The sequence below is a fragment of the Ruditapes philippinarum genome, unplaced genomic scaffold, assembly GCF_026571515.1.
Source record: "Ruditapes philippinarum isolate M1 unplaced genomic scaffold, ASM2657151v2 ctg2158_1_1_1_1, whole genome shotgun sequence".
In the NCBI taxonomy this organism is placed as follows: domain Eukaryota; kingdom Metazoa; phylum Mollusca; class Bivalvia; order Venerida; family Veneridae; genus Ruditapes; species Ruditapes philippinarum.
In genome coordinates this window covers 80,001-208,355 of record NW_026860675.1, presented here as the reverse complement: position 1 = coordinate 208,355, position 128,355 = coordinate 80,001, and the positions used below count along the sequence as shown (strand labels likewise).

Genomic DNA, 128,355 nt, shown 5'->3' with positions numbered 1-128,355 from the left:
AGGTTTGCTTCCCTTAAACGGGCATGCTGAAAAAAATGTGTATCTTGTTCAGTTATGGGCTATAAGAATAAAGGATCAAACTTGGACTTAGGTCATGCTCTTGTGTCAATTTATTATTCAAAACATCAGAAATATACATGATACTACTACATCATTTATATAGACCTGAAAAAATGTTTGTGTATAATGTTATGCACCTAGTCATCGGTCTGTTAGCAATTTTCAAGCCCACTCTGTATCTTTTAAACTGATGTAAGGAAATTTAAACTACTTGGCAGAAATGTCAATCATAATGAGACAATTTTCAGAATGCAGGTTTGACTTCCCTCAGGTCAAGGTCACTCTAAGTAATTAGTCCCCTACCGGTTTAACCGGAGGGGACTTTAGGTTTACCCTCCGTCCGTCTGTCCGTCTGTCTGTCTGTCCGTCTGTCTGTCCGTCTGTCTGTCTGTCAGTCCGTCAGTCCGTCCGTCCACAAAACTGGATCCCGCGATAACGCAAAAAGTACTGAAAATATTTTTATGAAACTTGATATATGGATAGATGGCAGTATGGAGATTATGCACGTCTTTTTTTTTTTCTTCCTATGTTGAAAATTCTGGTTGCTATGGCAACAAATAGTCTGAAAATATGGCAAATTTAACACATAAACTGGATCCAGTGATAACTCAAAAAGTACTGAAAATATTTTTATGAAACTTTAAATATGGGTAGATGGCAGTCTGGAGATTATGCACATCTTTTTCTTTTCTTCTTATGTTGAAAATTCTGGTTGCTATGGCAACAAATAGCCTGAATTTCAAGATTTCTGATTTAAATTTTTCAGCTTTTACACTATATGTTCTTTATTTCTTAAGGTGTTTACTTCAAACTTTAAATATATAAGTTTCTGGTCATCAACCACATCATATGTGACAAGGTTTATAACTCTAGCACAAAAAATCAGTATTACCTCCCTTGAACTTAGATTTTTTAGGGGAAAAAAATGTTGTCTTTTTTAAATAACTTCTTTATTTCCTAATGTATCTACTTCAAACTTCATATATATGTTTCTTATTATCACTCGACATTTTTGAGAAGGTTAAATACTCTCTAGCAAGACTATTTCCAGAATTATGTCCCCCTTGAACTTAGATTTTTTTCGAGAAACTGGTATTTTCACTCCAACTTCTTCATTCCTTATAGGATTTACTTTAAAATCCCACATCGTAATAATATGACAAGGTTGTATAAACATAATTTCCTTACTAAGCATGGAAACTTAACACATTACTGTGATATAGACAAACTTATTTTATAATGTTTTGTGGTCGATATTTTCAAATACAGACTTCATCCTCAAATTCATTATAAATGGCAATACACAGGAGTGTATGACAATTAAAGAACTTTTTGAGGGACCGGTAGGGGACTACTGTATTGCCTGCAATACTATCAAATGCTTGTTTTTTATGAATTTCAAAATTTCATGTTCGTTCTGTCAAGTTTCATAAATGTTTAATAAGTTCCTTAATTGAAAGATTATTTTTATGCCACCGCAGCATCTGCGATGCGGTGGCATATAGCGATTCACCTGTGTGTGTGTGTGTTTGTTTGTGTGTGTGTGTGTGTGTGTTATATAGATTATATAGTGAACTTAAAAAATCTTCTTGTGAAAAACCAGTAGTCCAATTTCAACCAAACTTGGCAGGATTGATCCTTGGGTGAAGGGCTTCCAAAGTTGTTCAAAGAATTTCATTCCATGCAGAAATCTGGTTGCCATGGCAACCAAAAGGAATTATAAGAACAAATTTAAAAAATCTTCTTGTAAAGACCCAAAAGGCCTAGAGCTTAGATATTTTGCATAAGGCATTGTCTGGTAGACCTCTACCAAGATTGTTCAAATTATAGCCCTGGGGTCAAAATCGGCCCCGCCCCGGGGTCATTGATTTTCACTATATGTACATATAGTAAAAAAAACTTAAAATACCTTATTGTAAAGACCCAAATAGCCTAGAGCTTAGATATTTTGCATAAGGCATTGTCTGGTAGACCTCTACCAACATTGTTCAAATTATAGCCCTGGGGTCAAAATAGGCCCCGCCCCGGGTCATTGTTATATAGATTATATAGTGAACGTAAAAAATCTTCTTGTGAAAAACCAATAGTCCAATTTCAACCAAACTTGGCAGGATTGATCCTTGGGTGAAGGGCTTCCAAAGTTGTTCAAAGAATTTCATTCCATGCAGAAATCTGGTTGCCATGGCAACCAAAAGAAATTATAAGAATAAATTTAAAAAATCTTTTTGTAAAGACCCACAAGGCCTAGAGTATAGATATTTTTCATAAGGCATTGTCTGGTAGACCTCTACCAAGATTGTTCAAATTATAGCCCTGGGGTCAAAATCGGCCCCGCCCCGGGGTCATTGATTTTCACTATATGTACATATAGTAAAAACTTAAAATACCTTATTGTAAAGACCCAAATAGCCTAGAGCTTAGATATTTTGCATAAGGCATTGCCTGGTAGACCTCTACCAAGATTGTTCAAATTATAGCCCTAGGGTCAAAATCGGCCCCGCCCCGGGGGTCATTGATTTTCACTATATGTATTTTCACTATATGTACATATAGTAAAAACTTTAAATACCTACTTGTAAAGACCCAAAAGGCCTAGAGCATAAGGCATTGTGTTGTAGACCTCTACCCAGATTGTTCAAATTATAGCCCTGGGGTCAAAATCGGCCCTGCCCCGGGGGTCATTGGTTTTCGTTATATGTATATAGTAAAAACTTTAAAAAAATTTCTTCTAGCAATTGACAAATGCTAGAGGTTAGATATTTTGCATGAAACATTGTGTAGTGAACCTCTAGCAAGATTGTTCAAATTATAGCCCTGGGGTCAAAATTGCCCCCGCCCCGGGGGTCATTGATTTTCAATATATACATATAGTAAAATAAAAAAATCTTATTGTCTGTAGGTACAAGGTACAAGGCTTCAAAAACTTAAAATACCTTCTTGTAAATGCCCAAAAGGCCTAGAGCTTAGGTATTAATGCGGTGGCATAGCATTTTTCTCAAATGCAATCTTGTTTATTGCTCCACCTAATGGTGCTCTTGTTAACCCTTTGTATTGGTTTAAATTTCTGTTTGAGGGAAGATAAGGCAGTACAAATACAGGAGGCAAGAACACTTGCAAGTTACACAAAAAGTGTTCTGCACATGTATGTATTGATTTTGTTTTAGTTTTCAAATTTGTCATATATTTACAAAAATGATACTGTGTCTTGAAAGCCAGGAACCATTTTATGTTACAGGATATGGTACAACAATTCTTGCTGATGGTAACCAGTCACCAGGATGTTAGTTTACGGTTCCTAAGTTTCCGTCTAGACTTTAATGAACATTACAAAGGCCGGGAACCAAAGCTGCACAGTCCATTGACTTACAGACAAGGGAAGAAAGTGACTTAGCTCTCAGGACATTTCTGTTACATTGGAGATGTGTATATTTTGTTACAAACGGCTGCTGATGGTTTAAATGTTTGACACTGCTGCCAGGGAAATAGTATGGTAGTTAAGTGTGATTCAAATGATCAAAGAAGTGAAATGGAAAACACTGTTTTATTGTGTTGAAAGTTAAAAATGATAAAAGTTGGAAATATTGTTAGTCTTTTCAACAGCCATATATTCCAACAATCAGAATAGAATGTAACTAAATGGTTTTGTCATTAATTGTGTCAAAGCGATCATCTCTGGAAAAGAGTTTTAAATGCCAAACAAAAGTATACATTATATCAGACAGTTTAGCCATATGTACATATTAATGAAGAGTTTAATTTAAATCAAAAATATAATGACAGCAAAATGCAAGATTCTCACTATCACTTGATATTTTACGCCAAAAACAAAAAACAAAATTACCTTTTGATCCATTATTTTTAAGTGACGTCACAAATTGACTTTGGTGACTGTGAAGTTTTATATCAAACTTGTGTGTGTAATGGTTATGTTACATTGAAAAACAAGTGATGTCATGGGTTTAATAGCAATTATAATTTAAGCGTTATTTATTCCGATGTGTACTAGATGTAATGTGTTAACATAGGTGAACAAATGTGGCATGATCAAAGAAAAGAAAAAAGTGATACTTATTTTGATCATAATACTAAATGTGTTTGACAACATTCAAAACCATGATGGAAAAAAGTGCTTTTTATACGCCCGTTTGAAAAACGGGACGTATTATTACTTATGTGATACATTATAGGTATTTTATGTCTCAAATTTTCCTGTCATATTGAAGCATGGGACCAATGTAATGAACACATTCCAGTTTTATTGAACTGGATATAATATTTGTATTATGTATGACATTTGTTTTAGTGCTATATGCTTGTCAAGATTGTATAATAACTTATTTTTGTTTGGTAGTGAATGCAGTCATATTGGCAGTAATAAATGATAACTGTTTAAATTATCATACATAGAAATGCCACTAATGATCAAAGCCCCGTTTCTGTTGTGTATATTTTTTTTGATTTACATTTATAGATTAGCAATTGATTGATTTAATGTCATTTTGATAATTTAAAAAATATATCTAGTAAAATATTGATGTATTGACTACTGTTACAGTTTGCTCTTGCCATGTAAACATTATTTTGATTGGTTAATAATAATAAAAAATAATCCATTTCTATTGGCCGTAATGATTTGCCTGTGGGGCCAGAGCTAAGACTGATATGCAGTCTGACAAGGCTCTGTATTGTCTGCTGCTTAATTTGTATTATGTTGATACTGATACCCCTAAAACACACAATGGACAGGTCTAATCTCAAAGTCAGACTAGTCCATTATACTTGTTTAGCTGGGTTAGAGTTAAAAAATCTCACTTTTAACAATTGTACTTCAAATAAATGTATATTGAAATCTCGAGTCTTCAAAAACTCCAACTTTGTTTATTTATTTGTACAGAACGACTTTACTTGTTTTGCGATATATTTTTTTTTTGGCTTGTTACAATTGTAGTAAAGAACATTTATTAGTCCCCTACCGGTTTAACCGGAGGGGACTTTAGGTTTACCCTCCGTCTGTCTGTCTGTCTGTCAGTCCGTCCGTCCACAAAACTGGATCCCGCGATAACGCAAAAAGTACTGAAAATATTTTTATGAAACTTGATATATGGATAGATGGCAGTATGGAGATTATGCACGTCTTTTTTTTCTTCCTATGTTGAAAATTCTGGTTGCTATGGCAACAAATAGTCTGAAAATATGGCAAATTTTAACACATAAACTGGATCCAGTGATAACTCAAAAAGTACTGAAAATATTTTTATGAAACTTGAAATATGGGTAGATGGCAGTCTGGAGATTATGCACATCTTTTTCTTTTCTTCCTATGTTGAAAATTCTGGTTGCTATGGCAACAAATAGCCTGAATTTCAAAAATTTTCAGCTTTTTCACTATAAGTTCTTTATTTCTTAAGGTGTTTACTTCAAACTTTAAATATAAGTTTCTAGTCATCAACCACATCATATGTGACAAGGTTTACAACTCTAGCACAAAAATTATCAGTATTACCTCCCTTGAACTTAGAATTTTGATGGAAAAAAAATGTTGTCTTTTTTAAATAACTTCTTTATTTCCTAATGTATCTACTTCAAACTTCATATATATGTTTCTTTTTATCACTCAACATTTTTGAGAAGGTTAAATACTCTAGCAAGACTATTTCCAGAATTATGTCCCCCTTGAACTTAGATTTTTTTTGAGAAATTGGTATTTTTCACTCCAACTTCTTCATTCCTTATAGGATTTACTTTTAAATCCCACATCGTAATAATATGACAAGGTTGTATAAACATAATTTCCTTACTAGGCCAGGGAAACTTAACACATTACTGTGATATAGACAAACTTAGAACTCAAAAGATTTAAGTTCATTCATGTCATTCATTCACTGGTAAAATTGACTGGCCAATGGCCCATCAGAAAGTTGCTGGGGTTCTAACCGGTAGGGGACTTATGGATTGCTTGCAATACTATGATAATTGCTTGTTTAACATACACTGCAGACTTCTTAAACTGTTTAGGATTTGTTATTCACTGTTAAGTATTCATTAATTCGGTTGTATCTGTTTAGTATTTTATAAATTCTGTTTCCAAGAGCACTGGCGTATTAAACAAATTACTACATTATGACGGGAAAAGTTTATGTCAACACTTGGAAGTAACAACAAAGAAACTTTTTAATATGATAATTTTCATGTTATTGGTTCTATTATCTTGTATCATGAGTTTAAAATGTCTACAGTTAAATTTAAGATACCTTTCAGGCTATACAAGGCACAGTAGTATCAAGGGTGGTCACTCTTGTAGAATGATTATACATGTATCTGGTTTTTTTATATCTTTCTAGATCTGATATAATACTTGTTAGCATCTAACTTGTTATCCCACCGTCCTGCCAGCATTGAATAAATTCTATTTAAGAGTGATATGTCTTGTTGTTATTTTTCTCTCATGTTTAGGTGACCCACTAGTCCTGAGAAATACAAATTTGTTTCTCGCATATCATACTGTTGTGGAAGCTGTGTGGAAAATGGTATCTTGCGGTCTCCACATGTAAGATAAGGTATATGCTTCAAATAACATCATTCTGAGTCTGGCGCCTTAATAAATGAGTTGTGTACATGACGTTGTGATGACATCCTTCCATTCGTTATGAATAAGATTGTAAATTCATAAGTTATGCTACTATCAAGTGTACTAAATGAAAAATGTTTTTGTAAATCGTTTTCCACTGTAATTGGTATGAAATAGGCAAGAAGAAAAAAACACTGGACTTTTGTCTCAATAGAACTGTCTAGTTACTCTCAGTTAAAGTTACCCTCAAGCCAGATACTCTGCTCTATGTAATAGAAAGAGCATTGAAACACGAGACTATCTGATTTGTACAAGGGGGGCATAGCCCCTGAGTATTTAATCAGATCGCCGATGTTTTGATGTTCTTTCTCTTTTGTATCATAGTCAAACAAAAAAACACGTTCCCTGTTGTCAAAATATGAAACCCCAGAAAAAAGTAACCAATGAACGAGCATCTGAATATGATATTTCTATCGCTTTCCCTTTCTCTGCCGTCACAATAAGTAAACCCCAGCAAAAATGAGCCAATCAATGGACATGCTCTGGAGTGCGGGTAACTAATACCTGCACTCCAGTTAATGCACTGTGCATGTATATGTATACGATTTAACTCTGACACATTTTCAACAGAAAGGTCCCTTAACTATGAAACAAACTAGCAGATACTGTAAGAGTTTTATAGTTATTTTAACATCATGTCCACTGATTGTCCAAAAAAATTCGGCTGACTATAAACAAATGAAAATTTAGGAGTGCAAGTAAAAAAATTTGTGCACCAAAACAAGTTCAGAGGAGGTTTTCTTAAAGCTCTGTTGTTTGAGATTTCTAAAATTAAACCACTTTCTTTTGTCTTAGCTGTTCACAGTTCTGTTGGGAAATAACAGTAATTCAGGTTCTGTCACATTTATATCATTATTTCACACAACACTCTGCAGCTAATTGGTCTACTTGTGACTTAACATCGTATTTCAGGATTGCTCTTGTTTTAATTCAAGAAGAGATTTCACATTTGAACACTCTTTTGTGACACAGTCTGTTGGAGTGCGACCTCTGTTATCTTTATGGAAAACACTGTCTTTTGCTGCTTTCATTAATATCTCTACTACAGGTGCAAAACCCTTTTCAGCAGCCTGGTAGAAAAAGAGAAAAAATTCATTAAAATCATAACAGACATATTGAATGAATTCACTTTTCATTTGATTCCTTATTGCATGAAAATAATTGTGAGTATTTGGTTAGAAAAAAAATTGAAGCAATGCGATATCTATATACTGTCTGGTGAAAATATTGGATTAGATTTCTACTGGTAGGCTGGGTTTAATCTGCTTACAGCTTGATAACAAAAGGTAGCAATAAACTCTCACATACTTTGTGTAAGGGAAGTTTTCCATCAGAATCTGCTATCAAAGGGTCAGCTCCATGCTTTAGAAGTAGTTCCACTATATCTGTATGTCCGCAATACGCAGCCCTATGGAGAGGTGTCACACCACCTGAACGTGTCTGAATATTTGGTGAGGCATTATTGTCAAGCAACAGTTTACATATTCTTGTGTGACCATTTCTACTTGCATAATGCTGCAAATATAAAAAGCAAATTCAGTATATTATCTCCCCTTCCTCTCAAAAATCACAGCTGAGAAGTTTCACTAGCAAGGGCTATAACTCTGAGATCAAATTAATTCTGGAATGTGTCAACAGCAAGGGCAATTATTAGTTTCAGCAGCAAGGGCAATAACTCTGTTCAAACAAAAGTAATCCTGATGACCTCCAACTTCATCATGAATTGATTTATGATTTAAACATATTTTATTGCCAAAAAAGTAGACATATACATACATGTAGACAGTTACAATACAATGACTTGACATATTTGGCAAAAGGGTTGACCCACAAGTTCTCTCAACATTAGCAACGGGTCATCATGAATTAAAAATATGAACATTACTTTTAAACATACTAACATGCCTGTAATTATCCGTGAAATTCCTATCATAAATTCAAGTCATTAAATACGCAATCAGGTCAACTCGTCCCGTGGTCAACTTGTCCCGTGGTCAACTCGTCACCTTTTTAGTCAACTCGTCCCCTACTTTTGATCAACTCGTCCTCAATAAGAGCCAGATTCCTTTGTATCTCATAGCTGTCTCTGAAGTGACTTGTCTAGAGTCATGTCTACGTCCCCGCTAGGGGTTTGACATTAATGGAAGATAGATAGAAATGATAATCGTGTTATCATATGTGCAATATCCATGATTTTGATCGAAAACAAGTCAAAAATGACTAAAAACTACAATTGTTATGAAGATCTATACTGCAGAATTTGAGAAAATGTGTTAAAACCTACTATCTTATGTCAAATGAAACATTTTAAATACCATAGAGCTTTCTGAAAATGTGTTACTAAAGCATTAGATAAAGGCTATAAATCAAAAATTATCTGAAAGAAATTGCCATACTAGAGCTGTGTAGCCTGAAGTGTCACATTTGTCAACTGGGTCGTTTTTCTTCTCAAGAAATTTCACAACATCTTCATATGATCCGTCTAATGCGGCTGTCCATATACCCCTACTAAAATCTAGTTCTTCTAATGTTTGTTGAACAGACGGGTTAGTTGAACTGTGTGCACACTCGCATTTATGCTCTTTTTCACACATTTTTATCACCATTCGAGTTTGACAGCTGCATCGCGAATACTAATGAAACTGAAAGTAGACTCTTCAATCTTGAAGTCACATAACGTCCTATCCGGAAAAGAGAGTTTGGACTTCGATTTATTTTCGAAATCGTGTTGATGACGGTGTAAAATGGCAATGCAGAACATTTTTAACACTGTTAAGGGTACTGCTCTAGGTGTTGCTGAATATCTTACACCTGTCCTAAAGGTTTGTGCTCGGAAAATTGACATTTTGATGCGTCATAAACTAAACTGATTTCGGATAGATCATAACATTGAAAAACACTAATTATAATAATACTTTCTTTATGTAAATGTCTATTTATACGGCATTGAATATTTTTGCAACTGTTTAAATATATGTTTAAGACTTCGTACAAGAAAATGGAGCATGAAACAATGTTTTTAAAGCAATGTACTTCCTCTTTCATTTATGAAAGAAAAATCTATTTTTATAAATGATCTGGAGTTATTTATAATTATTTTAATTGTTTACTGTTTATATTTCAGGAGTCAAAGTTCAAGGAAACTGGTGTTATAACTCCAGAAGAGGTAAACTTGCTCTTAAATTCACATTATTACTCATTTTAGGCATAAACGAGAATAAATTAATTTTTCTTTTTGTTACTCAAAATCTTTACATAGCCCATATTATCTGTTATATAGATCTATTAATGTAAATAAATATTCTCCAAATCATTAATTTTAGAAAAAAAATGCAAACCCCCATTGCAAGTTCAGTGTAGGCTACTTTGTATCTGGAACTTGTGAATAGCTTCAATAAGGATGGTGATTAAAAGATTAAAAAATACTAAAATATCTGTTTTAAAGATAAAAAGGTGTAGAGAATAAAAATCTAATAAGTTTATAATTTATTACCACTAACTTGTCCTGGATAGCAAGATAGTAATCTAATCATAAGACCCAAATTTTACTGTCTTCTATAATGAAAGTCTGCTGTCTTTGATAATTTACTTGAACTTTGATAGTAACTAATATGCACTTTAAATTAAAGATAAAATGGTTATTTAATATGACCAGTCAAGTGAATTTATGAAAGTACATGTAAGTCTTTTTATCATTCAATTTGTTAAAAAAGGTATGTACTGTCAAGGCCCCTAACAGAAATCAAAACTATCTGAATTTAAGCAATACATACTTTAGTAAAACTTCATCCTAACAAATAAAAAGTTTTGCCTGTTTGCCATTGTATATTATCTTTTTTTTTCTTGGAAAAAAGGGGGGATAAGAGAACTACTGTTAAATTTTTATCATTACAATCATATTTATAACCTGAATAAGACATACTAATTTTAGTGCTGCTTATAGCATGATATAAATACACTCAGTACTATATAAATATGTTAATACTTTGCTATTTTATATGACAGTTTGTGGCAGCAGGTGATCATTTAGTACATCATTGTCCAACATGGCACTGGTCAGCTGGGGAAGAATCTAAGAGAAAACCATACCTACCAGCAGATAAACAATTTCTCATTACAAAAAATGGTAAGTCTTAGATTCAACCTGTTATTATCTTATTAATACAAGTTACAACTGGTAAAATCAACAGTATGATAAGATAAATTAATTGACTTAAAAAACTATAAATTCTTTTAGAAACAATTAACAAAATTTGTAATAAGGGAGTTATGTTCTTCAAATAAATAACTGTAAATTATTGTTACTGACAATTTAAATAAGAATAGTTATGTTTCTTTTAGCTATCAGAGTCCTTATAATGAATTGTATGGAAAGATCATCATTGTAAAATTTAATTTTTAGATGAGACCATGTAGTGGCTTGTATATTATAAGGATACTTTGAAGTTTTTTTAATAACTTAAGTTTTATTACATTCCTATTTATCAGTTTACATAATGAACTTAGTGTTTATTTAATCCAAATTTTCAAGTTCAAGGGCAGATAACTCAAAAACTACCCCCAATTTCTCCCCACTTAAAATGTTTCTGTTATAATGATTTAAGATTGTGCTATGATCAGTCACAGAAGTCAAAGTGTAGTCAATAAATGACTCATATTTTATTTTAATTTCTTTTTAATTGTCAAAATATGGGAGGTTTGAACTTCCACACTTCTTACTATTTCCAACAGCTTTCCCTGTTATTTATAAACAATTTAGGTTATCAAGTAGTGTCACTGCCTCACATAATAAAAGAGTTCAGAAGTTCAGGAACTCAACAGTTGCAAGGGTTAGGGTATTGACCCTAGTGGTTAAATATGTCAATAGATATATGTTGGTTATCAGGATATAAAGATTTAGGTCATGTGTATTTGATATCAATCCATTCATATTTTAAGAAAACAAAAATACACAATCTGATGAACTAGAATAATATGTCACAGTACATGTAAAATTACAATTGGCTTAAATGACTGCCATTGTTATGTGAACATAGCCCATACCTGTAGGAGTTTTGGAACTTTAGAAATGGTGTGCTCAAAATTGTGAGGAAAAAAATATCACAATGACCTAAATTTCCACTATCAATTTAGCCCCTAACTTGTGAACATTAAGGTTGTTGCAAAGTGCTTAAGAAAGGTTGCTTGTATTAAGTCTCAGTTTGTATTGATAACATCTTTAGTATAAATAACATTAAACATCCAAGAAGTGAAGCAAAAACCTTAATGCATTGTTTAACCAGTGTTGCCAAGCAAAACGGTATACTGGTATGAAATTTTAAAGATTCACAAGCAACATTTTATGATCCTATTTGGAGGAGAAAACTTGAATTAATATTTTAATTCTATTTTCAATTTTAATGGGATATAGAGGCTGATAGAGCATGTTAAGCAGTGAAACTGTTATAACCTTTGTCAAAATAATTCTTTTCTTAGAAATAGATAAAAAAAAAACCTAAACGCATCTCTATAGTTTACCAATTTGAAATGACTAAATATGTTATCAGAAATCATTGGTTGATTGTGTACTTTTTGTTCTGTTAATACTATGTTCATCACATACCTGTGCAGCTTTCGTGACTCTGTAAAACTGGTATTACATGGCCATGCATATATTTTGACTTGACCGTATGACATCATATGCTTTATACAACCATAGTGTGAAGTTGCGCTAAATGTTACACTATAAGCGTGTAAATAATAAAATATTATTTTTCACTTTAAACAGTCTTTATTTTGGTATGTGATAAATAGAATATTATATTTGTGTAGGTTCATTACCAAATTTATTGAACTTGTTAAATAAAATAAGAAATGCTAGTGGCTCAATAAAATTATTACTGAATACTCTCATTCAATATCCTCTATTTAATTGACATTTTTGTTACAAAAGATACATTGTAGTCCAATATTTTTCTTACTTTGTTCTGTTGTTACTATTGTATTTTTAATTAAGTGTGTAGAACAGTTTGTTTTATTGATAATATTGTAACATTGATTTAGTATGTAAGATTTATGTGTGATTATTTCCAGTACCATGTTATAAACGAGTAAAGCATGTATTGTTATATTAAGTCAGTATGTAAGATTTATGTGTGATTATTTCCAGTACCATGTTATAAACGAGTAAAGCAGGTAGATAACCACCAGGAAGAGCAAGAGAAAGTGATAGAAGAGAACGACCCTGATGGTGGATGGGTAGATACACATCATTATGCTGGTAAATCTTACATAAAAAAAACATTCACAGATCATGTTTTTATAATTATTACACACCCTTGTTTTTCTTGTTGTTTTTTTTTATACAAATGGCAAATAATTTATTATTAAGAAGAATGCTTACAACACTGAGTAATGTCTTATTTCCCACCTGGTAAGTTGTAATTTTAATGTTAATACTGTGATAAAAAGTGTTATTGAAAATAGTAGCTTTTAATTCTGAGCAGGTAAATTCACAAATGACCAATGAAGATATCTGGTAAATTTTATTAAGTAATGACGTTGGGTTCAAGAGAAAATAATTTAGTTTACAACATTTTGGGACATCCCTGGTATGAAGTGAAAAATTTAGCTAAAAGCATCCCTGCATAAACAAAACAAGTGTAACATAATTTTAATTTTATATTTAATGTAGATATTAAAACAAGTAAAAAAACATTAAGATCGATTGATAGAAAATCTTCATAAATTTACTTTAATTAGTATTATAAAAACAAAATATAATTAGCACATTTTATGCTACCTCAAATCTTAGCAAAAGGTTCTGCTAATAATACTGCCCTTATTTTGGGCATTTGAATGGACATTTATGTATCATTGTATTTCATTTTATATCTTACTATTAATTTTTACAGATCCACAGATGGGTCAGGTACAAGAAGCTGTCTCTGATATGACCTTAGATTCCAAAGTAAGTAACTATTGTGTACTAAATTCATTAAAGCATACACCACTTGCCCCTCACAACTGTTTGTTCGAATCCTACCAGGATTCTTTCATGTGAGGAAGCTACCCAGCTAGCTTATGGAAAGTAAGTGGTTCTACTCAGGTTCCAGTTTGTGCCAAAAATAACGCTTGGAGGAGCACCTGAGGTCTTCCTACCCCAATAAAGCTGGGAAGTCTTCGTATGACATGTATTGTGTTTGTTTAATGTGAAAACCAATAAAAAATTCATACAGTGAATCAAGCAGATTAACCCTTACCACATGATAGATCTTTAAATAAATGGACTTGACCATCTTTCGGTCTAGACAAAACCATCCATTGTTTATAGGGAACATTTGAAAATACGCTAGTATATACTAACTGAAATGCAGACAGTGTAGACCATGATTTTGGCCTGCACTGGTTACATAAGTAGAATCTGTTGCTGACAGTAGGCTAAGAATTAAAGCTGCATGCCTCCAGATTAACAAAAATATTTCAAGGAATCAAATTTGAGAAAAATGTACTAAGATTTAAAAGAAGGTAAAAAAGACTCAAGTAATAATTTACATGTTACCTGCAATTAATAACTGATTTTGTTTTATTTATCACAATATTTCTACTGCATGGAATTGAGCATAAATCTGGAGGCATGCTGTTTTAAAATCAGCTTACTTCTAGCCTAGACTACTGAGTTATTCCCCTTGATGAACTTAAATAAATTCCTTATGGATGTTTTGCATGCAAGTTTAATCTCTCCAACTTCAGGAGGTTTTCACAATGATATGAAACAACAAACATGTCTTTAATGTTAATTATAGGGTTTTGATAGATCACCTATTCTACCATCAGTGTTAATTGAATTATTCCCCTTGATGAAATTTCCAGCATGGAGTTTTCTTTTTCTTATTTTGAATGTTAGTCTGTCCACAAAACTCAATAGGGGAGAGCATCTGATCTGTAAACCAGAGGTTCACTTGTTTAATGTTCATGAATTTCTCTGTGACAGTTGATCTTAGTGACAATTAGGCCAATAGTCATTTGTATCTCACTACTGATTCAGAAATAATGTGGCATTAATAGGTCAGTCACATGCAGAGATGTAAGTAATTATCAGTAAGTTACCCTGGAATGCTGGTTAGATGAACAAACTGCAAGATATTATCAAAAATTTGCTTAAAGTTGACATTAAAACCTAACAAACAAATTTTAATCTTGATGTTTGCAGGATAAGACATCTTCCGCAGATGGAGGTGTGTCAACAGCTAAAGATGATGATGATGACGATGATGATGATGATGGTGAAGCTATGGATATGGAGGCATTTGAAGAAAGTGGAATGCTAGAAGAAAATGACACAGTAAGTTTTCTACTTAGTAGCAATATGCGGATTCAAGTTTTGTAGAATTGAAAGAACGTTCAGAAGAAGTATTTCTAATAATTTTAAGACTGGCATTATACAAGTTATAATTATGCTCTATTGCCAGAAAGCATTGAAGTGTTTGATATACACTAGATGAAAGTTATAACTGCTCTGACTACAGGTTTTTGTATATCTTGTTTTACACATGGATTATAGTGTTCATAATATAAACTCCAATTCATTGGCTTGCATTGTTGATAATGCGCCCAAACTATTCAACTGGGCAACAGATTTTGTAAAATACATGTTCAATATAAATAGGACGTACAATTTGAAATATAGTATTTTTCTTGTATGTAAAATTCAGAATATTTATGTTACAAAAATTTTGTATAACTTAAAAAGTACAGGTCAGCAAACACTTGATTTACTTCCATTGAGCAGGAACATTTATATTAACGAGCATTTCTTAACTCGCCTATATTTCAGGCCACTTTAGTTGTAAAGACTAATGTAGAGCGGCAGATATCAGAATCTGAGAGTGGTGTGTTGCAGACACGAACCTATGATCTCAACATAACTTATGATAAATATTACCAAACACCAAGGCTATGGTTGTACGGGTATGATGAGGTAAGAGCAAATAAATCACTAGATACATATAGTTTAGTTATTGTCATACAAAATAATTTGGTTTATAGTAATATACAGAATTTATTTTAGTTTGATTGTGTAGGAAGCTGTAAGCTTATAGACACACTTACGAATCCGTTCCTGGAACCAACCAGCACTGAGCAAGGAGTGTAAAGTTTCTTGCCCAAGGAGCAAGGACTTGCCCTTGATGGGCTTTGAACCCATGAGCTAGAAATTATTTGATTGCTAGTCTGACATGTTAACCACTCAACCATATTTTGCGTTCTAGTGTCAAGATACTGGCAGGGAAATAATAAATTCAAGCAAATGGAAATCATATACATGTACTTGTAAATCAAAAGGTTTATGTAAAATAGTAATCAAAACATATTTTATGTATATCATAAATTAAAGGCAAAGAGAACTATTGATAAGGTGAAAGTGAATTATTTAAGAAATTGTACAAAAAGGGGTATTTGATAAAATTGGTCTCACAAATTTTAACCATGGAAGTTTCATTGAAATGTTTAAGCTCAAACAAAATTATAATATTTGTCATCAGTTTTGAATTACTGAGGGTCCTTCTAGGCTAGAAGGTAAAGTCACTGGTGTTAGACACAGTCCCTGTATGGCTGTGGTTTAATATTCCTCCAGGGACAGAGATGTGGGCAAGCCATCCATTGAGCCATTGAAAGATTGGTGTTTCTACTATTGTGCATTTTCATGCTTGAAATAATTAAGAAATTTCATAAGTAATTACATGTATATGTGTGATACAAAATTTTGAAAAATTTTCTTTTCATTCTAAGAATCGGACTCCTCTGACAGTAGAGCAGATGTATGAAGATTTCAGTCAAGACCATGCTAAGAAAACAGTAACCATGGAAGCCCATCCACATCTACCGGGACCACCAATGGCTTCAGTACATCCCTGCAGGTAAGAAATAAATTTTGTGTCTGGGTTTGGAAGGGGCAATTGACTGATACCATTGCTGATTACGTTTTCAACTTTCAGTTTGATTTTTCAGTAACTTAGCACCTTGTTTATTGTCAGCAATCAAAGAATTTTGTAGATATGCAGTTAAATATCAGTCATTGATATTAAATATACACACAGTGTGCATATGAAAAACTGTTTGAACTTAATGGGATACAGTTCATGTATGTATGAAAACCAAATATAAAAAATAACTGCAGTATCTTATATGATGCAATTATCATTGTCGGAACAAGTTGAAAATTCTTTATTCAAATCCTACTCATTTTGGGACAGCACTTCCCTATTTTTTCAAGGAGAAGTATGAAAAAAATATAAAAAAAAAATAGTAGAAATTTTTCAGTGAAACATGAACTATGAAAAAATACTAAGATAATATGTACTGCTCATATTAGCTCTTTATTATTTTATTTTTAAACTGTCACTATGTTATTTTTAGACATGCAGATGTGATGAAGAAGATAATAGAAATGGTGGCCGAGGGAGGTGGTGATCTAGGTGTTCATATGTATCCTTTATAAATACATGTTTTTCTTGCATATCAGACAGGATTATCTCCCGTTAACAACGGTGCTTTAAAACCCTTTCTTGCATATCAGACTGACGTTTCCGTGAGTTTTACCCATGCCGGAAATTTCATCTGGCATGGGGGGTGCCAGATGAGTCGCGTGCTGTACAATAGCACGCTTAGGATGTCATTTTACCGCTATGAATGAAGTTGTAATTCATACACTGTTGTAAGAAAATAGTTACGGTTGTAATGATATAAATTTTTATTGAAATTAAAGATAAAGAATTAAAAATATAATGGAATATGGTAGAATATGCAAGAAAAAATATCTGACATATGTCATGGGCGGGTCACCTCGGGACGGATATTACGATCCGAACTGCAAAATTTGACAGATATTATTAGTCTTAAATCCCCCATGAAAGAAAAGTTGCATGTTTTAAATGATGTCATTGCCACGGGCCTTTTATGAATTAATTGCGTTCTAAGGATGATGTCCTTTTACGGTTATGAATGAAGTTTGTAAGTTCATATGCAACCATAAGAAGAAAGTGTGTAATGCAGAGCCTCATAATCGCCGTAAACAGTTACCCTGGAGCTAGATATTCCAGTCTGTACCGACAGCCAGTGTAAGATTCTTATAATCTTTAACATGATTATTTCGGAAACTAGAAAACTCTTGTAACATGCCTGAATAATGTATGAAACATTAACTTGATGCAAACTTACATTATAGAAAAATGTCATTGAAGACATAGTTTTATTTATTTAGGGTGTTAATGTATTTTTGAAAAATACAATTAACACCCTAAATAAATAAAACTAGGTCTTAGTGTCAAGTGTGTAGGGGAGAGGGTGTAGGGAGGGAGGGTAAGTGATATGGCTATATATTATATTGTTTTATTTTTCTAACAAAATTAACATCAACACATTATATCCTTAACTGTTTATTCAGGTATTTAATGATATTCTTGAAGTTCGTTCAAGCTGTAATTCCGACCATAGAATACGACTACACACGCCATTTTAACTTGTGATGCACCTTAACTACCACGCAATATATACTTATACTTGTTCATATAATATTATCTCTGATGTTTTTATGTAAACTGACAAAAATAAATCATCCTTCTTGAGATTCAGTTTCAATTTCTCCTCTTCGTTTTTGAACAGTGATGATTTACTTGTTTTCTGTCTCAAGAATCGGCTTTGGTATCTGGTATTCTTGAAAAATGGTGGAGACAAAAATTTTAAATACAGTTGTGCTACTTTATATTCATGTGAATTAATACTTTACTAATTCCAATTTGAGGAAATTATTTTGCTATGTGCAAATCGTGTGAAAATGTATTCCAAAAAAAAGGAAATCAACCTCCGAGATTTCATATTTCTTAGAAATATAAATGAATGTATGTAACAATGTTTCATTGTATTAATGTTTGCAATAGCTGCTTTGATTGGGGGGGATGATAAATTTGATTAAACCTTATTGCATAATTACTACTCATGCTGAAAAAGTATTGAAATGTCTTTAGATTGTGCTTACTGTTACTTGTGTGGAAAAGTACTCTAAATTGGATCAACCAGCAGTAGATTGCTTGTTATTGTTGTTATAAATGTGAAAAATGTACTGAGAAAATAATTTAACCCACCTAACATTTCAATGTGCTATATATAACACAGGAAATAGTGACAGGATAAAAATAACACCATAATTTTATTTCTGCTTACTCTGTAACTCAAGTGGAAAAATACCAAACAAAGATTACTACAACTGAAATACGGAAAAATACTAAAAATAAATGACAAGAACTTCAAGAACATTCCATTGTGTTATATGCTACTCAAGTTGGAAAATGTTGACACAAATTAACAATCACTAAAATGGATGGTGAAAATTTCTGTGATTAATAAATGTAGAAATTTCTTGGATCTTTTACGAAATTGTTGTCATGATTTAACAATTGAATGATTTTGTATTTTTTATCCATACCCTGCTGGGACTGAAAGTGTTTAGACTTTGCCACAAGTATAGAACCTTCACATCAGTGTAATCTGATCAGGCTCTATAATGTTGGTTGCCCACTTTTTGTATTTTGACACTGAAATCCCTTCAAGTTGGAATGGACTGTACCATATTCAAAACAGTTCAAATATATTACACAAATTCATCAGGTTATGGGTTAAATGCATTGGTACATGTATATGTTTTTTTTTGAAAAATGGATAAACATAAGAAATAGTGTTGACATTTCAGTGAAATTGTTACTTTAATATAAATAATTAATTATATGTGTATAGCTTTAATGGTAAGCACTGTTCTGAAGCATTTTAATTGTTGGTGAATTATTATCTTTTATGTTGCGCTTGGCCCATCATGTAATGCCAAGCTTTGATTAAAAGATATTTTCAGATTTTTCTTAGTTATTTTTTGAGGATTGGGGATATCCCACATTGTAAATTTAAAGGATATTATAAAGCTTTCAGGATAAACAGACAATGAATCTTGATATCTTACATTATTATTTTACTTCAAATTGACCGTCCAAAGTGAAAAATTTCATTTTTTATGTTTGGCCAGTAATTAAGAATATTACTTTTTAAAAATGATATTTGGTACAAATTCTCACTGTTGGTGAATGAGAAGATCAAAATACTGAGCTAAAACTAGTGATGCAAGTAGGCAGTAGAAGTAATAGCTTACATTTAATGAATAGTCTAATTTAAATAAACATCAATATTTTGATCTTCTCATTCACTAACAGTGAGGATTTGTACAATATATGGAGAGCTGTCCTATTCAATCTAGCATGCGGGCCAAGATTTTACTTTAAAGTTCTTATGCATAAAATATTTTTTAATTTAACTTCTTTATTTATTTGTGGAATTTCAACTTCAGACCTCAAATATATGTTTTTTATCATTTCCCTACATCATAATTTATAAGACAAGGTTCATTACTCTAGCACATATACTTCCAGAATGATTTCCCCTTTAAAATTACAAATTTTCATAGATTTATTAATCTTATCAACTTAGTTATATACCAGCATTTCTAACATCAGACCAACTGAAATATATGGTAATCAGACTGCTGAAATATATTGTAATAAGTTCTGCCAAGATCTTGTTAAAACACCAGAATAGGTTGAATCAATCCAAAGGAAATAATTAGTGAGCAGCAACGTTGTATTTGAATGACATAAAAGAATAAAAGCAATACTCATCAGAGTTGTGGCACAATATGACCAGCAAATTGTTTTAAATAATCGAACAAAAAGTTTTATCAACATTGTATTCAGTGCCAGGGACATTGGGATGCTTTTCCAGTTAAGGACAACATCTACAAATGTTTTAAAAATAATCATCAACTAATGGATAAAAAATGACATCCTATTGTGACCTAATGAAAACCTATTGTGACCTAATGACCGACTTTCATTTAAGGTTTTTTTCCTTTCCTGGTGATGTATGTCAGGTGAGTAATCTAGGGCCGTCATGGCCCTCTTGTTTGAAGTTGCAGAAGTCCATTGATAAAATCGGTGAATGGTCACTGAATTAATTCAAAATTAGAAATGAAGAGTATTTTTTTTATTTATCTATGCTTATATATCGTAGCGATTTAAAGTATCACCTTATGTTAAATAAGTTAAATATTAAAAAAAATTCTTTTCTCAATACGGTAATGGTACGGCTTACCGGATAATTTTCACGGGTGGGAATTACGAAGAACACCGTTTAACATGGTTGACAAGTTGACACAAATCTTTTTGCTGTAAGATATGTAAATACAGGCTGAATTCGAGATGCAAATGTGATTTACGTGTAAGTTTCCAAGTTTTCCTTGATGGAAATTAGCTTTATCATCAGAAAATCGTAAATTACGCAAGGTGACCGGCTGAAACAGGAAGTGTTAAAAACTTGGCAAAAACCACAGACACTTGGGGTATGGACCCCGCCCTTCTCCGCCCCTGAATATTAAAAACTAAAAGTATTGTTTATTACAAGAATAAGTTTTAAATTTGTGCTTATATTAGTATGAGACGGTTAAGTGTCTAACACATGAACAAGTTTGAATAGAATTTCATAACGTTTTAAAAAAGTCAATTTTTTTCCAACGCTTCAATTTCCTGAAGATACCAAGCTTCGAAATGTAAACACAACTGACCTACATATATTTCAGGTATTTATGTTATCGCATGCCATTTATTTCTGGTGTAAATCAGTCGATGCATATATTCCTTTAATGAATAACTGCATGTTATTATCAGATCGTACCTTTCTTCCAAGCTTTGCACATTTAATTATATTTTCATAACTGAGTCACATGCTTCTTTACGAATTCATGACCACTGGAATGTTTCCCGTAAATTACAGCGGGAAAATCGCTGGGAAAAAGAAATTCAATCGCAACTACTCGGCCCTTTCCGTCAGTCTTCTTGATTTGGTTTCTGTACTGATTAGGGGAAGTAACCGCTGCGGGGTTTTGGTTCTCGGCATGAAAATGAAAGCGCAAAACAGTGCCGAAACTCATTCCAGTCATCTCACATCAAAGGAAAGCGTACGTTGTTATCTTCATGAAATTATGATATTCTAGGGACTTTTTTAAACGTGGTTAAAATAGCGGAAAACATGTTTTATGTTCAAGACATGTGACCAGGTCGTAATAATATGCAAAAATATTTTGACGTACGGTTTGCACGATAAAAATAGGCATGGTGTATACAAGTGCGGATCAAGAAGGGGAGCCACGCACATAACCCCAAGCGTCTGTGGCAAAAACAAACTAGAGCCTAGACTTTTCATATAGGATTTAATTCATCATTATTCTTCTTTATAAAAACATGTAATAAATATAATAATAATAGAAAAACAAGGCTTATGTCCTGTAGAGTATTAAACCACTACTTCTACCACCAGGTACTAGCAGCCACTGCAGCAATCCATTTTTCAGACAGTTTTGTTCACAGTCTACAGTGAAGTGATTATAGTTATAGTCCACTTTTAAAAACAGGTCCAATATTGTAAATTCAATTAAACTTAGGGGCGTCCGTGGTCAAGTGGTTTCAAACCACTTGCCCCTCACCGCTTGGGTTTCAAATCCTGACAGTGACTTTGGATTCTTTATGTGAGATAGCTATCTAGCTAGCTTACGGAACGTCGGTGGTTCTACTCAGGTACCCGTTTGTGCCTGAAATAATGCACGGAAGGGCACGGGAGGTCTTCCTCCACCAGTAAAGCTGGAACTTTGCCATATGACCCATACTGATACTCGCTGTGTCGGTGTGAAGTAAACCCCAATCAAACAAACAAAATTCTACTAATGATGTAACTGAAAATATCTGGGAATCAAATATCTAACATTCATATGACAATTTTTTGTTCATTAATCATTAACCTTTTACAGACCAATTGCATCAATTATATTGACCTTTGGTCTGTAAAAGGTACTAAGCTCACTAAAATGGTCAAATTGACAAATGAGAAATTGAAATTGGCTTAAGAAAACTTTACTGATTATCATTATTTAAAGATAGTTACATTTTTGTAATTCTTTAGCAATTGGCTCAGTTAAATACAGGTACAGAAGGCAAGGCAAATTTTCTGCATTAAATTCAAAAGCTGTTTAAGACAAATGACTGCCAACACAATCATAATTTGTACTCCTAAGAAAGGGCTGATGAAGAATCAAATAACAGCATTAAGGATGTGACATATTCATTTAACTTTCTTTTTAGTGTCATTCATCCTAGAAATCAAGCATGCCCCAAGCTTTTCACAAACATCATAGCTCTTTGGTATTTCATGTTTGCTAATAATTCAGTATTTAAAATGTGATTTAAAATTTGCTTTCTTTGTATTTCTCAGGATGGTAATTATGGAGATAGAGGTTCAGAAATGTGGGGTGAAATTTGATCCGCCAGCGATAATGATTGTATACAGTGACAATGGATCTAAGAAACACAGACAAAGGACGATGCCATTAAGAGATTTCACAAAAGATTCAAACACTGAGAAAGCGACTGATGATTTAATTGCCCATCCGCGTCATGGGAAATATGTTACTAAAATTCCAAAAGTTCAGTTGATGAGACTTATTACTATAATTAGAGACAAATTGAATGGTATGTCACTAGAGGCCAGCCTAGCAAGAAATGATGCCTTGGATAAAATAGATCCGGAGGAAAACTTGAACACAGTGGATGAGGAGACTTTAAAACGAAAAAAAGCTGCTATGGAGCGAACTTTTGAGAAACATCAGGTGAAACCAAATGATCCAAACTTCAAATACGATGTTGATGTAGAGTTTGACGAGCAAGATGTGATAGAGTCTGGATGGGATTCTGGAGAGGATGGATCTGATTTAGAATTTTAACGTGGATCTGTTTTAAGAAGTGGATAAAAAGTGACCGTGGTGATGTTACATGTAGTAACAGTTACTCTGATAGCCTGTATACCACAGAAAATTGTAAATAAAAAGCAAAACAAAAAGCTTTTTTAAGGGAAAGGAATTAAATAATGGGAAACTTTGTCTAAGTTAGGAATTATTTAGAATAAGAAACTTGGCTTCATCTATGTAAAAGCAAAGATCACATTTTACATTAATCAAAAGTTTTTTAAAATGACATTTTTCTCAATGTTTACAAGTCTGATCAATGTACAATTTTTTTATAAAACAGACTTCAGAATATCATTTGTTTCGTGGGGCTAAGAGCCCACTTAAGTCAATGCTATATATTATTAGATTATCATAACAGTTATACAAAGCTTAACATTAACATCTTTAACATTCAGTCACGAAGCTCCTTTTTTCTAACATTTATGACTAGTTTTGCTCAGACTGGCTTTGCTTTAAATTTTTAAATTGCTACAGTGACCAAATACTTTATAAATTAAATACAGATGCTGTACTTTAAAGAGACTCCATTGAGGTCCTTCGACTTGAAGTGACTGGAAATAATTTTTCAAGATTAATGTTCCATTATATGTAATTTTAGACCAATAACTTGCATAGAATAATTATTCAAATTGTGAAAAATGACAAAAAAAGTGTTGCAGTGCTTTTCATTCAAAATGTGCTAAGAATAGCACAAAAATGTTAATTATATTTTGGATATTTTCTGTTTTAAGTGCCCCAGCTGATCTTTATAAGATTTTTTTTTATCATATGTGTATAGTCTTTAGACCTCAGTGGAGTTCCTTCAATTGCAAAGAACAGTCTTTTAAACCTACAGAAGCCTTTCCCTTTCTGTTCTTGTTTTTATTTTCTTAATTTTTTATGAGCATACTGCGAATTCACTTATATTCGTGGGCATGAAATTTCGTGGTTTTATCAAAAAGGGGCATTTTCGTGGGTTCTTAAATTTGTGGATTTTCAATTGCAAAGAACAGTCTTTTAAACCTACAGAAGCCTTTCCCTTTTCTGTTCTTGTTTAATTTTCTTAATTTTTTTATGAGCATACTGCGAATTCACTACTGAAGCCTTTCCCTTTTCTGTTCTTGTTTTTATTTTCTTTCCTTTTATTTTCAAATCTGTAGTTTGATTCTGGTTTGAAGTTTAGGTTTTTTTGGTTTTCTGTTACTTTGGCGACAATGTGGCTAAAACTGCTTTGTTTTGAAGTGAAGATTGAATTTTTTTAATCGAAGTATTTTTGTGATTTTTTTTTGTCAGGGTAAGTTAAAATCCAATTTCTTCCAGATGTTGAAATTGTCTTGTCAAAATTCAATGTCCTGTTTTCAAAGTTTGTTGAGTTGTGTCAAATGTTAAGAAGATTCAAACGGAAGTGTTATTCATCCAGAAAAAAATACAGAAAATATTAACAAGAAACACAGTTTTGTGCAGTTTTAATAGTTTACACTGTTACAACCATGGCAATTGCAAATAAAGCACTGGATTTAAATGTTTGAAGTAGATGATCAATTACATTCTTAAAAGGCCCATTATGCCTATAGAAATGCTATCATTTTTAGCTCGACTATTCGAAGAATATGAGAGCTATTGTAGTCGCCCCGGCGTCGGCGTCGGCGTCAGCGTCCGCGTCGGCGTCTGCGTTGGTTAAAGTTTTTTGTAAAGTCAAATATATCAATCATTACTTGAGATATTCAATTGAAACTTACAATACTTATTTATAGTAACAAGGTACATCAGATTGACAAGTTGGATAACTCTGCCTACAATATTGACAGAATTATGCCCCTTTTTAACTTAGAAATTTTGGTTAAAGTTTTTTGTTGTAAAGTCAAATATCTCAATAATTACTTGAGATATTCAATTGAAACTTACAATACTTATTTATAGTAACAAGGTACATCAGATTGACAAGTTAGATAACTCTGCCTACAATATTGACAAAATTATGCCCCTTTTTAACTTAGAAATTTTGGTTAAAGTTTTTTGTAAAGTCAAATATTCTCAATTATTGCTTGAGATATTCAATTGAAACTTACAATACTTATTTATAGTAACAAGGTACGTCAGATTGACAAGTTGGATAACTCTGCCTACAATATTGACAGAATTATGCCCCTTTGGAACTTAGAAATTTTGGTTAAAGTTTTTTTGTAAAGTCAAATATCTCAATTATTGCTTGAGATATTCAATTGAAATTTAATATACGTTTTTATAGTAACAATGTACATCAGTTTGCAAAATTGCATAACTCTGCCTGCAAAATTTAAAGAATTATTTGCCCCTTTGAAACTTAGAAATTTTGGTTAAAGATTAAAGGTCTTCAAAGATATTTACTTGAAACTTTACACATGCTCTTAGGGTCATAATTGGCGGGTCATAATTGTATGTCACTGACCAAGTTCCATAACTCTATCTTGCATTAAGGCTGATTCATATCCCCTTTTCTACTTAGTCTCTTGGTTAATGTTTACATGCAAGTTTTACATATCTCAATAACTATTAAAGATATTTATTCAAAACTTCACATATGCATTTAGGGTCATAATTGTAGGTCACTGACAAAGATCCATAATTCTATCTTGCATTTAGGCTGATTTTTCTCCCCTTTTTCAACTTAGAAATTCATGGTAAAGTTTTGCTTGTAAGCTGTTATCTCAATTACTACTGAAGGGTTTGTGCCTTTTTTTGGGACAATTTTATGCATTCATTATAATAAAGCAGTGATTTACTTGATAAAACATCTTAATTAGAAGCCTTTGTACCTTTTCTGTCAAATTCATGTATTCATAGGTAATTAGTATTATTATACTCAATAAAACAACCTTGTGACAGTACCTCGAATAGTCAAGCCAATACTGTATAATTAGACTCTCTCTAAGGCCTATAACATGAATTTATTAAAAAAAAATTAGACCTTTTGTGATCTTAAAAAATTTAACATTATCAAGGCTCTTTTACTATCAAGCACTTAGAATAGTCGAGCGTGCTGTCCTACCGACAGCTCTTGTTATTTCACAAAAAAACTTTAATTTTTGGTATTGTGTTGCAGATTCTAAAAAGTACTCATCTTTACAACACATTACTGCACATTCAGTGCTACTTTCTTTAGCTTTTGAACAACTAAATCCATTAGTAAAACATTATTCAACACATGTTTGACATTTCTAAACTTTAGTAAAGACTTGAATAAATATAGATTTATAAGGCTTAATGTGCCTTTAAGTAATACCTATATAAGGTAAACATTATTGTAAAGAACATAGAACATGAGCTTTATTTTCTTTTATAAGCTGTAACTTATAAAGTAATCTACAACAATATTTCTATACACAAGACATTGTCAGTAAATTTTGTTGAAGGAAAATTTCCCTTTTATCCATACTTAAGTATTTACTTTAAGATATACTTAAAAAAAGATCTCAATTTTTAAAAGACATACATGTAATAAACGGTAGGCTATATAATCTATCGAGCGGAGATTGACATGGTGGTATTGTTGAGAAAAGCTTTTACAAGAGATATGTGTTTAGTGGACCAATCAAATAAAGAGATGCCTATTGAATGTATTTCAACTTTGATATCGTCTATAGTTAGTTTTGAGTTAAGAAATTTTAGATATATAACTAACAGGAAAAGAAGCAGGATTATCTAGTTAGTTGGAGCTACTATATTGAGGATTGACTGCAAAACTGTAGTAACTTATATAAAATAAAGAAGGACTTACAGCATTTTTGCGATCAAACCTCCATATATACTTTGCATAATAATTTATTTTCATAGCCTGTGTACACATGGGCAATGACTGTGACCTATTTTCACTATTCAGAAATTTAGAAATGTCACGTTTTTACAGGAAGTAGTCTAGAATTAGACTGTTTTAAAACTGGAGGTAGATATGTATACCCAAATAGAGAATAGAATTTTTTAACAGATTTTTTAAGATCTACATGTTGATATATATATTCATACAGGTCTTTTAAACATTAGTAGATAATGATTTTTATCATCCACAGAAAATGTTTTAGAATTAGACGGTAGAGAAAAAGGAAGTAGATCTATGCAAATTTATGAAGGATTGATGTTAGGAAACAGAATTTCAGAATAGTAAATGCAGCAAATTATTAATCAGGGATTATTATGAACACTTTTTGTTCCTATTGTTGTAATGTTCATGTCTGTGATTATGTTTTTTGTCTTTATTGCTTTATTTGTAGAATTTGTATTGTTCCTTATATTGGTGCACGTAGCTAGGATTATTCTTAATTAATTAAGTTACATGTAGATTATCCAGAGGGGTTTGACTCTTTTTTTGCCGTAAACTGAAGGAAAAAAAACATTATTATTTCTCTCTGTCAGTTTATGTCAGTGCCTTGTTTGTTATGATTAAATATAGAAGAAATAAGAGCTTATATTTCATAGGATATTAAAATATTTGTGGATTTGGGATGAGGAAGAAAAACAAATTTAATTTTCTCATCAGTACACAGAGCTTCCATTAGTGGAAGTTTGGGAGTCATTTACTCCTTGATTTTGGCTTGTGACTTCCAAAATCTAATGCTTTTTCTTCTTTGCCTATATAATGTGACTTCCAATGTCAGAGATTTTATGTCTCTGACTTTCAAAAATTTTGAAACTTAATGGAAGCCCTGGTACAAATTTAAATTTACCTGTATTTTAAGCACTGATGAATAATAAGTAGATATATATAACTTCAATACTAGATCTAGGAATTACAGATATCATAGATACGCAAATGATAAAACAAGGTTTTTAAAATGCATAATATTCCTAATTTAACAAATTATGGATTTTGGCTGTTATCACCTTTGGCCAATATTGCATGGTGAAGGTATTGTATGAACCTATGTTTTTACAAACATCATTTCAGTGTAATATTTATAACTTAAATAATGTAAGGAATAAGGACTGAATCTAGTGGTGCAGAAATAGTTTATTTTTATTGTTTACATTAATTGTGGTATATTGTACCAGATATTGGAAAGTTTAGTTGATCTTTATTTAACAAAACACCAATATCATAGGATCACATCTTTACTGGCGCTCCACTATGTTTCGCTTTCTTTACTGGCACTCCACTATGTTTCGCTTAGTACTGCATAGAGTAACAGAGCGAAAATGATGATCTGATTTTGATGAGATTGAAATATGCCAATCCAATGTAAGAAAATTTAATAATATTTATTAATATTCCACTTATATTGATATGTTTTTGTCAAAAATCTTATATTGATAATGTTTATATCAAAACTCTTATATTGATATATTTGTTATAAAGTTAACATGTTTAAGAAATTTCACTAAATTTTTTAAGATTCAGCTTTATGGTAATATTTTTTGATATTTTTAACACACCCCTCTGTAGGATATTAGATTTACACTGCTGTAAGTAGATCAACAGAATGATGTAGATTTCACAATGTGTTCACTGTAATAATCCGTCCCTACAATTCAGAAATTGAATGTAACATGCTTTAGTTAACTTGTATACACGTTATACTGTCTGTGACATGTTTCATGTATATTTTGCAAGTGACTATATTATTGAATAAATTTTTTTTTCTAAGAATGGATTAAGTTGTTTTATTATGAATCTCCCAACTAAAGATTAATTATACTCACCTCTGTTGAAAGAAAAGAAAGAAAAAAATGGTAAAATTTAGTACTTTAACACAGATAAATAAAGTTTCAGCTATTTGCTTGGCATTTTCCGGTTTCACAATTTTATTAAAGTGTCTTTTTTGTCGAATGGCTTTGAGACATTTTCCTGTTGACAATGTATGTGACGGGCCTGGACAGAGTAATCCATCTCTGGTGAAGTAATGGTTATAATCTTCATGGATGACGGAGCAAGGGAGGTAATTTCCATCTGCATTCTCTCGGAACATTGTGGTGCCATCAGACAGAGATCTTATGAAAGGTTGTACATGCAATATACATTATAGATGCAAGCAGAATTCCATACCCAAGAAGGATGGTACATATACGTTAAGTTTCTCAATCCAGGTTCTCACGAAAATCTTTATTAAATCTAAGGGCATTTTTAAGGACCTACGGTAACAAAAAACAATGTAAAATATGTCAAAAACAGAGTTACATCATACAAGAGGGCCATGATGGCCCTGAAGTCGCTCACCTGTATATAGGCCCCCGTAGCGGGGCCAGTTTAAACCCCAGGGCTTTTATTTGAACAAACTTGGTAGACACCCATCAGAAGATGTTTCATGCTAAACATCTAAGGTCTAACTGGTCAAGTTTTTTCTTTACACATATAGTTAAAAACAATGACACACCTGGGGCAGGGCCAGTTTGGACCCAAGGGCTTTTATTTGAACAATCTTTGTAGACACTTACTAGAAAATGTTTCATGCTTAATATCTGAACTCGAGCTAATCGGATTTTTCGAAGAAGATTTTTAAGTTTTTGCTTTACACATATAAGGAAAATCAATGAGCCCCAGGGTGGGGCCAATTTTGACCCCAGGGCTTTTATTTGAACAAACTTTGTAGACACTTACTAGAAGATGTTTCATGCTTAATATCTAAACTCTAGCTATTTGGGTTTTTTCAAAGAAGATTTTTAAGTTTTTGCTATACACATATAAGGAAAATCAATGTCCCCTGGGGCTGGGCCAATTTTGACCCCAGGGCTTTTATTTGAACAAACTTAGTAGACACTCACTAGAAGATGCTTTGTGCTTAATATCTAAACTCTAGCTATTTGAGTTTTTCCAAAGAAGATTTTTAAGTTTTTGTTATACACATATAAGGAAAATGAATGACCCCCGGAGCAGGGCCAATTTTGACCCCAAGGCTTTTATTTGAACAAACTTGGTAGACACTCGCTAGAAGATGTTTCATGCTTAGTATCTAAACTCTAGCTATTTGGTTTTTTTCAAAGAAGATTTTTTAAGTTTGTACTTAATATGCATATAGGGAAAATCAATGACCCCGGGGCGGGGCCAATTTTGACCCAAGGGGTATTATTTGAACAAACTTGTTAGACACCCATTAGAAGATGTTTCATGCTAAATTTCTTAGCTCTAGCTCTTTGGGTTTTTTAAAAGAAGATTTTTTAAGTTTTTACTATATGTATATAGGGAAAATCATTAACCCATGGGGCGGGGCCAATTTTGACCACAGGGCTGTTATTTGAACAAACTTGGTAGATACTCACTAGAAGATGTTTCATGCCAAATATCTAAGCTCTAGCTCTTTGGGTTTTTTAGAAGAAGATATTTAAAGTTTTTTCTTTTGGTTGCCATGGCAACCAGAGTTCTGCATGGAATGGAATTCTTTGAACAACTTTGTTAAGGCTTCACACAAGGAACATCCCTGTGAAGTTTCATTATGATCTGCCTTATGGTTTCAGAGGAGATGTCATTTTAAAAGTGTGAACGGACAACGTACGACGGACGAAGAGTGATCCTAATAGCTCACCCTGAGCATATGCTCAGGTGAGCTAAAAATATAATGTTATTGTGTTCTGTTATTTATTTGTACTTACTGTCTAATACCTGATTAGTGGTGAATATGATTTGTTTACATTTACAAGAGCAGTAAATGTGACATTAACTACATTACTGTTGCTAGACTAATAATGAATCAGACAGAGTTTGTTCTGTCCTATTAAAACACAAGTAAGCACTTTGACTTCTCGACCCCATAGGATAAGATGACTTTTAGGTCCCCATTTATCATTATAACAAATGGTTTAGACTTGCAAAAAAATCTTCATGATTGTATAATTCCCAAACAGAGAAATTAAGGACTTCCTAAGGCCAAAATTAATTAAAGGATGAATTTTTAAGGTTGTATGAACCTTGTTTATAAAACATCTATCATGATACTCTAAATGTGTAAGTTTGTGGTAAATAAAAAAAAAGGTTCTGTAACTGATGATTATGCAACGTAAACCATAAATGGTTCCAGACTGAGACATAAGATTACAATAAGAATCTTCTTGTCAGAAACCTCTTGATCGAGAGGTTTGATATTTGGTAGCATTGCCTTCTAGTCCATGTAGTCCCTTAGAAACACAACCCTTTTCCCCTTTTTCCCAATTGAACATAGAAGAACCGAAAGACTGTGTTATTTTGCAATAAAATCACAGTTGACATTCTATATTTAGACATGTGATGTAAATATTATACATGTGACGTAACCACTAAAAATGCTCGATTATTAGCTTGACTTTTTTAAGCGCTGTTGCTGTCCGCAAACTTGTACCTGGATCATAACTACTTGGTATATTGTCTTCATACTTGGCCACAACAACCCTTGGGATAAGACCTTTCAGTAGACCAATCTAACCTTGACCTTCATCCATGAATGACCTGGACCTTCAAGGTCAAGTGTCCATAATTATTATTTTGCTTGTTCTTGCTATTAATTTGGCTGTAACTTATTTTTGAATGGATTGTCTTCAAACTTGAAAATAATATAATCTTCAAGGATCGCCCTTTACCAGACAGACATTGACCTTCACTCATAAATGATCTTGACTTTGAGGTCAAATTATTGAAATTTTCATATTTTATTTGCTGTAACTGGCTGTAACTATGCTATTATTGAATGGATTGACTTCCTAACAGAACATTCTTAAGGACAAGACCTTTATGTATATCAAACTCAAATTGACCTTGGCTCTTTTATGACCTTGACCTTGAAGGTTAAATTATTGAATTTTCACCGATTTGTGCATTAATTGACTATATAATATATATATTGGTGTGTGTTTACATTTCTATTGTCATTTATTTATGAAAAGGATTCATCATTTGACAAAACTAGTGTGACAAGACAGACGTATTAAAGTTATAAAAAGGAAACGTTAAGATTTGTTCAAACGTTTCTTTGTTTGCTTTTAGAAAAAGTTTAGCGTTGCCCCCGCCCGGCTGTGGCTCTTGTTGAGCAATGAAATAATTGTTTTGGATAAACATTGTATTATTTCTTAAATTAATTTATCCTTTTAGTCAAAACTGACCCCAACCCTGAAGCCAGATTTATTTTAAATCATTCTTTTTAAACACTACATAATTTGTACCCCTATGGTTAAAGAATCCCTATGAGAATATAACATTTATATTCCATCTACTCAGGTGAGTGATACAGTACAGTGTATATAGGCCCTTTTGAACATCTTGTTTCATAAAATGCTAAAGGACATTTTATATTCAAACATTTAATTTGGCAAAATATTTATTATTTATTTATAACAGGTTATTGTCAAGGTCTTAGACATGTATCTTTTGTGTAATTTTGCGAAGGTCATCATTTTTATAACTAGTACAGTGTAGACGAAGAACTAAGGCCAAACGAAAAACACATGTTCTTTTTTTTCCTATGATGAGGGCATTCCTCTTTACACTGTGTATATCCAGTAATGTGCAAATAACGCAGGACTTGTGCAGAAGTAACACAGAATTGTGCAATTTAATGGCTAAAACGAGCACCATGATAAGTAAATTGACCAATATTTATTATTGTACACCAAATTGGAAGAAATGAATTTGCACATACGGTTGTGTGTGGATACATTATACTTTAAACCTCATCAATAATATTTCCATGAAAATGTTTAATTTTCAAGATCATTCATGAAAATGACGACCTGACTAGCGTATTGATGTGCTATTTTTAGTTTCTTTGATATCTTTCACTCCAATAACGTATATATTACTTTATGATTTTTTATATTCGGTGTAATTGAGACTTTCCAATATACTTGTGTCATATTATACTTGATTTAGCAGATAAAACGTAATTGAGACCATTTTTACGAGGTCAAGCTGAATTCATAAATTAGGAACTGAAGCAACGGCGGTTATCTCATTAAAAGAAGCTAAATATTATTTTACTAGTTGGCTTCCTACAATTGTTATACGACACTTGTTTTAAATGTGTAAAATGAACATAGTTATTTGACGAAACACAAAAATCATCTTCAAAACGATAATCAGATTGTCTTTCTCACGAATGATCTAAGGAAGTAAATATATTCCTGAAAACAATTATAATGCTGATTAAAGTACAATATCGTAGCAGCCGTATGCGCTATTTCATTTCTTTAAATTTAATTAAGAATAAAATATTTTTGTTCATTTACTTATTGTATTATTCGTTTTGGCAATAGCCTTGCACAGATTCGGTGTTACTTTTAAGTTATTTGCACATTCCTGCATTACTGGATATGCACTGTGGATTAAGAATCTTCTTTCTAGTTGCAGTCTTGATTCAAATCTATAAATCATGTCAAAATACCAATAATTATGTGAGCATTGGTCAATATCATAAAACAATCTGTGGCTACAAGTTACACACTTCCTGTTACATTATTATCCTTACAGATACATTCCCTAAATGTCACACAATTTTTTTTTAAATAATATGCAATAAAGTATAATTGAAATGTAAAATGTATTTCTTTGTTAAAGTCATTTTTTAAAAGCCATGATGCATACATTATATGTTACAACTTACGATCATGGACAGTAAACCATCAATATAATAATGTTGCCCTCGAAATATGGTCAAGGTATATCAAACACATAAATTAGTAATAAATGTATACTTTGTTTGGCTTGATGGTCAGTTCTTCTTAAGAGTGACGTATTGTTTACTGGCATATTAATTAATGGACAAAGTGATGTATGGGCTTCACATTACTTAACTACATTTATATATATATTTACATTTATATATATTAGTCCATGGATTAGACAGTAGACGTTTGTCAGTCTGAGTTTGAGACAGTACAAAATAAAGGTACGATTTTCTTCATTGTAAATAGTAGTAAAATAAGTACTACATCTACTATCATTGTCATTTTTATTAAACTTTTACAAATTTTAGAAGCAGTGTCCAAAATTATGTTACGATAATCACAAAATTTTGCTTAATAATATACATGATTTTTTTTAACCATACATCTATCAAATTGCTTATTCATACATACAAAACTATCAATTGATATTTGACAATTTAGTGATCAGTTAAAACAAATTGAACATATTTTAAAGTGTCAGTATCCATTGATATTTCATTCATAGCTACTAATTAATAAAGTTAACTGTTGTAACACAAAAATGCAAGTTTTATTTATGGGGCATACATTACTTACTTTAAAATAGCAGCATGAAAAATGACATTTAATATTATCTTGGTGAATGTATTTTCATAAATGAAATACAATCTCCAACTTGGTATATTTTAAGAATCCTATTGAATATATTCTAAGTAATGAAATTTATTTCCCGTTATATTTATATTTTAAGTAATGACATTCCAACCAGTTGGATATATTCTAAGTAATGACATTCCATTCCAGTCGGATATATTTTCAGTAATGACATTCCATTCCAGTTGGATATATTTTCAGTAATGACATTCCATTCCAGTTGGATATATTTTCAGTAATGACATTCCATTCCAACTGGATATATTAAAAGTAATGACATTCATCTCATCTCAATTACATTCAATTTCCAACTGGATAATTTAAGTAATGACATTCCACTTTCAAACTGATATAGTTTATGTAATGACATATAAACTCGCATATATATTTTAAGACATATTAACATTCATCTCATTAGTTGGATAAATTTTACTTAATTACATTCTATTTCAAACAGGATTTACTTTTAAACAGTAACTACTTATCTTCAAGTTAATATATATTTAATGTAATCACATTCAATCCCCAACTGGTTATAATTTAAGCATTGACATTCTGTCTCAAAATGAACATTTTAGTTACAACATTCAATATGCAATTTAATAAAAATTTTCAGTTATGACATATGATCTCTATAACTAGAACTATATTTGAGTTGCAAATGAAGCATCTTGCACATTTTTGTGTCTAGGTTATAAACATATTTCTCATTCCTTGTTTGATGAATTCAGACAATCTTAATATTTTTGAAACCTATATCGGACAAGGAGATTTTTGCAGCTGTGTACGAGTCCAATAGAATCAGTATTGTTCTCAGCCATGTTTAATGACCTCTTTATTTCACCCCACTATTTTTTGACAGAACTTTATTGTAACTTCAATTGCAATAAGGATTTAATATGGATTTTTGTACTCACAAAAATGAAAACAAGACTATGTTAGGTGTGATATGGATTTGATGGAGATTTCGGATTCGAAACTTAATTGAAAGACTGGATCCAATAATGATTTAGTGGTTCAAATGCTGAAAGTGCATTGGTTATATCTTATAAGGTGTTATGGTTTCCTTTGTAGATGTATTATGGAAAGGTTGCATTTGTTTGTCTTATTTTGGATAATTTCTTAGTTTGCTCTATGCTCTCCATTATGACTTTTTTCTTCAATTTTTTTTTTGCAGATGAAATATGGAAAAGCTGTGTTTGTTTGCCTTATTTTGGGTATGCTTATACAAGAAAGTAACACATGGGGAATCATTGATAGCATAACATCCAGTATGAAGACAGTTGCCGACAAGGTAAAGACTCCAGCACAGTCTGTGCTCGAAACATTGAAATCAGGGATACAGACTGCATCTGAAAATGTTAAATCTGGTGCCCAGTCTGCGTTTGAAACTGTGAAAAATGGTACACAGTCTGCATATTATGGTTCTAAAAACTGGGGTAGGGCATTACTGCGCAACACTAGAAATGTAAAAGGACAGGCTGTTGAGGGAAACAAAAAGAAAGCCTTTAAGATGGTAGACATGAGGAATGTGGCGACAAAGAAAGTTGGCAGGAAAATGGTTGATATGCGACAAAAATCAAAGAAGGGAAGGAAGGCAAAGAAGGGAAAGAAGGGAAAGAAATCACCAAAGCCACAAGATGTTTCTACATCTACATCATCTAGTACTACAAGTATATAACCTCAGAAAAACTGTAGCGTGCAACAGGAAGAAACATAAGTTTTGTAAATTGTATACTCAAATATAAAGTTTTGTAAGATTTTGTGCTGATGTATGAAATGTTGAACATATCTTGCAACCTTAGCTTATGATAAAAATAAATGCATAAAATCAAACGAGAGAGTAAAATTGTTTGCATGCTTATTTTTACATGTACATGTTAAAAAAGAATTCCAAAAACAAAAACTGCAGAAAAACAACACAATCAAAATATTTGTATATCTTATATTAGTTCATTTAAGGTACACTCATTTTCATCAACATTTATATTAAATTTTACTATCTTTAAAAAAGACATTGTGTCTTTCTTCAATAAACCTTGCATCATCTTTATTTTGTCCCTAAAGAGAAAATTCCTCAGTGGGAAAACAATTCTTATAACTTGTGCATTATCAGTGCAACTAAAAGAGTCATCTTTCTTGAATGAACAAAAAGTAATTTTGTTTACATCAATTTAATTCCTTTCGTTTGATTGCGGTTTAAAGCTGCTTTGGAAAATACAATAACTTTCCACTTTCACTGGTAAAATCACCCCCTATTGCCCTCAGATGTGCATTAATTTATGACATAATAAGGCTTACAGGTAGTAGCACTGAACTGAAGTAACATTGTTTTCCTGCATTTAACTTCCCTATCAGGATTCAAACACAAAACCTGCAACAATGTCAGCCATGTTAATCTGTCAGTCACCTTGGTAAGAAAATAAAATACTAAAACAGTATAAAAACCTGTCTCGTATTTCTTATTTAGCTCATAGCACTTAAGTCTTCATATACTATATTACACCAAAACAGAAGAACCATAAAACTTCCTTTGGAAATATTTGCTGCCATTTCGTCAATTTGAACACATACTTAATCCTGTTAATGTAAAATGATTGTACTTATTCAAGTATTTGGATCACTTTTCAATAGTGAAACTTGGGCTTGTGCCTGGTCCCCTGTTGTAAACACAGATTTCATCCCAACATCACTACTGGTGCCCTGCACTTGTTGAAGAGGCTGAGAAACAGACACAGATTGGGGAAGGGACATAACAACAACCTTCTGTCCTCCAGTGGTAGTTTGAGTCATTCCCCCTTGCTGAACGGAAGTTGGTAACATTTTAACAAGAGAAGTTCCCCCAGTCTGGACAGGTGTGCCAGGCCTCTGTTGCTGCATGATGACAAACTTTTGAGCAGTGTTCCCAGATATATTAGGTGTTGTCGGCGTCCGTGGAATTGTAATGCTAGTCTGCTGGATCCTGGCTGATGTTGGAGTCTGAGGAGCAGAGCCAGGCACCGTGCCCGGAGTTCCTATGAGAATATGTGGTTTTCCTGCCTGTCGAAATAAAATGCAGAGCAATTTAAAGGTGTGTTTATATGTTTAAGAGATAAATCTGTAACAAGACTAATATTTCTGTAATGTTTGATAAAACAACACTTGACTTTATATGTATTCTTTGAATTCTCTTTGCAGAGTAAAATATTATTTCTGAAGATTTTACTTATTAAAAGAATCTACTTTTTTAAATTGCTTATCCTGTAAAATTTGCATTTAGCATATGCGTAACTATGTATGTAAAAGGCAGATGACAACACATCAAAATATATGCACAGCCCTGTTGTAGGAAAAGCAGCATGTGTATGTGATAAAAAAGAAATATGCGATGATAATATTACATTTACAAAACAAACAATAAAAGTTTGGCATTTCCTGCATACCTGAGGTATATGTATTGTAGGTTTTTGTTGTATGTTGATGCTGGATGTAGAAGCTGATCGCTCTTTAGCGACCGCGGCATGTAACAACGGTCCAAGATAACCAAACTCATTTAAATAATCTTCTACTGTATCCGTACTTGGCCGATGTGTCTTCAATACAGGAGGGATGTATTTCTGTCAAAGAAATAATATCATGGAGGAATTTCACAAATACATAAGTTAACTAGAAATGTGTCCATAGGACACGGGTGCCCCCACCGCGCCACTGTTCTGTCAATCTTTTTACTAAGTCAACGGAAATAACTCTACAAATACTGGATAAATCCACAAGCGAAACCCCAGGTGCAAATCTAAATATGCTGAGCAACCTGCCCATAAGGTTTAATGACTCTATGTCAAATCCTTTTTGAGTAAATTGCGACACAAGTTGAAAATTGCAAAAAATTTCTAAGTCAAGGGCAATTACTCTAAAAATACTAAATAAATCCAGACGAAAATACCTGGTGCACAACAACACATGCTGATCAACATTCCTGTAAAGTTTCATGACTCTAGGTCAAATACTTTTTGAGTTACGTGCGACACAAAAGTGAACGGACAGACCGAAGGACGGACAAGGGTAAATCTAAATGCCCGCCACTAAAGTGGGGGCACAATAAAACTGAAACATAAAAATGTTTTGGACAGTTCTAAAATGATTGTTGCACAGAAAACTAAATAATATATCTATATAATTTCATTCCATAAAACAAAAAATATTTTTAGCTCCTAATTTTTGCTTAGTAAACAAGAGCGATCAGTAATCACATGTGTCGCCTCATGATGGCCAATTTCATGTTGGGACAAATTTTGTGACAGACGGACAGACAGACGGACAGTGCACAACTAGACTTGGTACTGATCATTCCTGTAAAGTTTGGATAAAATTGCACCAGTAGTTTATGAGGAGTAGACCGGACAAGCTTTTGCGTATCTGGCAACACACAGAAAAAAACACCTTTTTATCAAAGGGCCATAACTCGGCCAAAAATCATTCAACCAGAAAACCCGTGCAATATGCGCAAGGGCTTGAGCTACAGATCAATCCTGTATAGTTTCATTGAAATTGCATGAGTGGTATAAGAAGAAGTAGTCCGGACAAACTTTAAAAATAAAAATTATTAAAGGGCCATAACTCTGACAAAAATCATTGAACCGGAAAATGCTGACAATATGCACAACTAGACTTGGTACTGATCATTCCTGTAAAGTTTGGATGAAATTGCACCAGTAGTTTATGTGGAGTAGTCCGGACAAGCTTTTGTGTATCTGGCAACACACAGAAAAAGAAACCTTTGTATCAAAGGGCAATAACTCGGCCAAAAATCATTCAACCGGAAAACCCGTGCAATATGCGCAAGGACTTGAGCTACAGATCAATCCTGTAAAGTTTCATTGAAATTGCATTAGTGGTATAAGAGAAGTAGTCCAGACAAACTTTAAAATTGAAAATTATTAAAGGGCCATAACTCTGACAACAAGAGCCACCGCCGGGCGGGGGCAACGCTCGACTTTTTACTTTTTCTAAACGCAAACATAGAAAGGTTTGAACATATATTGATGTTTCCTTTTTATAAATTTAGTTGGTCTGTCTTGTCACATTAGTTTTGTTTATATATTTTGTATATATATGAATAAAACATTAAGCATATTTCTAAAAATAGCAACAGTACGCAATTTCTAAAAATAGCAACAATGACGCAATTTCTAAAAATAGCAACAATGACGCAATTTCTAAAAATAGAAACAATGACGCAATTTCTAAAAATAGAAAAAAATGACGCAATTTCTAAAAATAGAAACAATGACGCAATTTCTAAAAATAGAAAAAAAAATGACGCAATTTCTAAAAAAAGAAACAATGACGCAATTTCTAAAAATAGAAAAAAATGATGCAATTACTAAAAATAGCAACAATGACGCAATTTCTAAAAATAGAAAAAAATGACGCAATTTCTAAAAATAGCAACAATGACGCAATTTCTAAAAATAGAAAAAAATGACGCAATTTCTAAAAATAGAAAAAAATGACGCAATTACCAAAAATAGCAACAATGACGCAATTTCTAAAAATAGAAAAAATGACGCAATTTCTAAAAATAGCAACAATGACACAATTTCTAAAAATAGAAAAAATGACGCAATTTCTAAAAATAGAAAAACATGACGCAATTTCTAAAAATAGAAAAAATGACGCAATTTCTAAAAATAGAAAAACATGACGCAATTTCTAAAAATAGAAAAACATGACGCAATTTCTAAAAATAGAAAAACATGACACAATTTCTAAAAATAGAAAAAAAAATGATGCAATTTTCTAAAAATAGGAAAACATGACGCAATTTCTAAAAATAGAACAAGAGCGATCAGTAATCACATGTGTCGCCTCATGATGGCCAATTTCATGTTGGGACAAATTTTGTGACAGACGGACAGACAGACGGACAGTGCACAACTAGACTAACCACTTTGTACTGATCATTCCTGTAAAATTTGGATAAAATTGCACCAGTAGTTTATGAGGAGTAGTCCGGACAAGCTTTTGCGTATCTGGCAACACACAGAAAAAAACACCTTTTTATCAAAGGGCCATAACTCGGCCAAAAATCATTCAACCGGAAAACCCGTGCAATATGCGCAAGGACTTGAGCTATAGATCAATACTGTAAAGTTTCATTGAAATTGCATAAGTGGTATAAGAGAAGTCGTCTGGACAAACTTTAAAATTAAAAATTATTAAAGGGCCATAACTCTGACAAAAATCATTGAACCGGAAAATCCTGACAATATGCACAACTAGACTTGGTAGCTGATCATTCCTGTAAAGTTTGGATGAAATTGCACCAGTAGTTTATGAGGAGTAGTCCGGACAAGCTTTTGTGTTTCTGGCAACACACACAGAAAAAGAAACCTTTTTATCAAAGGGCCATAACTCGGCCAAAAATCATTCAACCGGAAAACCCGTGCAATATGCGCAAGGACTTGAGCTACAGATCAATCTGTAAAAGTTTCATTGAAATTGCATTAGTGGTATAAGAGAAGTAGTCCGGACAAAACTTTAAAATTAAAAATTATTAAAGGGCCATAACTCTGACAAAAATCATTGTGAACGGGAAAATGCTGACAATATGCACAACTAGACTTGGTACTGATCATTCCTGTAAAGTTTGGATGAAATTGCACCAGTAGTTTATGAGGAGTAGTCCGGACAAGTTTTGTGACGGACGGACGGACAGACGGACAGACGGACAGACAGACAGACGGACAGACAGACGACGGAGAAGTGATCCCTATATGTCGCCACTACTCCGTAGAGGCGACACAAAAATGACGCAATTTCTAAAAATAGAAAAACATGACGCAATTTCTAAAAATAGAAACAATGACGCAATTTCTAAAAATAGAACAAAAATGACGAAATTTCTAAAAATAGAAAAAAATGACGCAATTTCTAAAAATAGCAACAATGACGCAATTTCTAAAAATAGAACAAAAAATGACGCAAATTCTAAAAATAGCAACAATGACGCAATTTCTAAAAATAGAAAAAATGACGCAATTTCTAAAAAATAGAAAAACATGACGCAATTATATACATGTATATATATGTATATATATATATATATATATATATATATATATTTGATATATATATATATTTGATATATATATATATATATTATATATATATATATATGTATATATATATATATATATATATATATATATATATATATATATATATATATATATATATATATATATATATACCTGCATATATGTATATATATATACACACACACATTTATATATATATTTATATATAAATACATATACTATACATACACACACACCGATAAATGCACAATCTGAGAAAATTCAGTAATATAACCTTCAAGGTCAAGGTCATTAGAGAGCCCAAGCAAATTTGGGTTTGATAAACAACAAGGTCTGGTCCTTAAGAATGTTCTGTTATAATATGAAGTTTATCCCTTCAAAAATAGCAAAGTTACAGTCAGTTACTGCCAAAACAATGAAAATTTCAATAATTTGACCTTCAAAGGCAATGTCATTAATGAGTGAAGGTCAAGGTCTTTCGGTATATTTTTAGCAGTTATCTTTGAAGATTATTATGTTCAAGTTTGAAGACAATCCATTCAAAAATAACAAAGTTACAGCCAATAATAGCCAAAAAAATGAAAATTTCAATAATTTGACCTTCAAAGTCAAGGTCATTGATGAGTGAATGTCAAGGTCTGACTGGTTATTTTTAAGGGATATCCTTGAAGATTATTATGTTCAAGTTTGAAGACAATCCATTCAAAAATAACAAAGTAACAGCCAAGAACAGCATGAACAAGCAAAAATTGGACTATTAACCTTGAAGGTCAAGGTCATTTATGGATGAAGGTCAAGTTTGGTGTGGTCTACTGAAAGGTCTTGTCCCAAGGGTTGTTGTGGCCAACAATGAAGACAATACACCAAGAACAAAAAAGTTATTATCCAGGTACAAGTTTGCGGAGGGCAACGGCAACGCCGCCAGGATTATAACAATACCTCTACTTTTTTTTTTTCAAAAAAAAATGTCGAGCTAAAAACCATTGAACCGGAAAATGGACAATATGCACAACTAGACTTGGTACTGATCATTCCTGTAAAGTTTGGATGAAATTGCACCAGTAGTTTATGAGGAGTAGTCCGGACAAGTTTTGTGACGGACGGACAGACAGACGGACAGACGACGGAGAAGTGATCCCTATATGTCGCCACTACTCCGTAGAGGCGACACAAAAATGAAAATGGCATTTGTCTATAGAATGGCTACCATATATATTGAGTTCTTTATCTCATTGTTTTTGTCACCTTATCATTCAAAGAGGGGAGGGGTATGCTCTGTGTATTACATCAGACAGTTTATTCCTATAATGGAGCTCCACTTATTTAACAAACGCGAAATTTGAATCTCCAAAAGGCACATACAGTATAAAACAATGGTCCAAAGAAAAGCTTTAAACAATTTCTCGAAAGAATTTTTCTATACATATAAAAATCCTGAAATAATGTTAATAATGCTGAAAAGACAAAACCACTGAATACAAAATGCTGCTAAATGAAACTTTTAAACATGTTTTATATAACAGTCTGCTTACCGCAGCAATTTTCTTGATATTATCTGCAGCAATCCTGTCTGCACTATTCATGACGGGACCTTCTAGAGCTATTTTTACTCGTTCTCCAATCATCTTCAGGTTCGGCAACACAAACGCATTTATTACCTAAAATTGTGAATATTAAAAGAACATTTAACCATTATCATGCTAAATATCTTAAATGGGCTTGTCCATTTTTCAATCTGAACAAAAACATTTATCATTTCTAGGGTAAAATTTCGAAATATGTTCTTACTGAATTGCAAACAATGCAAATCATGAACAGATTTCATGGATATGCCGACCAGTCAATCTTGGCCTGCACTAGTGGCATGGGTATAAATACCATCATCCCCCAGTGAGCTAAAAGTTAATGTTCTATATTTCACCTTATACATAGGGTTATTGATTTTTATAAAAAAATTTAATGTTTACCAAGTTCATCTTTGCGTTTAACCAAAGAAAAAAAAACAAAAAAAACACCATACCTTCAACATTGAATTAAGAGCTAATGAAAATATTTAAAATTTCAGTGAAATATATTCAGTATCAATACCGAACATCCTAATACATTTAAAAAAATTATCATTGAAATATACTCCATATCAACTCGTTAACAACCAAATGTCATCGACACACTGCCTGAGATACATACCTCGGCACCTAATTCTCCCAGACCTGATAAAGCACCATATATTGTAGCTAAAGCTGCTTTCTCAGACCTGACGGCTTTACTGAACGTCTTTGTTATTCTTGCCTGGATGTTGTTTACGTTGTTATGAAAATTTCTAAAATTCCAAGAAAATAGATATAATTTTACTTTTTTTAACAAAAACTCAGCATTTCATTGTTTGATTTTGGGGTATCCGTCCATTAGTAGAATTAAATTTGATGCAAAATTGTAAAGCTTGTATTCTGTCAATGAATGGTTGCATATCAGCACAGTAAATCAAACAGCGAAATGTTTACCATATGTAGCAAAACAAGTGTGACCTTGACCCTTGAGGTAGGGGTCTGGTTGTTTCGCATGACACATCGTCTTATTATAACAAACATTTGTGCCAAGTAATTTCAAATTTTTTTGATAAATGACAAAGTTATGGACCGAACACAAAAGTATGACGGACGGACGGATGGACAGACGGACGGAGCCTATTTTTATATCCCCCTTTTTCCTTCGAAAAGGCGAGGGACAATAAACTATATATTGTTACTACTTTACTACTCTATTTCTTATGATAGTATGTTTTTATCACCATATTTGTTTTCTCTCAATTTTTATTGGAGTGATGGAAAGAAATATTTGCAAAGCCTGACATATTTGTGACAATACAGGTAATTCATGTGAAAAGTAAATGCATAAAGCAAGTTCAAACCACTTTATTCGAAGAGTACTATTTTGAAGACTTATTTTTCAGAAAATCTACCATATATCTGATTAAGAAATAACAATGAGTCAGTTAACCACCTACCTACAGATCTGTGCATTCAGCCTGGCAGCAAAATCTCTCAGTGCCCAGTGATTATCTACATCAGGTCTCATACACAGTTGTTTACTTACTATACATGACATTACACCTGGTACAAACTCGTGTAACTGGAAAATTTTAAAAATAAAATAAATGACTTTTATATATATATATATATATATATAGACAGGACCTCGGTCATTTGCACAAAAAGCTACAGAACTTAGTCATTTCAAACACAAGTTAAGCATTTAATATACATGTTTAAAGGCATTATTGTAAATACTTACGTATTTTTCCAGGTAGATGGTTTGATTTTCCACCAAAAGCTACAGAACTTAGTCATTTCAAACACAAGTTAAGGATTTAATAGGCGTAAATGTAAATACTTACATATTTTTCCAGGTAGATGGTTTGATTTTCCATTAATGCCTTCATCATCCTCATCAGGTAAATCAACAATGCTAAATTATTCTGTACAACATTCACCTTCACCTGTAAACAATTAAAATCTAAATGATGAAACTTTAATAAGGCAGGTATGGGTGTAAGTTAAGTAACCCAGATTTTTTTGGCTTATTTTATAGCCGTTATTGGGTCATATTCCCAATTGAAAATAATATATTATTTTCCCAATCCACAGGAAAAAATTCCCAATTGAAAGTTACAAAATAAAAATATTGAATAAAAATTCTAAAATCTTTGCAAATAGAGCTTCTTCACTGTTTTTAAACTGTGTTTAAATCTTTCAAGATGCCATCATATGGGTTGTGTTCCCAAAATCCTGTAAAAAAATCCCTGTAACTAATCAACTAAGTTCTTTATCTGCTTAATTAAACAAATTAAAGATAGTTTCTGTGGATTAATAAGGGCCTTAAGCTAGGTTAAATTGCTTAATTTGTACATTTGATAATGTTTTAATTCATTAGAACAAGTTTAAATTTCTTAAAAATTTGTACAAACCCTCAAGACATACTGCTTTAAATTATAATTTTGAAAGGCAACTCGGCAGATTTTTGTTATCAGGAAGTTCCGCAGCTCTGGCTTGATTTGAATCCACAACAGTGTGGATTAAAGATTCAAAGTCAGACACAGTAACCATTTAAGTCACAGAAGCCACTTGCTTTCAAAGCTTATATCTGTACAACAGTAGTTTCATTTCTAAAATAAAAGAATGTTTTTCATAGCTTACCCCTTCAGATATAAAGCTTGTAAAATGTGGCAACATTTGATGAAGACCTGGGTCAGTGGCGAGACTCTGCAAGGCCTCAGACCTCTTGCCTTCATCTGAACCAACACAAGCCTCTGTTATCTCCTTGTAGTACAGCTGTTGCTCCTGCAAATAAAATATCAAAATATTAAAATCCTTCAGGAAATAATGAACATAATACATTGACTAATTAAAAACGGCCTTCAGCTTTTCTAAAGGTTAAATATGTTATTCTTGGATAAATTGTTTCAAATTATTGTTAAATCATAAGAATTCAGGTGGAAAATGAAATTTGCCGCCAATAAGATAACAATAAGGAAACCCCTCGATACCTCTAATCTTCTGGTCGGCTCTTTTTTTTTCCATTAATAGTAAAGTGGATAATTTGTTCCCCAGGTCTTCTATTTTTAGAAATGAACATCACAATAGCTCTCAGGACGTTGTTTTGAAGAAGGCTTCACAGTGAAATACTTAGTTTGAAACAACACAGCATTGTTTTTCCAACAAAAAATAAAAGCTGAGGGCCAGTTTAAAGCATTTTTTGCAATTGTCTGAGACATACACAAAAACAACCTCAAGCACTTCAAGCATGAATGAACACAGACATATTGACGTACATACATGTACTGACAGACCAATTTAAGTAATGTCTAAGACATAAACCAACAAAACATTTATTAAGCATGAGTTGAACATCAATCAACAAAACAATCTTATATCATTTCTGCTCAAAACATTTAAAATCAGACTAATAAAGTACATTTTGTAAATAACTATCACTGTAGCATTAACTAAAATCAATTTATGCAATAAATTATTGAGCATAGGTTCTTTTTACTTATTCATACACATTTATTGTTGATCACCAAGATGGCATAGTGCAGTGACACATACAAAACAAACTGGGATAATCCTGTCATCAACACACACAAAAAAAATAAAACTTACAACAGACAACTCATGGACACTTAATTCCTTCATCTTCACAAGATCTGACACTCCCTTTGGTTTATGTGGTAGTCTACCACCATTTGTCAATGATTTAGCCGGCTTATGACTCTTGTCTATGGCAGATTTTACCGACGTGTCTAATATCTCCATCTTTTGTTGATCTTTCGTAGCCGGTGGAGGGTTTTCTGGGATAGCCGGCTGTTCTCCATCAATGCATAACCAATGTGCTGAAAATGACACACAAAATAAAATGCAACCAGAGCAGTATCCAGATGCCTAAAACTGAAGGTAAGTTTTCAAATTTTCAGTAACATTTTAATGGCAGATTATAAAACATAAATCTATTATGTTCCAAGTCAGGTCCCTTCTCAATACAATTTTTTTTTATTTTCATCCAATTTCAACGCATATGGCAAGCAAAATTTTATATGCTTTGAAAATCGTTTTAAGTCAAAGACAAAATAAACATACATATAGCTCACAAAACAAGAGCCCGGTTTGAGCCGGGTGATGCTCCCCGAATAGGTTTTGGACACAGGAAAGTACACCTCGTTCAAAGTGCAATAATTCCAAAATTAGGCAAGGCAGAGTTACTGTTCTTTGCACTGCACTTCTAATCAATGTGATCTATCAACCTACAAAGTTTCTTGATGATATCTCTTATGATTTCCGAGTTATGTCCCAGACAACTTCAAAAAGTAAAAATAAACAAAGGGCAATAACTCTAGAATTAGGCATGGCAGAGTTATGATTCTGGTGCACTGCACAACTACCCATTGAGATGTATCTACCTACAAAGTTTCATGTTGATATCTCTTATAGTTTTACAGCTATGTCCTGGACAAGATTTTTCTAAAAGGGGAGATAATTCAAAAACCGGGCAAAATAGAGTTATGGTTCTTTGACACTGCACTCCCCCTCAATGCCCTCTACCACTGTATGAAGTTTCAACAAATTATCTCCAAGGGTTTTCAAGTTCTCCGGACAAGACGGACGACGGAAGACAGACGGACGGACGGACGTCTGGCCGAAATGGAATAAGGGGCCATTTCTTTTGTTATTTTCTATTGTTTAATAGAGTGCCAATGGCCCCTTACTCTATTGTTACGGAATGAACTCTATTGTTCTCTTTTGTTCTGTTTACAGTTAGATGGCCCCCTATCCCTATTCAGTAGTGCGGACAGATGGACGGACGTTCTCACAGGACAGTAATAATGTGGCTACTCTATTGTTCTCTCTATTGTTCTTTTTAGCCACACAAAAGAAAATAGCCACATAAAAGCATTACGGAATGAATGACATCAAAGAGAAAGAACAGTTACCTATTGTCCCTCTAGCCACATAATTACTGTCCTGTGAGTGCGGACAGACGGACAAGGCGCCGACTATATGCTCCCCCGAAATTTTTCGGGGAGCATAAAAAACCTAGAGGTTTTAAATTGCAACTGCGTGTATAAATTTTAAAACAATTATATTGATGCTATTGTTGAAGTGGCTCAGTTATACATATTTCTTGCATCACCTGTCCATGAAATTAAAATTATACCTTTCATAGAAATATCTAGAGGAACTTTTGGCAATGTCGCATTTATAACGTCCTGTAGGTCTAATTCTTTATCTTCTGTGAAATGAAGTTCACGGCCTCCGCCACTGGCATACCGGAATGGTATCAGGTCAGGGGTGTGAAACCCATACAACGGCTGTAGCAAGAGTACATGTAAATTTAATCAAAATACCTTTATATAACATAAATTTTTAAAATGTGAAACATATAACTACCTAGGTGACTTGAAATAATCTAATACTTAGCTAACAAGAGTAACTAGATGAAACATACAAAGTGCATCAAACTCTTTTAACAGTACTTTTTTTTAGCTTAATGACCATAAAAGGCTTTCTCTCCTATTTGGAAACTACTCTGGAAGAGCTTCTTTGTTTGCCTTTTTTCTATTATAATAATAAAGAAACAGTATTCTGCACTGACTTGCTTAATAACTTTAAATGGACGTAAGACCAGACTTCCCGAAATACGTCGGTCCGACGGACATGTCCGATAAATTTTGATCAGGTCCGACGAGTTTTTATTCCGGATCGGTCCGACTGTCCGGCTTTTATCCAAGCCGCATGTATACAAAATGGCGTCGCTAAAAGGTGCCAAACCTCGGAAAAATAAAAAAATCTATGTCAGAGGAACAGGCAAAACAGCAGTAAAAGGATAAAAAGAATAGACCTGAGACAAAATTTAATGAAAAATAGAAGCAAGACAGTGAATCGTTGGTGTATGATAGGGAGGAGATGAAAAATGCGCTGTAAGGAATGTGCCGATTTTTACGGCGAAAAAAATAAAAACAAAAAGTGTCTTAGAAATACAAACACAAGTCATTCTTTGATTTTGATCAATTTTATTTGGTCCGACAGATTTCGTTTCGGTCCGACAGATTTTCATGGTTTGTCAGACCGAATGTCTGACAGTTTTTTTCAACTTTCGGGAAGTCTGTAAGACTCTTGTTACTATAATCTTTTCCTGATGCAATTACAGTGACTTTTGTCATATTTGGTACACTAGTATTAAATACTGTGGGGTTGACATACATTCAGTTGTACAATAACTAGGTTGCAATTTAGAAGAAACAAAAAATCCATCTACAATCTATTTGAAGGTTAAGAAACGTTGTGCTTTAATGCCTGTAAGAACCTGTTAAAGTGCATGAAAATGAACCACAGGTTCATCTCCCACTGTGACTGTTTATCCTGAACAATAACAACAAAACAAAACCTTACCTCAACATTTTCTGCTCTAAGAGCATTGTCAAAGTCTGTACATGTAAGCTTACTCCTTTTACTATGGTTCATAAACTTCACAGCTTCCTAGACATGAAAATATAGAATGCATTTTATCTATGACCTTGTTTAGAATGATATGATAACATATTTCTCAGAAATTTACAGGAGTATATAAAGTTACTCAAATAATTGTTCTTTATACCAATAAACAAGTTACATTCTGTGTACACATTAACAATTTATTTATTCAACTTAATCATTTTTAAACTATAAATGTACAAGAAGTGTTCATGTTAACTAAGTTTTTGTGAATTGCAATATGACTGTGTAACTGAAAAAAAATCACACTGAAAGTAGCTTGAAAGTGACAACACACCTGGACAATTTGTTTAAGCCTGTAAGTACAATCCTCAGCAAGGTATGTCGCAGCTGTGTCAGGTAAGCCATTAATTCCAACAGACTCGGCTACCACTCGCACAGAATCACCAGTCAGGTGACTATTCAGCTTGCCTTCTTTCTCGTGTTTTTCTGCCATTATATTACTTTCAACATTGCACCTGAAATATAGTAACATACCATCATTAAGTATGAAAAGGTTTTATCATAAAAATGGTCTGTTTATTGTTAGTGCACACAAATATTAATATTAACCACAAGTATGGTCAGATAAAAAGAACATAGGTAACTTAATTGGAGCTATTAAACATATTTGATATCAATCACTCATGACTGTTAAAGTATTATTTTAGTTTGTTTTTACTTTCTTTACCATGTGACAAGTATGGTTGATCAACTTATCTATTAATATCTAATAAGTAGTAATTGTATAACAACTAAAAACCCTACATTTTTCATCTTTTCAATCTGTATGTTATTTTTTTACTGCACATTGAAATAAAATTTTGCAGGTTTATATATTTCTTGACAAATACCCCAATCACACAAAGACTGTAGGCGATCCTAAAGTATTCAGGAATGCAAAGGTGCATGTGATACTTTAGGATTGCACAAAGGCAGTCAGTGCGTGGCTTAGATAGCATACATGTACATGACCAAACCCACTTATTTTTTATAAATATTTTTTTTGTTTCACTAATAAAATATTTTTTCACCCAAAATGTTTTTAAAATATCTAATTTTCAATAATAAATCAGTCTTCGCCTTAATTTTTTATCAGCGCTAGCCCAGTCGGGCTAGCAGCTTGCAAATTTCACTAGCCCAAACACATTTTAACTAGCCCGAACCAAAATGGTATTTTTTGCATACATTTTGTACAAAAATATCACTTTCTATGTTTTATATACCATTTAACATTATTAAAATATCAACTAATCAACTTTTCTTCCTTTCATTATTTAAATAAGAAGAATTTAAACTACATATGAAAAGAAGATATTTTGATATTTCTGTGGCATTGTCCACAGACACTGAAAAAAATTGTTTAAAAACTGAAAATACTCGTTCTCCTCGTTTACTGTAACCATGTCGGCTGATACATGCATTGACAACATATTTATATTCCTTTTCGTATTACTTTTATTATTTTTTTTTGGTGTGTTCCTTTTTGGCTTAGTGCCTTCAAAATACAAGAGAAAAGACATATTGTGAAGCATGAGATGACGCCTAATAAATGTCTAACAATCAATAATATTTCAAGCGTTTTAAGTTCAATAAAGCTGCAAATAATTTTTAGGGCCAAGGTGGTTTACCCATCAAAATCTAGAGTAAAATGAAAATTCTGGGGTAAAATTTATAACAAGAGCGATCAGTAATCACATGTGTCGCCTCATGATGGCCAATTTCATGTTGGGACAACTTTTGTGACAGACAGACGGACAGTGCACAACTAGACTAACCACTTTGTACTGATCATCCCTGTAAAGTTTGGATAAAATTGCACCAGTAGTTTATGAGGAGTAGTCCGGACAAGCTTTTGCGTATCTGGCAACACACAGAAAAAAACACCTTTTTATCAAAGGGCCATAACTCAGCCAAAAATCATTCAACCGGAAAACCCGTGCAATATGCCCAAGGACTTGAGCTACAGATCAATCCTGTAAAGTTTCATTGAAATTGCATAAGTGGTATAAGAGAAGAAGTCTGGACAAACTTTAAAAATAAAAATTATTAAAGGGCCATAACTCAAACAAAAATCATTGAACCGGAAAATGCTGACAATATGCACAACTAGACTTGGTACTGATCATTCCTGTAAAGTTTGGATGAAATTGCACCAGTAGTTTATGAGAAGTAGTCCGGACAAGCTTTTGTGTATCTTGCAACACACAGAAAAAGAAACCTTTTTATCAAAGGACCATAACTTGGCCAAAAATCATTCAACCGGAAAACCCGTGCAATATGCGCAAGGACTTGAGCTACAGATCAATCCTGTAAAGTTTCATTGAAATTGCATAAGTGGTATAAGAGAAGTAGTCCGGACAAACTTTAAAATTAAAAATTATTAAAGGGCCATAACTCTGACAAAAATCATTGAACCGGAAAATCCTGACAATATGCACAACAAGACTTGGTACTGATCATTCCTGTAAAGTTTGGATGTAATTGCACCAGTAGTTTATGAGGAGTAGTCCGGACAAGTTTTGTGACGGACGGACGGACAGACAGACAGACAGACAGACAGACAGATGGACAGACGGACAGACAGACGACGGAGAAGTGATCCCTATATGTCGCCACTACTCCGTAGAGGCGACACAAAAATAATTTGCATTGTTTTGTTATCAAATTCCATTGCCTTCTAAAAAGTTCCTTTCCTTACATAAATCAGACTGACTTATATAATAAAAAATTGATTCAATGTTAAATAATACAAAACTTGCTCTGTTAAGGCAGGCTTCCCTAGACTAGGGTTTGTTTACGTTACACAGCAAATTAATGACAAGACTCATTTTTTTGTTGCTGACATGTTGTTTGAATGTGTCACATTCTTTTACAATCAGCTACATGGTCAGCATGAGGCTTTATTCATACTCTATTTCTACAGACTACATTTTAAAGCCGTTCTTTGGTTTTGATTATTTATAATTAAAATTAGAATTAATGAAAAATAAATATAATAGAATTAAAACTTTTATACACAAAGAATTAGTCTTTAAGGAAATTGTCCGTAACTGTTAACTTGGTACGAAAATATTGAGTACAAAACTGCAGATGGCAAGGAAGAAATATGTTTTCCAATAACTAAAGTGGCAAGTACACTATTTTTCTTTATTTTGTAGCAAAAACATTATAATATATGTCTAAACAAATTGAATATTAGGTTAAGTCCTACGATGACTACACCAAATTTAACTTTATCAATAATTTCATTTCAGAAACTCCCAAGAGTTACTTTCCCTTTTTACTCGATGTCACTTCCTGCTACTTTCGTTTTCAACTTACAGCAGTTTTGACAATAGTACTTTTAGTTTTCCATCCAATTCAGCAAAAATATATTGTATTTTCATAAAGCCAAAACATTGCTATCTGGAGCTCTGCATATTTCCAACATTATTTCAATTTGGATATGAAAAAAGCCCTTGACCAGACGGGCTACCAGCTTGGAATTTTCACTCGACCACCCGCAAATTTACTCGACTCGGTCGTCGGTTGAGTGGGTTAAGTCGAAGACTGATAAATTGCAAAATTCTTCGAATTACAAGATAATTTTAACCAGCGGTGGATTGTTTTAACATTTTACACAAAATTGTTTCTTCAATATTCATCAGTTTATGATTCTCTAAAAGTCACTTAGATTACTTCTAGGGTTAAGGGTTAGGATGAAATGCCAGACATTTCACTCCCAAGGCATTTCATTATTGAGACGTTTCACTCCCAAGACGGTTCACACCTAGACGTTTCACTCCCTCTTTGTCAATTTAAATTTCAGGTCTATTTTAGTAAATCATAAGTATCAGAATAACTTTGGTATAATATTGGAGTGAAACGTCTTCAAGACATTTCACTCACATTTGGGAGTGAAACGTCTTGGTGTGAACCGTCTTAATTGTGAAACGTCTGTCTAAGGGTTAGGATTATAAAACATGGATTTTGCTGCGGACTGATTCTAAAAGTCCTCCAAAATAAAAGATCTTCTTTAACAATGTTTTTAAACTTTTTAATCAGAATTTGCCGATTTCTATAGTCAATTTGTTTTTATTTATGTCGCGAAAATACATGAAATTAGAGATTTACTAAAACATTGTCAACTTATTAGCTTATTTTACAACTTACTTTAATAACTGAGATAAAATTCAACAATCATTTGCAATATTAATCGTTTTTGTGACAGCAATCATGCAATTTCTTCAATATTGTTGAGAGAAATTGATTTTTAAAGCTATCATTTTTCTCAGTATCAAATTTTCGAATGCAAACATTAGAAATATCTTTATTAACACTTTAGATTATGCTAAGGGTTACACAACATCTGAGTTATAAAATTACATATTGAATGTAATATAAAAAAAAGTAGGGTGGTAAAATATTAAAATTTATTATAAATACGAATATGTGGCTGCAATGCTGGTTAGATACATGTAAACAATCACCTGTCACCATTGATTGATTGGTTAATTATGTGATTACACTATAAAGTCTTCAAAGTGTATCAATCTAAAGTATGTATAAATAGTTTAGCATTTTTTATCACATAAACCGCGGCGCAGGAGTGTAATAAAGCCATTTAATTAAAACGTTATAAGCCTTGCTGTTTGGTTAGTTCAGTGGTTAAGTTTTACAGTCGGTTATAAAAGCTCCTAGAGCTTATGTTGTAATGTTGAAAACTTGCCGACTTGAAATAAAACTTATCTTATCTTATCTTATCTTTAAGTGTCCACCTGATAAGTTCACAATTATTGAAAATAAAATGTGTTGAATTCATGTGCACTTTGGCTTTGCTTATAGCTTTCATTACTTTTAAAATTTTCAATTGAATTGCTATTTTTCCAAACTTATACATAGTCTTGAACACACGCATATTCATTTTGAACAAAAAACACTGTGTGCACGTATATCCTTATAATGACTTATAAGCCATTCATTTCTTTCAATTTAAAAAACAAAAATATATATATATTGATCTGTTTAGTCTACTATGTCATACATTTCCTCTATGTATAGGCCCTATTTATATAAATTTTGCACAATTGAATTTGGCGTAGTCTAATATATTAGTAGTTCTGGCTTCCAAATATTTATAAGTGGCTTTTTAATATTTTTGTTTTCAACTGATGCGGTATCACATCATGTCATAGTACATAAACGGGCACGCAGAAGACCTTAAGCTAATATATTGGATGTTACAGGCTTGTAATAGTTTACTTAGAAGTAAAAAATATCTTAAGGGCAATGCAACGTCATATTGATAGGACTAAATTTGGTGTCATATTTATAGGACTAAATTTGGCGTAACTTTTTTCACAGTTCCTGCATTATGAATATGAATGGTGAGTAAGAACATGCAGCTGTAAGAACTGTTTAAACCTTCAATGTATTAAACCTAGAGAAAAAAGAAAAGCCTACATGCAAGATAAAGTATTATGTAGCACTGTATATAACTGTATATTTTAACAAATATCATTTACAGATCTTTACAAAATGGTGCTATTTCACAATGTAAATGTTGGACAGAAGGTGGAAGTCAATATAGGCTGGGGCAACATTAAAGGGACTGTACAGTACAAAGGAAGTCTGGCTGGAAAACAAGGAGAATGGGTTGGTGTTTATCTAGATGAGCGAGGTAAAGATTATTGTATAAAAAAACAACACCATGTCATGTCAGTTTTATTTAAGCTGTTGTAGAAATACTCAGTGATCTTTGGATTAATAATATTACACAAACAGTTGTTTAGAATTGGAATGAAGTAGTAAAATGTATCTCTGAGGATGCTAGTCTGTTGTATTGACAGTACTTTTGAAGAACTATTTGATAAAAATAACATGAAATTGGTTTATTATGTACATATTTTAATCTAGAACTTATATTTGAATTAAATGAATTTTGCTAGTTCAGTATCTTTATAGCTGCAGAAGTGCCACTAGAGTTGGAGCAACAATTGTCAGCAAAGTCATCTGATTACACCCAGATTTTACTTCTTTTGGGTCATATTTGTTCCTGTGATACAGTAACATAAATGTTGTTATATAGCAAAGTACATACATGCTTATTATGGAAAGTACATGTATAAAGTGTGATTTTTTTGTTTGTTTTTTAGTTGGTAACTGTGATGGAATGGTGAATGGTAGAAGATATTTCCAGTGTCCAAATGAGTTTGGTTTGTTTGTACGAGCCAATAGAATAAGATTTATACCAATACAGAGATGGTAAGTGATAGTTTTAAGTGTGTATATTGTAATGGTATGAATATTCCTTGTAATATCAAGACACTAAATGTTTCAGAGTAATTTACTTTATCCTAAATTTTTATATTTTCCTCATGTTTAGCAATTTTATTCAGCTTTTACATTTCAATGAAGGTCATCAAATCTATACAGTTAAATAAGATAAAGAAAGTGATTTCAATCTTTATAGTTTCAATTTTATCCTTTTATAAAACAAATGAAAATCACTTTCATTATTTAGACTGGATTATTATATTTATTCTCAGAGCATTTTTACTTAAAAAATATTACTTTTATAAGATATACATGTACATGTATATATTATGTATCTAAAAGCATATAATGTATAAAAAAAATTGTAGGTGATTCATAAATTTAAGTTTTTTTCCTTTCTTTTGATCACTTGTCAGTGTGTGAAATATGTATTGATTTTAAGCAATATATTTTATTTTTTCAGTCTGTACAATAAGTATCACAGGAAAAGAGAAGGTTCTTTTGTTGATGAAGCACTGTTTGGAAATACACCAAGTAAGTAACAGTGTATCAATTTGTTCAACCCGTTAATTGTAAAATACAAAACATGAAAAGATTGAAGATAGAAGAAATTTGTTAAATTTTCAATTTTCTTTTGTGTTCAATTATAAGATGCAATCCCCACTCCATATTTGAAATTTGAGTCTCAAAAATGTGTCTAATAATTGGAAATGGACTTGGTAATTAAAATGAAATTTTTCAGCTTCCTAGCTTCCTGTAATTAAATGTGAAACATATTATGACAAATACCATTATTTGTTGTTTCCCCATAATTATACAACCTTTCTGTAGCAGTTTTGGGTAACATTTTTTTAAGAGCTAGTTCAAAGAAATATATTGTTGTAATTCTGTAGCTGTCAGTTTTAGTTTTCATTGTGTTATGGTATTGAACTGTTCACTTTTTAGAGTAGATAGCCACTGGATAGCTCAGTCTGTACCTAAGAGCAGCGGTATATTCCGAGAGTCCCAGATTCGAGTCCCGGTCAGAGTGCACATTTTCTCACCCTTTGACAATTGTGATTGTTTTTTCAGAGCCTGAGGTTGTCAACGGTCCATATGATCCTATCAAGATATCAGCGAAATATCATGACAAAATTACAGTCGGCTCAAGTTATGATGATGGTAGGTTTTTTTTCAGAACGTTATGAATATAAATTATTATCCCTTTGTTGAAATTTTTACTATGTGTACATTTAAAATTCTAAATAAGAAAGTCATGATGGCTGACCTGAGTAAAGAATGGCAATACTTGTGTCATCTGACATGCTAAGTTGAATGTGAGTAAAAACTTTAATGTATGATGAAAAGAAGATGATTTTCCTTTGAACTTGATGTAAACTGCTCATAACTCAAACATGACCTAGTATTTAATCTAAATGTTTTCATGAAAACTATATATGAGATAAAAATTTTAATCCCAGTGTCATTATAGTTTTTCTTTGATAATGCCATGGTGTCCAATTTTTAAATCCCAGTAGCTCTCCAACAATTTAAATAAGAACAATCTCATCAAGTTTTATTAATTTAATGCAATTTCATGAACATAGAAACTCTAATGACCACAGAAATTACCACACAATTCCAGTGGTGTTGGGTCCTATAGGATGTGGCCTATACTTGTTTTACTAAGAAAGTGTAAAAAAATGGAAAAAAAAAATATTTGTCTACCTGCAATGTCCAATAATCCATGATGAACATACATATGTAACTTTATATACGCCAAATTTTTACTCACCTCTGACAATCTGCCCTAGAAGTCGGCCTACACATAAATTTAGATGAAGCTGTAATACACCTGTATTTCTCCAATCTTGTACTGCCATTATATCATACTGGATTTTTTTTCCATCAGTTATTATCAATATATATTATCAAATGAATTAAATGTCAATTTTACTTGTGACACTAATTTCAAAATCGAAAAATTTCTGATTTGATACATATACATAATGTATTCTTTAAAACAGGGCAGCATTCTTAATTAGGTCCAGAGTTCCTTTTTAAGCAAAATAGGCTGAGCATAAAAATATATACAGACATATGATAATTTGTAGAATTATGTACATATAATTTATTTATATTATCACTAAAGCAAGTCTTTTTTCCCATAATTCTCTGAAACATGTCTTCCCGCTTAAATAGATGCAGCTCCAGCGCACTTGAAATTAGTAAATGAAACACTTTGTGTTAGTTGTTTATACAATGTATCATGATTTATAGATGTCATTGGACTATTGTACATACAAAGTACCAAACATTACATAATTCTCTCTTTTTTTTTATTCTTATTAGATGCTGATATCTTCAGAAGGAACTACCACCCTTTAAGTCACTCCATCAGTAACACGATGCCAGCCGCCACGATGAAACGACCGCGTTCTGTCACACTTACGTACACATCTAAACCAGTCCATGGTGACTATGAAATTGAAGAAGCTTATATTTCCAGTCCATCAATACCAAAAACCCACATGCCCTATACCGCTTTGAAGCGTCAAGTGAAGCGTGGTTGGGAAAACTCGCACTACGTCAGGGAAATGTCCGTTCCTACAGGGCGTGACAGCATGAAAAAATGGCAATGGAATGACATTTCAATCTAGGAATACAACAGCTTTCTGTAGTCTGAACTTTACTCATATTTTACATCGGAAATTTCCATTGTTGTATTGAAAATCAGTTTAAAGTTTAAAGCAATAGAATAGAGCTCATTTAGCTTTTATTCTGCAGAGGCCAATAGTATCAAGAGTTTTATGATATCTGGAAGTGATATTTGTAGGTTAAGTTGTCATAGAAACCTTCAGGTATAGTATATCATATGTAATGATATACAGGGTACTTATGTAATGCTTAAAAGAATTGTTAGTTGAGTTTTTGTTTTATTACCAACTCAATTTCATTAAAATAATATCCTAACTGTGGCTCCACTACCCTTCGCTAGCTTCGTAGCGAAGAGTAACAGAGCCTAAACGATGATCTGATTTTAATGAGTTTGATCACCAACTAGTTGTGCTAGTCTTTAAATGTTCATACATGTATGTTTTAAATGTTCATACATGTATGTAATTACAACACCTTGTGACAGATTTGTCAGAAGATGGGAAAGATTAACTTGTGAATGAGGTATTTTGTTGAATGTTTTAAGCTTAAAGTGTGTTGTTACCAATGTATACAATTACTGACTGGCATTATAGTATTATATTGCCTTAGATAGAAGGTGTTATTTATTTATATCAGCTTATGAATGTTAAAAGCACTGTGATTATACATCTTTATCATGTTATGTAAGTGAGAATTGATTTCTTTACATGTCTTTCACTGAATTTAGAACTGTGATACACTTTTCTTTGATATACTTTTTTCTGTGATTCACTTTTTTAATATATTTTTATTCTGTAAATACTGTTGGTTTGAATTACCGTTAAGTTATGTACTTATTATTATGTACATGTATTTGATGAGAAAAGTAGATTTTAGAAATTCAAGTTTAATAAGAATTTTAACTGCATAGAGAAATGGTCAAAACCCCTGGCTTCTTAAGTTAATTTTCTTTACATGCTTTTCTAGCCGTTTCTTATACACATACTCACCTACTTTATGAAATGACATTTTGAAAACTCTGATTTTTTGTGCCAAATTACAATTGTTTGTAGAGACCAATTGACAACAAAGTCGGTATTCTATTATCAATTCTATTCTCTATCAAAATATAAACACAAGACAAGTAGTATCACTGTGCCAACAAATTGTTTGTATTGGTTTCTCTGTAAAATGTTTCAGGTGCAGTTACATGTTGCAAATTGTATTTGGAGTTGACATTTATATCTTCTGTTAAATTTTCACTTTGCAGATTGAAGATTAAAATATGAATTTTATTAACAACCATTGTCAGTTATTGTAGGCATTTTCTTATTAGGCAAAAACTTCTTATTTCTTTTTTAAACCTCACTCTTCGAAGTTAGTTCTTATACCACGCTTAATATCTTAAATCATCACTTTAAGGTGCAGTTACCCGTTAACTTCACATATAATTTAAAAGGAGTTAATCTGTTATTGCACTTAATTGACAAAATGGACTTGTCCATATTTCTATCTGGACAAAACCATTCATCATTTTCAGGGAATTTTTTAAAAAAAAGCACTAAGTAGCAAATGGTACAGACCATGGTCAGGCAGCACATATATGCTGGCTGATCTTGGTCTGCACTGGTTACGTGGGAAGATTCAGTGGCCAACAACAGGTTAAAAGTTTATATATAGATTGTATAATGATCTGTATTATTTTGTACTCGTTTTATTTTCGTTTGTTTTATTAGAGAGACCTTTAACTCTTTGTTAAATCTTATATATACATATATTTTTTTGAATTTATTTTAAATTTAGTTTAAGACTGGCTTATGGTTACTGGGATTTTAATGAAATATATGCTTTTTAAAACTAACTTTCTTATTTGTTCATCATTTCTGTTCTGATTGTGTGTATTTCTTATTTCTCCTTTTCGTTTTTTATATGCCCGAAAAAATTTTCGGCATATTATGTTATACCCCCTGGCGTCCGTCTGTCAGTCCGTTAGCAATTTGGTTACCCGAGCATAACTTAAGATGCATTTGGCCCACAGTATTCAAACTTCATAGGGTGATTGTCCATATTGAGTAGAAGACCCCTATTGATTTTGGGGTCACAAGGTCAAGGTCACTATTACCTTAAAACTGTTTCCAGAGCATAACTTTAGTTCCATTTGGCCCACAGCGTTCAAACTTCATAGGAGGATTGTTATTTGAAGGAGGTAATTCTTAATTTAATTCCCATGTCTTACAAATGCTTCAACCTTACTAAAAAAAAAAACACTTTCGAGCATATAATGCTCCCATGATAGAGGTGCTCTTGCTTACAATTATTTAAGTGTCAAATATACCAAATAGCTTTTACGTCAGTTATACCAACTAGCTTTCACCAAACTCATGCTTCTGAAGATTCTGCTGATGTACTAACTTATCTCCACTCTTATGATTTCCTCTTTTCGATTAAGTTGACTCAGTTGTACATGCTACCAGATATATTGTCCTTATTACAACATACTTTAAATGAAGAGAGAAAAAGTTCTTTATCCAAAACTCCTCTTAAAAGCAATTTAAAATACATGTACATGTAGTTGATCTTCTTGCAGAGCTGTGAGGGCATTTAATAAACATCATGTTAAAAATAGTGAAATTAAAAGAACTCCTCTGAGGCCCAAAGGCCTAAAAACAAAATTTGAAAATCTTACAAATATTAAATGAATCACTTATGGAAAAAACTGCAAAGGATAACAAAGAAATATACTCGGAATTAAATGGAAAATAAATTTTTATACAATGTAGTTAGTAGAACCCAAGATCTTCTTTCAGATCTGGTAAGGGTATACATTTAGCAATAACTGCATCATTTAAAGAGTGACTCAAGACCTGAAGATTATGAAGAACAAAGAGCTTTAAGCAAGTCTCTTTCATATTACAGATTAACTGCATAGTTCAGTGAATAATTTTGATGAAGACTGAGCTGAATATAGGCTCATTAATTCTTGTTGGGTTCAAAGGAATTGACCCGATTTCAGGAGTTAAACAATACGTTATTTTATTCTTGTAACAGTTGCATGATTTTCAATAAACAAAATACCTTACAAAACTACACAACCAGTATAAAATCCCCTTGTGAAGGTATCAGAATTGTAGCCACCGTTTATCCGTGTAATCGTAAGAGGTGACTAAATGGATTCGAAACACTGGAGTCTATGCATTTCTTAGCTTCAGCAGGGGGTGGTTTTTAACACACAAGGTAAGCCAAAATCATGTTTCCTGTTTCGGTGCCATATGACCTAAATTGTGTTGGATGTGCCGTAAAACCAAACTAAGCAAAACAAACGAGTATAGTATAATCTATATATTGTAAGGACTAGTATATTATTTAAAATTGGGTTTTACATCACACTGGCACTATGAAGGTCATACGACGACATTCCAGCTTATGTGTTGCAGGAAAACTTCCTTCATGTTTCAGTTAAGATCAGGCATCAACCTTATAGAAGAAAGCTTTGCCAACTGAAATAATCCTAAGTTCCTGGTGAAATTTTTACCAAAAGCTGTCAGAAAGGAGCCAATAACCAATAGCTTCAAGGAGCCAATAACAATTCAGTCAGAAACTTTTAATCACCCAGCAACGCAGACTTTATTGAGTATATATTAAGCATAATTCTTCAATCATAATATACTGTACTTGATAAACCATATTATAACCCTTAGTGTACTAAATATCTTAAATGAACTTTTCCGATGAAACCATTTATCATTTTTAGGAAGATTTTTCAAAATATAGTCTGAATAGTGCTGAATGATTTAAGTCTACACTGGTCACATGGGTAGAATGTGTTGCCATCAGTAGACAATTGTTCTTTATATTAGAATTATATCAAATATTCAGATTTAATATATCTACAGATACTGTTCTGATTAAGAACAATTGAAACCCAATTGAAACAAGGAAAAATAAAAAACAAATAGACAGATTACTCGTTCAAATGAGAAATGGATTTATTCATTCAGTATGATTCATAAATTACAAACATAATGACTACTTAATATGAGCATATAGTATATTCATCATCTATTTGTGAACACAATAATGTCTTGAATATACAAAACCTTTCATAAAACACAAGACTTGAAATTATCTTACATACATATATACATACAACTCATTTAATTCATGAAAGAATGCACACATATAAATCATGAAAATAAAATAAATGTACATGCCTTAGGCTAGACATATCTCAGACTAAAATTCATCAAGACTTGTTTAATTTAATGAAAATATAAGTTCATAGCCTGATAGTTCATACAAACATAAGTTCATCAGAAAAAAAGTTCATAGGAATATAAGTTCATAGCAACAAGTCAGTGCTAACTAAATGAAATGGTTGTCAAAATGTACAAGATAAATTCTTAACAATTAATAAAAGCTGAAATGAGCATCGACATATTTGAGATGTAGATAGGAAAAACTTTTTTCCGATTTTACTAGACTGTGTTACAGCCTTTAAATTTAATTCTCTTTATATATTCAACTGTAAATATTTCTTTTTTACAAAAATGTAAACAGTCACATCAAAGTAAATATTTGTACAACAAAATAGTTATGTTTTATAAACTAAATAGTATTTACATTTATTTATGTATTTGATGAAATGTCACTTTGAAACTTTTCATATATATTTTTGTTGAACTTTTACTTTTAGGCTAGCTAGTCATGCATTTTTTATTCATAATGATTTTTTTCTAGTCTAAAGTAATTTGATACACAACTTTTTATTCAGTTTTCAGTTTCAAATTTACAAAAAAAATATTTTTACTCAAAGTGAAAAGATAAAATCAACTACTTCATATGCAATTTAAATATTTTTTATTTCATTTCCTGGTATTTTTATAGTAACAATAACAAAAATATTTAGTCTTGTCAATCATGTTAAATGGTTAATGTAAATAAAGTTCCTGTCAAATAAAAGTATGGAAAAACAGGAAACTCAAGGGGGGGGGGGGACTTGTAACTAAGATACTATGCTGTTTTGTGCAAATAAAAAATTCAATCAATAAGTTATAACTAACCAAAACAATCAAGATTTTATACTTCTAAAAGCAGGGCTTCCGTTAATGGAAGTTTGAGAGTCTTTTACTTTTTGATCTGGTTTGTGACTTCCAAACTATTATGCTTTTCTTTCTTTACATATAAGATGTGACTTCTAATGTCAGACGTTTTGGAGTCTCTGATTTCCAAATTTAAACTTAGTGGAAGCCCTGTAAAAGCCTTAAAGAGTTTGCAATATTTTCTTTTCAATAAGATGCAAGTTGATTAACCCAACTCTAATCTTAGAAATTAACTGTTTTCTAAACTATAATTTAAAACCTAGTCTGTTAAAAAACAGCAGAAAATGAATAACCGTGCTCATAAAATTGAGCAAATAATGAAAAATCTGTCTCAATTTGAGACTTATTCCACATTAAAAATAATATTAAGCAATAATTGATGAATTTTGAAGATTTCAATCATACGCTTAATTTTGAGTTCATTCAGAACATAATAAAACCCAGAAAATGTTAACAACAAATGCTAGGTTTGAATGAATGGCTTGCCCCCAGGGGTGGCCTTGACCCTGTGTCCTCCAAGTGGGTGTGGCCAATAGTGCTTATCAAGGTGCATGCACTTAAGGAATTTGGAGGCTTAAGTTGATGGGACTTCCTTGTAATGGTCAGGGTTAAAAAGTTTTGTCACAGACTAAAATAAATGTGCCCTCCGGATGCATAATATTTAACAAAATTATCAACATCAATGAAACTCTAATATACATAGAATTTCTATCATTATGAACACATACTGACTTCTTACATCCATTTTTTCTTACATTTCATACTTACCACTCCTGAAAGAACATGTATTACATAAAATCATAAAACTAGCACTCCAGATATGAGGTCTAAAAGATAATCAATAAATTTCATTAACAATTTTTATATTGATATATAAATATATGCAAATTTTTAACGGTTACCACTCTGCTTTTATGTAATGGATTTTTTTTTTATTTTTGACTTGTTTCGATCAAAGCAAATAGAAATGACCAGTCAAAAGCAGAGAAATTCAGACAAGTTGGGTTGCATAAGCACAACTTTTCAAGGACTTTATCTTCTCTTCATTGTCAAAGAATACAGATTTACTTCCAGTCTTATAATATATGTTTACTATACAAAACTCTGAAGTGACTTAGATTAAAAAATATTTTGTGGAAACTACACAAGTACCAGTCAGTATTTTCTCAATATATTTTTGATTCAAATTTGGTATATCTGGAGTGCTAAGAAATGGTCTTTACACAAATATAATAATCATATACTCTGACAAACATGCAAATATTAAAATTTCTAGACTCCTTACAAAAATGTAGCACAATGAAAATAATACATAAACTCTTGTAGATGAAATAATACATGATATATAACATTGTTATAAGATATTTAAAACCTCTAGTGCAGGACTGTATATTATTAGTAATAACATGGGTATCTATACTTTGTCACTCAGACTGGGTAAATATTTAAGTGTCAAATTCAATGGTAATATTTTTCATAAATCTCAGAATGCTAGCATATTTGGATAATTTCTTTCAGAAAAAGTGCTTATTTGCCATAATAATTATTTCTGGCATTCAGGCAATGGGAAAAAGTAATAAACTTAAATACTAAACTACTTACCTCTAAAATAGACTAGTTCATTTAGATAAACAGATGTACACATAGAAAAAAGTTATGCATCCATGTGATTTTGAGCATTGAAAATTTTCTATTTCACAGCCAAAAAATCAAAAGGTTGCTTAACTTTAATCTATGTATATGTATGTATAATGTATGAAGACTTACAGCCCACATACACAGAAAGAAAATAATCACCTGTAACCTGGCAAGGTGACTATGAAAATGTCATGTTATTTTTTCTTAGATAATGCCTTAAAGTCTAGAAATCACTATAAATTTCTATCAATTAAATCATGTAAAATAAATGCATTGAATTACAATTATTCAGAAAAATCTACAAAAATCAGTCATAGTTACTTTAGTGAAAACTACCAACTTATCGAGATTGTCAGCATTTAGTTTGAAGACAATTTAACCCATTTCTAATATATGTTAAGCATTTTGATTGACATGTTGCGAGAATAAAAACTAATTTGCCTCATTCAACTGATAACTGGAAAAAAAATACGAATCAACAGGATATTTCTAAGTTTCAATAAAATAGATGTTTCCCTGAAGAGTCTTATTCATAACAAAATTACCCAAAAATCCTGAGCAAAGGTGTTATAGGAACTTGAAATATGATTCAAGCGTCCCTGACAAGTACAAGGTGCAAACATTCTACAGAGATTCACTTTTCAGTCATGTCTGTTGCATTTCTTCCAAATTCGGCACATTTTTACAAAAACGCATAGCACACATCTGTATCCATTCAATTCTTTCGTATCATTTTTTAACAGCTCAGCTGATATCCAATTAATGACTGAACCATTATTAATTCCTTCACATTCCGCGAAACATTTCACATTTATATACTACTAACTGACATTCACTACTTGCTTTTTAAAGAATCATAATATAAATACAGCCTTTGACTGATGTATAATGAATACTCATCACAAGTAATACTGCCCTATGGATAAGCAGTCACAGCTGGATGCACCGTGACTTTTCGTGTAAAATAAATGAAACCGACTTTGGCAAACCACTTATCTTGACACTTATCTTGTACGCTTGCAGAATTGGTAAGATTTAATTCCCATTTATAAACACACAGCAATGATCATCTGCCTCCGATACTAAAAGACAATTTGGGTCGTGCATTTTTCTTGTTGAGAATCACTTCTTGCTCACGTTTTGTTTCGTGGCGTCTTTTGTCTTCAAGTTGCTGTTTTTCTTCCAGCATTTTACGCTGATCTTCTACTAGTTTTAATTGTTCCTCAGCCTTTGAAACAGAGAAAGATTCACATTTGCAAAAGGTTATGTATACATTTATATTGTGAACTAGTATTTCAGTAAATACGTTTTCACTTCACAATAAAACTTAAAATTTGAGAGAAAAAATTCTTGTTTTAAGATTTTTAGCCAACAGTTTGTAACTTTAACATTTTAGGATGTTTTATCATGATGCAATATACATAATACGTGAAGTTAGAAATCATTAGTCAAAGTAGTTTCTAGAAAAAAATTTCAATGGTACATCCTAAAAATCTTAACAGCATTGCAGGAACAATAACTATTGCTGAAGTTAAAGAGGCAATTTCTGGCAAAAGATAACTGTCAAAGTGAACAATCTGTCTGATGTATAACAATTGAGCTTAAGATTATAAATCCTCTTGGTTAACTTAATGTGTCGGACCACTAATCTAAGAATCGCAGTGGGTGTGGGTTCAAACCCTGTCAGAGGCTAGCCGTTGTTCCTTGAGCAAAATGCTTTACACTCATTGCTCAGTACTGGTTGGTTTAATGAACATATACGAGGGTGTTTTTATAAGCTTTAAGCTTCCTACACAATCAAACTAAAATATATTCTGTAAAAAGCAAAACCTCTTCTGGAAAGAGTTTTTACTGTCATTTAGATTGTACAAAAGAACCTACCAATTTCCGCTGAGCTTCTTCGATTTTTTTGTTGTTTTCTAACATTATCCTCTCCAACTCTAACCGTTTCTGTCTCTCCTCCTCCTAAAAATAGGTTTTCTAAAGTTATTGTTGGTCAACATTCTAAGACAATAGCAGTCTTTGAAACCATCATATTACCCTAAGACAAACTTTCAGGTAAATTTTCATTACCCATAGGCACATTTTCATGTACAATGTTCTACTCCTAAAACACAACTTCAAGCACTTTTAAACTTTTACAACTATTCGTTTCCAAAAATGAAAACACAAGCCGTAAAAATATAATCGTGACTTTTTACGACGGTTCGGCTACCTCAGAGTAAGATGTGAATTTCATAAACTGCTGTATTTGATGACAAATATTAACGACAAAGTAAAACAGTAATATTTTGCTTTTATGAAAAATCATTAAATTTCATCAAGACCAAATAGATTCGTCGATCTATATGGGCGTCTTACGTCTGGTTGAAGTTTCCGTTACGTGTTAATTTACTATCTTCACATCCTAACATATCATCTTAGTACCTTATAAATAACAACATATCTTTACTAAAATGATCTTCCTTAATTAATGATGTCTTATGTATATAAAAAAGCAAAATAAAGGCTTTCATTATAAAACAATGAAAACCTTTCATGGTTATGCATACTTACGTTAGTCCATCCCACCTGACCATTCATTACCAAAACATGAATTTTGAAAACAACAAAAACTGCAATTTTTTTAATGCAATATTGTTCTCATTAATTTTGGATGGACATCCTAGAACTATATTTCCCATCTTTGCTGTACAAGTTATTTTACCCAAATGTACTTTACCTACTAACGGTCCTCGAATCGCCAATCTGTGCCGTGAAATTTCTTCATAAATATTCTGCATGCGACATTGAGCTAAATCCGGACAATTTAATGGGTAGGAAAAATCAGTTAGCATTGCAATTAACTAAAATGATTTAAGATATTAAAAATACTTGCAGGCATAATTTTCCGAAAACCTAAAAGAAATGGAAAAAAAATTGCCTATTTGTTGTTTGCAGAAAAAGGAATCCACTATGCTGCAAGAGAGAGGATTAAAGGAACAGAACTGAACAGAATAGACATGTATATAGTGTACCAGCAAGGCTATCAAAATAGGGCACAGATTATGTTTTACACTTGAAACTTAAGTTTACATATAGTAAACTTAATAATTTGTAACATGTTACTTTGAAAAATAATCAAAAAAAAATGATTTTTTAGCAAACTATAAAAATATGTGACGAAGATTATCTGCACAAAATGCCTAACTTAATGTGACGTTGCCTAACTTTAAGCAAAATTGCTTAACTGTATATTCATATCATTAAGAATGAATTTCATTACTATATTATATAATAGTATTAATACCAAAAACAACTCAAAATCATTTCCAACAAAATCCATTCCATCATTTTCAACACTGTCATTACAGTGAAACTTTGGCAGAATCAAAGTACAAACAGTCCTGTGCTCTATTTTTACTTTCCAATGGTGTACACACAAAAAAATGGTGTATAAAGCCACAAGTTACAGAAAGTATGTACTTACAAGTTCGGGAAATTTAGACAAACTTTCGGGTGCACTTATGTGGTGAAAACAAAACATTCGATTAGCAGTGTTATTTTTGTATTATTGCTTTTATCTCTACAATAAAAAAACCCAAAACCAAGCAAAAACTTTACACAGATTGCCAGACACAGTACTATGTAAGTCAGATGGTTTTATTCATAACTTTCGATTGCGCATTACAAAATAAAGGGAAAAAAATAACTACATTTACAATTTCGTTTTCAAATACACAGGCTTTTTTTCTCCAATAATATTTACACAATAAAATGAGAGAATCTTTCATTGTTATATGGCATTACGCAAACGCTAAAGCATTTGCATAACAATAATTTTAGACAAGAAACATTCAAAGCAAGTGAAGCTTCATGATTAATACTAAAAGTTAATGATATAAAGGCTCATGAAATCTTAAAATCAATTTAGAGATGTCACTCATTTTACATTGTAAATAGAATAATTCTCTGTTTCTCTGTTAAGTCTTTAAGAGGGTAGCATGAATATAAATAAATGTCTTAAAAACATATTCAGTATTAATAGAGGAATTATTTTCTTTAGAAAAAAAACTGTTAATAAAAAGTACCTAACTTCTTGCCCACAATTCCTTTTTCTTATCCTTTTTTTTTAAAGTTCCTTTCAAGAATCCCTCTTAAAGCTACAATGATTGGCAAATGAAATTTTCTTCTGGTTTCATTAAAAAAAAAAGAACATTCAAGATACCATTAGAGGCTCAAATGTTGTCGAGTCACCACAGAAAATGCATCGATAGTCAGAATTAAGATAAAAAAATATCCAATAAAATTCAAATTAGATCTACTTCTTTCACTTGCCAACCAGTTATTTAAGTATAGAAAATAATTCCTTTTTTTTCAGTCTGATTCTATATAACAGACAAAAAAATCCAGAGACATAGCTACAAAAAGGCATGTCTGGACTTCTGTAATAATGCCAATCGAAACGACTCTGTACCTCCTTCCGTTTTTGAGACTCTATTTCAGCTGCCCTTTGTTGTTCTAACTCCTGTAACATCTGTTTCTCCATGATTTGTTTCGCTTCTTCAACACGACGTTTGACCTCAGCCTCAATCTCATCTTTACGTTTTTCAAGTTCCTCAGCGACTCGCTTCGCAACCAGTTCCTCAACACGTCGAGCAACTTCCTCCTCTATCAACTTCTCCTCAAGTTCCTTTTGTTTCCTAAAAATTAAATACAGTTTTAGTCCCTTTTTCTTTCTTCTTGAAACACTCTCATTTTATTTTTAATGACAATTTCTTAAGCATAATTAAATATCAAATTCAACAGTTTCTCATCACCTTTTTTCTAATTCATTTAATATATATTTTAGAGGTAAGAGGGTGTCAGGTGACATAAGCAATAACGGAATCATGTGTGTTCTTAATTTACTTGAACAATTTGACAGATCTATCCCTCCTCTGACGTTTTACTTCAATAACAATATATTTAACCACAAATATCAATAAGTGTTCTTTAGGTTAAAAAACATGTGGTAAAATTCAGATAATTCAAATCAGTCAGGTTAAGGCTATGTAGGAATCTATGTATGTTAAAATGATAAAAGTAACCGTACTGAAGTCGCTGCCGTTCTAGTTCTAATTTCTTCTCTTCTTCTTCCCTGCGTTTTGCTCTTAATATTAAATCATCATCACTACTTGAACTGCTAGATGACAGAGAACGGTGCCTAAAATAAAACATGATAATCAAATAAATATATCTTGCGACTAGTTCCATTTCTTACGCTTTTTACACCAGTGAAAACAAACAGTATTTGTAATATTAATTCAGTCCTATACTTAATTTAACTTTGGTTATTGCTGTGATACTTAAAAATTTACTATTTAGTCTTACTTTGGCCAAGGTCCTACTAATCACTACAATGTCAAGTACTGTAGTCATGCGAAGTCTAGCAAAGTCACAAAGAAATTAAAGAAATAACTTATTTTACTAGATTTTGCTTGACTTTGCAGCATTTAGTTGGACCCTTTTGACCCAAAGACAGGGAAGAATTGATCCTGTTGTTTTAAATTTGTGCTCTGCAGAGGTTTTAATTAACTGAATATTACTGATTTGCTTACTAGCTACTAGACTCATGAGCCACTTTGTTTCATGGAACGTACCAAAGTTTCTTCTCTGAAAAAGGGACTACTTTTGAGATAGAACTACATTTATGTCTTTAATCTAGAGTGGTTGGACCAATGCTCGGCGCATACCAATGCTCGGCGTAAAAAAATAATTTTTTTTAGAATATCTGAAAATGTCTCGAGTTATCTCCGATTTAGGTCACTGGTGCTTTTATTTACATCTTTCACCATTTTTATCCTGGTGTGGTTCACTGCTGGTAAAGTCACGTGACAATGCTAATAGCAGACGAACAACCGTATGTAATCCCCAACATATATAAATTATTAAAATCTTTTAACACTAGAGTTCTGGGGCTGTAAAATTTAAACTAAAAGTTGGGTACCTGTAAATGTATGAACCTAATTTGGTTGTTACAATTTATTCAATATGTTTTCTTCATAAGATAAAAAAGAGATTTTATTCGAAAAACAATCCTGCATCATGTAGTATTGTACGCCAAGCTATGGTACAATTTCACGTAAACCACTCTTGTTTATCCGGACTATCTATAGCTCCAGCCATGCACATCATTATGTGATTAGCAAATTTTACACAATGGCTATTTAAAACAATATCATCGGTCTTGAAAATGGACATATAACATTGAGGTTTGTTGACGTTGATTTGAATTTGCCGTATCAAATATAGAGTGGGTGGACCAACGCTCGGCGTAAAAATACTATATTTGATATGACAAATTCAAATCAACGTCAACAAACCTCAATGTTATATGCCCATTTTCAAGACCGATGATATTGTTTTAAATAGCAATTGTGTAAAATTCGCTAATCACATAATGATGTGCATGGCTGGAGCTATAGATAGTCCGGATAAACAAGAGTGGTTTGCGTGAAATTGTACCATAGCTCGGCGTACAATACTACATTATGCAGGATTGTTTTTCGAATAAAATCTCTTTTTTATATTATGCAGAAAACATATTGAATAAATTGTAACAACCAAATTAGGTTCATACATTTACAAGTACCCAACTTTTAGTTTAAATTTTACAGCCCCAGAACTCTAGTGTTAAATGATTTTAATAATTTATTTCTTGGGGATTACATACGGTTGTTCGTCTGCTATTAGCATTGTCGCGTGACTTTACCAGCAGTGAACCACACCAGGATAAATTGGTGAAAGATGTAAATAAAAGCACCAGTGACCTAAATCGGAGATAACTCAAGACATTTTCATATATTCTAAAAAAAATATTTTTTACGCCGAGCATTGGTCCAACCACTCTAGTATTTTTACGCCGAGCGTTGGTCCACCCACTCTAGTCTGACTCTGATAATGTAAAATATTCATACAGAATGTAGATCTAATTGGGCCCAGTGTCTTTTCGTCTCATTCATAAAATGAGAAGTCCATACATCAATATGAATTGAAGTAATATTTTGTAAAATAAAATAAAAATAATCTAGATCTCTACCTGCGTTTCCTTTCTCTGTCTCTTGATCGTGAACGAACTCGACTGTGTCTGTGGTTTTTGTCACGAGAAGTCGATCTTGATCTGGTTCTCCTCTTCTTGTGCTTACTGCGATGTTTTGAGGTAGACTTACTTACTCTACTTGCTGATCGACTCCTGCTCCGTGACCGTCCCATCTTGTCTCAGGACAATATATTTGTATGAGGTGACAACAAACTTCGACGTTTACCCTCTCTCAGCAAAATATGGCCGTCCGATGACGTCAGGGCAAACAAATCCATAAAATTATTTCGCGGATAACACACCACTAAATTTTACTTAGGTTGTACACCATTAAATAAAATTAATCATCAAACTTACTAAATTGAATTGATTAGTTTTATTTAACCGATTTTAATCTTCATCGTGATGTTCACAGTTCGAAGAGCAGGTGCCCATTTCATGTTGTTAATTATAATGAATGTATGCATTTCTTATAAGCTTAACCAGCGTTGGGTACGACCCGGATCCACATGTCACCATGCATGTGCTTAAAGGTTACAATTTGCCTATACACCCAGTAATTCACTGAATATTATGCTAAATATATGCATAAGTACTCATCTGTCCCAACTCTTTTTCTAAACCGCACTCTTGTCAGTTTTTAACCTGGACTGTATATATTCCTCACTATTTTACTCTTTCTTTCTCTCCTGCGCATTAACCTGGCAGTAAACTTCAGTTACATTGTAGTTGAAGGTGGCCAGTACATTAACTAAAGAAGAAGCTGATTTCGTGATATTCACTGTTTTCATGCTCGGGAAGCAATGAGACCATTTTATGCATCACATAGGGAAAATAAGTATTGCTGTCAAAATATAAAATTAATCATATTTTTTTGTTAATTATAATTATTGACAATAATTAATTGGCATCCCCTCTTTACAGCGCCCTTTTGCCCTCATATGTTTTTCTTCGGTGCCCAGCTGGTGCCTGTTTTACTGGGTATTGTTGAAGGAACGTCTATCTTAATTCTATCTACATGTAAGTATTTAAATAATGAAAATTATGAAAAAAATCTACTTCTTTTAGATACTCATTTTTTTGGTAATATTTGAATAAGATTAAAATGTTACATTTTAATCTTTGTTAGCTTTTATTCGCCTTATTTCTTATGCATGTGATTTTAACCTTACTAAAAATTAAGGAGAGAATTCTGTATACTATATATACACAGTTTAGAAGTGCATTCAAATATCCTCCAGTTTACAGAATTGCCATTATGACGTGTACATGTGTATCTTAAAAATGGAACATTTTAACTGTTTTATAAGCTTAAAAAAGCTTTGTAAAATGCAATTCAAATACTTTTGCTTGCTGCCTTTTACCAAAAGATTTACTTCTGCGTATAATGATGTCAATTCCTGGACATACAATTGTTGCTTCATTATAGTGAATGAGTACAAGAACAAGGCACTAACGTCTTGGAACAATTCATCAATAAAAGTGGTATAATGTTAATTTGTTCTCACATGTTTATTCTATAATTTGCCAGAAATCCCTCGTGTGATAGAACAGAACATAACATAATAATTATATTTTATTCAACATAAATACGATAAATATACGAATACAAAATGTTTTCTGGTTAAATGCTCAGAACATATAGGAGTTAGAGGGAGCGACTTTCTAATAGAAGGTAACGGTTGGACAAGCTATAATAGTATTACCATATCCTAGTTTTGAAAATGAATCATTATGCCCATCAAAGGGTATGTAGTAGTGAATCAACTGGTGACAGTCGAAATAAGCTACAGATTAATTTTTGCCATAATTTCTTTTAATTTCATATTCTTCGCAGACTCACGTGTCACAAGGAAATTCTATAAATATGCATTGGAATTATAACATGTAACATTCAATCTATAAAAGAGTGGCGCTTTTTTTAAAAAATATTTTAGACAGATTGATACTTTATCCTAACATTTTCAAAATAGCAACTGTTCGTATATCACCATTTCAACAGTCGATCTTTGGAAAAGCTTAACTTGACACTGATAAAATAATGTCATTTTATAAAGCATATACATGTAATTAAAACTGTATAAACATGAAATGTTATGAATTGCTAGTGTAATATGTGTTGAACAAATAATTATTTAATGTAAAAATAATGATTTTCTGGGAAAAGTGCAAACGATTCTAAATTTATCATGAAATTAATATAAAAAAATGTACATGTATTTCTAGTTGAATGCATAAGTGCACATGCGTGTAGTAATATTTACTGTTGTCAAGACTCAAAATGTAGTGACATTAAGCAGAAAAATGAAAAATGTATCTTATCAAATTTATATAATATTTGTAATTGTGACGTTAATTCAAGAAGATCTTTTATATAAAAAATCAAATTATTTTAATTGTTCTTAAGGTTAAAAACTCATTACTAAACAGTCACCAGAGAAAAATAGGTCAAGTATCAAAATTACTAGTACACATATTACTTCTACATGCGTAATCGTCATGAGTGTTCAAATAATGCAGTTCGATAATTTTCTTTGACACTTTACTAAAGTTGTAAACGAAGTTTGTATCATAGTTTGGAGTTAAATCAGTCAGGGTTAAATTGTATACATATACATGCACAGTGCGTTAACTGGAGTGCGGGTATTAGTTACCCGCACTCCAGAGCATGCCCATTGATTGGCTCATTTTTGCTGGGGTTTACATATTGTGACGGCAGAGAAAGGGAAAGCGACAGAAATGTCATATTCAGATGTTCGTTCATTGGTTCATTTTTGCCGGGGTTTCATATTGTGACAACAGGGAACGTGCTTTTATGTTTGACTATGATACAAAAGAGAAAGAACACCAAAACACTCGGCAATCTGATTAATACTCGGGGGCTACCCCCATTCGTACAAATCAGATAGCCTCGTGTTTCGGTGCTCTTTCTATTACTTGATCTACACTTGAATGGATGCGCACCAAAGCCTATGACCTTGCACGTGGCGAATTTATTAACCAGGTTTTCAACGAAAACCGGGTTATTGTAATGCCGAAGTCGGCGGGCAGGCGGGCGGGCGTCAACTTTTGGTTTCCGCTCAATAACTTAAGTTTGCTTTGGCCTATTGACACCAAACTTGGTGTGTAGGTAGCTTATATCAAGAGGCAGCTTGGGATTGCTACCAAGGTGTCTGTGATCTAGGTCAAGGTCACTGTTACTAAAAATAGAAATTCAGTTTCCGCTCAATAACTTGAGTTTGCTTTGGCCTATTGACACCAAACTTGGTGTATGGATAGCTTATATCAAGAGGCAGCTTGGGATTGCTACACAGGTGTCTGTGATCAAGGTCAAGGTCACTGTTACTAAAAATAGAAATTCAGTTTCTGCTCAATAACTTGAGTTTGCTTTGGCCTATTGACACCAAACTTGGTGTATGGATAGGTAATATCAAGAGGCAGCTTGGGATTGCTACCCAGGTGTCTGTGATCAAGGTCAAGGTCACTGTTACTAAAAATAGAAATTCAGTTTCTGCTCAATAACTTGAGTTTGCATTGGACTATTTACACCAAACTTGGTATATGGATAGCTTATATCAAGAGGCAGCTTGGGATTGCTACCCAGGTGTCTGTGATCTAGGTCAAGGTCACTGTTACTAAAAATAGAAATTCAGTTTCAGCTCAATAACTTGAGTTTGCTTTGGCCTATTGACACCAAACTTGGTGTATGGATAGCTTATATCAAGAAGCAGCTTGGGATTGCTACCCAGCTGTCTGTGATCTAGGTCAAGGTCACTGTTACTAAAAATAGAAATTCAGTTTCCGCTCAATAACTCGAGTTTGCTTTGGCGTATTGACTCCAAACTTGGTGTATGGATAGCTTATATCAAGAGGCAGCTTTGGATTGCTACCCAGGTGTCTGTAATCAAGGTCAAGGTCACTGTTACTAAAATTAGAAATTCAGTTTCCGCTCAATAACTTGAGTTTGCTTGGGCCTATTGACACCAAACTTGGTGTATGGATAGCTTATATCAAGAAGCAGCTTGGGATTGCTACCCAGGTGTCTGTGATCTAGGTCAAGGTCACTGTTACTAAAAATAGAAATTCAGTTTCTGCTCAATAACTTAAGTTTGCTTTGGGCTATTGACGCCAAACTTGATGAATGGGTAGCTTATATCAAGAGGCAGCTTGGGATTGCTATACCCAGGTGTCTGTGATCAAGGTTAATGCGTTATAACTTGAGTTTGCTTTGACCTTTTGTCACCGACCTTGCTGAGTGGCAGCTTTGGATTGCCACTTAGATATCTGGGAGCAAGGTCAAGGTAATTTGCTTACAATAGAATATTCAGTATCTACTCAATAACTTCAGTGCACTTTGACCTATTGATTGCTGTCACATCAAAACTTGGTCGTTGAAAACCTGGTTTTCGTCGCATTGCGGCGCTTCTTGTTATTATTTCAAGTTGGGTTCAATTTATACCATTTTCCTTACTGAGTGCAGATACATTGTATTCAAGTAAGTCCGAAGTACATGTAATTAAAAACATACAATAACATGCGTGATTATTTCTTATATATCCACATATAATCATGACGTGCGATAGGGAGTGCTAGAGCTATTATATAAGCATTTTCTCGACCTAAAATATCTGAAATAGAATAGATCTTGTTTAATTATTGTTTCTAAATTCAGCCACCACGTACCGGTCTTATATAACAAATTGGTAAAAAAAAATCTCGAAAAAGGATGATCCATCGAAGCTGAATCGCAATAAAATAACATGATCATTGCGGATTCGGTTTGATAATTAAGGTCTGTACATGAGGGACACTGAAAAAGTGCAACAATCCTCACGCCCCTAGGAACGCTCAATTTTTATTTCAACAATTTTAAAAGTGCTGGAATTAATGATCCCACGTGGCAACCTTTTACTCGGCACTGGACACCTGTTGTTGTGAAGTATAATAATCTGGGGAAAGGGTGGGGTGATAATCACAAAAACATACATGTATGCGCAGACTTGAAGTTTAATTGAGTCTGAGGGAAACTGAATAAAAATGCACCAGAAATGTTGCACTGTTGTAACAATCGTTTTTACCAGTTCAGTGCTAATTACTTTTTCCATGTCAATGATTTTCTGTTCTATTCTGTTCTTCAACGGAAATCTCATGTTATGAACAACATATTATATAATATGCGTATGATTTCTTCCCAGATAATATTCATGTAATATTATGAAATGAATAAAACGTGGGATAATTACAAAATTAGTCTGTACAGTATAGCTGCGTTACTGTCATGCATCAATACTCATTGTTCAAATTGCGATGTTTCGACGATATAGGCCTAATTATATCGATATCATAGTACAAGCACATTATTTCGGTTGAACTCAAACCTACATGAATCTGGCTTGTTTCTGGAGCACCACTGCTATAAGCCTACATTATTCTTAGTAATGTATTTGCGTAATTCGCAGCTTACAGGTTTGCTTTCAAAATTCCGCCCCTGATTCCGCCTTCCATTCAGAACAGATTTATTGCATCCTATATCTACTTTGATTTAAACATCTCCAGGTGACCTTGCTTCATGCATTTCCCTGACAAAGAAAACGCAGTACACACTGCAGCACACCACCCACACGTCATCGCAAGAATAAATATGTCGACCCCCTCATCGTTCCTCGCCCGGAAAGATAAACAATTTATCCCTTTTTGTACCTCATAGTTATTTTCAACAACATCTATAGTATGTATCAAAATATCTTGATTAGAATATAGTTTGTTTCATAATATTCACACCTTCGGAATGCGCTCATACACGTGAGACATTTATACATGAAATGCTATTTGATTGGTTAAATATTACCTCATTAAGCATGTCTATCTGTTGAACTTTAACATTTTCAGTCTGAAATTAGATTCTTTTTCTAAGTATGCCATGCAAGACTTTTAGATCAATATCCATTTGTCAAAGAAGAGGCCAGAATAAGGAAATTCGGGATGTGAAAATAAATTTGGATTACTATTTCATTTGTCGAAATCGTTGATAATATTCACACATGTTCATTATCCCTTCAAATTTCAAGTAAGATCAAGTCGAATTTCGTCCATTATTGCAACTTTACTGAAACATCTTGTTGTATACTTGATATACAAGAAATGTACATTGACACAGGTGTGTTCTTTGTGCCCCCTTTTATGCACATGCAATAAAACTGAAAAAACGGTTGTTTTCGGTGACCGAGTTCGTATATAAATATTAATATTATGTTTCTCCCCGCATGAAGACCTCTTTTCATACATGTCTCACGTTCCTATAGTCTATTTTATATTAGTCCCGTTTGAACGCTATAAATCATGTATTTCCCTGTAAGTGCCTTTATCTTATAGTCTGTTTTTAAGATGTAAGAAAAAAATAACTGTACTGCAATCTGTACTGCGACTTCGAGTGCGGAGATCAAGACACAGTAAACGGTTACTTCCCTTATATCAAATGTTGTAATTTTAGAATAGCTGTTCGCGGTTTGTTTTTATTCGATTTTATTTGCGTATCAATCGCACCATGTTTATGAAGTGAAGGGCATACTTGATTTTTATAACGAGCTAAATCACCTTCTTTTACATTGCCATTATTTTCTGCTGCATATGCCATCCAACAATATCCCATGCTATTAAATTTTAGAACAAATGTCATCCAAGACAGAGGAGATGACGAATAAAGGTGATTTTGCGCTTCCAGACATCAACTCTTCCGCTTTTCTTCCTATACATGTATATATTGTTCGTACGACATCGTTTTACAATTATATGGGCAAATCGAACCTATTTTAAATACGACAATATTCGACCCCATTTAAGTTCATCAGAACAAAAGGCTTCCAGGAATACGTAATTTTACGATAATAAATTTCTTGAAAACATCATACTTTTTGGCGTTTTATAAAAAAAAATGATAGAAGACATCATTGCGCATTTTTATAAAAATATTTCACAATAACTAAATATAATTTAAAATTGTGTTAAAACACGCACAAATCATTTGTTTACTGATGTTCGTAGCAGTTACTTCCATATAAAGGGTGGGGGGGGGAGGGAAGCGGGCAGGGGGAGATTAACAGAGAAAGGACTACCAAGACTGTCTTGAAGGTTTATCGAGTTGTTTATTTAGTGGGCTTGCAAATTGCCTGTCGGTCAAAATACACCAAGACACTCCAAGACGTTCCAAGACTACCAAGACTTGTTTAAATTTAAAACATATTTAAAGCTTGATATATCATGTTAGACTGGTATATAAAATTTATATTGTTGATTGATGATGACATGATCGGTGGCCAATGACCCCTTCCTGAATTTGAAAATATCTAAGTGCTCTTTTAAATGGCTTCACTCGGATAAGTAAAAGGTTGTATGTTCTTGTTTTATCAATGTATAGCCATTCCATTTTGAGTAAAAATTTATATAGGGTATAAAACCACTATATTTTTCAGGCAACCAAACCAGTGCTCGACCAGGTGGTTTTATCTCTATCAGAATTTTTATTTTTTAAAAACAGATATGACTTTTTATGTTCAACAATTCTATTTCAAAAATATTTTGAAACATTTATGTTTTAGTGTCTATAGATGTAAATATGAGAGCAAATATGATACGAAGGAAATGCTATACATTGACAAATAATAAGAGTTTATTAAATTATAAGAGTTTTGGAATTTACATATACTGGGGTGTTTGAGATTACATATTCTCATATTTTTTTTACTAAAATCACTCTGCAAACATAGTTTAGTGTGATAATTGGTGTAATATACAAATTGTCTTCCCTTTTAGTGGTGTGTTCCCAAATTGTTTCAGTATTGCTGCCATATTTGTTTACATGTTCATAGCCCCTGCCTTTTATGGAAAGCAGGGTTTTGATAATTTTTGAGCACCTTTCCTATGGAAATCAATTGGAATCATAAGAGTAAAGGCAATTTAACAAAGTATTGTCCACATTTGCCCTTTATTATCATTATTTCAGTGTTTTAAATAGTTTTTACTGCTACTTGTATTATAGAATTGTATTTTTGTACTGTTAAATATTGCCTGCAAAATGGCCAATCTTCTATCAAGCTTGGAGTACTTGTACATGGTGTAGAGGTTACAGGTCAGGTACAAATAGCACACACAAACTCCCTGGGTTTTTTCACTTTAATGCATAAAACGTACACAAATAGAAGTATTGGTCGAGCACTGGGATGGTCGAGCACAGGTACTGTGACTCTATATGGTGACCCAAAACATAGTCTGTTCGTATCATATTAATGATTTTTTTTGTTACTTCTTGTATTATATATTACTTCGTTTATAGAGTAAGTTCACAAATGTCTAACTTTATACTTTTCAATAAACATTTGTGTGAAATCTATGTTAGTTGTTATTCAATATTTATATTTCTGCATAAACTGATTTATTTCTACCTCCACTAGCGGACATCTATATCATAATGTTATATACAACACAGCCTCTTTAATACATAAAAACAAATAATGCAATTTAAATATTATTGATAAAAAGATCAAATTCTGTTCACTACTTTAATATATGTACCTTCTTTAAATAATTAACATGATAAAGTATTGGAGGAGAAAGATCGACTCAGAAATCGCTTTGTTGGGAAAAGATCGACGATTCAATCCATAATAACTTAGCCCTGAAATATCATTTCCATAAAATATCACTTATCAAGATATCCAGAAAACCGAGGGCGTGCCTGGTAACCACTTCTTGGGTCTATAAATTTTCAAAGCAGCGTGCCTCTCTGGCCACTTCAACGATATTTAACATGGTACTTTGTTTATCTACTCTGGTGAGCAAATATTGCGCATGGCCGTCCCACCTAAAAACTGACTTACCAAAACGGACAGAAAAAAAAAGATCCGGGTTTTAATATTTAAACTCAAGATTGAAAAATGAGTTTTTTTTTTGTTTAAACCATCTAACAGTATGTCCCTTTAAATCAGTATCATAACCAGAATCTGTGTGCAGGTTTATTTTCTGTTGTTTTTTTTTTTTTTTGGTGGGGGTGTTTGGGAGAAGACGCAGGGACAGGGGAAAGGCAGGACAGGCATAAAAAGTAATAACAAATCACTGAAGTTGATTCATGTTTTTTTTATTTTTCCTCTGGCAAACAATAATATATCATAATGATCTGATGAGGAAGCTGCTTCTGTTAGACAAAATGTAACAGTTTCAAAATAATACATGTACAAAATCATAGTGATATCTACAAACTGACATTCACCATTCAAACCTTACACACATACATCTCCTCTCCCCCCCCCCCCCCGGTGGGTTTTTACTATTATGTCCATAATTATCAGTAACTGAATAAACTATAGTTAATGTTAAATATCATTTCACTTTACTACACACTAATATACTCAATCACTTTTTTTTATTTTTATAATTATTCTTAATTAAAAGCCAGTTCTTACTCTTTATTTCAATATAATTATATAAGACATTTTCTGATTGGTCAATTTCAAATTAATGCTCAAGATCAATAATTCAGTTTTAATGGAAAATCCATAATTCACAAAAATTGATTTTCTTTCTCACAAAAATAAAGACAAAGTGATTTTCACCATGCTAACTGAAGTCCAAGAAATAACCTTGATATGACCTTGAACCCATCCAAGTATGACATTGACTTCCACCATGTGACCTTGACTATATGCTGACCTTACCCAAAGTAAGCTGAACAGAAAAATAACCACCAGCCACTTGCCTTGACTTCATATTATTATTAAATTTATGTTTGTTTTATGTTTACTTAATTTTAACTTACAAACAGTGTCACATGGTATTTGGCCAACAGGCTTCACACATCAAAAAGCATAAACATAATGTGTAAAACTTAAGACATAAAAACACTGATAAAGAATTATTTTAAATGGTACACTCAAGTTTGTGACCACTTTTCTGATTTACCCACCCTTACTTTCATTTTTAAAATAAACATCATATCTTGAAAATTATGACCCTAACAAATTATGAAAAAAAATCAGCTTTTTTTAAAAAAAAACTTTTAGGACTAAAAACCATGTTGTCAGAAGAAAATATATACATTTTGTTTATATGTGTTAAACAACAACAACAAAATGGATGGTAATTTTTAAGTACTCCTTCAATTTCAATAAATGCCCTATTTTGATTTAATGAAAGCTAACATAATAAAATGTATAAAAAATATGCATGTGGAATGAAAGATAAGCTAAATCTATGCAAAATAAATCAATACTCCTCATGAATTAAAATATAAGCAAAAAGAAAACTGCTGTCAAATTATACTGAAAACTAAAATAAAAATATAAAGCAGCCATTAAGAAAAAGAGTTTCAAAACTAAACTTGACAACACATAGCAAATTTTTGCACTGTACTAAATTATACAGGTACAAGACAAAAAGCCAAAATAATCATTTGTTCAACTTTGGAATATCCAAGTTTTTAACCTAAAATTTTCATTTATCTTTCATTTTCCGAACAGTTACCTTCACAAAACACAGTACATGTATTAGAAAAGTAGCAGTCTGTTATCTTTATGCAAAAATTCTCCTACTTGATATTTAACTTCTAATCCCCTAACTTTGTATAAAGCTGACCTTTTCTGATACAAAGTCCCGTAACCTATCATTATGCAGTGGTTCCTTTATCTTTGAAAGAAGTTAGGTCATTTTTAATGTAGTTCTGGCTAGAAAAGAATGTAAAAGAAATAACCAAAAGTAGCCAGATGACCCATGTTGCAGGGGATTATATGAGCCGCGTCACGACAAAACCAACATAGTGCGTTTTCGACCAGCATGGATCTAGACCAGCCTGCGCCTTGGCGCAGTCTGATCAGGATCCATGCCGTTTGCTTACAAACCCTATTACAAGTAGAGAAACTGATAGCAAACAGCATGGATCCTGATCAAACTGCGCAGAGGCGCAGGCTGGTCTGGTCTGGATACATGCTGGTCGCAAACCCATTATGTTGGTTTTGTCATGGCACGGCTCATATACTCTTTCAAAATGAAAACCCGGCCCTTCATTACGTCAAAGAGAGTAATTTGAATATCTGCCCAATGAATGTCATGACCAATAGTCTGTACATACAAAACAAGATAGATAAAGTAACTCTGTCTCATGTGTAAAATAGACTAGTTGACCTTGGTATTTGACAATATGTGAATGAAAAAAAAATTAGTATCAAAACACAAAAAATTAAACAGCCAATAATTTAGAGTCAAACCTCACTGCTAACCTGAATCTAAAATTTTGACAAAAGTTTGCTATTAATGCCCAAAACATTTAAAGTCTTTATATGAACATTCTGATTCAGTCATTTTTTTTGGTTTATACCTTTTAATGCTTATTGGCATCTTTCTTTAAATCAATACTGGTATTTCCCTTGTCAAGGAGCGCGGGTTTGAGTCCCTGTCAGGCTGCACATTTTTCTCAGCCTATGACATAGACAATTTTACAGTTTGTTTCTCAAGTTCTTTTCAGCAATTTCAGCCCAAAAGAGATAACATTTTAACCTTATCTGTAGTTATATTTTAAAGGCATTATTTCCAACATGCATGATATTTTAATCCTGCAACCTGAAAAATCCCCCAATTATGCTAACATTGCTCAAAAGTGAACAATATGGTAAATACCACTAAAATAGCATTCAGGTTGACTGCCTTATAGCATGTTTTTATTTATACAGAGCAAAACAAAAATGACTACAGTATTAAATCAAAATGTTAATGCTGTATTTCTTTTTACAATGTTTCAAAAGCTAATAAACTTTCTTTTTTAAAAAATCTGTAAAAATGCAGCAAAAAACAGCGAAAAGACAGTTGCCAAAACAAATCTTATGTATAATTTATACACTGCAAATATTCTTAAAATGGAGAAAATATAAAGATTTCAGTGCAAAAAAACATGCATTCTCAAAAAGATAATTGAAGAAAAATATAAAAAAAAATAAATGCAGCTGTTTCATAATTTCTTCAGTTGAAAAAAGGGAGATAACTCTTACTACCCTGTTCTGAATTTTTACGTTCTGCCAGCACTATTTATGTAATATTGCATTTTTTCTCTTTTTTTTTCTTATTCCAAGACCTGCTACTCTTTACATACAGTACATATACATTATTTCAAGTGTGTGTGTAAGTAATCTTGGAGAAAACCTTTGACCTTCACAAGCTAGACTAATACACAAGATGCAAAAATTTATAAATTGATGAAATGATGAAAGAAAAAGCTAATGAGAGAAAAAAATCTAAACAAAAACAACAAAACCATCAACAGCAATACACAGAATAAATAGCTGCCTATTTCTTGTCATGTACACTTCCATTTACATCATTTTATCACAAATATACAACCTTTCACACATAATTATTCTGCACTACAAGAAAAGATTTCATCTATTTCCTTTATGCCATCCCCCTCCCCTCCCCCCATCCCATCCCCGATACCCCTAACTTTGGTACAAGACATATATTTTTTTACAATCTGGTGAACTGTAGAACAAGTAAGCAATTTCTTGTAACATGTCACTAAAGGCCAGAAAGTTATTTTTTCCGTATCAATTAACCTTCATAAAGCAAGTGTCTGGTTTTAGAGACCACTTGTGAAAATAGAACATTTTTCTTAAAATTGTACATTTTCTAATACATTGTATCTATTTTTAAACATTATCCTTTATTTGTGAGTCAATACAATTAAAGCACACATTTTTTTTTTTACGAAGGCCATTCAGTTTCCTTGTTTCTACCACTAGTTTACAATACTATCCTGAAATGATGTGGTGTGACCCAACTTTTTGTACAAATGTAATATAGTACAATGTCATTCAAAACCAGATACCGATATCTATTTCGTGCAATATAAAATTTCCCAATGTTGAGTGTCAAAGCTATTTATAGCAATGACTCATGTCAGAGTTATTGTGATGTAATGTATCACATTACAGTCAACCCCTTCATTTCATTGCACTTTAAAAAAAAAAAGCACTTAACTTTTTAAAAAAATATCAAGCATCTTAGTTTCATAATAAAATGGATAAGTTTCTCACAAGATTTAATATTACCATGTACGGGGAAACAGACAATTTTGTTTCTTTGGGTTGGGAAGTACAAACTTTAACCTAGCTATAATTGTGTAATGGACTAGTCCTGATTTCAATTTGGAAAAGTCAATTGTTAATCTATAGGGGCTTTAATACCAAAATTAAATTGCCTAGACTAGACTACACGGCAGTGCTGGCACAAGTCATAATTGTGGCTAGTTTTGGGGGTAATTCTTCTAAATAAAGATTTGTAAGTTTTTGGGGGTAATTTTTCTAAATAAAGATCAGAATTCACTTATTTTTATCATTTAGCTAGTGCAATTCTTGTATCATACAACACATTAATTCTCACACTCGCCAAAATCATACATGACTCAGTTTTACAACAATTTGAGATCTCATCTCATGTAAGTTTTGTTTAGAGCTAAAACGTGTTATCACCATTACAGATAGCCATGTTTCAGTGCTAAACATATGAATAAAATGACGTATTCAGTGACTTATTTTCATATATCTACAGGTAATAAAAAATGAACAATTTTCAATATACAAAAAAAAGTACTTAGTACCTTTTTTTTATCCAACTGACAACTAAACAATGGAGGTCAAATTCTTATTCTTCGGGGGAAAAAAAGTTGGGATTTATTAATTTAAAAAAATCTTTAGTTTACACTTCTTCCAGAGAGAAAAAATAGTCAGCATTTATTATTAAAAAAAGATTCTTTAATACCATAGTTTTTTATATTTGTAATAATGTTTTAAAAGTCTAATTTATATATATCTCATATACAAAGAAATGGTAATTTCAACGTAGAAAATGAGAAATTTTTTTCATTTAAGGTATTTCAAATATCAGCAAACATTATTCACAATTTTTAATTTGGTTTACTAAAGCTTCATGTTTGTAAATATAACACTGTGACAACGCCCTCTAATAACTATAGACTACCATTTTCTGCACTCTTGACTATTCAATGGATATCATGATTCTAAATATAGCATCCTAGATACCGGCGCGATAGTAATCATAATTGTGAGAATATTTCGGTCATCTATTCCACATGAATTCACCCATTGTGAAGTTATTATTACAAATGCTAAATCCATAAGAACATCAAATCCTAAATCCATAACACATCTATAATTTTAGCAACATTTAATAGCTGATTGATCCACCACTCCACACTGTAATTCAGCAGAAATACAACTGATCTTCTATCAAACTTTAGTCGAAGCCGAAATGTCCAGCGATGTTGTTTTTCCCTCACTTGAATATTTTACATGTTTGTGCCTTTAGTGTGAAGTGTAGCACAGTGCATGCGGAATTTCGAAAAACCAGGGTAGATGTCACCGTGATGCCGTATTTAACACGTCCGGCACAGTGAAATCTGTGCCCATGGCAGTAGACCGCAATGAAGCACATCTAAAGTAAAAGTTTTGGTACACTAGAAATCCCCTTCACCATTTCTACCAGTTTTTCTGCATTTTTTAATTTGAGTTTTACTTGTAACACTCATTTTGTGCACCAATTATTTAAGCTCGATACCTCAATATATGGAAGAAGGTATCACTTCCGTAAGTCTAGCACAAATACCTGGAAAGAGAAGCATAAAATAATTATCATATTGCAGATATATCTGACACTATACTTTATATAGTTCTACTACAGCTTTACAAGGAGGAAAACCCCAAAGTCCCTTCTTTGGCATTATTTTCATGCAAAAATGGACTAACACAGACCTTCTTTAGGCTAGCTAATAGCTTCTTCAACTAAACCAATTCAATCTTCTTGAGGATAATAAAACAACCATTTAGCTCCAGACAGTAACCAACTATTTTGGGTAATACTAGTTTTCTCTCAAGTTTAACTGTGATCTCAGACCAGCTAAATTTAACAGTAACATGCCGTCATCCCCAAGTTTAGTTTAACCTGTAACCCACTCTTGAGTTGAACAGTAACATTTCATCAGTAACACCCTCTTTAAATAGACACAAAACTTTAATTTGCTCGGAAACTGCCAAGAAGGAGGTGTTATTTAAAGCAATTGTTGATAACAACTGATGACACATGGTTGACACATTGCCACCATAAAAGCTTATCTCTGAGCAAATCAGACTCAGGTGAGCTAATAAGGTAACTGTTCACAGAGCAATGAACTTGTTTACATGTATGTTTGATTGTTTAATTATGTAACATATGTTAATTGATGATGTCATGCAAAGGAACAAAAAACTGATTTTCAAGGACGACAGAATAGCCTATAAATGATGTGGCAAGGCAGAAAATACATTAATCATTGCATTGCATAACATTTTAACATGAAAATCAAAAACATTGAATTCAAAGAATAACAGTTTTTTATGTATTCTTTCATATACATGCGAATTCTTCAAGAAATACATTTTTTAAAATCATATCCCTTCATAAAACCAATAGAAAATGGAGGAAAACATAGAAATGCATTTTCATTCAGAAAGTGACTTATCTAGCTGAAAGATTTGAAAAATAAGAAACATAAGTGAAGGATGAGTCAAATTTATGATAAAATCTTTACAACATCTTGAAATCCCCATTATGCAATAATGGACAGTTCCAATCTGGACAAATCCACTTAAGAAATTCAGAAGGTTATGGGTAAACAAATAAGGGTGTTTCATTGTAAGTAATACAAACTAAGAATTGTTTGATATTTCAACAGGTATGTAACAGAAAAGGTGGCCATACATACATACTATAAATGAGCCGCATCAAAACAAAACCAACATAGTGTGTTGGTGACCAGCATGGATCCAGACCAGCCTGCGCATCCGCGCAGTCTGATCAGGATCCATGCTGTTTGCTTGTTTCTCTACTTGTAATAGAGTTGGTAAGCGAACAGCATGGATCCTGATCAGACTGTGCGGATGCACAGGCTGGTCTGGATCCATGCTGGTCGCAAACGCACTATGTTGGTTTTGTCGTGACGCGGCTCAAATGTAATACTTACAGAACCATCAGATGCACTAGCTCCCACCTTGTCCCCCCGGTGATTCCAACATACTTCAAATATCCCACCAGTTCCTCTGTAACTGTGTACTAAGGCTCCCGTCTGTTAAACAGAAAATATGAACGTTAATACTGAAAAACTGATAGATAACAGATTATTAGAAGATAGAAACTTTTTGTTACGCGGACCAAACCAACTGTCGAGAATGGTGGCGTGGACGAGTGGTTAACACGCGAGACTAGTAATTTAAGGATTGCTGAATGCATGGGTTCAAACCCTGTCAGGGGCAAGCCGTTGTTTCCTTGAGCAAGAAACTTTACAGTCAAAGCTTTTGTTACTGGTTGGTTCCAGGAACATACTGAGGGTGATTTTTAAATAAGCTTACAGCTTCCAACACAATCAAACTAAAATAAATTTGCATAAACCAACTGCCGAGGTATGACCAAATCAATTTTGGTGCCGATTCATCCCTTAAAACTGCTAATGCCAGACGCATTACAACATGCAATTAAATGTCTCAAGGATTGCACTACACCTGTTGGGGGACACTGACCTAAACAGTGCAATCAGACATTTACTGCATTTTCATTTATCTACTGAAATACCTAAATATTTACCATTGACTGGGCCAAATTCAAGCAAAGGCAATCCCACTAAATATTACTTGCAGGATACGACTTAAATATTACTTGCAGGATACGACTTAAGATAACATAGCAAGAAAATATTTGCTCAAATATAGGTCACCGACTTCATGTTTTCAAAGCAGAACCTTGGAATGGTAAATAAAACCAATCCTTCAAGAACTTCTCGTACAGATCCATAAACAAACGGAGCCGCATCTTTCCTTCCTATACCATCATTTGACAAGTAATCAGTACACATTAAACTATAAGTCTTCTCAATTTCATTCAAAGTCATATAAGTTCAGTATTTATCACTGAGACATGGATAAAGAAAATTCTCTATTTCTCAGTCAGACACAATGAGTCAACAAGTCCTTTCAATACAGCTATAATAGATGAAACAAAAAGCTGTAGCACAATTTGATCACACTGGGCAGCATTACTTTTACTAAAGACTATTTCTATAGAATGGTCGTCATATTTTATGATATTGAAGGCTAACTCACCACTGACAGAATTATTTGGTTGACTGATCTTCAATTTATTAAACCAAAGAAACATTTTTTTTCTGCAAATTTTCTGTGACCAGTCTATTGACATTTGTTTCACAAATTACAAGGTATATCCTGAAAGCACCATTTATGTTCATAATTCTTTCAAATGATTTATGTGGGGAAGTTGGCAGTTATTTGAGGATAAACAGTGGAACAATGGAATAAAAGATACTTGCCAGGTAAATGCCTATCCCTAGTGATGAATGTGAAGATTTGCTGAATTAAGTTTAGTTTTAACATATTCATTTAAGCCAAATAGTGAAATAAGTTCATGCAACTTATATATTGTCACCTTAGTGCAGTAATGGGTTAAGTCCTTCTAAATTTAATAGGATTTATCACTTATTACACAAATGTGATAATATATAACATTCAACATTTTGTTGTCAGTTGGATTAAAATGTCATTATTTTCATACTTACACTAACATTCCAAATATGAACACATTTATCAAAAGATCCGCTAGCAAGATATTTGCCGTCGGGACTGAAAGCTACGCTATATACGGGTTCCTGGTGTTTTGTGAGCGTGTGTATACAGGTACCCCTCTCTACCTCCCATAATCTCACTGTAGAGTCAAATGATGCGCTGAAAATCAGACCAAAAATGTTTTATTACTAAACAACTACCATGTAAGAAATATGAACTATCAAACCTGTGAATTACTTGATATATTTAAAGATGTATATAAAGCTATATCACTGCTGCTAACAATTTATACATTTTTTGTTAGAATTTTGAATCAGAATTATTTCAATATGCCTGTATGAAAGAAATATGTTGGCTAATTTTCTTTTGAGCTAATGGCCTATGCATTAAATCATTGCTAAAAGGTTAATTTAAACTTGAACTAGAAAGCAAAATATTTTGTTTCGCACATTTTATTCTGTTTTGTACAGTCATTTTTCCCCCTTTAAATACATGTAAAATACATGTAAGCTGAAAAAAGCTGTTTTCCCCAGCCCAAAATAGGTGTTTTTTTCTCCAAATAATGCTATATTATGCCCTTTTGCACATTCATTACCAGAAACATGACTAAATAGCAAATGATTTTTATCTGCTAGTTGATAAATTTATTTGACTGAAGGACAGAAAGCTGTCCCTATAGATAGCTTCTGCTATGTACCATGCATGTTAAATTGAATTGGAATTGAAAATTTTATAAAATATGTGCGTAAATTCCATTAACAGTTGTTGGATTATGATTTCAGGTTTACAAATATGTTTGGTACCCACCTAGCTAGTATCAAAGGAGCATTTGGATTGTCTGTGCCGGGCCCAGTTGGACTCCATTTTATAGTGTAGATCTCTTTGTTATGTGCTTGTAAATCATGCACACATGTATCTTGTTTCATACTCCATATCTGATAAAACAGAGAAAAATTTCAACACTCCATATGTGATAAAACATGGAAAGATTATATACACATTACATTATGCAATAAAAAAAATATATACAGTTTATATCAACAAATAATCAATGACCTACAATTTGAACTTATGCAATTTTACTTTAATTGTATTTCAACCAAATAGGATGCATTTACACAAAGTTTTGATAAAACCAGACTAAATTTGTGATCTCTACTGGTTGGAGATCACTAAAAATTGTGAAATCTGTATGGAAAAATGCACAAAAAGTGTCAGGTTGACCAAGTTAACCTGACCAATATGCAGTTCACATTTTTTTTCGTGATCTGACCAAATTACCTACCCAGTACTATTTCACCAAAAATAACACATCTAAAAAGGATTCTGAAAATACTGGTCATATCATAACTGTTGAAGATTTTACTTAACTAGTGGAGAAAGATCCAGCCACATCTTTTACCGATGACTGTTTCATTTGAACCTTTTGATATTGAAACCTCTTAAAACAACAATGGGCGGTTCTAAATTCAAAGCAGAGCACTAGTCGATTATACAAACATAACAAAGTAAACTTTCAGGGTGCTGATTGAAATTGAAAAACGCTTTTTTGTTGAATTGTGTGCGTAATGACAAAAAAAGAAATAGTACCTTCAATGTCATATCATCTGAACACGATGCCAGCAAGTTACCCTGAGGATCCCACTTGATTGCGTTAACTTCATTCTGAAATGACCAATGTTTTCTATATACATGTATTACATATTTAACCTTGAAATAGTATTTACATTCATTGTGTGATAAACATGCCCCAGGAAAACAATATTGGAGAATCACTTCTTAAGGCAGTTAGATATTTTATTCTTACCTTAGATATTTTATTCTTACCATTTTTCCAATTTTTCGTTTTTCAACCCAGATAAAACCATTCATCATTTTTTTTTTGGGGGGAAAGTACGTACTGACTTAATATCAAACAGTGCAGACCATGTTCAGACAGATCAGACACTATTGTGCCAGGTGATCTTGGTCCGCACTGGTTGCACATGTTAATTTAGTTGCTACCAGCTGGCTTAGGGTTAGGTTAAGAAAGTGCAACTAATTATAGTAATACTGATATATCTATATTCCTCGAGAACAACTCTTTCCTTCCCATACCAAGTGCCAAACTTCATGGGACCTTGTTTCTAAAGTCTACAACTAATCAAATGACTATTCAGACACTTTATGGGTACAGGTAGATCAAACCTGTAATCCCTATATATTTGTAGTTTATTTCAATTTACTGAATAATGCTGTGGCTGAACTAAGCTCTGGTAAACTCAAAGTGGCTTACTGTCTTCATCCGGTGGTTAAACTACCAACACCACCATTAACTGAACATGAACTTAACCCTTTCGCTGCCAGAGGGTTATTGTTTTATTGATCACCTATTTGCCAGAGGTTTTTCTAAGAAATTACTATATTATTAATTAATATAATTATCATTATTTGTTATTAGTATTATTATAATAATTATATATGTTTCCAAATCTGTTAGTATAATAATAATTATTGTCGATGGTATAATTTTCTTTATATTTATTATTATTTTTATTATTATTAATTTATTATAATTATTATCATTATAGAAACGGCAAAAGCCGTCCATATGGCAAATACGCCGAAAAAAACAGGGACAGCATAAGCCGTCCCTATGTCAGTGAAAGGGTTAATAATTATAATGAGAGACACTCAAAATATTGTGTACATAGAGCTTTCACTGATAGAGAAAACATGAATATATTACAGATAAATTTTCAACAATCAATGCAGATTTTGTAAACTGGTAATAACGTTTAAATATTTAATGAAATGTCTAACAAGAGCTGTCAGAAGGACAGCGCGCTCGACTTTTTTAGTGCTTGCCTATAAAACAAAACTTTGACAGTTAAGGGCACACAAGACTTTAACTAGGAATTTCTAAGTACAAATCAAGAAACATTTTCACAGAGTTATCTTCTCTTGCTTACAGATAGGTCTCATGATGGCACATAAGAACTCCAACTTCCAAAGTAATATCTCAAATGGTTAAGTCAACAAGTGGACAAGAATGAAAATCTTAACTGAGTTTCTAAGTCAACAAGAGCTGTCAGAAGGACAGCGCGCTCGACTTTTTTAGTGCTTGCCTATAAAACAAAACTTTGACAGTTAAGGGCACACAAGACTTTAACTAGGAATTTCTAAGTACAAATCAAGAAACATTTTCACAGAGTTATCTTCTCTTGCTTACAGATAGGTCTCATGATGGCACATAAGAACTCCAACTTCCAAAGTAATATCTCAAATGGTTAAGTCAACAAGTGGACAAGAATGAAAATTTTAACTGAGTTTCTAAGTCAAAAAGGGCCATAATTCAAATAAAATCCTTAACAGAATTACCTTCTCCTGCCCATGTTTTGGGACCATGATGGTAAACAAGTATTCCAACTTTCAATTTAATATCTCAACCAGTTCAGTCAAAAAGTTGACTGGTACAAAAAAGTTAACCAAGATTCTAAGTCGATAAAAGGCCTTAATTTTTAAAACAAATCCCTGACAGAGTTACCTTCTCTTGCGTACAGATGGGGTAATGATGTGAAATAGCATTAAAAGTTTCAAAGCAATATCTCAAAGGGTTAAGGCAATAAGTGGATTTTACCCATATTCAATGTATTTTCTAAGTCAAAAAGGGGCATAATTCTGTCAAAAACCTTGACAGAGTTATGTCCTCTTGTCTGTTGATGAAGGTCGTGATGGTAAACAAGTATGGTCAGTTTCAAAGCAATACCTCCAATGGTTTTGAAATAAAGTGAGGTGGTACAAAAAACTTAACCAAGCTCAATACACTTTCTAAGTCAAAAAAGGGCCATAATTCTGTCAAAAACCTTGACAGAGTTATGTACTCTTGTCTGTAGATGGAGGTTATGATGGTGAACAAGTATGGTAAGTTTCAAAGCCATACTTGTAATACTTCTGAAATAAAGTGGGGTGGTACGAAAAACTTAACCAAGGTGTGACGCCAACGCCGACGCCGACGCCAACGCCGACGCCGACGCCGACGCCGGGGCGAGTAGGATAGCTCCCCTTTTCATAGAAAAGTCGAGCTAAAAAGGGCCATAATTCAAATAAAATCCTTAACAGAATTACCTTCTCCTGCCCATGTTTTGGGACCATGATGGTAAACAAGTATTCCAACTTTCAAATTAATATCTCAAACAGTTCAGTCAAAAAGTGGACTGGTACTAAAAACTTAACCAAGATTCTAAGTCGATAAAAGGCCTTAATTTTTAAAACAAATCCCTGACAGAGTTACCTTCTCTTGCGTACAGATGGGGGTAATGATGTGAAATAGCATTAAAAGTTTCAAAGCAATATCTCAAAGGGTTAAGGCAATAAGTGGATTTTACCCATATTCAATGTATTTTCTAAGTCAAAAAGGGGCATAATTCTGTCAAAAACCTTGACAGAGTTATGTCCTCTTGTCTGTTGATGAAGGTCGTGATGGTAAACAAGTATGGTCAGTTTCAAAGCAATACCTCCAATGGTTTTGAAATAAAGTGAGGTGGTACAAAAAACTTAACCAAGCTCAATACACTTTCTAAGTCAAAAAAGGGCCATAATTCTGTCAAAAACCTTGACAGAGTTATGTACTCTTGTCTGTAGATGGAGGTTATGATGGTGAACAAGTATGGTAAGTTTCAAAGCCATACTTGTAATACTTCTGAAATAAAGTGGGGTGGTACGAAAAACTTAACCAAGGTGTGACGCCAACGCTAACGCCGACGCCGACGCCGGGGCGAGTAGGATAGCTCCCCTTTTCATAGAAAAGTCGAGCTAAAAATGATCATATGAAAGCTAACTTTAATTGCATTCATTTTGTTAATTAGCATTTCATTATAGAAAGAACAAAAAAAAAGCCCCTCAAAAAACACCCTGTGCATTAATGAACAATAGCTATAAACATATAATTATTACGCAGTTATGCATGTTTTGCACCTATGACATGATGAACATCAGGTACGTAGGTGGAATATTAATATACAAGAGCTGTCAGAAGGACAGCGCGCTTGACTTTTTTAGTGCTTGCCTATAAAACAAAACTTTGACAGTTAAGGGCACACAAGACTTTAACTAGGAATTTCTAAGTACAAATCAAGAAACATTTTCACAGAGTTATCTTCTCTTGCTTACAGATAGGTCTCATGATGGCACATAAGAACTCCAACTTCCAAAGTAATATCTCAAATGGTTAGGTCAACAAGTGGACAAGAATGAAAATTTTAACTGAGTTTCTAAGTCAAAAAGGGCCATAATTCAAATAAAATCCTTAACAGAATTACCTTCTCCTGCCCATGTTTGGGACCATGATGGTAAACAAGTATTCCAACTTTCAATTTAATATCTCAACCAGTTCAGTCAAAAAGTTGACTGGTACAAAAAACTTAACCAAGATTCTAAGTCGATAAAAGGCCTTAATTTTTAAAACAAATCCCTGACAGAGTTACCTTCTCTTGCGTACAGATGGGGGTAATGATGTGAAATAGCATTAAAAGTTTCAAAGCAATATCTCAAAGGGTTAAGCAATAAGTGGATTTTACCCATATTCAATGTATTTTCTAAGTCAAAAAGGGGCATAATTCTGTCAAAAACCTTGACAGAGTTATGTCCTCTTGTCTGTTGATGAAGGTCGTGATGGTAAACAAGTATGGTCAGTTTCAAAGCAATACCTCCAATGGTTTTGAAATAAAGTGAGGTGGTACAAAAAACTTAACCAAGCTCAATACACTTTCTAAGTCAAAAAAGGGCCATAATTCTGTCAAAAACCTTGACAGAGTTATGTACTCTTGTCTGTAGATGGAGGTTATGATGGTGAACAAGTATGGTAAGTTTCAAAGCCATACTTGTAATACTTCTGAAATAAAGTGGGGTGGTACGAAAAACTTAACCAAGGTGTGACGCCGACGCCGACGCCGGGGCGAGTAGGATAGCTCCCCTTTTCATAGAAAAGTCGAGCTAAAAATGATATATATTATCTGTATTATCAACATTTGTCATCTGATTTTTTTTTTTTTTTACATAACAGGACCATAATTTTTTTCCCAGATATTTGAACTTCTGAGCAATTTCACCTACTCCAGTTTTCCAGAATAATTATTTTTATTGTTATTAATTTATTTGTTAAAATGACCTAAAAATGAAAAGTAATAAAACTCAAAGCAAGCTAAGAATTGCACAAAAAATATATATATAAGAAAATAAAAAATATATATACATGTATATATTTCACATATTTTCCCTGTCCAAGTTGAACTATGTAATTTTCTTAGGCTTTTGGACTTCAGTGGAGCTCCTTTAAGATTATTTAATCAATGTATTACTATTTAACAGAATTTTCATGAAAAGCAAAAATATAAAGCTATTTCATTGTACTTCTTGCTTATTGAATTTTAATCAGTTAGATATAATTCTGATATAACATATATCACCTAAAATTATATCACTCACAGCCAACAAGATCTCTTTATAATATATACATACATATAATTACACTTATTTCTTTGTAATTTTGACTCAGGAATATGTTTTTTGTTAAAAAATTATTTTTTTTAAATTTGAATTGGTTGATGTGTTTGCACAAATATTCGTAATAGTTTCATAATGAAAGGGTGACAGGCTATTCCCGACTCAAAACAACGTAGACAGCTCTAACACTATACTTACAGTATGTCCCTGGAATGTCTTAATGGGCCGATCACAGCCTAGTTTATTTACTTGAATACACTGATCTGTAGAACACGAGGCAAAACTGTTATTCGTCTGCCAGTCTACATCGAGGGCAGGCGCTGTAAGAACAATGATAGACATTATTTTATAATATCATCATTAAAACCAAAATTAATTTCATGGCAGAGCAGGCATTGTTTTTCATGTATCACCAGTTTAAGAAGTAGCCAGTATAAAGCCATGTCAGCCTGCACATCTTTGCCGTCTGACCAGACTATCTATAATGAAATGTTGGTAACTTAACTTTTGTATTTTAATGTTGAAACCCCTGAATTTTCAAATGGAGAGTTCCAAATGTAAAGTTGGTAAAAATCAATCAGCAAAAATTCAGCTGGTTAAGGGTTTTGAATAAGAATTAATACAACAGTCATTCCAACAATTTTAGCATATTTCCAATTATGAACCATTTTGTCTTAATAAATATTAATTTCAAACATATCACTTGCAGGTGCTTTTCCACAACACAAGGACAAAATATTCCTTTACCAATCTTCATAAACGCATCATCATATATATTTTGCATTAGTTTAATTTATATAAATAACATAAAAGTGAGACACAAAATTGTTAAAATTTCGGTATATCTGTACTAAATAATCCTGGAAAACAGAGCCTACTTATTTCAATGACAATGTAAACAAACGTGATCATCCTCATAAACAAAGAAGACATATTATATCCAATTGTTTCCTTTTTAATACCTTACTATTGATTCATTCTTCTTGCGATGAAAACATATTGAAGAAAAATATCTAAAGTAGCTATTAGTATTATTACATACAATGTACAAGTTAAAACTAATCAACATTTCACGCAAACTAAAAATAGAACAAATTTAGCCAATTCAACACATACTGAATCTTGAAATGTCGTGACATGTCATTTTACGGGAAAAGTTTCTGGGAAAACATATAACAAGAGCTGTCCGTAAGACAGCGCGCTCGACTTTTTTATTGCTTGCCAATAAAAAAAGTTTTTGCAGTAAAAGGCAATACAAGAACCAAGATTCTAAGTCGATAAAAGGCCTTAATTTTTAAAACAAATCCTTGACAGAGTTACCTTCTCTTGCGTACAGATGGGGGTAATGATGTGAAATAGCATTAAAAGTTTCAAAGCAATATCTCAAAGGGTTAAGGCAATAAGTGGATTTTACCCATATTCAATGTATTTTCTAAGTCAAAAAGGGGCATAATTCTGTCAAAAACCTTGACAGAGTTATGTACTCTTGTCTGTAGATGGAGGTTATGATGGTGAACAAGTATGGTAAGTTTCAAAGCCATACTTGTAATACTTCTGAAATAAAGTGGGGTGGTACGAAAAACTTAACCAAGGTGTGACGCCAACGCCGACGCCGACGCCGGGGCGAGTAGGATAGCTCCCCTTTTCATAGAAAAGTCGAGCTAAAAATAGTATATTTTCTAATCAATTAACCTCAGAATGTACTCACCAGAATGAAAGGAAAACTGTTGAGTACATCGCCCTGAGCTAGCATCCCATATAATTGTTGTCTGAAAAAGGCAAAGTAAATTATTGTTAACTCATTTGTCCTTCAGATTTAATGGATCTATAATTATATGATGTCCGTAGAACACAATTGCTACCACACTCCACTGTTTTGTCAGTCTCAGGCAAACAGCTGGACACCCTTACAATGGGACAGACAAGGGCAAATCTATATGCTTCCCTCTACTATTTGTAACAATGGCATAAAAATTCAAGAATCTGCATTATGTACGATGTAAATGAGGCGCATTTTGGTAATTTGGTAAGTGGGGGGAGCAAAATTTTATCAAACCAAACAGTAAAGTCAAATGGTTACTTTCTATTTCTTACCCATCGTATAACCAGGATACCCTTTTGTGCATTTTTTCAGGCACAGAGTGAAACCACTGACCATCAACATGTTAGCTTGATTTATAACTCAAGAAACAAAACTTCACTTCCCCTATCTGACCCCACAGTGAGGATCAAGGTGATTAACTTATGATTATGCCATCGTAAGATCTCTCCTGAGTCCTGCCAACGCTGAAACCCCATATAGTACCACATTTATCATTGTAATAAACATCCCACTAACTTATCTTGAACAGTGCAATATTCACTCCCCTGCCCAAATGGGAGATGTTCACTTCCTATGTTGCTTGCCTTATAAATGTTTTGCGACATGCCTTCAGAAATTCCTGGATTCAACACTTTTTCACCATCGAAAAAAAGTCGAACTAAAAACATTTAAACCATATAAATGGCATCAGTAGCTTTTCATTGTTAAAAAACCTGAAACCTTTGCTGCGGGATCATAGAGTCCAGCCCTACTAAGGACACAAAAGAAATCAGTACAGTCATGTTGACCATGCCAACTTAACAGTGACTAACAACAAATCGACAGAACTTGTTTTAAAAATTAAAGTGTCATAAATGCATTTTTAACTAAAAATAAAACATACATAGGAAATTGATAATTCAACTTACTTTATCTACTCCAGCACTTAAAATATAATTGCCCTGTTTATTCCACTTTAATGCAAATATAGGACCTTTATGTTGACCTAATGTATTCAGCAACCGACCTGAAAACACAACATATGCATTCAAATATTACAAATACAAATGTCAATGCTTAAGCTATATATGATAAATCATTCATTTTTTTTTCACACCACAAAAACACCATATTACCCCAGTGTGAGGATATCACAACTGTATATAGAAACTGTGGCAAAACAATCTTGTGAGGTGACAAGTGTTTTAAAGGTACATATGTCCTATATAGGTTGCATGTTATAACAGTGCATGCTGCTTTCACATTAAATTCATTCTGGTGGCTAGAAATATATATATAAACCAAACAAATAAAGTGCAAGCTACAAGTCTTTAAAGCTTCCCAGGGATGACTTTTTTAATCCAGATATTTTTGTAAGTTGCTGATTAGGAGAGGGGGGCTGAGGTGTCTGGGGGTGTTGGGGGGATGTAGACAGTGATAATTATTGCACTTATATCTCATGAATTGCTGCTTTCAAAGTACATGTATATGCAATTTACACCTTTTTACTATTGTTTTAATTGCATTTTAAGGGTCTCCCACATTTTGCAGAATACTTTATATAATGTATAAAACTGTAAACACTAAATTGTAAAATATAAACTTGATTCATGGCTGTTTACATAAAATTCTGGCATGCAGTTACTTTCAGTTACTTCAATTGTGTCAACCATATTTTTTTAATAAGTTTGGACTTAATATTATTACATGTATACAATATAGAAAAATTATTTATAGGTAAATGCAAACACATTAAAAAAACCCAGTTTTTTTGGATAAAGAAATCTGTTTTACACCTTTGCAAAGAAAGCAAGACCTTAAATAATACAAATAGCTTTTGCGTATGCACCTATACATTTAGAAACAAAACAAAAACTCTATTTATATTTCAAACAATATATTATATAAATGCTCAAGTTTTTACCATTCCTATTAACCTCAAATAGTACAAATAGCTTTTGCTTATGCACAAATAAATTTAGAAACAAAACAAAAACTCAATTTATATTTCAAGCTGTTATTTTCAAATAATATCTTAAAATAAATGCTATGCACTATGCTATATAAATTTAGAAACAAAACAAAAACTCTATTTATATTTCAAGCTATTATTTTTCAAACAATATCTTAAAATAAATGCTAATGTTTTTATCATTCCTATAAACCAAATTGCACTATGCCATATAAATTTAGAAACAAAACAAAAACTCTATCAATATTTCAAGCTGTTATTTTTCAAACAATATCTTATATAAATGCTAATGTTTTTTATCATTCCTATTTAACAAATTGCACTACGCCATTAACTATATTGCACTACCAATGACGAGATTAGAGGACAATTAACAAAATGTATTGAATGTATAGAAACCTTCAATGATGAAAGCTTGCATGTTAACAGCTACTTAGAACCGAGTTCAATATAAAACATTACTCTCGAAATTATTACCTAAATGATGTTTACATCTCAATAAAATCAGCATGTAATCTGTGCCTCACGCTTTGTTCCAGAAGTCAACGTATATAAAAATTGGTTTCTAAACTCCTTATTGTTACCTAGTTTCCTTTGTTTTCATATATACTTGCAGTTTTGATTAAAAAAAAGACAAAAATATTGCTGTATTTTTCTCTATGGAAATTAGTTTCTTACAATTAGTTTCTTACAAAATATGAAACCTTGACACCTTGGGAAATTTCATATTAGTTGACATCAACAGATTGTTTTTATGTTTTTAATTCCTATATAACACTATATATATAAGAATCTTACACTGGCTGCCAGTACAGACCGGTATATCTAGCTAGAGGGTAACTGTTAACGGCAGTAATGAGCCTCTGCAGAGTTTCGCTAAACAGTTACTCGAGAGCTAGATATTCCAGTCTGTAACGACAACCGAAGTTTTATTTTTTTTCTTGCATATGACATATCAATTATTTTCAGAACAGAAATTTCGAAAACTGATATTCTTAATACGTTCTTTTTTCTTATAGAATCATATGAACTTACAACTTTATTCATAATGTTAAAATGATGTCATCCTAGAACGCAATTCATTCTTAAAAGGCGCGCGGCAATGACATCATTTAAAGCATGTGACTTTTCTTACATGTCTAACAGGGCTAACTGACAAACACTTACATGTATATACTTGATCATCAATACTAAAAATATCCCATCTTTTTTCTATTTCATTGTAACATGAAAATAACATTTTACCATATATTTGCCCTATACGTTAATGAGAGATGAAAAAAGACTGATGAAGGGGAAAATATCTCAAGGTTATTTCAAATGGAACAAGATACTGATAAAAACAATTGTTTTATTTTAGGCTTGCTTATTAAGGAAACACTGCGCAATAAAAATAATGAAAACAAATTTTTAAATGCTAAAAAGGAAGAATTATCTAACAGGTTACATTACCAACAAAGTTCATCAGCTCAAGGTTATATAAACACTGTGACATAATGTCACACAATTAATTAGCTCAAATTTCCTAACAACTTCGCAATAGTTAATCCTATTTATAGCAATGTTAACAATTAGGTTGGTATTCAAATTACGGTAAGGACATTTATATAATTTGCAAAGGCGACAGAGGAGGGTGTGTGGGTGTAGAGGTTTAAGGATGAAGGGTGTAAATGGAATATGGCATGAGGATCAGGATTCAGGAAGGGAGTGGTTCTTGGCCAAAATGCATTAACTCAATTGATAAAACATTTGTTTTTCAGGGGTTATTTTCTATCTCGTAACAAAATCTTAATAATATAGTAAACTATTTCAATTTCGGTCGGACTCTATGACACAGTTACGTAAAAATAGCATTCCACTATTGAAAGAAAACACTTGACCTAACAATGAATAGCTTAAATTCAAAGCCAGACAAGTCAAAGCACATGATTGGAACTTTTAGGGACGCAAATATGAAGAAAACAATATTTACCATCTGTACTCCATAACCTGGCATAACCGTCATAGGATCCAGTCGCTAAAAATGTACCATCAAACTGAAAATAGAACATACAATCTTCACAGTGCAAGTACGTAAAACATACATAGGCCTTAGATGCGACATATAGTCTTGATGTAGTAGACATTTGTGCTAAAGTATTTTAAAAACCTCTCAATGCATGACAAAGTTACAAATGTTGTGTAATTGACAAAACACATCACGGACAGCCATACAGACAGAGAGAGACGGTGAGATTTTAATATGCCGCCCTTTGGGGGCATAAAAGGAGCTTTTTAAATATTTATTGATCAGACTAAAAGCAATCAAGAAATATTGTAAATGTGAAGAGTCTTTGCAACAAATTTATAATTCTATATATCTACACATTTGCTTTCTATGACTTGCTAAAATTAAAACAATTCATAAAGTAGCTGCTATAAAAACTTGTATATAGAATAAAGATGATATAAACATTATATGACTATCTATTGGAAATGAATGTTACAAACTTGCAGTATTATAAATGATTAAATAAGGTATCAGGTTCAAATTAGAATTCAATTGTATTAACAAATTCAACAAAACAGAATTTTCAATGACTTGAACCATTGTCTCATTTTAGTTTTATACAGTGTCATTTCTTTAATGCGTTATGCCAATCACAATGGTTATATCGGACACATTTTACATTCACATCCTTTATGTATCGAACAGAACTGAAATAGTAATATCTAATCAATGATTTACTTCAGAAATCCCCATTTCTCAAGTCATTCCATTGAATAAGCAATTAACACAACCTTTCTCTACTTACATATCACAGTTCATATAAGGATAGTGTAGTTCACAGTTTGTCAAAATGTGATAAAGTATAATAAAATATTCACAGTTTGTGAGGCCTTGTAGTTAGAAATGCGATATACGTATGAAAAAGAAGTAAACTCAAAACAGGGTGTTACGCAATTCACAACTGCCTAGACCATATATTGACTTTCCAGCAAGATTTCCTGTAGACTTCCATGACTGTTTTTCATACGTCTTTTTTGGCTAGTCATTCAGACTGGTTGACCAATGTTGACATTTATGCAAGATTTCCAGTGCACTCTTAATGATTTTCATTTTCATTTTTTTTTTAGATGGTTAGATATTCAGTCCGACTGGTTACATATTCAGTCCGACTGGTTAGATATTCAGTCTGACTGGTTAGATATTCAGTCTGACTGGTTAGATATTTAGTCCGACTGTTTACATATTCAGTCCGAATGGTTAGATATTCAGTTTAACTGGTTAGATATTCAGTCTGACTGGTTAGATATTCAGTCTGACTGGTTAGATACTCGGTCAGACTGGTTAGATGTTCAGTCAGACTGGTTAGATATTCAGTCAGACTGGTTCATTTTTTTTTTTTTTAGATGGTTAGATATTCAGTCCGACTGGTTACATATTCAGTCCGACTGGTTAGATATTCAGTCCGACTGGTTAGATATTTAGTCCGACTGTTTACATATTCAGTCCGAATGGTTAGATATTCAGTTTAACTGGTTAGATATTCAGTCTGACTGGTTAGATATTCAGTCAGACTGGTTTAGATGTTCAGTTAGACTGGTCAGATATTCAGTCAGACTGGTCAGATAATCAGTTAGACTGGTTAGATTTTCAGTCAGGCTGGTTGATTATTTGGTCAGATGGTTTGGCATAATACACTTATTGATTTGCAATAACCAACCATGGAAATGTACCTTTTAATAGAGTTTTTGAGCTAATAGTACTATACTCACATTCCAGTCTAAAGAAGTAACATCTTTGTTGCTAGGCACCTCAGCCCCACCTTTCTGTATACAGTGACGTAAAACTAGTTGATTTGCATTTCCACTATTATCGTTCATATTCCATATTCTAGCAGTCGAGTCCCCAGACCTGTAAATATAAATGTGCATTCTTCATTATCATGCAAAGAAGTTAAGACTGAAATGCTCAGATCACTTTTTCCAGTCACCGGTTTCCATAGAAACACTCACACCCTTCCACACTTCTATTAGAGAAGAAAGATCTCCCGTGATCCAATGTAAACTATTCCCGCCCACAAGCAGGTATCAAAGAACGACAGTTTGTTGAATGCTTGATTAATATCTTCCACACATAAAAGAAAAAAGACCCTGGCAAGATTAAAAGTTATCTGATCTAAAATTCATTCCTTCATTGTTAATATTAAAAGCAAATATTTCATTCCTAGATCTGAAATTATTACAAGTACTGTTTTGCTGACTGGGCAACATTTCAAATTTACATTTTCGTATCATGGACTGTTCCATTAATGGAAGCTGAACAAGTCCATATATGTCTGCAGTTAGTATTTTAGAGATCAAAATTTCGCTGGTTCACTCGTAATTATAGGTAAAAGTTAAGAGAATACCATGTAGAAGGAGTGGGAAAATGTTGCCTGCACCAGGATGAGGGATTCTTAAAAAAACATTTTTTTCGATGCCTGGTATTTGCTAACAAGAACCATTAAATGTGTGTAAAATGCAATCCTGTTTATACATCGTTTTAATTTCTACTGAATCACTGGCCTCTCTTAAATATTTGAAATAGCAATGCTATCAGTATTTTCATATTGATAGAGAAAGACATTATATATTCAGTCTGCACAGACTTTGTATTAACTTTGGCTGCTGAATAATAGTATTTTAATATTTGTATATCCAAATCCTATTAATTAACAATAGTCAGTTCCTGAAAGAAAAAACTTTTGTTTTATGTCTTATATGTCAAAATATTTTTAGGTCATAATGACCTTCACCCCCTATGACCTCTAAGTGGTTCATGCAGGTAAAGGGCAATGTCAAGGTCAACACATTTGTGAAGTCTAAAGCCCCTGTATGGGATGACTTTCTTATTAAGGCCACAGTAAATAACTGGAAGTATATGTACCTTTTTAAGTCAGGAATATGGAGGGTGAAGTTGGAAGGATTTTTGTGTTATGTCAAGGTTTAAGTTGGTAACAAACGGACAGACAGACAAAAAACAATATCATCTCCCAATCAACTGATATCCGAGCACAAGAAGTGACACATTTATACATTATCTAACTAACGATATTCTTGCATGTAGGTTAAAAAACATCAGGTGTTAAATGGAAAATATACCTTGCCTAAACAACAAAATGACAATAATACCATATGGCACTTATAAAGAAAACTGCCAATAGTTTCTTACTTGAAGAACTTATATTAATTCTCAGAGAAACCATTCCCATACAGTAACCTATATCTAATTAGACCAGGAATTCTGGGAAATTAGTATTTTCTAGATCTTCTTGGGTAAAGAATTGCATAACATTTTTATGACTTCACAATATCAAAAATAAGGTAGTGTAAAAATGTCAACCATTGTGAAAAGGTCATCCTCCTTTTTCAAAGCAATAACTGTATCATATAGAATATTACCTAAGAATAAATAAAAGATGGAAAGCAATTTAGAATGAGCTATTTCATTTTCTACATCCAATACTGATACATTTTTAAATGTTCAATGCTACGTTGTTTATAACTTTGTACATAATAATACTCCACTGTATGGATGCAAACAGTCATAATGATTTTTTGGACTATTGGCAAATATAGAAAGTGAGTTCATTATTGCAATCTATAATAAACTAGATTAAAGATCCTCAATTTAATGAACCCTCTTACTCACAATGGACTGTTCTGAATTCAATGCAATGACAAGTCCATTTTGCAAATTTAGCATGAGATTAAGTATAACAGCCTTTGAGGACATTTATCAGAAGTGACATGCTATATTGGGCCCTATATTTAATATACTACGCAACAAAATGAAACAACATGGCCATATTTTATTCATTTTTTGCTGAAACATCGTGTATTTAATGAATTTCCTGCCTACATAAGATGACAGATTTTTCATATATGACATGTAATTACAGTTCAAATGGCAGTTGCAGCCACCAGTCATCATTAATGTAGGACAAGTAATAATTAGTAAGATAGATCAGAAATTTACAGAAATATACTGTTAAAATCCCTGGGGGATGTTGTTTCCAATTATTCAATTACAAAAAACTTTCATCAGCTGCCATACAGTACTGACTCACATTAATTAATATTTATAGATATATTATATATCTGTGGATATATCACTAAGGCAACAGTGTTATGGCATATCAAAGTATGTTTTTCAAAATATGTACAGGTCCGTTCTGTTTATACATTATTGTATGTCCTCCGTGGCTAGGTGGTTAGGGTCACAGACTTCAAACCACTTGCCTCTCATTACTGTGTGTTTTGAATCTTATCGGGTACTTTGGGTTCTTTCATGTAACTGAGGAAGCTATTCTGCTTGTACCTGAAATAATGCGCAAAGGGGCCAGCTGAGGTCTTCCTGCAAAGTTGCCACATGATCTTATAAGTGCTAGTATGACTTAAAATCCAACACAAACAAACAATAAACAAAACATATTGTATGATGTAACAGTCATATGATTTGTTTTGTATAATAAGTTTAGCATATTGTTACACCCATACATTAAGAGCTATAGAACACCAGTATAACCAGGCATGTCATCACAACACTTGAACTTTCTTACTAGACAGATCCATAGTACAATCTCTTTCAAGATGAGTGAATGTTAATGGTATCATTTTATATTTTTTGATGTTTCATGTTTGTTTTATCAACCAAACATACCTAATAAACTGTCGTGTTGTTGACAAAGCCTTTGAAAAAAGGTTTGACCATAGTGATACTGGGAATGACTACTAGTGATGGAAATCGGATGAAATTTGTTCCAATCGATCATCGGTTAAGTCGGATGGGACTTAATCGATAACTTTTTGAATAAAGTCGCGTTAAAAAGAAATAGGGAGGTATCATTTCTTCCCAATCTTCCCAAGGCACTTGATAACATTCAGTAACATGAACTTCATTTTCCACTTTTCAACATAGTTTTAACCTTATATAGTCATAATTTTACGAAAAAGATTTTATTTTTCAATGGATGTCAAATAATAACATTCAAATCACATTATATTACTATTGATTACATTCACGTATTGATCCTGTTCAACTCCAAATTGTCTTTGAGATGATTTTTTGCGATCGGTGAGGTGTTCTTTAAATAACATTAACATCAGAATTAATTCCCTTTGATACTTTACTGCAGTAAGCATTTTCGACGACGTCGCGGAACAATTTTTTTGTAAATCGATTCTTGTCGCTTTACATAACAGTAAATGATTATCGGCGACTTGCGGCAATCGGAACATCACTAATGACTACCTGGTAGACAACGCAGTTACGCTAGAGTTTGGAAAGTATTTTATCTATAAATTGCTATTGGAAATGAAAAGTGACTACGAACCTATCATTGTCATTAATTATAAAACATGTCCTTCACATTCAAAATTCAAGTTTTGTAATATATATAATTAATAATGAATATTTACAACTGGCACTTGTGTCAAATTAACATTTAATGCAATTATATTAAGCTGTTTATTTTGGGTCATTTTATATAATGTTGACTGGACATTTACAATATTGTTACAAATATAGCAGACAATTGAACAATTAGGACAGTAAGATTCTCCGCTATCATCTTTCTCTGTATTTGTATTCTATATACAGATACACTATTCTTACTTGACCTTATGAACTTCAATGAAGAAATGATTATTTACATGTCACTCAAAGCATGTCACTGGAGTATGTTGACAGTTTAATTTAACATACTGGTCATACATATGTATATGTATATAAACCTATTTAACAATTACCTTTACTGCAACAGACTTAACCCACATCAAACTTTCTTTTGTTGCTCCTATGAGATTTCAATATCAACATACTTGATGGCAAATGGTCACTGACCGAAATGAGCCAAGTTAAGCCTCTATTCAAGACAATAATCATACCATTAATCAATGCCAAGAAATATCTGCCAGTATCTACCCATCACATATTCGAATTTTTAGAACCATTTAATAATTTTTTGAAGATAATATACAGTGACTTAAATGACTAAATAATGTCACAAAGGTGGTGGGGCTTTGTGGTTAATATGCCTGCCTCTCAACGAAGGAAACATAGGTCCGAGATCTACCTGGATCCAAACCATGTAACTGTATCCTAGCTTAAATGACAGTGATACTGGTTAGTTTGAAAATGGTTAATAATAAAAACTTGCAATAATTTGCTAAACAATTAACCTGAAATAACTTGTTTTGAAATTGTTTCAAACAATGGCAGTATGACTTGTGATGTTTCTATTCTTGAAATTATGTTCTTTTGTACAACTAGATCACCCACACATTGCATTCTATGCATTACAAGTTTACAACAGTGCAGTGATTTAAAGGGAGCTAGCTTACCCAGATGCTAAGAGATCGTTGACAGGGTTCCATGCACAGATGAACACTTCAGACTCATGACCACGCAGCACTGTTGCTTTACTACTGGGTATTTCTACACCTCCATCCACCTCCATACTTTCTCCCGTGTGATTGGCTGAAAATATATAAAACAATCAAAATGATTGGCTGAAAATATATAAAACAATCAAAATGATTGGCTGAAAATATATAAAACAATCAAAATGATTGGCTGAATATATATAAAACAATCAAAATAATTGGCTGAAAATATATAAAACAATCAAAATGATTGGCTGAATATATATATATGAAACAATCAAAATAATTGGTTGAAAATGTAAATATAATATAACATTGCCACTTGCAGAATAAAGAACAGTAAGTGTTGAACTTTGCAAATATGGGTTTTCCCCCATTTAATCCCAGGGTTTATCGATATAGCTTCACTGCATGCAACAGTATTAGCAAAATATAGGGTAACAATGTAAATGAAAACCTCCTGATATGTAACTCTATTCTAGGGACGATACTGACTTTCCAGTGATGACTGCTTAAATTGTAACTTGGAAATTATCTTAACTGCCTAAGCATAAAAAAACACTTGTGATTACAATTTACTATGATGCATCAATATACAGTGGTATACAACAGAACGTTATGACTTTTAGCCTTTCTACTACCCAGACAACAAGTGCAGACCAAGGTCATGGTTTGCACTGTACTATTTTGAAATTTCCCCTAGAATTGATGGTTACATCAAGATTGACAAGTCCTTTTCAGATATTTAGCATGGTAGGGTTTAATAGCAAAACTATATACACAGATCAATCAATATACATGTATTCATATTAATCACAGAGTTGTCATTCAGGACTGATGGCTACCTTTACCAGCCAGTGTGTGTCTAACTCTAATTCCCCATTAAATACATTTTTCACATTTATGTATGCATACTTTTATTGATAAGGAATTTAACCTTATTTCTGTCCCGGCTACACACACCTACACACTTTCCAGATTTAAATGAACTGGTGGAGGAAGAATGCAATGTTCCCCTTCCCTTTGTATCTTATATGAGGACCAACCAGGCAATTTAAATTGACCTGCACTGAGCTTCTGTAACCTGAGACCTTCTCATATGAATGAATTCTGGCCTTCTTCTTTTTTGTTGGGTTTTATGTTGCACCAACACTAGTATAGGTCTTATAGAAACTTTCTAGTTTTACTGATGGAGGAAGACCATAGGTATCCTCTGACACATGAAAGAATCCAAAGTCCCTGTCCTGATTTAAATACCCACATTGGTGAGGGGCAAGTGGTTTGAAGTCAATGACCTTACCCACACGGCAATGGATACCACTAGGTCTGCTCCTTTAAACTGCTGGTTGCATAAATTTCATATGAGCCGCATCACGACAAAACCGCGCAGTCTGATCAGGATCCATGCTGTTCGCTTAAAAACCCTATAGCAAGTAGAGAAACTGATAGCGAACAGCATTGTTCCTGTTCAGACTGCGCGGATGCACAGGCTGGTCTGGATCCATGCTGGTGGCAAACGCAGTATGTTGGTTTTGTCGTGACACGGCTCATATTTAATGTAAACTTAAATCACCAGCAATAATTTTAAAATCGAAAGCAAAGAAGTCAATAACATATTCTAATTTAGACGGTTTAGTATTTTATGGTTCAAAAAGTTCAATAAACTGAATAATTCAGACACCGAATAAAATTACAGTGACCTGTCACCTATAGGGAAAGCCAGCTGTTCTTTTGAGATTATTAAAACTTTAATACTTCTATATCCCCACATCCCTAAAGAAATTTGTCATTCATATAGAAGAATTGTTGTTTGCATTATATTTTACTTAGGTATCACGCACATTATGAAATAAAGTGGCTCTTGTTTATATAGATATAAAAATATCACACAATTCAAAAACTTCAGTATTTCAAGTAAACAACAAAATTCAATTTATTTTTTTTCTAATGAAAAAAAACCGAATTGTAACAAAGCAATGGCTGTTTGATATGATAAAACAATTAAAATGTCACTTGCTAGTTTTTCTTACTTTATATACATCTTATTCAAACTTTATTACAGGTAAGAAGAAAAGCTTTTTCACTCCTCATACACTTTAACAGTCTTACAAGGTTAACAGCCTAGTATTTGTGCAGTTTTTAAGTAGTTTACTTGACCTTTTTACCGGATCTGGCGAGATAGTGATACCTGCCTACCCTACAAAATAATAATGGTTAATAGGTTAACGGCAGGAGTGCATTTCCCCTCCATGTTAAAATAGACTAATCCTAACAACTAGGATGTAAACTGAATTTTAGACAAGGCGGGGCCACCACTTATTGTGGCAATAAATAGAAAATGATTCATGATTCAAGCATAACAACCAGCCTTTGTTTGCCTCGTGTCAATAAACTTACTAAGTTCTTAAAAGCAAAAACTTGCCCTAACTAAGCATATTTTAGACAGCATTTGTTTTGTGCATTGGTAGTATTAATTAACATTTTATAGCAGTAATGGATGTCAATTATTCCATGCTGAAATGCATTATTTCATGACACAATTTTAAGGAACACAGCCGACTTATACAGATGGACATTTTTAATTGACGAACGCATCACAGTTAAAAAATCATTAACTCAACACTGCAGTCTGAAGAACAGCTTTATCCCCTACTACAGACCCCCTCAACCCTACAAAGCATAACAAAAGATTTTATTTTCTTTCCTCTTTATATTTTATGTTAGTTTTCAATTGTTTTCAAAATTGTTTTGAAATAAAGGTCATTATTTCTATGATGTTAAAACTACATGTACATGTAGCATTATTTCAACCAAAATCAAGCACCATGCACCAACCTTCAACAAACTGGTAGAATATCTTTTTTGTACTTGTAAAGTAGACGCATGTACATACAAAAGAATAGGGGTGTCACGGTTAGAAAAAAATGCTAACTGTTTAAACGGCGACGTAATAACCGTGTTAAACATTTAACCGACCGTACCAATAAAATCCTTAAGATTTCCAATATTAACTTTGTTTCTTTAAGACAAGATATGCCATTTTGTTCATATTTTGTTGTACATAGGAGTAACTATTTTCCACCAGGGTTGAATACGCCATACCATATTCGATCAGATCGGAAAAAATACATTTTTGAGTACAACTAAAATACAAACAATTGTCATATCTTGTCATAAAAAATGAAGGTAATATTTAAAATCAATTTAAAACTTTTCAAACAATAGCCTCGGTTACCAGTTATTGAATTTTCTGACCGGTTTTTAGTTTAAAACTGACTGTACGCGTTGAAACGGATAAACATGACACCCCTACAAAAGAATGATTATTGATTAAAATAACTGTTATGCGTTAATTATACTTTAATTAATACAAGACCCCTGAAAAATCATTAAATAATCAAAAGCCTTTTAACAATCAATAAATCAAATGCCCTTGAAAGATATGACATTTAAGTCATAATTATCCCCCCCACCACCACCACCACCAATCAGATCATCATCGCTATCATCATTATCATCATTATCTGATGTCATCATCAGTAACTGCCTCTCTTATAAGTATTTTATTTGTTACAAATTTGAATATATAATAATTAGAATGTTGTTCAAGTTATTTTAGTATCTCTGACAAATAAAGATTTTATTAGTTGTTTCCTTCCCATCTAACACTCTAAAAATAGCTTCATATGATAATGAATGACCTTGACTTTGTAGATAAAATGTCCTGGTAAACATGAACTTTGTAATCTCACCAGAGTCATTTATCTTTCTTATTATTCATGACAACTGTCCTAGGACATGAAAGCAATTAGACCGCAAACTATTTTACCAGTCTATAGTCTATTTCCAAATATATAATTGGATATTCGGGCGTGTTTTATTGATTAATGGGAAAACTGCCAACTGGAGAGATAGGCCGATTGTGGTCTAGTATAAATCCAACAAAACCTGTCTCGTTGGGCTTTATTCTGCAAAGTTTTAGAGAAGAATAGAACAATGTTTGTAGTAAAGGAGTGGAATAGTGCATGGCATGGGAATAGAATGCATTACAGTAATGGCAATAGAATCAAGGGACTTGGCTTTAACTAAAGTAATGAAAAACAAGGTTAGGGAGTTTCCGGGTTGCAATGTAGTCATGGAATTACTAAAGCCTGAGATAGGTAATTTCGATACAGGATAGGGACTTTCAATGTTGCAATAAGAGGATATGGGGGTTCCAAGTGTTGGTTAATATTTCTGAGTAATAATGTCAAGGGTCTTTGATGAAGGAATGGAAAGGTCTCAACAGTGTTCTTTGAAGTAATGTCAGAGCAGAAATGGGAGCTTTGGCGTAATAATAATAATGGAGAGGCAGGACAAGGGGTTTCAATGTCATAATAGTAAGGTGGGATGATTGACTTTGTTGTAGTAATAGAAAGGATAAGGGTTTGGTGTGGCCATGGAAGGGCAGGATAGGGTGTTTTAATGTAACAGAAAGTTTGAAGCTGTCTTGGATATTGTCTGTGGTAATATAAGAGTTAAAGGAGGGGTCAGAAGAAGGGTGAAGCACTAAAGATGCATGATGATAAAGTCAAGGGGTTACGGTACCGGGGAGGGGGCGGGGGTTTGGGTGGAGAAACTGAGTAAGGGATGGGATAAAATGGTTGGGTTTGGAGAAACAGTGCATGTCAGCTTGGATTCTTTAATTTCAAAACTGGAGAATTATAAATATACAGATTATTTCATTTTTGTAATAATATTATATGAAATAAAAGCTTAAATCCGCATTCATATCAATTTTTAACTATATGTGTACAAGGTTCAATAGATAATGTTGCATATCATGAAGTGGTATCTTTTCAGCTACCACTTTATCACGCCCCCATTCATAACCTTTATGATTAGAACAGACTATAATGTAACAAAGGCTATGACAGTAAAAACCAAACAATAGCCCATCTGTAATACTATCTCGCTTTGTTATATTTATACAAACCTCTTTATGAATATCACATCTCTTTATTCACAAATAGTTACGACTTGAAGCAATATGTATGAACACTTTTTTTACTATTTTAAAGACGGTATTAACTTAGAGTTAATATTTATCCCTGTTAACCTCATTCCTCGATCCATCTTGGAATAATCCGTTAACTGACCTTGATTCAAATAATGCATTCCAGCCAAACATCCAAACCCCATCCCTAAACCCCTAATCGCCTTGCACTGCCAGTATTTAGCACCAAAATAGTGGTCTAGTTGGTATTTTCAAATTGCAGGGTGTGAAATTTTACCATTTTACCTTGACCAAAAGGCAAAGCTTCTATATTCCCATCCTTGTAAATCCTGGAGTTAAAGTCCAAACTATTTCCCTGGGGGATTGGTATTATTGGGTAACAATTGACCAGGACATCAGGACATAAAAATAGTGACAATACAGCATGAACTTATTAAATGCAAAAACACAAAATTTTATGGAACAAAAGACAGCAGCTGATCATTGTGAATATTTTACTATTATCTTAGAATCTGTGTATCTCTATGACCTTGAGTAAATTCCTTAAATCATAACAACAACAGATGTATGTATACCAACAACAGATGTATATATATGCTTTATATCACTCAAGTAATAAATGAGAAAAGATAATGATACAATTTTCACGGAACTAATTACACTTTGAATAATTACGGCAATTATGACACGCCTGATTGCCACCAGTATAGAGTTTCCGCCAGGAGTCGGTCCAGTTTTTCATGTTTGATAATGAAATCCCTCAATCTTCTAATAAGTTGCTCCAACTCAAAGCTGGGCAAGTCCATTTTCAAAATCTAAGGGTTTCAATCAAATTTATAACCTTAATTTCTATATATAGCTTGAATCTGAGTCATGGTGATAAAAACTTGCTAGTCTTAAAGCACATAATCAGGCTATTGTAACACACATGTCACATGGCTAGATCAATATTAGTGGCTGCATAGCTTTATTTTGGTATTTAAAATAGCAATTAAATATTCCAACTTCACTGCAATTTTTTCGTCTATCACATATTATAAATTGAACTTCACCAGAATTACTACCCTTACTTTTATACTTGAAATCAAGAGCTGTTGATAGGACAGCATGCTCGATTATTCTCAGTGCTTGATACTAAAACAAGTTTCTAAGTTCAAAAAGGGTCATAATTGTGTCAAAATCCATATTAGATTAATGGGCCTTGGACAGTAATGATGAGTTATCCCTATTACCGGTATGCTCTCAAATAAGTATATGAAGTTTCAACTTTTCCCTGATACCAACTTGCACACAATAACTTTAACCAATTTTGTGTGATGCTGATGCCTAGGTGAGTACAATACAGTAGCTCTCCCTATTTCAATTTAATATTTTATGGTATTTTAAATTGATACACTTTAACATCATTACCTTTAGCATAAATACAATATACATACAAAAGGGTTTGACCAAAAGTTATAGCAACATTATCTAGGGTACTGTTTAATTTATGGGACAGGCTTACCAAGCATTGTTTCAAACAACCCTTTTTTGAATTTAGTGTTTTCAACATCTGCAACAAAACAAGGATTTTTCAGCTGACAATGGTAAATTAAAAGTCTGGTATTTTCGGCTGCACAGATGTGCATGCTGGTCTTAAATCCTTTTCTGGGCTAGCATTATATTTATCCTGTTTATGTATATTTGTTGGTGGTATTCAAAAAATCTTTTAAAATAAATCTCCCTCATATTTTAAAGAGAAAAAAAAACACACCAACTTCTACACAACAAAACTTTTTCCTTACACTGCAATTTGAGTAGGTAAACAAAAAAACAGCAAATAAATCAACTATTTTAATATCTTACTCAGCTGATAAAAATCTGGAAACCTAACAATTTATTTGACATTTTCTTTTTTACTTTGAGAGAGAGAGAGAGAGAGCACTATTTCCTTCTCCCATTGATTTTCTCTCTGCCTACATGTGAAAAACAGCTATAGTCTGTTTCAACGATATACATACAGGCCTGCCGTATTATAGCATAACTGTATTCAGTTCAATATTGAAATTTCTACTAGAAAACAAGTCATTTTTATTTGTCTCAACAAGATAATTTAGCTGTATGCTTTGTCATATTAAAAAAGCTGTCAAGGGAAAGGAAGGAAAGAATTTAGAATTACAACACTACAAGACCAAACCTGTCGACATTTATTGTCAGTTTATGTGTGTTTCCTCTGAATATACTAATAAGATTCTTGACATTTAAATGCCAGTACACTACAGTAAAACCTAAATGAGATTTTTAATTCTTATCCTGATATAGGTTTAGCACTATAGCAGTTTGGTTTGTTTGGTTTCATGGGACACCAACTGGCAACACAATATTATATTGTCATATTGCACCGAAATAGGAAATATGATTTTGGCTAAGGTCAGTTGGTACAAACTTCAAAAAACAACTTCAGGGGTCATAACCACCTCATCTGCCAGAGCTATGAGATGCATAGCCTCCAGATATTCTAACCTATTTCGTTGCCTCTTACGATTACTCAGGGAGAAACAGTGGCTCTCAACCATGAATGGCAACCCTTCAGCCAGAAGTGGAGCATTATAGCAAGTCTTTTTTATTAAAGATCTCGTAAAAAAAATTGCCAGCACATTCCTTTGTATATAACCTGTATAATTATGTATATTTCCAAATAAGTAACTTCAATTATCTGCAAAAGAACCCACTTAATTTTATTTATATTATATAGTCCACAGTCAAACTTTCTTGGAAAATCAAAAGCATGCATCAACCAAGATTCAAAATTGTGGCCAAATAGTGCATGCTACAAAGCTATTTCAGTATCAGAACACAAAAATTACCCAGACTGGGGCAGCAAGTATTGTCTGATTTCAATTTCACTGATTGAGTACATGCAGACTTGCACTTTTTTGTTCCAGCAATAGTAGGTCATTATCAGTACAGGGTTCAGGGAGTGAAACAAGATTGCATCACTAAAGTCATAATTAACCTTGTAAATCCTATTATGTAATGAACTTATGCCCTGTCCTCATGTGTGAACTCATTTCTTTATCTTCATAGAACAAAACCTGATGTCTTTTATACAAACTGGCTAAATCAAACCTAGATAGTGCCTATCTCAAACCATTGTATGTCTTTCATTCATTAAACAAAACAGGTCAAGCACTATCTTACCTTCTCAAAATTACCAAAGAAGAATGGAAATGGACAGATATGAGCAATATGATTTCAAAATTAATGTTTTTCAACTTTAAACATCATAACTTCCATTATGCAAGATGTATGAAATAAAAAAGATTGCAATGAGTATTTCATAAAATGTAACAATTCTAATACATTGCACTGGCTCTGAAAATAATGTGCAATGAATTTCAAATTACAAATTATTAATGATATATATTGATTTATTCTACACAAAAGATGAATTATTTTAAACACGATCCTGATACAAACTTGCACAGAGGCTACAGTATGATTTCAATAATCTGATTATTCGCGATAAAAACATCAGCCTGTTGACTACATGTACATTTTTTCCTCTATCACGACTCAGCTGGCTTAATCTATGTGGTAAATATCAATGTGGTAGGTCATGCTGAAGAAATCCAATAAATTTCAGCATGAGATATAATTATATTTATTTCACACTATAAAATATAACTGTTAATGCACTTTCAGCATTTGCAACATATAATTATAATATTCCAACAGAAATTATTATTGGATTCAATAATGAATCTTATCAATTTCGGCTGCTTTATTATATTTCCAGAGTACAAAAGGTTCATGAATATCAAAACCATAACCCATTCCATATAGCCTCGTATTCATTTCTGGAGTCCAAAAGGTTCATATCAAATCCATATCGCACCCCATCTAGCCTCATTTTCACATTTTTTGCGAGTCCAAAAAGCCATATTAAATCCTTATTGTAATTGAAGTAACAAAGTTCTGTCATAAATGTAGATGTGAAATAAAAAGGTAATTAAACATGGTTAAGAACAATACTATTCTATTGGACTTGAACATAGCTGCAGAATCTATATCAGACTCTGCTATCGTCTTGTCCAATATAGGTTTGTCAGCTGTTTACTCGTCCAATAGAATATAGTATTGTACTCAACAATGAATATTATACAACCTCATGATATCTCATTATTATCTATTATCTCATTCACATTGAATGATGCCCTTGACATGGATATTCAAGCTGATCATGGTCTACTCTGGTAGCATTAGTAAAATATGTTGCCGCTAGCAGCAGAGGGTTAAAGAATTGTAAATGTCTGTTAACGAATCTAGGGAATTGGTATTTCATAAAAATATTCAAATAAAGGGCTGCCAAGGATGTGCAGGCTGGCCTTCTTACATACTGGTTGCTCTTTTGGCACTTCACTTAAGCATTTGGAAATGTAAGTACATGTAGTTATTACACTTATTTTGTTATTTCAACTTTGAATATGGATTTCTTGAAACTTGAACATGCTCACAAGTCGTCAAGACAGCTTTCTTCGGAGAAACACGTGGGTGTCCATTATTGGTGGCAGACAGTTGAAAGTTCAAGTACACCTGAACAGCCTGTTAACTAGAAAGTGTGTCAATGTAAAAATTACACCATATGTTGCTTTTTTAATGTCATGCTTAACACAGTTTCAGCAAAACAAAAACAAAACTGTTACCACATCAATATGATTAAATGTCACATGGTAATTTCATGTTGAGTTTTACCTTGAGCCAACACAGTATATGTCATATGGCAACTTTTCAGCTTTACTGGTAGAGGAAGACCTCAGGTGCCCTAACATGCATTATTTCAGGCTAAACAGGTACAACTACAAGAGTAGAACCATCATATCCCTAAGCTACATGTAGCTGGATAGCTTTCTCACATAAAAGATTTAAAGTCCATGTCAGGATTTGAACCCACAGCGGTGAGGGGAAAGTGGTTTGAAGTCAACGATCTTAACCACTCAGCAAAGAAATAAAATACAAATGCAAACACAGGGGTTTCAACATGACCCGGTTGCCTGGTTAATTCCCCTGCAACACTTATGTTTCTTTTACATGGCTGATCTGAAAAATATCCAAGGTTTTTTAAAACAGTATAAAGCCAGGACTGCTAACAATGTTTATGTCATAATCAAGACAACTTACCAACAGTGTTCGAACTTTCCTCGCCATTTGTATTTGCCGCTTCTGTCTTCACTTGTGCCGTCTTATTCTGGGCTTGTTTCCGACTCTCCACTACATCTGGTAAAACAGCATCAATCAGGGACAATGACTCAATTGGCTTCTCTGAACCATCCTGTGTAATATATACAGATGTACATAAAGAGTTTGTTTGAAAAAGTGTAAAGTTCTGTTCATACATGGTTAAATCTTTTGAAAAGCATGTAAATTAGCATGGGAGAGGCTAATGCCTCAAATGGGTTCATGTCTACTGCACGACCTTGAGTTTATAAAGCTTTTTTCTATGATGCATCTCAAATTTCAGGATTTTCATTATGATTAGTCAGAGTACAATCACTGGCAGTTTCTCACCAAGAAAATACCTGAGATCTAACTTCGAGCTTAGCTAATTTCTTAACTGGCTTTGGACCTAAAGTATTATTTTAGCTAATTGCAAGGCTTAAATTAAGTTCTTACATAGTATCTACATAACATGAATATACCTAACCTCTGCAAAAGAGTTTCATTGTGGGAAGTGGAATCTGCAGTACAGATGAGAAGTTGTTAGTGAAATTATAATTGACTGATGTATAAATTTCTTATTTTTACAGAATTAAAAAAAAAATCAGTAATAATTTGCTTTTCCTACATTATTTTTAATATGATAATATAAAACATAATTTTTATAAAAGAATACATGTTGCTGCACTTTTTTCTTCATTAACATTTAACAACTGTTACCCAAACTCTTTATTTCTATATATTATATAATTATAAATATGATAATGAATCAATATACAAATGTACAGTATATACTAGAGTTGGGTACCGCCAGAAAGAAAATACCACGGTATACCACGGTTTTTTCCTAAAAACCACGGTATAAACCGCGGTATACCACGGATTATCATTGTACGCTATATGTTAATTTTTATCTCTAAAATAAGTATCAAGGTAGGCTGGTATAGAATTTCAAATATCAAAATTAAGCAGATCTATAAAATACAGATTAATCAAAGCATCATTTAACTTTTTTCATAAGGTACTTTCGCATGTTGACAATCATAAATTAATTGGGTCATGGATCAGTTCTTGTTTTTTTTTTATATTATATATTGGTCTCTTTCAACATTTAACAACTGTTATATAAATTGCATAGTTAAAATGGAAAAATAAAATGTTTTTATTGCTAAAAGTATTGATAAAAATAAAATAATAGGTCAAATGCACGTTAGCCGATGACAAATATTTATTTGTCGGTTAATTTTATAACAGAGTCCCAGCTGCTATTGTAAATTTTTTATTGCAAGTGCTAAGTATTTAATTAATCTGTGTCAGAAACCAAAACAAACATGTACCCCAAAAGCAAATTAAAATTATCACATAGAAAACAGCTGACCATGTTACTGCTTAATTAATATTCATTAGTTGAACGAACATTACTTTTAATCCAGTTTCTACGCCGTTCTATAATTAGTTAATTGCCATGCGCATGCAGTAAGTGCGTGACGTAAGGAAAACCCCTAGCCTGATTGGTCGCTATTTATATAAATACTTAAAATAGTAACACCCTAATTTTATGCAAGGAATGCCCTCATGAATTATCAATCTTTACGATTAGTTTTCGTATCAAATAAGCGATATTTGGACAAGTAAATGTAAGTCGACAATTCTTGCTTCTTCAACTGAAATCATGCAAGTCGACAATTCTGGCTTACAAGTTACATGCGGTAATCGATAAAGCATTCAATTTTCGCTAAGAACTATCGAAGAATGATAACAGTCGGCGAAAGTTGTTTGCAAAAAGGTTAACTCAAAGAAACATTGACATATACAACAGAAAAAGTTTTTTAATTTAGTACATTTTACGGATCTGTAATTGCTTTAAATTAGAGCTAAAAGTACCGGTTTTCCAGGTCTGTACCGCGGTACGTACCGCAGATGTCTCGGACCGTGGTTTACCGGTATACCGGTTAAACCGCGCACCTCTAGTATATACATGTACTCATTAAAACAAAATGACATGATGAGAAAGTGTGACCAAGGGGCTCAGGTATACCTCTCCAATGCTTATTTCAGCCTCTGTGTACTGTAATCCTTTCTGTATGATACTCAGAAGAGCTGCTGGAGGAACAAGAGCTCCATTAATGTTTGATTGGCTAATGTGAGACTCGATACCAAATGTGTATGCCGAGTGTACAAATCCTGAAAAATAAACAAATTTTCAATATATATTCATTCTACAAAATTTTATAACAACCAAACAAGGTAGTAAATACATGTAAGGGTAAGGATGTGATGAGACACTAGAGAAATAATTTTATCAAGCATTCATGCATGTAATCCTCACTTAGACGGACTCTGGAAGTGCCCATCAATTGAATAGTAAAAGTATAGCCTAGTTTTCTTTTATCTCATGACTATACATCATATATTTTCCATTTTCTTTCAATTTTTCTTCCTCCAATTAGGCTAATTTTATATCTCTAATGTTCTCCCATTTCCTAAAAAAAGGCAAAATAGTTGTGCCTAGATTATGGCTTTATATCATAATCAAAGACTGTTCTCTGTTCACTGTGAGACGTCAAGCTGTGCCTATCTGCTGGAAGTACATTAATTTTCTCTCAAAACGGCACAGCGCACTGACATTCTATGATAATAGGCATTGATTTTTTAATTGACTGTTACCTAGTTGCAGGAAAATGTCAAGAGCATAAACCAGGGCTGCCAACAACAAAAAGTGAAATCAGAGTAACTTTTTGCTTAGGGGTTTAAGGGGCAGCATATGCCTCCTTGCAGGGTTATGCTATTTTGAAGGACTGAAATCTTATTTAACTTTTACTGAAGCCATTTTCTTTGACCAGCGCAAAGGTAGTTGTGATCTGCAAACTGATTGGCTCTAAAGCAGCCATCAACTAGGAGTAAGCTACAATTAGCAAATCAAAGCCACGTTGACATCTGTGCAAAACAGGGCTTTCATTAAGTTTCAAAATTTGGAAGTCAGAGACTACAAAACCTCTGATATTGAAAGTCACATTCATAGTAAAGAAGAAAAAGCATTAAATTTTGGAAGTCACAAGCCAATAACTACCAACTTCCATTAACAGAAGCCCTGGCAAAAACTTCTGGGAAGCACCTACATGTAAAACCTTAAAGTATACTGTATCGGATATAAAGACCAAACCTTCTGGGAAGCATCTAAAACCTTATTATACTGTAACGGATATAAAGACCGGAACAGACATCTTCATTTACATTGGTCTAAAAAATGGTCTCTGGTACATAAAAATTGCAGAATTTCGCATATCCAATGATAATTGGCAGCACAAATTAACAGAACAACAATGGGCTTTCATGCCTCACTTAAATGTTACATATATCACACAGATAATCGACAGTAAGAAATTATATTATCCCTTATCATGCTAAATATTTTATATGAACCTTTCTTGCCTTGAATTTGGAATTGTTTGTTATAAAGAGAGGTGTGTTTATTTAGTTGAAATGCTAAATTAAGCAACACACAATATAGAAGCTAAGAACTACAGCCTTCAATCATTAAAGTATTCTAAAGTGGCCCATGGGAATAAAATTTCAAAACTGTGATATAAGAAAAAACATCAAAATATTTTAATGTTCTATTAAAAGTCTTAAGATACAGTCAGCTTTTAGTTAACTCACTCGGCTTTGAAACAAATTAAACTGGTTTCATGGAAGAAATCAAGCAGAAAATTAACATGAAAATATATTTAATTTATCACAGTAATTTTCTTCATTTAAATATATTTGTCATATGTAAAATAATCCTTACAAATTTATATTACTTGGTGTTGACGCCCAATTATAAAGCTATAATATTTTTTCATTTATAAAATGCTTTCAGACACATTTCAACATTAAAGGAACTCCACTGAGGTCAAAAAGCATAAAATATCAAATTTTCACAATGATATTTAAGCATCTTCCTTTGGACTATCATCTTGATTACAGGGCTCAAGCTAGGTTCAAAATTTAGGGAGAAGTCACTTCTCCCTCCAGCTGATTTAGGGAGAAGTGGGGAGACTTTAGGGAGAAGTGAGGAGATTCATTTATCGATGTTTGTTGTATGTTATCGCAATTATGTTGACTCACTGTACATATCTTATTAAATGAATTGGATTTGTGTTACAACAGAATATTCAATTTTAATTTAAAACAGAGACATAGATAGCTATTATTATAACTATTGTTATCTATGTCTCTGTTTAAAAGTAGTTTGAAACAAGTAATAAGAATGAGTATCATGTAATGCAACCATTGCATTAAATGAAGATAAAAAAAGCCATAGTTGATTCCTATCATGGATCATATCATGGGTGGATTAACAGTTATTCCCTTCTGATTTACTATTAAAAAGCTTGCGCCGGACATTATATTCATATTCACTTATGTTGTAAAGAAAATAAAAGTAGATAACGAAAGAAACGATCTTTAATTTCACTTCATTTGTAATAAATACAGTGTAATACGCCGTTAATTTTATCAAATTTAACTCGTCGACAAAAAAGGTTATCATAACTTTCATTTAAAATTACCGTTACAGTTATATGTCGAGCGGTCCTCTTAATTCTGACAATCATTCGATAGTGAAAATTTAATTGATGTTTGTCTTTGATCCGTCCATCATAAATAATTGTTACAGGTAGTTCTATGTTAGCGATTTAATGATTGGTTAAATAATGTCGCCTCGATTAAAACGTGAATTACGATTGGTTTCTCGCACGTATCGGTAATCTCGCCGTGGGCGGAGTCTAATTGTTCCTCGAGCGTCTGTTAATTAGACTTTTATGACATGTTGGTAAACAAACGGATTAATGACATTTCGCGTTGATTGAGATGCATGACAGTCCCTTTTTACGGCGGCGAGGGTAAACAAAGCAAACACACACAACATGTTATTCACAGTTATTGTTGGTAATTTTCAATAATGGATCAATAAAATCGGGCGACTTCATCTTCGCTTTCATGTAGGATGTCGGCGAAGTCAGGCGGAATTCGGCGACTATTTCGCCCGAATCGCCCACTAGCTCGAGCCCTGGATTATTAACACTATTTTTCACTTATGTTGTATTTGAGCCGTGCCATGACAAAACCAACATTGTGCGTTTGCGACCAGCATGGATCCAGACAAGCCTGCGCCTCCGCGCAGTCTGATCAAGATCCATGCTGTTCGCTTACAAACCCTATAACAAATAGAGAAACTGATAGCGAACAGCATGGATCCTGATCAGACTGTGCGGATGCTCTGGCTGGTCTGGATTTATGCTGGTCGCAAACACATTATGTTCGTTTTGTTATGACGTGGCTCATTTATCTTTAGCATAATGCTTACCAGATTCCTGGAGATATCTGTACACTAGGAAATTGACTTCGTCGCTACCAAAACTCATCTTTCTAACCAGTGCCTGCCTCTACATCTAACAATTTTAAATCCACAGAATCTGGAAAAAAATAATGGAAACATGTCATTTTGAATGTAATTGTATTTCATTCATAATAACTATGAATAAATGTACAATCTACCTGTCTATTAATAAATATAACATTGGTGAAAAAGGTAGTGTGTTCTCTTAATTTTATCAATTGTTTTACCTTAATAAATTAAGAGTCACAGCAACTTTATTTCAATTAAGACTTGATGAAAGCTAAAAGCCTAAACCTTAAAAAATATCATCAAATCTATCCATTCCAATACTGGCAACAGGTGGGTAATAATAATTGCTTTTAAAGTCTAAAATCAATAATTGAGAGATAGAAATGCTAACTTAAAGGTCATCATAATTCATTGCTGTTTTGACACTACATGACTGTAGCCTTTATCAAACTTCATTCCCATGGTTACCATATAAATTTCTTTAAATCAAGTAGGACATACATGTTGGGGATGAAGGCCCAAAATTTCTCTGTGAGTGAACACTACTTCACCAGCCAGACCCAAACTCCAACCCCAGAAATTTAATGATTAATGTAGGGAAAATTTCAAGGACTGCTGCAATAAACACACAATATAAAAATAAATATTGATAAAATTAACACCCATATTTTCATAATTTAATATTAGAATGAGGTGATTTCTGAGATATATTAATATAAAATACAGTTAATTTTACACAAATGTCAATGCTTCTTCACAAATCACAAATTCAGGAATATGTACCTTTTCTGAAACAAAATAAAAAAGTTTTGCTATTTACTAATATATTTAGATACTAATTTAGTATTATAAATAAACTGAATGTCAACAGAAGAATTATGTAAAAATCACTTAATGTCATATAAATGGGACACAGTTGGTTAACCACCTATTGCTAATTGGATAGATCATACATATCTACATAACTTACTAACAAGTATAAGCCCAACTAAAAATCAATACACAGAATACAAAGGTCATGTGGTTGCACACATACAGAAACAGACTATAGCTTATTTTCTAGCATAATGCTTCTAACGCATCTACTATGAAACGGACTATAGAATATAAAACAAGTAAACTTGAAGGATTCTCAAACACCCTTCAATGCCTTTCGCATAAATTAACATTTAAATCACTCTAAGCATTAGTTTACTCAATTATACCGTACAATTTCGCTAAAAAATGAACGATTTGTTTTGCACACCCTTCGTGTGCCTTCCTGAATTTCCACCAAAAGTTTGAAAATTCAAAAATTCATATAATGCCACAGACAGAAATTTATGTTAACATTTTCAAATGACAATTAAAAATACAAATGTCACGAACTATAATCTTAAAATACTTACGCAGTACTTCCGTATATACCGAGCTTATTTTTTTCGCTATCTGCAACCTGGTCAGAAAAATGTCACAAGATTAACTAGGTATTTTTCAAACACACTAAAATACAACGCATTAAATCTCATTGAAAATGTTGAATAAAGTCACAAACTTCAGTATAGAACAGTAATCACAACACTTGGTAACTTAAACACGGGTAAATATTCAAAATATATCCAAGCTGATGAACTGAACGATCCGAGTAACACACTGATTCCGAATCGACAAATGGCGGAGAGATAACGCACTACTTTTTATAATGGATTGTCTGTTGATATAAAGTTTTCTCAGTTACGTTTTCACTTTAAAAGTCTTCCTATATTTCTTAAATCAGTTCAAATAACAATGATTCACTTTTAGATGCGGTACCAATGATTTCAACCGCGGAATCGTGGCAGTCAGAACTACTTTTCCCTAGAAGAGAGCGAGAGAGACACGAATGACGTCACACGACGAAATCGAAAATTGCTAATTTAGAAATAAAATTCTGAGCTTAATACTGAAAAGAATGATAGAAGTAGCTTAACACTCACAAAAACATTATAATTCAAAGTCACTCTTTTTTGTAATTATACTGATGTTCTTGGTTTTATTTAATTTGTTAAAAAATACAATTGAACCTGTTGGAACCCCATTTGCCATTAACTAGAGCAAGCCCGATACATTATTTATAGGGGCGTTGCAAAGTATATTAGGTAAATTTACAGTAAATATATTCACAACTGTGACAAAAATTGTCAAGTTTCAATTTCCACATTACAATCATTGATATTTGCTGGCTAGATATTAAGCTTATATTGGCACTGTAAATAGGTCACCTTAATTCTCAAAGCATGTTACCTTCACCTACAAATGGAATATCTTACTAGAGCGGCTTAACAACAAAGCGACTCAAACACTGTTTTGATACATGTACGCGGTATGCTGGCGAAACGGAATACAAGGGAGATAAAAAGATTAACAAACACATAAGTTCGGGAAGTAGATGATGCATTAAATATAGAAATAATGTATTATTATTAGTAGTTGAACTGTTCATTAAGTCTTATCAAGTTTACTCAGGTAAAATACAAATAAAATATGTTTATCAAAGTACATTGCCAAGCTATAAGATTTTTGAGACTTACTTAAAAAGGTGTAAAATATCCTTGCTAATTTGAACTGCGAACCTGTTTTCAATTGATTCTATCTAAAACACATTGGGTAACAAAGGTATATAAAGTGTAATAAAAAAGAAATTCTATGACAAAGTTACATTTAGTCGGGTACATATATTATATACATGTATAATTAATGTCACTGATTCAATGAAATTGAACTCGATTGATTAAAAAGGTATTTTCGTAATCTAAAACACATAACAGTTATTTAACGTTAAAATGCTAATTGTATAAAATCAGTTTTCTTCGGTCCAGTATGTTGAAATATAGGTTTAATTCAACTAGATATACAAAAGTCATTATTCCATAAATTGAATAATGCGCGATACGGCAACTGGAATATTTTTCATAATTAGTTATTGATATAATACAGTTATATACATTTGTATAATTAGTTATATTAAGTTGAAAGTTCTCAACTTTCAAGGTTCATATACCAGTGTGATCAAAACATTATCGCCTTTTAATGTTAAGGCAATTTTGTTTATTTGCTATTGTGCACAAAATATCCATATTTTGTTGTTGTTGGTTTTTTAAAGATCGAAACAGTTCACCGGTATTATTTGTATTCCCAATAAAACACATCACTATTTTTTTTGTTATAAATGTTTGCATCATTGTTTACGCGCATGCATTTATTTAAGATTAAAGCAATGGTCACTTATTACTTATGGTCACTTTGTAAATTGTACAAGCCCAAAATGAAAACAGAAATACGTTCATAAGCAAAAATAATTTCTTTAGAATTTAGGGAAACATGCAAAGAGGGGATGTGGCAGTAAAAAAAAAAACAAATTGTATTGAAACAATCGAATGGTGAAATTTTCAAATATTTGAAAAATATAATATTATCACACTGGCCATAGCTTTCGCAGAAGCGGTGGTTCTACCGCAGCGACGGTGGAGTATTCGTCGCAGAAGCGGTGGATAAAATATGGCCGTTTGTTGTTTTCGGTAAGTATATGACTGAATTTTGTTTTATGTTTTAATGTCTTACTGGAAACACTCAGTGAGACTGGAGCCCACATATGTACTCTTTCAACCTATTACAAGGACACGGTGCAATTCATTGCCGTTTATGCAAATACTTCTGTACAGTTTGATGAGGGGACGCCACTTTTGCCTAATTTTGGGTTAAAACACACATACAAATGTGTGCAAAACGACCCCATAATGCATCGGCATCACATCCAATCAATGATACTTTCACAAATTAACCATAATTTGGAAATTTGGAAATTATTATTGCCTTGTTTATAAAATAAATGACAAAAAATGTTTTCGTCGCAGACGGCGGTGGATTCGATTGCAACGCAGTGCGGTG

At 32.7% G+C, this 128,355-nt stretch overlaps 7 protein-coding genes across 7 annotated transcripts; 3 read left to right on the top strand and 4 right to left on the bottom strand.

The window, feature by feature from the left end:
* Positions 1-6,213: 6,213 nt before the first annotated feature.
* LOC132713017 (ankyrin repeat domain-containing protein 39-like) lies at positions 6,214-9,294 on the bottom strand. Its single transcript, XM_060695455.1, has 3 exons — positions 9,085-9,294; positions 7,997-8,203; positions 6,214-7,758 (listed from the first exon to the last, which is right to left on the bottom strand). The coding sequence occupies exons 1-3, from the start codon at positions 9,292-9,294 to the stop codon at positions 7,597-7,599; spliced, it is 579 nt and encodes a 192-aa protein (XP_060551438.1). The 3' UTR covers positions 6,214-7,596.
* A 76-nt stretch (positions 9,295-9,370) lies between these two features.
* Positions 9,371-19,569, top strand: LOC132713016 (ubiquitin-like-conjugating enzyme ATG3). Its single transcript, XM_060695453.1, has 10 exons — positions 9,371-9,510; positions 9,813-9,854; positions 10,694-10,814; positions 12,837-12,947; positions 13,582-13,637; positions 14,880-15,011; positions 15,504-15,647; positions 16,457-16,584; positions 17,084-17,152; positions 18,111-19,569. Exons 1-10 carry the CDS (start codon positions 9,433-9,435, stop codon positions 18,190-18,192), a joined length of 963 nt encoding a protein of 320 aa, XP_060551436.1. The 5' UTR covers positions 9,371-9,432; the 3' UTR covers positions 18,193-19,569.
* A 1,278-nt stretch (positions 19,570-20,847) lies between these two features.
* On the top strand, positions 20,848-25,106 carry LOC132713015 (centrosomal protein of 19 kDa-like). Its single transcript, XM_060695452.1, has 2 exons — positions 20,848-20,980; positions 23,024-25,106. The coding sequence occupies exon 2, from the start codon at positions 23,025-23,027 to the stop codon at positions 23,529-23,531; it is 507 nt and encodes a 168-aa protein (XP_060551435.1). The 5' UTR covers positions 20,848-20,980; position 23,024; the 3' UTR covers positions 23,532-25,106.
* A 12,181-nt stretch (positions 25,107-37,287) lies between these two features.
* Positions 37,288-54,149, bottom strand: LOC132713014 (transcription initiation factor TFIID subunit 6-like). Its single transcript, XM_060695451.1, has 12 exons — positions 54,022-54,149; positions 50,165-50,345; positions 49,786-49,872; positions 48,551-48,704; positions 47,002-47,231; positions 46,036-46,179; positions 45,237-45,338; positions 44,847-44,971; positions 44,030-44,162; positions 43,375-43,500; positions 38,186-38,359; positions 37,288-37,802 (listed from the first exon to the last, which is right to left on the bottom strand). Exons 2-12 carry the CDS (start codon positions 50,321-50,323, stop codon positions 37,371-37,373), a joined length of 1,866 nt encoding a protein of 621 aa, XP_060551434.1. The 5' UTR covers positions 50,324-50,345; positions 54,022-54,149; the 3' UTR covers positions 37,288-37,370.
* A 119-nt stretch (positions 54,150-54,268) lies between these two features.
* Positions 54,269-60,601, top strand: LOC132713012 (centrosome-associated protein 350-like). The gene is made up of 6 exons (XM_060695450.1): positions 54,269-54,407; positions 55,376-55,528; positions 56,004-56,112; positions 56,588-56,658; positions 57,196-57,285; positions 58,456-60,601. Exons 2-6 carry the CDS (start codon positions 55,387-55,389, stop codon positions 58,761-58,763), a joined length of 720 nt encoding a protein of 239 aa, XP_060551433.1. The 5' UTR covers positions 54,269-54,407; positions 55,376-55,386; the 3' UTR covers positions 58,764-60,601.
* A 2,979-nt stretch (positions 60,602-63,580) lies between these two features.
* Positions 63,581-72,817, bottom strand: LOC132713011 (arginine and glutamate-rich protein 1-like). Its single transcript, XM_060695449.1, has 5 exons — positions 72,538-72,817; positions 70,552-70,662; positions 69,934-70,159; positions 67,359-67,442; positions 63,581-66,705 (listed from the first exon to the last, which is right to left on the bottom strand). The coding sequence occupies exons 1-5, from the start codon at positions 72,708-72,710 to the stop codon at positions 66,544-66,546; spliced, it is 756 nt and encodes a 251-aa protein (XP_060551432.1). The 5' UTR covers positions 72,711-72,817; the 3' UTR covers positions 63,581-66,543.
* A 12,843-nt stretch (positions 72,818-85,660) lies between these two features.
* LOC132713010 (F-box-like/WD repeat-containing protein TBL1XR1) lies at positions 85,661-126,253 on the bottom strand. The gene is made up of 15 exons (XM_060695448.1): positions 125,838-126,253; positions 124,408-124,516; positions 121,096-121,241; positions 119,022-119,172; positions 108,824-108,959; positions 104,213-104,351; positions 102,426-102,489; positions 99,411-99,508; positions 98,389-98,449; positions 96,879-97,000; positions 91,788-91,862; positions 91,005-91,132; positions 90,191-90,356; positions 88,589-88,690; positions 85,661-87,195 (listed from the first exon to the last, which is right to left on the bottom strand). The coding sequence occupies exons 2-15, from the start codon at positions 124,463-124,465 to the stop codon at positions 87,169-87,171; spliced, it is 1,473 nt and encodes a 490-aa protein (XP_060551431.1). The 5' UTR covers positions 124,466-124,516; positions 125,838-126,253; the 3' UTR covers positions 85,661-87,168.
* Between the last annotated feature and the right edge of the window lie 2,102 nt (positions 126,254-128,355).

Excerpts from the sequence above, each read along its gene's own strand:
- LOC132713016 (XM_060695453.1), top strand. The coding sequence starts at position 9,433 with ATGGCAATGCAGAACATTTTTAACACTGTTAAGGGTACTGCTCTAGGT. Across the intron at positions 10,815-12,836 it reads ATTTCTCATTACAAAAAATG|TACCATGTTATAAACGAGTA; the intron begins GTAAGTCTTAGA and ends GATTATTTCCAG. Across the intron at positions 15,012-15,503 it reads TGCTAGAAGAAAATGACACA|GCCACTTTAGTTGTAAAGAC; the intron begins GTAAGTTTTCTA and ends CCTATATTTCAG.
- LOC132713015 (XM_060695452.1), top strand. The coding sequence starts at position 23,025 with ATGGTAATTATGGAGATAGAGGTTCAGAAATGTGGGGTGAAATTTGAT.
- LOC132713014 (XM_060695451.1), bottom strand. The coding sequence starts at position 50,323 with ATGGCAGAAAAACACGAGAAAGAAGGCAAGCTGAATAGTCACCTGACT. Across the intron at positions 48,705-49,785 it reads TTAGAGCAGAAAATGTTGAG|CCGTTGTATGGGTTTCACAC; the intron begins GTAAGGTTTTGT and ends CTCTTGCTACAG. Across the intron at positions 45,339-46,035 it reads CAAGCTTTATATCTGAAGGG|GTGAAGGTGAATGTTGTACA; the intron begins GTAAGCTATGAA and ends AATTGTTTACAG.
- LOC132713011 (XM_060695449.1), bottom strand. The coding sequence starts at position 72,710 with ATGGGACGGTCACGGAGCAGGAGTCGATCAGCAAGTAGAGTAAGTAAG. Across the intron at positions 70,160-70,551 it reads CTAGAACGGCAGCGACTTCA|GAAACAAAAGGAACTTGAGG; the intron begins GTACGGTTACTT and ends TTTAATTTTTAG. Across the intron at positions 66,706-67,358 it reads AAGAAGCTCAGCGGAAATTG|GCTGAGGAACAATTAAAACT; the intron begins GTAGGTTCTTTT and ends TCTGTTTCAAAG.
- LOC132713017 (XM_060695455.1), bottom strand. The coding sequence starts at position 9,294 with ATGGTGATAAAAATGTGTGAAAAAGAGCATAAATGCGAGTGTGCACAC. Across the intron at positions 8,204-9,084 it reads CTTCAGGCTACACAGCTCTA|CATTATGCAAGTAGAAATGG; the intron begins GTATGGCAATTT and ends TTATATTTGCAG. Across the intron at positions 7,759-7,996 it reads GAAAACTTCCCTTACACAAA|GCTGCTGAAAAGGGTTTTGC; the intron begins GTATGTGAGAGT and ends TTTTTCTACCAG.
- LOC132713012 (XM_060695450.1), top strand. The coding sequence starts at position 55,387 with ATGGTGCTATTTCACAATGTAAATGTTGGACAGAAGGTGGAAGTCAAT. Across the intron at positions 56,113-56,587 it reads TTTATACCAATACAGAGATG|TCTGTACAATAAGTATCACA; the intron begins GTAAGTGATAGT and ends TTATTTTTTCAG. Across the intron at positions 56,659-57,195 it reads ACTGTTTGGAAATACACCAA|AGCCTGAGGTTGTCAACGGT; the intron begins GTAAGTAACAGT and ends TTGTTTTTTCAG.
- LOC132713010 (XM_060695448.1), bottom strand. The coding sequence starts at position 124,465 with ATGAGTTTTGGTAGCGACGAAGTCAATTTCCTAGTGTACAGATATCTC. Across the intron at positions 98,450-99,410 it reads TAAGTGCTGGAGTAGATAAA|ACAACAATTATATGGGATGC; the intron begins GTAAGTTGAATT and ends TGCCTTTTTCAG. Across the intron at positions 90,357-91,004 it reads GCTCCTTTGATACTAGCTAG|CGCATCATTTGACTCTACAG; the intron begins GTGGGTACCAAA and ends TCTGATTTTCAG.